The sequence below is a fragment of the Taudactylus pleione genome, unplaced genomic scaffold, assembly GCF_031769625.1.
Source record: "Taudactylus pleione unplaced genomic scaffold, aTauple2 ptg000006l, whole genome shotgun sequence".
Taxonomy (NCBI): domain Eukaryota; kingdom Metazoa; phylum Chordata; class Amphibia; order Anura; family Myobatrachidae; genus Taudactylus; species Taudactylus pleione.
Window position 1 is genome coordinate 23479590 of NW_028284409.1, and position 144179 is coordinate 23623768.

General features: G+C 43.3%; 1 protein-coding gene across 1 annotated transcript; it reads left to right on the top strand.

The window, feature by feature from the left end:
* The first annotated feature begins 50175 nt into the window (after window positions 1-50175).
* Window positions 50176-100529, top strand: SAMD5 (sterile alpha motif domain containing 5). Its single transcript, XM_088455634.1, has 2 exons — window positions 50176-51235; window positions 98853-100529. Exons 1-2 carry the CDS (start codon window positions 50771-50773, stop codon window positions 98859-98861), a joined length of 474 nt encoding a protein of 157 aa, XP_088311760.1. The 5' UTR covers window positions 50176-50770; the 3' UTR covers window positions 98862-100529.
* The last annotated feature ends 43650 nt before the right edge of the window (window positions 100530-144179 follow it).

Here is a 144179-nt window from a genome sequence, read left to right on the forward strand (position 1 = left end):
TATATCTTATCCCGTTTCTTATTGTTGCCTTGTATATTACTGGGAGTTACTGCATGTAGATTATACCATCTCCTGTGATGATATATATTACATACATTATTATCTGTTGACTGCATATATTCATTGCTCAAATAAGGAGCCAACTATGGACCTGATTCACTACGGATCGCACCTGCGACCACGGCTGCGATTACGCACTCAGAAGCTCATTCAGACCCGCTCGCAAGTTGCGGTCGCTCGCTGGCAAAAAGGGACCGGATATTTAAATTAAGTGCTCGCACTGCGTCACGTAAGGACGCCCACTATGTTTTAGCGAGCTATGACAAAGTGCGCTCGCACGTGTCTAAAGACGCCCCCTTGCCACTCGCAACACACGTCATCTCCAGGAAATGAAGGATTAATTGGGACCATCGAGAGCCATCGGAGCTGCTCACAGCCCTTGGGGTTGCTTTAGCCTGCCGAAAGCACAGCGATCAGTGTTGGCTGAAATACATGCAGGTGACGTGTACAATGACGCTGCTTTGCTAATTATGCATGCCCCGTTCACAAGCACCTTCCCCTGTTACCTCCCACAAAAGGCACTATCTGTCACTCAAAGCAGCGACCTGATAGTGGCTTACGAGCAACCAAAATCAGATCACAACGAATGGCTTGCGCACGCGCACTGCGAATTATACGCATGCGCAGATGGGTGAAAATCTCTCAGAGCGAGCGATCGCGCCTTGGCGAGTGGGTCTGAATCAGGTCCTCAGTCTCACTGCGATGATATGCTAATCCATTGCGATCGCTATGCCATCGCAGCACTACATAAGGACACCCACCTTACCTTACACACATCCGTAATGTTTAGCAAGACTGCAAAACCATCTGTAACATCGAGTACCATCGAAGCCTCAAGCACACTTGCACAAGGTCAGACCTTACTCAGAAATTGCTAACCTCATCGCACGCACTGAGTATTCGAGCTGCGCATGGCATCACAGTGCCTAATATATGCACACCCCTGCACAGGCATTCGAACGCACTAGCACACCTGCGTTTTGCCGACCACCTTCCCGTCACCACCTACAAACGGCACTTCCTTTCAATCATTCTGCAATGGATCTGCGTAGTCTCTGCGATTGCAGTCCCAGTCGCAATGGCTGGATCGCACACACACACTGCAATGCATACACAGAATACAACAATCGGCCGATTGCGTGCGTAATGGCAGTTGCGATCCTTGCTGACTCAGGCCCTATAGCTGGTAATGACAGTGGCAGGACACTCCACTTTAATCATCAGGAAAAATAACTTGACAACATACATAGTTGATGACATAATCATTTAGAATATTCAAATGCATGTTATATTTAGCACCCATTTAAATGGGCCATTATGGGGCCTGATTCTGAGGAGGGAGTAAAGTAAAGCAAAAAAGAGCAAGTAACTGTGCACATTGGCAAACCATGTTGCACTGCAAGTGGGGCAAACTGTATTTAAAATGTGCAGAGAGATTTAGATTTGGGAGAGGTGTGTCTAAACTCAAATCTAAATTGCTGTGTACAAATAATGCTGCCAAGTCTTTGTGGGCTACATGCAAAAACAGCCAGTATTTACCATGCATGCAAAAAAAGAAAATATATTTGCACCCTTTGTATTGCACCATGGTCTGGCCAGGTGTACAGTTACTTGCTCTTTTTGCTTTACTCCAACCTCAGAATGAGGCCCTTTGTTTCCTCAACCAATGAAACATAATAATGATGATTTTAATCTTGACAATTTTAAAATTCAAAAGACACATTTTCTCATTCACGGTATCATCTGTTCTTACATTTCATTCAGTTCCATTAATCAATATTGTGTCTCGACTTTCTAGTGGAAAATAAGTTCTTTTTAAAACCTCAGGCAAATTCTACTCGGCATTCATTGTTGTAACTATTGTTTCGTAAACCTTTAACAAGATGTCGTTGTAGAAGATTGCTCTGGCATGAGAAACGGCTCAGGGTGTCAGTCTGAAGTTGACATATTGCTAACACACTTGACAGTTTCTGCTCTCTCGCAGACGAAAATTACCTCAACCAAGGTATTTCTATTACATTTTTTGCTGATTCAATGAATTAGGAAAGAGATACTCTCAGGCTTGCTGTAGCTCAATGTTAATTTGATAATCACTTTTTGCAACACAAATTACAATTTCTTGATGGTTGTATAAGTTGTTATTTATTCATCTAGAGGACATATTCAATTGTGCGCGAGGTTTAGCGAGGAAAAAACCTTGCGCCAAATTTAACAATACCGTGGGTATGCGTGCTCCCGATACTCGCAGTATTCAGTTTAAAAATAGTGATTGCAGGGTTTTCAGCTCTGAAAACCCTGAGCTGCGTAATAAAACTGCAAAAAAAATTCTTTACTCACCTGTCCGGGGGTCTCCGGTGATCTCCACGCCTCCCGGTTGCCTCCCCTCCCCTCTATCTGCTTACTGGAGAGGGGGATTCTGGGAGTCCCATGGGCCGCTGGTAGGCTCCAGGGGCTGGTGGGAGGGGCAAGGGCTGATGGGAGATGTAGTTCTCCCAGCGCCCATTCAAGGGGGTCACACATACACCGGGGGTCTCACACACACACAGTCATGCACACACAGCACACAGTCACTCATACACACTTACAAGCACCACACACACTGACATACTCACCCTGCTGCAGAAGAGCCGGCTCCTGCCGCTGGATGCAGAAGACAGCGCTGCAGAAGGTGAGTAATTAAGGACTAATTAAGCTAACTGGAAACTTCCAATTGCTTAATTAGTCCTAAGGGGGGGGGGGGTGATGCTGGGGTCCCCGACCAAGTCCCACTGATTTTTCCTAAAAATAAAGATTTTAGGAAAAATCACGTTTTCTCTGGAGGTGCGTGAAAAAAAAGCTTGCGGCTCACAAAAAAAAAACCCTGCACCCAATTGAATTGCAAAAGCCCGCACCTGCAGGAAAAACCTTTCAGGTGCAAATCACGCATCCAATTGAATATGCCCCTATGTGTGTGAAAATTATGTAGACATTAATGAGTAATGTATTTTTACTTATATTCTATTTGCTATAATTTGAAATATTAATTGAATCTAATATTTTATATAATTTATCTGTAAATAACAATAAGACTAAAAACATTATTTTCATATTAGGTACAAAGACATTACTTTAAAAGTGTTACTTAACTTGTATGTTCCATTCACTGTATTTGCTGTGATCCCCATGGGTAGATTTACTAAAGTTTCTAAAAATGAAAAGTGGAGGTGTTGCTCACAGCGACTAATCAGATTACAGCTATGATTTCTCTGTTGCATTGTAGAAAATTATAGATATAATCTGATTGGTTGCAATGGGCAACACCACCATTTGTCTGTTTAAGAAGCTTTAGTAATTCTACCCCCTAATGTCTGGGTACATGCACCTGGCCCATGAAAATCCACTTTATAGAGTGGGGCATCAATACCCACTCATATGCAAAGCTAAAGGGGGAGGGGGAACAGGCCATGTACTCTGGGTGATGGAGGGGCACCAGCAGTAGAGCTGCAGCAAGATCAGTCAGCAGACCAGACGATGTAATGAAGGGTTTAAAACCATATGATCAACTGTCATTTGCTCCCATACATTACCAGGTTTTCATTCCAACCAGGGAGTTTGGACAGATATCTGACAGAAAATAGTGGATGCCCAGCTTAACTCCTTGAAATCTACTCAGAACTATTTCTTTGGTTTAGACGCTGTTAACGTTAACAGTGCACCGGTCTGCTACAATGTAGATTCACTCATTCTGTGCCATAGCTATGTTGAATTACTGTATTCATAGGTTATATTCAGTAGTAGCAGTTGAGACTACAAAAGGGATGCCTCCACTTGCCTTCATGACACATTCACTTTAATCCTTATGTATTTGTTGGAATAATGCAATACATGTTTTATCATTTAGTAATATCCTGAGTATTTTAAGAAGAGAAACAACTGGACTTCCAGTGGGCAGGCCAACGACATGGCTGCATTTTAACAGTGCTCCTCCACAGCTCCACGAACTCCACGCTATCGGGTACTTTAAACCCTCTGTGGAGTGGTCCCACTGCAACCGGTACACGTGAGGATAATAGACACCGTCTGGCTCCCCGCAACTTTCCAGACCACGGAATGCAGAAACACTTGCTCTCCCTCCCCACCTAGCCAATATTTTGTCAGCAGACTGTGGCCCAGCTCTCTAACTGTGGCTCCAAGTCCAAGCTCTGAGTCCGCACTGGTTGTGGACGTCCTCTGCTATACCCCGCCGCTTTACCAGTTCCCTGGGGAGTGTTGTGTAGTCGGAGCACAGGGCTACACTGCAGCCTCACCCACATTGTCAGCCGCCATCTTGTCAGCGTGTGCGGCTCCATCCTACTGCTTCTAAGGAGACAGAACCCTATTGGATTGTGCACAGCTATTGATTCCATAATGCTGAAAGGAATTTATATACTAAATTGCAGAATTTGAAGGAGGGACATCTCATTCTAGGTGGGGATATAAATACAGCACAGTCTTCCACACTGGACGGGTCGGAAGGTTCTGGTAGGTCTGGGGGTAGCACGCCATCCTCTTTCTTTCATATGACTGACTCATTACAACTATTTGACCCTTGGAGATACCAACATCCCACTGATAGGGACTACTCTTTTTATTCACATCCCCATGACACCTTTTCTAGAATATATTTTTGGCTAGTCTCCCCACAGCTACTTCACAGAGTTGTGGATTCTGGTATCAATAATATACTGATCTCAGATCATGCTCCTATTTGACTCACATTGCAATTACATTCCCCTGTTCATAGTTCTTACAATTGGCGATTCCCTTCTTATTTAAGTGCCTCAGAAGATTTAAAAAAAACTATTGTAATCTCACTTTTTTAATTATGCAACTGACAATGCACAACATCAACTTATTCTGGGCTGCCTCCAAGCCTGTCATGAGAGATCACATAATAGCACATGTCACACATAAACGCAAAGCCATGCGGGACTAGTACAAAAAGTTGAGTAAAACTTTGTCGGATGCATATTCTACTTATTTTATTTCACCTTCTGAAGAAGCGATATGTCGCTACTTGGAGGCAAAAACTTTGTACGACAATCTGTGCTCTGAAAAAGCTCTTATAGATGTGTCCTTCCAAAAACATAAAATTTTTAAGTGGGGTAGGTCAGGGAAATCACTTGGGACAAAAAACAGCCCCTAAATATATCACCAATATCAAATCCACGGTTCCGAATCTTTAACACGTCCTGCCCAGATAGCAGAGGAGTTTCTTCACAATTATGAAACCTTATACACAGCCCATCCAGATGACTCTACTTTAGGTATAAATTTCTTACGGCAAGCAGGCTTGACACATATTACAGAAGAAGTCCGGGATCAACTAATTGCCCCCTTTACAGAAGAGAAAGTGCAAGGGACTATCCGCACTTTGCCTACTGGCAAAACACCAGGTCCAGATGGCCTAGGAGTGGACTATTACAAAATACTATCTCCCCAGGTGATCCCTCACTTAACTACCCTTTACAATTTCATAATGATGGAAAAGGACACACCCCCTGATTTTAATATGGCACATAAAACCAGGTAGAGACCCCACTTCAGTAATAGCCTATTGCCCCATTTCACTTCTTAATCAGGATTTAAAGATTTTTTCTAAAATCATAGCTCAACGTTTGCAGACGATTTTGGCTAAAATAATTCACCTGACACAGACTGGATTCATAAAAGAACGACAATCTGTCCTTAACATTTGAACGCTTGTAGCAGCGATGACACATACTCATCAGGCTAATGAAAAACAGAATATAGTAGTCAGTTGCGATGCTGACAAGGCATTTGATAGAGTTAGTTGGTCTCAATTTGTACGCATCTTTAATTTTCAAGGTTTTGGTCCCAAGTTTATCCATATTTTTCAGACATTATATAATTCCCCTACTGTCTATTCAGTGGCAGAACTCCCGGAGACAATGGAGTCATTTGCCGCCGGGCGCCAGCCCATTGTAATCTGGCTGTTCCGGGCACTGCTGAGAATGGAGGAGCCGCATGGAGGAGGAGCACCGCTGATCGGTGCTCCACCTCCATGACCTGCTGCCGACTGAGCACCCAACGTGCATGCAGGGGGGGTTTCTGAGTAAACAGAAACCCCCCCTGCCCACCGGTCAATAACAAACACATCACCGCCGGCGCCGCTGGCGATGTGTTTGTTTTAGCAGCCAATTAGAGTCAGATAGTCTCTCATTAGCTGCTTTATCCACGGAGGGTGCCGGGCGGAGCTCACTCATTAACTCCTCCTTCCGACTCCCACAGTAGTGATGGGAGAGATGTCATGTCATTTTTCCCATAGTGCCGAGCGGGAGGACAGACAGAGAAGCGGACGTGGTGGGCGCAGGAATGGGGATTCAGGTAAGTCATCTGTGTGTGTTATATTTGTAAGGAGCACTGCATAGGGGGGACCCACTACTGGGGGCACTACATAACGGAGTACTGCATAGGAGGAGACCCACTACTGGGGGCAGTATATAACGGGGGACCAACTACAGGGGGCACTACATAACGGGGCACTGCATAGGGGGGACCCACTACTGTGGGCACTACATAACAGGGTACTGCGTAGGGGGGAGCCATTACTGGGGGCATTACATAATGGGTCACTGCATAGGAAGGGCGACTACTGAGGGCACTGTATAAAGGGCACTAGTGGGGGCTCTGCAGAGGGGGACCACTACTGGGGCACTGCTGGAGGCACTTCATAGGGGGACCACTACTGAGGGCACTGTATAAAGGGCACTGCATAGAGGGACCACTACTGGGGGCACTGTATAAGAGGCACTGTATAAGGGGCACTACTGGTGGCACTGCATATGGGGACCACTACTGGGGCCACTGCTGGAGGCACTTCATAGGGGGACCACTACTGAGGGCACTGTATAAAGGGCACTATTAGGGGCACTACATAGGGGGACCACTACTGGGGGCACTGTATAAGGGGCACTACTGGAGGCACTGTATAAGGTGCACTAATGGAGGCACAGCATAGGAAGGGCCATTACTGGGGGCACTGTATAAAGGGCACTACTGAGGGCACTGCATAGGGGGACCACTACTGGGGGCATTGCATAGGGGGACCACTACTGAGGGCACTGTATAAAGGGCACTACTCGGGGCACTGCATAGGGGAACCATTACTGGGGTGCACTACATAGGCAGGCACTGCATAAGGGGCACTGCATAGGGGGACCACTACTGGGGGCACTGTAGAAAGGGCACTACTGGAGGCACTGCATAGGGGGACCATTACTGGGGGCACTACATAGGTGGGCATTGTATAAGGGACACTGCATAAGGGGCACTGCATAGAGGGACCTTTACTGTGGGCACTGCATAGGGAGACCTCTACTGGGGCATTGTATATGGGTCACTACTGGGGGCACTGTATAAGAGGAACTGCATAGGGGGTGGCGGCAGCTGGGGCTGGCATAGGTGCTGGGGGGTGGTAAATTTTAATTTGGGGGGTGGGGGCACCAACATTTATCTTGCCTTCGGGCAACTGGGATGAAGTTATGCCACTGTGTCTATTTAACCATTAATGCATTAAATACTAGACGTTTTTCTCTTTATAGAGGGAGTAGACAAGGTTGCCTGCTTTTCAATCTAGCGATAGATCCGCTAATTCGACATTTCCATCAGCTCTCTGAGTGGAAGGGCATAACCATAGCCAATCATGAAATAGTATCCGCTTTTGTGGACGATTTCTTAGTGTATTTTCGTAACCCTAAACAGGCTATTCCTTTGTTAATGGATACATTGAGAGACTTTGCCTGTATAGCAGGATTTAAGGTTAATACTACCAAAACAGAAGCTTTAGCATTTTATCCAGACACTCGAATTGGCTGGGGTGGTGCCTTTCCGTTTAAGTGGGCAAACTCTACTTTAAAATACCTTGGTATATTGATTCCTCCACATCCCTCTAACCTCTATTCTGTGAATCATAAAAAACTCCTGGCAGAGACCTTAGAAGATTTCGCTAATGGAGTACTGTACCTCTTTCATACATAGGCAGATGTCATGTACTTAAAATGGTTAGCTTTCCTCGTATTTTATATATGATCCAAATATTACCCATTCTTATATCAAAGAAAGATCTCCAAATGCTCAACAAGGAAATGCAATATTTTATATGGGCTAATAAGCGTCCTAAAATTTCCCTCCATAAACTACAACAAACCACTGACTTGGGAGGTTTCAATCTTCAATCTTCCTTGCATACGGCGATATTCCATAGCGGCCAACTACCGTTTCATCATGGCTTGGATTAGTGGGGCCAACAACTATTCCTTATTTTCATTAGAACAAGCATTTAGTCCAGTCTTGCTGCATTATTACATACTCGACCATCCTCAGTGTCAAAAGCAATTAGGGACAATTTGCTTCACTCCACTACTTGCTGTGCCTGGAGACAGCTCCGTTCACTTTTAAAAATGTCTCCCTCCTACTCCCTTTTTCTGCCACTAGTGAATAATCCTACTTTCTCTGGAGGTCGTTCATCACACTATACTGTATTAGAAATTGGTGTCTCCGGGGTCTAAAATATCACTATCAATTTTTAGATGTTAACACACTGTAGCCCTACAAACTTAGCCAACTACAAAGCAATTTCCACACCTTACTATTCCTCTATTTCCCTATTTACAAGTGTCAACTTATATTCAAACAACACTTAGATTGCTATCCGATGTGGATAAACAGCGTCGATTGGATGGTGCGCTATGCCTCAGGCCTCTGGAGGCCTTCTCATCTTCTTATATTTATACATTTATTCTTCCATTATTGATTTGAAGACTATTTCAGAAGGTTTGGCTAAGTGGAAAGTGGTCTTTCCAGACCTTACTTTATCACAAATGACAACAGCCACTCAAAAGTTCAACAAACAGTTAACTGCCACATTGTATGCAGAAATGAATTATAAGATCTTACATCGTGCATATTATACTCCCAAACTAAAGTCGTTAATAGGGATATTGGATTATTCCAAATGTTATAAATGTGGTTCTACTGGGGCAGAAATGTATCACTGTCTCTGGTATTGCCCAAGGGTGGTTGAATTTTGGGATTAAATCCATAGGAATATTCAACAAACTTTAGAAATAAATATTTTCTTATTACCAAGCTGGATATTTTGGGGTAGATTCCCTACAACCCTTTCTAATAATATCACCAAGGGTAATAAACAGCTTTTAGTTAAAATCGCAGGAGCAGCTAAGAAAACCATTCTATCACAATGGATAGGGTCCACGACACCCAGCTTTGCACTGTTCCTACCGATGCTTTCTTACTTATTCAATATGGACTGGACAGTCACGTCCATTAATAAAGAAGGTATGGCCGAGAAGTTCTTTTCTATTTGGTTGCCGTATATACTGACCCAATCTCCTGAATTGAGACAGGCACTTAGGCAATGTTGGTAATTAACTACATTGTACAATTTAACTGTCTTAGATGGGAGTGTCCCTTTCTATTCCTGGATGCTAACATTATTCTATTATTCTATTATATTATTATATTCTCTTGTGAGAGTTCTATTTATCCGCTTTTCATTGTTGGTTATTGTCTTGTAAATGAATGTCAATTATTCAACTGATAGCTCCTGCAAGTAAAAGGAGCTTTGATGTGATTTTATTGACATTGTGATCTTCTTCTTTTACCCATTTTATGAGTGTATGTTTTGTGTAATATGTAACGTTTCAGCCAATAAAAATTAATATTATAAAAAAGAAGAGAAACAATTTAAAAAAGCTACTAGATCACTATTATATTTTAGAGAAATAAAATTAAATATAAACATTTACTACAGACTTTACAATGCTCATAAAGTCTACATTTTTCATCCATTGTTGACAACAATTTGGATCAAGTAACACCTTAATATGTAACATAATATTCATTTTATTATGGTCAGAGCATATTTCACTGCAACAGATTCAACAAACGTCTCCTCTTTAATGCCTAAAGCTGGCCACACACTAGACCAACTTTCATCCAACCATCCAACTAGTTGATTGGTTGGAATGAAAATCTGGTAACGTATGGGAGCAAATGATGATCAGCAATTTGTTCCTAAATGCCAGAAAACAGATGAAAATGGTCGTCAGACAAGTTTGTTAAATGTTTGATCTAAACAATTTGTTCAAACAACAGTTTTTGTCAATTTTCTGGCATTTGGGAGCAAATTGCTGATTGTCATTTTGCTTTCATACCTTACCAGATTTTCATTCCAACCAATCAACTAGTTGGATGGTTGGACAGATAATCTTTAGATGTGTGACCAGCTTTAGCCTTCAGACAATCATATTCATCATCATCATTGTTTATTTATAAAACACCACCAAAAAAATCTATGTAGAAAAGAAGCAGAGTAAGAAAGAATTTAGTTTATATACAGTAATAAGCTGTTCTGCTGTCTGAGGCTGCAAGTGAAATGTACACCTCTCTCATTACTTATACTGTACCACCTGCCCTTCCAGTACTTATTCAGTTGAGAAGAGTGGCCCATAGAGAGGAGATCATATGTCACTTATTTTATGATAGAAAACTCACTAAAAGCAAAGATTAAAGAAAAATATAGACATATTAAAAATTATTAATTTACATCATTCAAATTAATTACAAACTCAAATATGATACAGTATATTCTCTGCTGAGTCAGTATAGTCCCAAAAACATTTTACATTTCCTATTTCCAATTCTCACATTCCCCTTATCCCCGGTTTTCACAACTTCTCTACCCTACTTCCATGGTTCTCATCACTCCACTCCATTTACTTACCTTGCAACGTCTCCTCTCCAGCTGCCGACTGACTGCTTTACAGAAATCACGTGACTTAAGGGGGGATATATCAAGCCTTGGAGAGAGATACAGTGGAGAAGTTGCCCTAAGCAACCAAAAGACTGTGCTAGATAAATGGCAGTTATAAATTATAAGATGATTGGTTTCTTTAAGTAACTTCTCTTTGACTTCCCTCCCCATCCTAATGTCTTAATGGTGCAGAGAGCAGTTGCACAGTCTGGGCCCTGTTTCCTTAACATAGTGGGTAGGATCTGTGCATATACTTTCTCATGGCAAAAATGTATTACATATGCTACTGTTGGACAAACCATAGCGTCTCCTTGCCACTGTCAGTAAAACCTACTGTAGGTGACAGTGCAGTATTTTTTTTATTAAACAAGAAACTATACAAGAACTCATTGGTTAGGTTGTCCTCAGGCCAAAGAAGTTTCTCAGGCTCGATGTTATCTTTAGGAGAAGTCTTGCAAACAAGGGGCTGAATTCAATTCAGTGCGATGATGAGTAGACACGGGAGGGAGCTCCCGTAGCTATTCAATACACCACGCTGTTTGCCTGGTCAGGAATTGGTTAAGTCAGAGAAAGCTGGTTCTCACGGCTTAACCTGAGTGTTAAGGCGCGGTAATCATCATTCTCTGACTAAAGTGCCAGGCGCGCGGCTTTTAGCACCGCGGTAAGCCAGAAAACAGCTGCGTGCCCGGCACTTTTGTTGGATTTCTCCTCGTATCCCCAGGGGTGTGTGAAAAGAAATCCTTTAGCCGCTCAAACAGCGCGGTGTATTGAATAGCTGCGGGAGCTCCCTTCCATGGCTATTCATCATTGCACTGAATTGAATTAGGCCCAAGGAACAGTATATTATCATGACGAAGAAGACAGAAGATTGGAAACTACAGCACTGATTGGAAGATTGGAAGCTGCAGCACAGATTCAGCCTGGGTGGGCCTACTCCAAATACAGTATATAGCTACTTGGGGCAATCCCAACTTCCTTCTTTGTCTCCATAATACAGATGTATCCACATACATTTATCCTCCATGTGTTACAAGTTGCGTTACACATAACCCGTGAACGCCGTGCAACTCGGTAGCGCAGAGCATCTTTTCCTGTTACTTTTTCCCTTAAAATTTGTCTTATTCGCAAAGTGATGTGAATAGGATGCACAGGCAGCTTATGCTGATTAAAATGATATGCAGCATGCCTATATTCTGTGTGCGACTGCGGTTATATCTGTATGCGGCTGCGACACTGTAACCTAGCATTTTGCATGAAGATACACCAGCAGTCGCACATAGAATATAGGCATGCTGCATATCATTTTAGCCACTTAACTGACTATACGAAGATGAAATTTGTTCTACACATGTGCAGAGTGAATCTCTTCCCCGGACTCTACTGCGGACCCGGCAATTTCTGACCGTTTTTTCTGGAAAAATCGTCAGTTAAGTGGTTAATGAGCTTTGTGAATTAGACACATTTTAAGGGAAAAAGTTGCACGAAAAGATACTCGGAGCCACCAAGCAATGACATGGCACATCTAGAATAGCTATTTAATGCTTAAGGAGGCCAGATGTATGTGGACACATCTGTACTTTTTTTTAAAAACTGTAAGTGTAAAGGAATAAGAGATCACCAATCACCAATATTTTTGACCCTGGAGATTTTTTCAACAATTACAAGAAAAATGTTATGTTCCTTATTCCCACTTCTTTATGTATTTACAATTTGGGCCACTTCATATTAAGCTAATTTTCCCCTAATACAAGTCACTTCATTGTCATCACTGATGCTCTTGACTCCCTATTTCGTTTCCTTATTACAAACACTTTCCATATTAGAAATCTCGAGGTAAATTTACTAAGAATCAAGTTGGTCGAGATGTCAATCTCAGGAGAGTTTAGGCATGATTTTCAACTCGCAAATTGACTAAAGGCAATGTCGGGTGAGTTAGAGAGAGATTTCTCTCTTCTCACTCGTAAAACTCGGGTGAGATAGCAAACTCGAATCTTATCACCATTGGGCAAACTTGGAAGTACTTTTCACCTAAAAGATACAGCTCACATATTGACCAAGAAGCGAGATGACAATCTCGGGTGAGATGCCTGCAAACTCTCTGCCAAATTGAAGTTTTAAACACTCACCTCCGGAGCTGTGAGTTTGGCTGAAACATACACAAATCATTATGATTTGTGTATGTTTCTGCCTGTAAATAGTTTAGATAGGGTATATTTAAAAAAAAAATGACATAGGGTCCCCCCCTAAAGCTTTACCAGCCCCAGACTTGCCAGCCAGTCCTGGTACCTAAAATTACGGGGAACAAAACGAGTAGGGTTCCACTGTAAATTAGGTACCAGCACCAGGTTGCAAGGCCAGTCCTGGTCTTAATTATAGGGGGGGATAAATTGCGTAGGGGTACCCCTATAATTAAAACCAGCCCTGGACCCTTTCTAGTGGGGGGCTGATGCCACAGCCAGAGGAGCCCTTTCACTGGGCCCCCCAGCCGCAGCATCAGTCCTGAGCGCTAGTGAGCCCAGACCAGGGATCCCAGGGAAGTTGGGGACCCCCCCAATAAAGGGTCCCCCTCTCCAGGGCACCTCTGGCCTTGGCTGATAGTCGGGGCTATCCCCGCCACCCTAGGGTAGTGGGTAGCGGGTTTATAGTGTATGTAGTGTGTTAAAATTAGAAATTACAACATTGTCTTTAGAGTGGAACTCCAGGTCCCTGCAAGCCTGCCCGCATGCTGGTACATGGAGAACCACAAGTACCATCATGCGGGGCATTAATGGCCTGCTGTTACCTGTAGTTCACCTGTAAAGAAATGTGTAAAAAAAACACACGCACCGTGAAAGTACAGTTTTATTACATACATACCTACATTACCAGGAATGGTCCCCTTGTCCAAAGTAGGCATCCAATGTCTTCTTAAAACAAACAAACAAAAAAAAACCCAAACCATACAACTGATACCAACCAGGATGGTTGGTATCTCCCGAATGAAATGCTCAGATGTGGCTCTAGCCTTTGTAGAGTTGCATCTGAGCATTCACTGGCTGAGAGAGGTGAGCCCCTGCCTCTCTCAGCCAATGAACGGCTCCCTCCATTGAAGTCAATGGTGGGAACCGCAGAATAAAGTTTAGTAACCCTGCGGGTCTCCATTGGCTTCAATGGAGGAGCCGTTCATTGGAGGAAGCTGAGAAAAGAACTGTTTACTTTGACCAGTTGAGTAAAATGTGAAATATGTCTTGTGTCATTTTAAAAGCAGAATGTGTGTGTCACAGAATTTATTAACAGCCGGCACTGGAAAAGTTAATCAGAATGGTGGGGGCTAGGAGGGCCCCTGTGCAGATAAGAGTATATCTCTCCCTAGCCAGCTTGCTCTTTCATTGGGGAGCAGAAGGAAGTTCTGTGTATGCACCAGGATCTTCTTGTGGGTGAAACCCCCCACCCCATCAGCAGTGCTAAGAACTTTGGCCCTGATTCAGACCCGGACGCAAGTGGCCGTTCGTACGTTCGGCGTACGTGCCGAAATATGTTAATTTAAGCGCTCGCTCGTAATTTCGTACGCAGCTAAACTTCCTCCCCAAAGTCTCCCGACCCCTCCTCTAGCTAACGAGCGAGCCAAATAGCGAGCGTACATCCCCAATGTGGCTTGCAGGGAACGCTCGCACAAGTACAAACCGGAAGTGGGCCTGTCAGATTTCGATTACCTGCTCGTTCATTCTGCCTACCTACTTCAATCGTATCATGCCAATCAATAAATCAATTAGCTTAATTGCTCTTCACATGTTTTCCAAACGTTTTGTTTTTCTTTTTCAATAAACTTTACTCTTGTCCGTGTTTTTACCCGCAGAATACGTACGGTTTAAACAATGGTTTTCTTTATCCAAAATACATGTTTGATCCAATTATCAAATTGTTTTCCGTGTTTTTACCCACGCATATTTTACTTGTTTCATTTCTTTATTTAAATTACCTTACGCATGTCACTGCATCAAGCCTATCATAACTCACAATAGATTTTTTGGCCTGTAGAACACATGACTCATACACTAACCAATAGAATGGTTCCTGTTAATTTAAATCAAAATTATTTTCTGGTCTTTATTAAAACTGTTTTATTAAAAATACACCATTGCCATCATGAGAGCCTCTGCATTCACCAAGCGGGAGCTTATTGTTCTGACAGAGGTGATGGACAGGCGTATCACCAGCCAGCCTCCCCCCATCAGCAATCGGGAGAAGCGTGCCGCCTTTGCGGAGGTTCGCGGCCGCCTGCGTTCCTTCGGCTGACGCCGACAGATTGGCCAGCTGGAGCGCAGGTGGTCCGACCTTCAACGACGGACGCCCCGCTTGCTGGCATGTTTTCGCCAGCGTATAGTGGAAAGTAAGTTATGTTTTGTTTGGTTTTCATGTTTATATTTGCGGCCCTATCTGCATGTGCATGTTTTCTTGTTTGGCCTGTTTCTTTTTTTCACACATATCTGCGTATGTATGTTTTCTTGTTTGGCCTGTTTCTTTTTTTCACACATATCTGCGTGTGTATGTTTTCCTTTTTGTTTGTTAACCAATTAGCGTTTAGAAAGGTGATGTTCTAAACTAACCTCAATTTGTTATCCATCATTTAGGGGCCGAGCGAAGACTACGGCGTCATCGCCTGCGCAGACGTCACCCTCGTCCCCTCTCCCCAACCCCGAGCCAAACCTCCTCTCCCCAAAATTCCCCAAATTCCCCCTCCACCCCAGCCTGCCCAGACCCTGTCGCCCCTCCCTCTTGGAGATTTCCCATCCATCAAAATTCCCCCTCCCCTCAACCCACCCCTCTCTTGACCACCCCATCTCCACAGTCTGAAATCACCCCGCCGACCTCCTTAGGAAATTTGCCCACCTCCGAGGAGGACGATGGTGTGGTTCCTGGTCCAGGCGTCATTCTCAACGGTATGTTTCCCTTTTTTCCTTTTTTTTTTTTTTATGTGTTGATGTAATCCTTTGTCTGTGCCTTTTCCTTTTTTTAGTATTTTAAAAGGTTGGTTATATATCTGTTTGTTTATAAATTTCTCAGCTGATTTCCCCATACACATATCACACATGTCAAAACACTCATACTTGTATCTCTTGTTTACGGTAGCAAGAATTGTTTTTCTTTTTTTTTTTGGTGATTTTTTGGGGGGGGGGGTTTAAGTTTTTTGTTTGAAAAAAGAATTGGTGTTTTTTTGGATTTTGTAAAACAATTGTGACATTTTGCTAAGTCGATTTTGCTTTTGTTTTTTTTTAGATTCATAAATTATGGATTCATTTTAGTAAGCACCACAATTTTATAACCCACAGAGGACCAGAGGCGTTTGGCGGAGCTAGCCGGGTGTGTCCAAATGTTGAGGGGGCATGTGATCGGCCTGCTGGTGGTCCTGGATAGAATGTCGGGGATCCTGCGCCACTAATTTTTGTTCTTTTTTTTTGTTTTCTGAAGTATTTTACAAAAATAAACATTTAAAGTTTGAATACAGTCTCATTCCTTGTCTGAAAATCTTAGAGTATTGAAACTTACATAAGTAGACTATTGCAGCAAGTATTTGAAACTAATGTAACTAAGATTGTGTAAAGCTGATTTTTTTAAGCAGGCACATGAAACACCTAACACTAACAATAGGTTTGGAGAGTTACCAGCATTTGTTTTTTTTGTTTTTTTGTGGGAATTTGTAAATTTTTGTGTAAACCTGCTTAGGCCGAGATTGTAAAACATACTGATTCTACATAATACCTTTTGGTGTTGGTTTTAACCCACAAAGCATAGCAAAATAATGAGCAATTTGACACATTACAGGATTAGCCATTAAGCAACTTTTCCTTGGGTGAACCTGCTTACACTTGCTTGTAATGTCGAAAAGAAATGATGTTTTGAAAATAACCAAAAATTTATTAAAAATAAATAATAAACACAAAGTGTTCGGTCACAATCAATACACACAGTGATAACAAACTCAAAAATCCAGCCTACACCATAATAAAAAAAACGAAACAATCAAGAACTGTTTGACAAATGAGCATGCCAACATGATTCCACAAATGTTGCGTTTCAAAATTGGGTCCAGAAGATATATCCAATGTGGCCACATGAAGTCATTTTGGGGAGCAGGAAGTAGTCATCGTTTCATTCCAAAATATTTAAAAAAAAAAAACAAGATGGGAAAATAAAAACCGATTAATTTGATTTCACAATAATAACCTTTCTACATTGTGTTAAATAACTTATTTTGTGTCAATAATTACCTAAAGAATCTGGCCACCACATCATCGCGTATGGCCCCCCCACATACTGACCTCCGACCAACCTCGGGGGGGCCATCCTCAGACAAGGCATCCTCTGGCTGCATTGGGACACCACTCCTTATGGCGATGTTGTGAAATATCCCACACAGGACCACAATTTTCGAAACCATATCCGGCAAATACATGAACTCGCCACCAGAGCGGTGGAGGCATCTGAATCGGCCCTTTAAAAGGCCGATACAGCGCTCCACCACTTGCCTGGTGGCTGTAAGTGCAGAATTAAAATCACTTTGTGGGCCTGGTGTGGGAGCCAAATAAGGAGTGAGCAACCAGGGCGTGCAAGGGTAGCCACTGTCTCCTGTGAAAAAGTGACAACATCAGGATCACTGTGTATCAAGCTTTGCATTGGTATCTACTAAAGGTCTCCACTTACCCAGAAGCCACGCATCACCAGCTTGTAGGTTGTTTAATTTTTGCCAAATCCCTGATTGCCGGATGACGAATGAGTCATGTGCACTCCCGGGTAATTTTGCATTCAGGGACAGGATCTGGAGGGAGGCATCACATACCACCATAACATTCAGTGAGTGATAGTGTTTTCGGTTCCTAAAAATGGCCTCCAGCCGTGCTGGAGGCTGAAGTGGTATGTGAGTACCATCCACCACTCCTATGATGTGTGGGGAGCCAGCTATTTGGTAAAAATTGGCCACACTAAGGGAACCCATATCCAAAGGCATTTTAATAAAATGATGGAGGTGCTTGAAAAGGGCCTCCATCACTGCCCTCAGGATCCTTGAAAAGGAGGATTGGGAGATTCCCGCAACTATTCCCACTGTGGTTTGAAAGGATCCTGAGGCACAGAAATGTAACACCGCCATAAATTGCGTAAGTGGTGGTATTGCTGTAGGACTGTCAATTTCCCGCTCCAGATCACTCTCTATTAATGAGAGAGTGTCTATGATGATTTGGGGCGGAAGACAGTATCGCCTTAACACCTCATCATCGGGCATTCCAAAAAGGGTGACACGTGTTCTATATATCTGGGGTCTTGCATGCCTACGATGCCTACACCTGGGACGAGATTGAGGTTGGTCGGCTACCGGTAGCATGGCCACAATAATACGACCAACATCAACCTGAAATGGTAAGAAATGAAGTTAAGGTATGTTGCCCCAAAAAAAGACTGAAAAATACTTATCTTTATGATACAATCCAAAGATGCTTACATGCCGGGGTATTGTCATGATTTCCAAATTTCAACAGACCAGAAAAAGGACACATTTTGGGGTGTCCATTTTGTAAGCTTGATTTTTGAAAAGGCACAAAAATAAAGGGGGTAAACACACATTTCTACAAAGAGCAAACCGACATTGCGACAACTTCCACAATTTGGCCCCCAAAAAACAACCCAGATTGTGAACGCTAAATAGTCCGCATTTTAACAAGGGGAATCAAGCCTACAAAAGTGCGCTAAATAGTTCACATTTTAACAAGGGGAATCAAGCCTACAAAAGTGTGCTAAATAGTTCGCAGTTTTCACATCCCCAAAAACCCAGAAGAAATCAGTAATGTCCCCAAAAGATGCGAAAAACAAGTCATGAACATTTAACAAACAAGTTAAAATCCAAACTTACCAATACACGATAAAGAAGTCACAGAACAAAAAGGTCGTTGGGGCAGAGCCAAAATAAACCTACAAAAGAAAAATAAAAAATAAAATAATTTTGGGACCAAAACCAAACAAAAAGGAGAGCCATATTTTACAAAAGGATGACGGGAAAAAACTTACCCAAAAAATACACCACAACTAAAAGAACCACAACAAAAAATGCGAACGGAAAGTTAAACCCCAAAAAAACGCCTCTAACAAATTCCAAAACAACTCCCGCCAACAATCCACTCCGACCAACGTAACCTCCAACAAACAACACCCGCCACCTCGACTCGAGTCGCCAAAAGCCATAAATAGTGTTTCTTTTTCCGCTCAAATTAAGGACGGATCATAGGAACGCACAATCAATGATGCGGCCGAACAATAAGGACGCATGTATAAATACGTCACGACAAAAAAAAAACGGTCTGGTGTAGTTCATGTTTTGGCTAGAAAAATGGCTACAGACCAGCCAAACAATGGCCAAGAGGTGGCTGGTAAGTATTTCACACATTTGAAATCAAGGCTTATTTAGAAGCAGAATATAGTGAAAGATTGACATCAAACTTAACAATAATTTAATGTAAATAGGTGTTGAGGATGACATGGAAGAGGCTGCTGGGCCCAGTATTCCGCCCAAAGCTGGGAAAAAGACAAGGCAGCCACAGTTCACAAGAAAGGAGATGGAGGTTTTGGTTCAGAAGTGTGTGGACATCCTGCCACAGGCAGACAGGAATATGGGTGTAAGCCAGAAGTGGAGAATGTGGGAGGAGATAGCCAGTGCTGTCAATAGGGTGGGTGATTATGTCCGTCTAGCCCGGGATGTCAAACGCCGGTAAGTAAAAACTTGACCAACACAAATAAAAAGGGTCAAATAATGCAGGAATAATGCCTACTTTTCACCCACAGATGGCAAGACTTCAAATATCGCCTGAAGCAAAAAATGGCTGACAGGGCTAGGCATGCAAGGGGGACAGGAGGGGGTCCCACCCCTGTGTCATTGGAGTTTAATGATTTGGAAGAGCTGGCACAGGGGTGTGTGTAGCGTTCCCGCTAGGCTGTTTTAGCGGGGCGCGGCGCCCTGCCCTCCTTCTGGAGGGCAAAAAGCACCCTGCCCTCCAAGTGGAGGGCAAAAAGCGCCCTGCCCTCACAGCCTGCGGGAGCCGTTCTCACCCGCGGGACGCAGTGTCCCGCGGGTGGAGAAACATGCGGTGACCCGGTCACCGCCGGAGAATAGACGCCGGCATCTATTCTCCCTTTCTGCAGCGCTTGGGTGCTGCCCGGCATGTCCGTAAGCGCCGGGCACGCCCCCAAGTATGATGAAAAGGACGCGTCTTATAGGCATGCCCCCTTTTCATGACCACGCCCCCTTTTCACTAGATTGCCCTCTCTGGCTCCGGTGCCCTGCCTGCCGCCGGAGCTAGAGGGAACACTATGTGTGCAGGATGTGGAGGTGTTTGGCGTGTCCAACATGGATACGGACATGCCAGACTTTGTGGCTCCTCATGTTGTCCCAGGTAAATGTTGTGATGTAACCAACTCTGAAATGTTATTGTGACAATATGTAGATTGTAATGTTCCTCTTTTCTCTTTTTTTCTCACAGAGACACAGGCGGATGAGTCTGCTCCAGAGGGGAGCCTTGGCCGCAGAATTTCTGCTGGCTCTGCAGGGGAGGAACCAGTACATCCGGCTGAGGACCCTGCAGAAGCCAGTCCTGGGCAATCCCCCTCGCAGGCAGTGGCACTCCTCACAGAACTCAATTTTAAATCGGATTCCCATACGGAGATTCTGCAGAGGATGGACGCCAGTCTGCTACGGGTGGCTGAGGCCTTGGAGCAAAATTCTGCGGCCAACGTTACCATTCGTCAGGCCCTGGCTGAAAATACCAGGGCCAACATCCGAATCACCAATGCCCTGGAGCAGCTCGTTCGCCAGCACATGGTGGAGCTGACCTCCCTTCCTGCCGGAACATCTGGATCCTCCACCTCTGGCACAACAACAGCCATTCCTCCAAATGTGCCTAGCCCTGTGCCTAGTCCAGAGGCCACAACATCTGCCTCTGGACAGGCCAGCCAGAGGACATCCCGGACCCTGTCTGGCGCCCACCCTACTCCAGCCAAATGGGGAAAGAAACGATGACAGCACTGGCTACTTTTCCCACACTCCTTCTGTGCTTGCCCCATATTCCTTAAGGGCCAAAACTTCCCTCTACTTTCTTGTGAATTGTTTTTTTTTTTGTTGTATTTTTGGTCCCAAATTTTTTAATTTTAAAAGACAAATGTACCAAATATTAGTGGGTAACAATGACCCCAAACTTTTACATCAAAATGCACATGATTTGTACAAAAATGTGTGGTGAAAATAAAAACAAAAAATTGTTCACCACTGTATTGTGACATTATTTGAAAAATGGTTTCTAGTTAATCCTGTACCACAAGGAAAAAACGAAATCCTAGCTTTAAAAAAAAAAAAAAAAAAAAAAAAGGCTTCAAAAAAAATGTTTCCTTAAGGAACACTTTGTTAAAAAAAAAAAAAAAAACTCCAGCCCAATGCAAAAGGTTACAATACACACAAACATGATGACAATATTGTTACAATATCACGAAACACTAACAAAATTGTAAAAAACATTCCTTCAAAAAAACGATAATTGATTGTGTAATCCTGAAATTAGCAGCTGAGATTTTCAGCTGCGTACGGTTTTGTGCTATCCCAAAGAAAAAAAAAAAAAAACACATTACAAGCTGGTTTGCAATCCAAAGTTGATTGTTTTTCTGAGAAGCCGTGATAAATCGATGAAACATCGTGGAGGCCCGGACCAGAGGACAAGGCCATCGCCATTGTGGTCGAGTAATCCAGACCCCAAGCTGTGCGAGTAGTTTGAACGGAAAGAGGATCAGCCAGTGACGTATGACTTGGTACGAACACATTTGATTTTCGCATGAGGTCATTTATGTACGCCCCAAAACGCCTCGCCACGCCTGCGTTTTCCCATCTCCACCCCCGTCAATGCCCAAAAACGACCGGTTCTGTCAATCACATTTCACATGTTACTTCCTGCTCGCAATTTGCCGAACAAGTGAAAAAAAGCTTGCAAACTGCCGTACGCACATGCGCAGTGTTACACCGACGCATGCGAGGTTTCTCAACATCGGAACGCAACGAGCGTACTGCTGCTAACGAGCGGCTCTGAATGAGGGCCTTTGTTGTAAGTTATCTTAGGGACTCTGATTTATTTCTCTTTTATTTTTAGAAAATATTTGCATATATAATCTATGTGTCATTTTATTAATATTTTTATAACTAAACCTTGAAAATATTTTTTGGATTAAATACACTTAATCTAGCATATTCTCTATGATTCTTGTTGAACTTGCGAGCATGTGAGGCCCATGCTACATACCTGTGTGTAATTGAAGGTGATTTATTAATACTCTGTTCAGAGATCGCAGGACTCCAGAAAAAGTGTGCATGGTGGCAGAAGATTTGTGTATTTTGGTAAGTGACCGAGGTGCACCGGTGTCACGACCAGCTGATCCAGATTGTTGTATCTGTGAGTCAGCCTGAGATCATGACAAGGCTCCTGCATGTTCTTTACTTTGCTAAGTCTCAGTTAGCACCATTTTCTTAGCAGGAATAATTTACTGTTAACTGTAGCTGTCATGTAACATCTGTAGTACAGCCCACATATCATTTGCAGTATTTTAATGCGTTATATGACTGGTCTTCATCAACTAATAAAGTTATGATGCCTTTCTGATTTTCTTATCACATTATTGCTTATTACTTTAACTTCTTGTTTGTCTGTAGTTATAACCTCCAAACTGCCATCTCTGATAGCATATCAACTTTAAGGGACATATTTACTAAAGTGCAGGTTTTTAGAAGTGGAGTTGTTGCCCATAGCAACCAATCAGATTCTAGCTATTATCTTTAGAAGGCGCTAGATAAATGTTAAGTAGAATCTGATTGGTTGCTATGGGGAACAACTCCACTTCTAAAAACCTGTGCTTTAGTATATATACCCCTAAATTTCCACATTTGACAATTATCATGAATCTTCTTAGTCACTGCTAACTTAAGCTCTGTGCTGCCTGCCATTTTCTTTCCCTTTATCTCTACTCCCTCTGTTGTGCAGTACTACTTGATGAATGAGCCCATAATCCGTTGCAGAATATGCTTTTTTGATAAGTCATAAAACACGCAGGAAAGATTTATGTACAACAAATTCAGTATGATCAGTGCAGGCATCACCATACAGACATAACTTATCTTATAGAGACAATGGAGAGCGTCCAGAACATTCTGCAAGAGAGAACATTATTACAACACAGGGAGGCTATGCAATATAATATTAATAACAGTCCTACCTGCAGCCCCTCCAGTGAAACTTAATATATTAAGGGGTGTATTTATCACCATATGCATTTTTAATGTGGCTGTCAGGTCATAATTACGCCTCAACTTGCAATTCTGTAATGTAAATTACTACATAATTTATTATGGTTGGGGCACCAGACAGAGTTTCTAAGTTCTAGATGTAAAGTGATAGCTACCACTTTCACTATTTTTATGCATTTTGACCTGTCAAGCCTGTTGGGCTTGTGTGTGCGTGTGTGTAGGGGTATTGGGGGAGAGGGGCAAGGATCCCTCTGACAAAATATGTGTGACAGTAAGCTGTATAGAGCAGTATTCTGGCAGTGTGAGAAATCCCTCACATGAACTTGGTGTCCGGTAGTGCCTAGATAAATTTGGTAACTTACCATATGTCACGATCCGGGCTGTCAGGCTGCCAGGGTCGCGGCTCTTACCTTGCCGGGTGCTCTGGCGCGGTCCCTCCGCCGGTGGAGCTAGGTCCTGGAGAGCGGCGCTTGGCACAGGGGGTCTCCACAGACTGAGGGGGCCCATCTGGAGAGAGGTGTGGGCAGGTGTGATTGACAGCACTTCTGTGCTGGAAACTGCTGGGCGCGGCCATCTTGGATTCTGGTCAGGTGTCTGGTCGGAGCCAATCACATCACAGCTGTCCAGGGAATGCTAGCAACCAATCATGCACTACCTGAGGGTACTAAAGGGCTGTCAAGAGGTCCTCTAGTTGCCAGTGCAACGTCTTTCACAGCGTATGCTGTGAGCTAGTTCCTGTGCTTCCTTGCTCCGTATGTGCTGCAGTTCCAGAGTGTCTCAGTGTAACCACCTCATAGCTATGTACCACTCCAGCCCTGCGTACCAGCTTGCCACCTGTACCCGCTACCAGCCGCAGACCGGCCGACTCTGGTCGCTGAGTACAGTCCGCGTCCCTTCAGCTGAACTGCCCTCCGTGTACCCAGTCACCTCATGAGTAATACTCCATTAAGACCGGCTGCCTTTCAGTTCCAGCAAACTAGCCTCCATTCCGCATCCGACTCCACTGCGGGTCCAAGCCCACGCCAAGCCGTGAAACCATAAAGTTGTGGGGATGATTCCAGTGCCAGAGTTTCTTTGAAAGTGACTAATTCCTGTAAGTAAGTAGTACTTCTATGCAGTGGGGCAGATAAAAAGTGCACAAATTGGCTGCTCAACATATCATCCTGACATCACAGCTGGGCAGGCATGTGAATTTGCCTGCCCAGCTGTGACATCAGTCCCTGAAACAAGAGTACGGGCGGTTGGCCCGTACACACAGCCTGATGCGCCAATATTTCTACAGATATATCGGCCATCGTCTGTACTGCACAGCCAGCATGATACAGTATGTCTATGAATTATGTCATTCACAGACATAACGGGGGTACACACCCGCCGACATGCTTGCAATATACGTATTTCCCAGTGTGTACCAAGGACACTTTTCCATTCTCATCCTTCTTGACCTGCCAGCTGTTTTTGACAATGTTGACCATCCTTTCCTTCTTCAAAGCCTCTGCTTCTTTGGGCTCCATGTTTCTACCCTCTCATGTGTGTCCATCTACCTTTCAACTATACTCTGTTTCTACTCCCATCTGTACCTCCTCCTCACTTCCTTTTCATGTTCCTCAAGGTTCTGTCCTTGTTTTATTTTCTTATCTCTCTACACTTCTTCTCTGGGTGACCTCAACATCTCCAGCACATTTATGCTGATTATACACAAATATTTTTCTCCTTACCTGACCTCTACCCCTACACCTTTTCTAAATGTCTCTTATATCTATTTCTGGTCCCAGCACTTTTCTTATTGTATCCCCCCTCTAATGTCTTTATTGCCACCCATCTGATTCATGCTATTACTAACACTATCCACTATTTTGCTCCCTAAGTCTCTGCCTGGGTGTTATCAACGCCCATATTCTTGCTGTCTCTAAATCTTGCTGCCTTCACATATCACCAGGACGGGAACCTTCCTGATCTTAGAGGCTACCAAATCGCTTATGTATGCCCTTATCATCTCCTGCTTGGGCTAAAGTAACCTCTTACTTTCTGGTCTTCCTAATTCTCCCTTCCCCTCTTAAATCTATTATCAGTGGTGCTGCTTGCCTCATCTTCCTAGCTCATCATTCTGATTTGACCTTTCCTCTCCTTCAATTCCTTTGCTGGATCCCCTTCCCCTACATAATCCAGTTTAAGATCCTCACCTTCAAAGCGCTGAATCTCTCCATTCCTCTTACATCTCCGACCTCATCTCAGTCCACACTCCTTCTTGCCTTCTCTGCTATTCCTCATTTTGTTGCCTAGGATTACCTTTACCTTCTCCCGCATCCAAGACATCACATGTGCTGCTCCCCTCCTCTTGAAATCACTGCCCCATTCAGGAGGTCTACCAGCCTGAAGGGATTCAAACATACCCTGAAATCACACTTGTTCATCAAAGCCTACTAGCTCTTCTCACATGAATACACTAATCTGCTGTCCTCCCTTCTCATGTTTTTCCAGCTCATCTCCGTTTTACCTCCAGTCCTTTAGATTGTAAAATGTCACCAGCAGGACCCTCCTTTCTTTTGGTTCTCATCCTGCACTATCCCTCTCTCCAGTGTGCCCCCACTTACATAGTGTCTCTGATCCCTTCTGTCTACCCTTCCCAGGCAGGGATTACCAATTTCTCGTGTTATAACTGCATGCAATTTTTTTGTATAATTACTACACTGTTTGGTTTTTACCCCTGTAATGTCTGATTACATTTGACTGTATATTGTATTTATTGTTTATCATATTGTAATTCTCCCTATATGGAGCTATGGACACTTTATGACGCCTTACAAAAGATAATGATGATAATATGGCTGAATTTTCGGCCAGCTTGAATGCGAACCTAAATCAGCCCCTATATGAATCTGAATTAGTCCCTAAAAGTATTGTTAACAGAAATAATTGCAAACATATTTGTGCTTGCTAATTCTGCTTGTACTAAGAAACTAATCAACTAATAAACTGCTTTTAAAGTATTGAATAAGGACTAGATCAGGGGTTCCCAACCACGGTCCTCGAAGCACACTAACAGCCCAAGTTTTGAGGATAACCATACTTGAGCACAGGTGTCTTAATTAGTACCTCAGTTATTTTGATTTATCCATCTGTGCTCAAGAATGGACATCACTAAAACCTGGACTGTTTCTGTGCCTTGAGGACTGAGGTTGGGAAACACTGGACTAGATTATCCATTTAACAAGAATTAGTCATCCAGAGAATAGCTTACTGCTAGAATATGAATATTAATAATCTGCTACTTCTTATGCACATGTATTCATTTTTCAGTAGGTCTACAGATTGATATTTAGAAAGTGACTGCACATTATTAAATTTAGTATGGCTGACTTTTTTGAGGATGATGATTAAAGTATTTTGATTGAGTAATGCATTTGATGTGCTAATCATACTTTAATAAATGTGTAACTCATGTGGTGGTTAACCCTGATTATTGGATGATTTAGTAATCAGGTAACACTACTTAAATAGATTTTTTTGTATTTGAAAAAGAAAGCATATTGAAAGCCATATAAATGGAAATTGAAGAAACATCAGAAAAAGACACCCATGTTTACACACCTCCACTCTTACCATTCTCTTCTTCCAGGACCTCTCCATAATAGTATAATTACAGTTAACTGATTTAGCTAAGAATAATAATGTGTCCTAACAATGAACTGATAGCAATCAGGAGAGCTGTGTTTGGACACTTTGATCATTCACATTGTTGTTTATTAGATCACTGAAATTGAATTTCTATTCCAAAATATACTAATACAAAAATCAGAGAGTGTATAAGGTATAAATGATCAGATAAAAAGTGTTGTCAGATCCATAAAGTAGAGGATTTGTGGTCTGTATTTGAAGTGAAAAGGATTTGAGCTGACATGTCAGTCTTAAGCCATAAATACATCCCTTATCTAAAAAAATAATAAAGCAAGTCAAAATAATACTGTTATATGCACATACAAGAAGTACATCTAGGTTTCAGTGATATTTCTAAAAAAACATAATATTGCTTTTGGTAAGCAGGAATATGCTATTCATGAGTAGACATATATTGGGGAGATTTACTACACAGTGGTTTTTTTAAATTGTTTCAGCAGTTTGAAAAACTAAACCGGACAGAAAACTGGCAAAAAAAAACAACACTATTTTCCAATCCCCACTTCCAAATCTCTATCTCAATTTATTGTTAAGAAAAGTGCAACCTGTAGAATTCATCAATCAGCAGTTTGCAAAACTAAAGGGGGCAATACAAATATATTTATGATGGAGGCAACATTTATGATGCCGCCTCTGTTGCGGTCGTTAGGTTGTGGGTTAACACCCACAGCTCTAACGACCGCACGGATGATGGTCGCGATGGTCAGAGACCATCGCGACCATCGGGGCTTACGACGAGACCCTAGGGCAGTGTTGGCTAACCTTGACACTCCAGCTGTTGTGGAACTATATATCCCAGCATGCCCTGCCACAGTTTTAGCATGCCTTAATAGCAAAACTGTAGCAGTGCATGCCGGGTTATGTAGTTCCATAACAGCTGGAGTGTCAAGGTTAGCCAACACTGCCCTAGGGTAGGGTCTCACTTGTCGTAAGCCCCGGAGAGCTTCTGGCTCTGTCAGAGCCGGAAGCTCTCCACTGACATCACTAGTGATGTCAGTGGGGCCTCCCCCAAATGGCAGGCGTTCCCATGGGAATGCCTCCGTTTGGGCTGCCACTCCCCCGGCCCGCCTTCCAAATGGGGCGAGCTGTCAATCAACATCGACAGCTCGCCCCCTTTGGAAAGAGACCCGCTACGACCGGCGCTGTCGGTCGTAGCGGGTCTCACGCATGCGCACAAGGGAGCCGGCTCCCTCGTGCACATGCGCACTGGCAAAACATTGAGGCGGCCGTGCGGTCGTAGACCGTACGGCCACCTCTGAATAAGGTCCTTAATGTGCGCGTATGGGGAAAAAGGGCGTGGTCACATGTCAGGAGGGGCTTGGCTACATGTCATGATTGGTGTGGCCATTCAAAAAAGGAGTTCCCACAGCTATACAATTGTTTCCCCTGTGCCTGCCACTTAGTTGGGAGATGCTGGTTAGCACGTTTTCAGCCAGGTGCTCAGGCGTGCTAACTGGCATTTTCCACGTGCCAGGTGAAATGCGGTCAGCGCCATGCTAAACTGAAAAACAACATCATGGCCGATGCTTTAGTTGGATTTTTGCTTGCACCCTCTGTTTTCTGCCTATTCTGAGCCGAAGGTCTGGAAAGCAGTACAATACTTATCCATCATACAGTACCATCAGGGATGCATCTGATTGGTTCCAAATGTATTCTGCAGTAGGACAATGACCCCAAACATATAGCCAATGTCATTAAGAACTATCTTCAGCTTATGGAAGAGCAAGGAGTCCTGGATGTGATGATATGGCCCCCACGAGCCCTGATCTCAACATCATCGAGTCTGTCTGGGATTACATGAAGAAACAGAAGGATTTTAGCAAGCCCACATCTACAGAACATCTGTGGTTAGTTCTCCAAGATGTTTGGAACAACCTCCCTGCCGAGTTCCTTCAAAAACTGTGTGCAAGTGTACCTAGAAGAATTGATGCTTTTTTTGGAGGCAAAGGGTGGTAACACCAAATATTGATTTGATTTAGATTTCTCTTCTGTTCATTCACTTTGCATCTTGTTAATTGATAAAAATAAACTATTAACACTTCTATATTTGAAAGCATTCTTACTTTGCAGCATTTTTTCCACACCTACCCTGCCTAAAACTTTTGCACAGCACTTTGCATGTGTGTATATATATATATATATATATATATATATATATACATATACACATACACACACACACATTGACCACAGGAGACAACTGGTGTACTTTATTTAAATCCTCTAAGTGCCGCTTTCACATGGGTCTATGTTCAGGGCGCAAAACAGTAGTTATGCTCTGTTAAGCAGGCAACGGGGTCTAGTACTGCTTACTTTTTGTGAGTGCTGGATTGCTGGAACTATATATATATAGCACACACAATAAAATATAGAAAACAAAAATAGAGGTTCCAACCAGCAACATTCATATGGAGCAAATAAAAAAAAAAAAAATAACAGTACAGGGAGTGGAAATAAAATTAGGCACATGGTATCACAACACTCAGGTAAAGATTTCACAATAATGCATTGAAATTAGAATCAGCCTGATTCTTATTGGCTATTGCTGTCACAGTGACAGCCAACAGAAACAGTCATGGTTTCAGTTCAGTGCAGCTAGCCGATAAGAATATGCCTGAATCTTCTAGGTGCTGCTTGACATCCACCACGATTAACGGAATGAGTGTATCCGGTCGACCAGTCAATCGTGATCAAGGATTTGGCCATCCCTGCTTTAAGGAGACATGAATTAGACATGGTTCCCCTTAAAAATAGTTTTATGATAAAGCACTCTTTTAGCTCAGTGTTATGAATTAACAGTTATCCTAATTTATATATGTAACTATTCAATGGCAAGATCTATGCATTTATACAGTAATTCTCAGAGTAGAAACAGACATAATGCTGAACAGTAGAGGGCACTGTAAGATTGTTTTATACTTTCTGCTGTTAAATTCAGGAAAAAAAGACCATGCGGGAACTTCCATGACCATGTCTCCCTGAGCAGATGGGCATTTTTTCCTGGGCTTTCATTTATACCCAATGTTATGCCCTGTTCACATTTTAGAGTGCAAGTAATTAAGTTGGCCAATATTTTAATGACTTGCTACCAGGTACACTGCAACAGTACGTCTTGGATATACCCTTTATTGTTGAAACCTGTAGGCTATAATATAGTATGGTGTGTATTTATATCATTAATGAGTAGAAAGTCAAGGCAAATTAATCTAAAGTGTGCAAAATGTGCAAAAAGCCATGGAGCCAAATAATTGTACACGTTATATTACATTTAGGTTCTAACTTGCAGCTATCCAGGAGAAATGTCTTCATAAAAATAATTCACTTTGCACACTTTTTTCTGAATATAATCAGATTTCGCATTGTGGAACGTGACAAATATGAGATGTTTTACACTCTAGTTTTTTTTATTTCAAATTTCTGTAATAAAAGAACTTTGCTGCAGTAAAATCCAATACTTCTAGGACATTGTACTTAAAAGAAAAAAGTTTTCCCAATTTTGATGAAGCTATATTTAATCACTAACACACTGAAGACTGTTAATAGGTCTAGCATGATAAATAGATCCCCTGGTTTACTATTATTAGTGTATCATCTGCTAGATAATGGCAATAAAATAAGCAAGATGTATCCCCAAAGAGGCACTGTGTATGACTATGATGGAGCATTTGTTATTTATATAGCCTTTGCTGCATCTTCTAATGGAAACCAGTTACTATGTATACCTAGTTTTAAAATATTTGCATTACATAGTTCTAAGTGTATGGTTATATATCCGTCCCCAAACATATTCAGGGTGTTTTATTATAAGCAATATAATTTTACATGAATTTAAATATAAACTAAGCAGAAACTGGAAAAGGAACAGGTTTTATATCCAGCAGATAGTGAAGGCAGCCAGTAGCCAGTAGTTCTGAAGGACACGAAGTCTCATATTTGCCATTGCCTCTCTCTGAGTCTCAATTTGTTTGCCTGACAGCTGAATACTGCAGCTTTATACTGTATATCCATAAACTTGAAACGAAAGTCCATAGATTGCCTGAGACTAACTACTGCATGTTTTTAAGCATAAGTTAAAGAAGTCCCTAAACTGTCAAAAGTGGGGCTGTCCACCTTCTTGATTCACAGTCAGGCACTGGGTCATTGAATGCTACTGTTATACCCCTTTCACACAGAAAAGCAAATTGCCGGGTCAAGCATTTGGACCCGGTAAATTTGTGGATCAACACGCGTCTTTTTCTATGTGAAAGGGTCAACCCGTGTCAAAATTCCTGGGACTTCGACCCTGGTTTTTACTAAGGTCGAAGTCCCAGGAATTGCGACCTGGGTTGACCCACAGAAAAAAATACTCATGTTGATCAAAATGCTTGGCCTGGGAACTTACTTTTCTGTATGAAACGGGGTACAGTCTGGGATCGGCAAAACACCCTGTGCATTAAATGTTATAATAAAAGCCAGGGTTTTGCGGTTTTTCAGTGTGAAAGTGGGGTTATTACGTATCCCTAGCTTAAAGCCGCATTCAATTAGGGGTGATAAGTGCCGAAATTGCGGTAAATTATCGCACCCGCGATAATATCGTTATCGTACCCACGATTATCGGATAGTGTAAAACAGTCAAAAAGTTTTCACCAAACCAGCACCCGCGATAATCGGATAGTGTAAAACAGGCAAAAAGTTTTCACCATCTCAGACCAGGTGAAAAAATAGCAAAATCCCTATTTTTGCCTAAATATTTGGGGATTTCTTTCAGAACCCTTTGTACACTCCCCTAATGATAAATTACCCCAAAAGTGTTTTGTAATTTGCGTAATTTGGACAAAAGCGACCAGTCAAGTTTTGGGTGGAAAAAAAAATAGTTGAAAATGGGTTTAACGTATTGTGTCTGGTATTTTGGGGGGGCTATATGGATGCGACAGGTGTTCTAAACATTGCATGTTGTTGCAGCAGATGTTTTTTTAACTTTTAAAAACAGTTAAAAAAACACCTGCTTCAACCATGTGCAATGTCTAAAACACCTGTCACATCCATATAGCCCCCCCAAAATATCAGACCCAATATGTTAAACCCATTTTCAATTTTTCTTTTTTTTATCCAAAACTTGACATTTTTGGCCAAATTGCGCAAATTACAAAAGACTTTTTGGGTAATTTATCTTTTTTTTTTGGGGTGGGTGGGGGGGATTTTCCAAAGGGTTCTGAAAGTAATCCCCACAATTTTTGCATTTTCGCCTGTTTTACACTATCCAATTATCATGGGTGCGATAATTTGCAACAAAATCGTGGGAGCGATAACAATATTATTGTAGGTGCGATAATTTACCTTGAAATCTCTGGTGCGATAACGATATTATCCTGGTTGTGATAATTTACCACGATTTCAGCACTTATCGCACCTAATTGAATACGGCCCTTAGTTGTATAATTATCTCACTGATTGAGTTCCTTCTGTACTGTCTGAACTAGTTATATTGTATTGTTTATACCAGGAGTACACAACCTTTTCTAGTCTGAGTGCTGCATTGGAATATTGCACTCATTGAATGGACGGCCATTATATAAGACTTTACTTGCTTAAACATGTACAATACATACAAGGCCTGATTCAGAGCCGCTCGTAAGCGGCCGCTCATTCGCATGCGTATGGGTTGTAATACGCATGCGCGAACCATTCATTGCGGTCGGAAATTGTGTGCTCGCAAAATAGCGAATGCCTGCTAATTTGAGTGACAGGATGAGGCGTTTGTGGGTGGTAACAGGAGAAGGTGCTTGAAAACGGGGAGTGGAGATCCGAACGCAGGCGTGCCAAAAGGTCAAAACGGGCGTTTTAAGGGTGGGCATAATTAACAAAGCAGCGTCATCGGCCATGTCACTTGGTTGTTTCTTAGCCTGAACTGTTTGCATGATTGCGGTAGGAAAATCCAACCACAAGCACTGCGAGCAGTTCAGATGTCTTTCGATGTACTCGATTAATCAAATAAATAGTGGATGACGTATGAAGCGAGCGGCCAGGGGGCGTCTTTACAAAATAGCGAGCGCATATTTAGTTCGCTCGCTCAGACATAGAGGCGTCAACAGACCGCAAAGAGCGAGCGCTCAATTTAAATAGCCGGCCCCTTTTTTCTGAACGAGCGAGCGCAAATAGCGTCCGGCTCTGAAACAGGCCCACAGTTTACTGTTGGGAGAGTACTTGCAGAATTGTAAAAAAACCCAAACAAATGAGACAGAAGTGTGTGTAATTTCACAAAGCAGGTTGCGCCACCACTAGTGAGTGGTGGGGTGGGTCCATGGGCGTAATGACCATAGGTGCAAGGGGTGCAGTTGCTATGGGGCCAAGAGCTTATGGGGGCCCATCTTCATTATAATAGTTACATGTGTTATATACATTTTTCACCAATGGGTGGTACATATACAAATTTTTCACCAATGGGTGGTGCATATGGGCCCTTACATATGTCCCTTACAAACTTTTGCTATGGGGCTTTCAAATACTTAGTTAGGCACCTGAGTAGGTCGGTTGGTGATGGCCATCCCATGTTACAATACATTCTCCTTCCGCCTGCAGAAACACACCCTCCTTTATTGCCACTGTACTCTTTCCATTATAGGCTCAGCAGTGGTGCAATCAAACAGATGTAATCTTCTCTCTTATTCAGCGGCATGGCGTGAAATCTTGACATCAGGCCAGCTCACAAGAAAAACTTTATTGCGTAGGCTGGCTGTGGCATAGGTAGGAGACAGAGTGGGAGGGCGGCCCTGGATGGCTAAATGAGAAGTTCTCTTCTATTATGCGGGGGGGGGGGTAGTAGTGGGCGGTACGCTGGTAGAAACGGGCACCAGGCCGTGCCTTTCACTCACTTTTAAGGGGATAGTAGTAGCAGGCGACAGGCGGTAGAAGGAGCGGACAAGCCCCCTGAGTGTCTGGCCGCAGCGTAGGTAGGAGGCGGAGCGGAATGGTGGCCCTGGGCTGGGCCTGTCAGTCGCTCACTTCTATTGTACTGCGGCAGGGGGGGAGTGGGCTGTAAGAGTAGGCAGTCCCCCCTGATGGCGGCCCTGGCTCTGTGGACACTTGTCTGCAAAGACAGATGTGTGGCAGCTAATTTGATTGGCCGCAAGGTCTGTTGAGTCCTTCTTTCATGAATAATTCCCACACTTCTCATGCAGAAGTAAAATGGTAAAGAAAAATATAATGAAAAGAAATACACCATCAGGGTAGAATCCCTGTCTTGAGCTCCCACTATAGGGCCCAATATAATGAGGATGAGGGCCGCATGTGTTCCTCAGGTTGCAAGTTGTGCAGGCTGGTTTACACCATTGTAATTTTCTATGCATATAGGTACAGACATCCATGAGGAAACTGATACATCATTGGAAACTGGTAATTCCAAACAAATAATATTATTGCACAGGGTAAATGTAATAGGTTGCGTGATTGCGAGAACCCACAGACCGTTTTCTGCGAGTTTCAGTGGAAGCCCGCCAAATGTAATGAGTTGCTAGTTAGCCTCTGACTTGGCAACTGTTTGGTAAAGTGTGGCGGTTTAAAAAGGCACACTCCCCAGAATTCCAGCGTGTCTGCTGGAAACACACTGTTTATTTTATAGAAATAAAATGTGTGGGGTCCCCCTTTAACTTATCCCGCATAAGAGATTGTGCCTAGGCTGGTACAGGAAAATTCAGAGGAAAAATGTGCATGGGGGTGATAGCTGTGTGGAGTTTATATACTCTCCCTGTGCTTGCGTAGGTTTCCTCCAGTACTCCTGTTTCTTCCCACAATCAAAAATATACTAGTAGGTTAATTAGCTCCCAACATGTGTGTGTGAGCATGTGATAGGGAATATAGATTGTAAGCTTCACAGGGGCAGGGACTGATGTGAATGGCCAAATATTCTCTGTAACGCGCTGCGGAATATGTGTGCGCTATATAAATAACTGGTAATAAATAATAATAACTATGTAGACATAATGTCGACATAGACATTGATGGTGGCCAAGCAGTCACTTACCTTCTCAATGCGGTCACTTACTTTCTCAATGTGGTTACTTCTGTGTCACTAGCCCTCTCATCGCACAGCCTAACTCTAATGTTGACATTCTGTCAATGGGCCTGATTCAGAGTTGTACACTGATAGCATCCATAATGCAATGTGTGATGCACATCGGATCACTTGCGAGACCATCAGCCATCTGAGTAACCTTCAGGCTGTCCAACATATGTAGCTGAGGCCAGGAAACGACACACCCCAGATTTTGGGAACGCAGGCCGTCCCTGCCTCCTCCCTACCTGGCTTTGGAGAACCGTAAGAGATTTCGCAGTTGGAGACTGGCACATGTGCAGTACAGATCCTGTGCATGTGCCGATCTTCTAACATCGTAGTAGTACGTATCAGGGTTGCCTACCCTCCCGATTCGGGCGGGAGCCTCCCGATAAACGGGTGCAGCTCCGGCCCCCCCGGAAAGGCAGGCAAGCCTCCCGCCGATCCCCCGAACCCCCCTCCCCATTACCTGATAAACCCCCGCAGCGGGGGGGCCGCTGACGCGATTCGCGTCATTTTGGCCCCGCCCCCTGCTTCGCAATGCCTTTTTTCTGCATTGTATAGCGGGGGCGGGGCTAAAATGACGCGATCGCGTGGCCCCGCCCCTGTCACGCTCGCAAACCGACCTCAGCTCATTTGGTCCCCGCCCCCTTTTGCCGGCCATGCCCCCTGTTCTGCCGATCTGGCTGCTCCCTCCCGGAAGGAGCAGCCAGATTGTCGGCAAGTATGAAGTAAATCACTGGCTTTGTACTAATGTGAATCAGGCTCAATGTTGACAAATCACTGTCAACATTCTGAGAAAATTTACATGTGAAATGTTAACATTTTAACAATCATAAATTATGAATGTCGACAATGTAAATGTCGACTTAATGACTACATCCTGCCATGGCTAGTGGAACCATAGAGGAAAGCACCACAGTGTGGGGGTCCCACCACCATGCCACCATGCTCCCACCAGCCTTATACCGGGTACACACTTGAGTGACCGACAATTGTGCTGATGTCCAAGGACAAGGTTTGTTATGGATTTGGAGAGGGGGGGGTGGTGTCCCATGCTTTTTCTCCTCTAATTTTAACTCTTTTTCTTTACATTTAAAGCAAACAAAGCCGCTGATTGACAGAGAGTTTGCCATTGGATCTGATGTAGTATAGCTGTATCAAAGTAGATGGGTAACAAATGACAGACAACAACACCAATGCATAGTAAATGCTGTTTTTTTAGACTGCAATCCATCGTTAATACTACTCGACTGACGGTTTTTAAAATGGACTCAAAATCGACTATTAGCAAATTTACCCCTATGGGCCATATTCAATTAGGCTGCTAAAATCCGTTCTCGGCAAACTTTTTCACCGATGACGTCATGTTCACTGATTTGAGTCATCCCCGTATTCAATTTTTCTGACTTTTCGCCAGAGCGAAAAGTCAATGCACTGGGACCAGCGAAAAAGTATCACCTATGAATAGGTGGTGAGAAAAAGTGCAGAATTGGGGTTTTGGGGTGCAGACTTCCAAAACCCACCCTGCACCCCTTGGACTGTCCCCCAAAGGTATTCTGTGTCAAAGATTTTTTAAAAAGTACTTTAGGACACCCCAAAAAAGTACTTTCGTTTTGGGGGTGAAAAAAAAAACCAAAGTTTGGGGACAAACTTCTAAACTAGCTAAATAGACTCAGGGGGTTCCCAAGTATGCCCCAGGTGTTTTTTAATTGTAGGTTGCGGCAGGTGGATTTTTCACAATTTTTAAAACTTCACATTAGTCACTTTAAAATATTCTAGCACCCATTTTCATGTACCCCAAATTTGACAGAACTACTTATGTTTCCAAAAAAAGTAGCAAAATGCTATTCTTCACCACTTTCCCAAAGATGCTAAATAGCACCTATTGAAATCATTTAAAGACCCCAAATACCTTTAGCAGGGCTATTCGGGGGTATCCATAGTGAAACCACATGTTTGAGAATCTTTTGGGGGGTGTCAGGCTGATTTCCCCCAAAATGATAGGACTTTTCACCGATTTCGTTTTCCCCGGGTCCCGTTTTCGTCGATTTTGAATCGAATATAGGGATACGCGGGGACGAGCAAGATACTTTAATGACCCTGAAACCAGCGATGATGGCGAAAAGTCAGGCAATGGACGTTTCGCTCCAAATTGAATATGCCCCAATGTCTCTTGATGGTGGACCATCCCTTGTCATCCAAAATGATTGCTAGCTCCTGAAACCATACTAACCTGTGAGGGGTGTAGGGTCAGGGTAAAGCAGGAAATGGAAAATTATCTAAATCAGGGCTCAACACATTTTTCTAAAATCTAGGAACCAGCTTAAAAGTTTAGGAGCCAGACCATCGCCCCAACTAAAATATATGAAACCATGTATAGACCATAACACAAGCCCCTTCAATGCCCCTCAGAGCTCCCAACATGCCTTTTCACTGCCCATCACACCCGACCACAATGCCTATCTCACGTGCCCAATATATAGTATAAAACACAGTATTTATGTATGTATGTATATATATATATATATTATATATATAGTGATGTCTTGGGGTTAATTAGCTCGGCAGAGGGTGGATTGGTGCAATGTTTAGGTGCTTAATGAGGGTCCACACACAGGTTTCCAGCATAGAAATGAACGCGGTGCTTTACTTCAGCATGGTAGTCTGGAAACAACAATAAAATAATAAACAACCTAACCCTCTCTTAGGGCACTAGCTCACTTCTTGAGCCCTCTCTATAAGGGTGCAGCTAGTCTGCCAACACAGTCTCTGTAAATGGGGATCCTTCCTGCCACATGCAGAATTGGACCCTGGCCTCCTGGCCTGATATAGCTTCCTTAGCCTGCAGCCTAGCTGCTTTATAGTACCACAGTTTGAGAGTTTGAAGGTCCCCCCTTGCCTCCTGCAAGATCTGGACCCAGGCCTTCTGGCCCCCAATGGCTCGCTTAGCTTCACTGGGCTCTCCTGGCTGCTACCGTCTCACCTAGACTGTCCCCAGCAGCCTGACTGGTCTGCCTTCTCGTCAGCCCACACCTGAGCTCTCTCCACCAGGCAGCAATTAGCCATCTTTCCAAAATGCTTTTCTAGTCTGTGTGGGTGGACCTCACCTGCCCCACACAGAATCTGCTGCTCACCAGTGCCACCTCTGATGATACTGCCACATATCAGCTGCTCACCAATGCAATCTCTGGTGACACTGCCACATATCCCCCTCCCCAGCTTGAAACCCCTGGTTTCAGCAACACAGGACGAGGCATTCTCTTGATGATGTCCCTCTTCACTCTCCTCATGAGGGAAATCAACTGTATCCCACGGTCACCCAGACTCTGGTCATTTCTGGGAGTCGCATCCTCCAAGTTCCGGAGTTAATTTTTCTCATTTTTTTCCTCACTTTATGGTACCAACGGTGGTACTTGCTTTCTTTGTGCAGTACTTGAGGCTCACCCTTGGGCACCACGTCAGGCATCAAGTACTTGAAGTTACTTTTCCCAAAGTTACATTCTTCATCTTTACTCTTGCCACTTAAACCTATTAAAGGCACATCTTTTGGCCAACTTCTACTTGACCCATCTTTAACCTGCAGCCTGGAAGCCCTATATTGGCTACTGGCATACTTCCCTGATGGCCCCTTGAAAGAAGAGGAGCTATCAGTACCTCGAGAGTCATCAGCATCACAAATTCTGGACCTTGGCCTTATGTCAACAGACAACGTACTGTCACTGTCACCCTCAGATTCTAGACTCCCATGTCCACATAGGATACTTGAATATTGACTCCTTTGATCCACATAATTTATCTCACCACTTTGATGGCTATCTGCCACTTCATTAAGGCATAGATCTCTTGGATTTTCTTGTGCTCCCGATTTTTGAGCATTGAAAATATAATGTGCTTCCACATGTTCCACCAGCACAGGTTGAAGTTCACTCTCCACAGAGGTCTTTATTTTCCAATTCACTTTAGCTGGACGTTTTGCTTCGAGCTTTGTAGTTTGAGACCACTTCACTTCCTCAAAGATAAATACAGCTGTATTGCAAGTTTTATCATGGTTGCATGACGGCATTACTTCACATATATGAGAATTACTCTTCACAAGACTGTTACCATTAACTGCCTGTAAGGTTCTGTTTTCCACTGCAACAATGTATGACTTGGGCACATTCACATCACTGTGATCATATAGTGACATCAGAGTCTCATCTTTGGTAGCCATCAACATATCTGTAGACTTTTGTACATCTTATACCTTTGCCTCACGGGTTATGCAATCACCACCTGTATACATTATTTCTAGTTCTTTATTGCCAATTTCAGACACGGTTTTGCCACCTGGACCTGTGTCCCTTTGGGAGGGCTTCACACCTTCAGTTATTACTGTAAGCTGAAAGTCACTGCAAGGAATCTTATCCACTTTCCCAAGACGGACCTTTAGGGACTTTCCCAACTCAGATACTTCTGTCCCTTCTTGTACACTGGTAACCTTAATGAGGACATCTCTATGATCACATTGCTGCTGAAAGACATCATTCTGGAACATCTTGCTTAGTTCCCGCAATTCACTGTTTGTCCGCTGCTCGTCACACAAGACACTCTGCAGCGGTAGCATATCACTCTGTGCGCCAGCCTTTTCAGGATCAACTTGAACCAATTGCTGCTTGTGGTTATGTACTTCTGCCACACTGGGTTCAGCAAAGACATCGGACGCCATTTTGATTCCAGAATCCAAGTTCAGAATGTTATTTAACTTCTTTGCCTCTTCTGATTTTCCCACTACCATGTGGAACTTTTCCTGAGCCATAGACAGCTGCTCTTCCAGCTGGGCAATTTTCACCATGGCGCTTTCCAACTTGCTCTCAGCTTGCAGTAGATTGTGCTCCACAACTTCATGTTCAGCAAATTTCAACTTTTGTACATTTATTTCAGACTCTGCCACGTTTAATTCACTCTGCAACTCCACTTCTCAAGGTTCTCACTCTGTTCTTGCAACTTCCAAGTCCTGCCACGGGCAAGGTTAAGCTCTCTCTCCAAAGATTCACTTTGCTTGACGGCTTTATGCAGACTTTCCTCCAGGAATACATTTCTTTCTGTCTGACATTCTGAAACTGCTCTAGCAGCAGTTAAATTGGATTGGAGAGTTTGTACTTGCTCTTTACAGCTGACTTTAAGACAGACCATCTCCATCTCTTTACCTTCACGGTCAGTTTCCCAATGAGCGCGAGTCTGCAGCATCTGGAGATACTTCTCTTCTACTTCACATAACTCTTCAGCCAGAGAACTTTTCTCCAATTCACAATCTTTAAGTTTTACTTGTGTGGACACAATTAAAGAGTATTTTCCTTTTAATACTAGAGCCAGATCCGCCACTTTCACTTGTGCGTGCTCTGCATCACTCTGATGTCTCTGGACACCTTCTTTCAATTCTTCCACTTCCTGCTGAATATCACACACTTTTGCTGCAATTCCACAACATCCTGCTCTAATACGTCATTCTTTGCTAGAATCATATCATTCTCATACTTTGGAACAGATTGAAAAGATTTAGCTTCCTCAATGCGTTCAGACATAGCTGCCAATTTGAGGTCTGCTGCTTTAAGAACTTTGTTTTTTTATTTCTTGCTGCTCAAATGCCATTTTCAAAGTGGACAATTCACTCCGTAATTTCTTTTCAGCTTGTTTCATGAACATTTCTCTCCTCAGATAATTGCTCCGTTAAGTCATCAACCTTCCCAGCATAATACGAATTGCCTTCATTCAAAGCTTTACGCATTCTATCAAATTCTTCCAGGCTGATATAGCCCTCATTGGACGGACCTTGCACCATACACTGACCACACACTGACCACACACACTGACATATTTATTCTGCTTTGTAAATGTCTCTTTTAACGTATTATCACGGTTTACCCCATCAATTTGAAAGGATTCACCACAGAGGATTTCAAACAACTTTAAATCTCTTCCATGTAACTGACTTTCTTCACATTCAGACTGTAAACTCCAGCCCGGGTTTTCCATCTCTCTAGCTTGAGACAAACTGTGTAGCAGGCTTTCTGCCTTTAAAATATTTATTTTTATTTGCCATAATTCTTGACACAAAATACACAGGAACAACTTGTTTTTCTTTTAACTGTATCACACTTTGTCTTCACAAGTATTTTTAACCCAGCAAAACATTTTTTTCTTCATGTGGCACTACAATTACCAGCATGTATCAAAACAGTCTCAACAGCTTTTCAATAGGAGCCTCTGCTCTCTCAGTACCACACCTTGACTTAACGAGCTTGAGGATTTCAACAGAACTATTAAACCACACAATTCCTTTTAACTGTTCCAATGCCAAGGAAGTGCACATTTGCAGACAATTCTCTTAAACAGTTCAACATGCGTTGTTTCCACTCACCACCTTGACGAGCCATGCAGGTGCAGTGAGCCTCCTTATGGCCATTTACTTGCATAGAATCTTGGTGCGTAGAATTTCTTGGTGCCCGCATTCTCCACCATATTGTGATGTCTTGGGGTTAATCAGCTCGGTAGATGGTGGATTGGTGCAATGTTTAGGTGCTTAATGAGGGTCCACACACAGGTTTCCAGCATACAAATGAAGATGGTACTTTACTTCAGCATGGTAGTCAGGAAACAACAATAAAATACTAAACAACCTAACCCTCTCTTAGGGCACTAGCTCACTTCTTGAGCCCTCTCTATAAGTTTGCATCTAGTCTGCCAACACAGTCTCGGTAAATGGGGGTCCTTCCTGCCACATGCAGAATTGGACCCTGGCCTCCTGCAGGGCCGTAACTAGGGGGGGGCTGAGGGGTCATGTGCACCGGGCGCCATCCTCCAGCGGCACCGGCCACATACTTCTTTGTGCCGGAGGTCTGCAGATAGAGACCTCCGGCAGTGGTGCGCGCCGGACAGGGGTCACTGAAAGTCGGCGCAAGATCCCGCCCTCCCTCCTCCCCTCGGAAGTTAGGGTAAGAGCTCAGGGGGGGGAGGAGGGGGCGGAGAGGGAAGGCAGTGCTGCACAGGGCGCACTGCCATCTAGCTACGACGCTGCCTCCTGGCCTGATATAGCTTGGTTAGCCTGCAGCCTCGCTGCTTTATAGTACCACAGTCTGAGAGTTTGATGGTTCCCCCTTGCCTCCTGCAAGATCTGGACCCAGGCCTTCTGGCCCCAATGACTCGCTTAGCTTCACTGGGTTCTCCTGGCTGCTACCGTCTCACCTAGACTGTCCCCAGCAGCCTGACTGGTCTGCCTTCTCGTCAGCCCACACCTGAGCTCTCTCCACCAGGCAGCAATTAGCAATCTTTCCAAAATGCTTTTACTAGTCTGTGTGGGCGGATCTCACCTGCCCCACACAGAATCTGCTGCTCACCAGTGCCACCTCTGGTGATACTGCCACATATCAGATGCTCACCAGTGCCATCTCTGGTGACACTGCCACAATATATATATATATATATATATATATATATATATATACAGCAAGTATCTCCTCAGGAGCTATAAACAGCCCCAAAGTAGAAAAAGAAGCGGCACTCCAATTGTAATGAAGAAAAATGTTGTATTAAAGAGACAACATAAACACAACTGTGTCGATGTTTCAAGGTCACTGTGGACCTTTTCCTCAGAACTTGTGCTTGTTATGGTCCTCGGAAAAGGTCCACAGTGACCTTGAAACGTCGACACAGTTGTGTTTATGTTGTCTCTTTAATACAACATTTTTTTTTACTACTTTTTGGAGTGCCGCTTCTTTTTCTACTTTGGGGCTGTTTATAGCTCCTGAGGAGATACTTGCTGTGTATCAATACTCCAGGAGGGCACCCACCATCCGTTGAACCAATTATCCTGAGTGCCAAGTTATATTTTTTCACTGACCCGTCCCTGCTTCTGTGTTTGTTTTTTTTAAACACAGATGCAGGTATTACGGATATTCCAGATCCAAGCCTGTATCTGTGCGCTGCTACCTCCCCTGGGTCCTAACGCCTGCACCACCACTGTCTGCACTGTCGCCGCACCACCGGCACTAATGCCTGCTACCATCCCGGTTCCCGGGCGCAGTTATGCCCGCTATAACCCCTACTCCCAGTCCCCCGCATCCCGGAAACGCCGGCTTTCTTCCCCTGGACCCAACCCTTCTACCGCACACAATAGGCAGCCATCTTGCTGCAGCCAAGTGAAGCCACAGTGAATACACCTGCTGGAGGCTCCTACTGTGGCTGCGCAAGGAATTTAAACTTCCTATCTGTATAATGGCAGATTTGTGAGGTAATAGTTTAAAAACTGTAACTTTCTTAATTACCTGAACCCCAAAAGGCCCTATTCTGGAACAATAGCTACCTAATAAAACAAACTCCAAGTCTAAATTCGCCCCCAACCCTGAGTTATTACTTCCCAAATATCCCCCATAAAGAACAGCAGAAAAGTTGTCCTAACTGAGAATGCCAGAAAAAAGTGACATTTGGAGCTTTAGATTATTCCCAAATTCGATTTTTTTTTTGTTGCCCTGACAGTTCTACCTATCCATGCCAAATTTCAGACCGGTACCTCCAATAGCTTTTGAGGTGTATACCCTTAAACACTCTGCCCCCCCCCCCCCCCCGCTTCTGAATTCTCTATGGAGATTTACATTTTTTTCTATTCAGCCTTAATATAAAGGGCACGACCTTAATACCTATTAAGCCATCCAGAATCTGAATTTCCGAGGTAGCTACTTTTATTTAGCTAACCTGACAATCTTCTAAGAAAAGACGATGAATACATGTTGCAACCTTAATAGTACACATTTCCTTAAAGCACACAGTAATTAAATGTTTTGTTATTGTCCTGTATCTTAACTATTTACCCCTTAAAAAAATTGCTTAATAATAAAACACGTTTCAGCTTAATGTAATGAATTGAGAGTTAGTATAAATGTTGGAGAGGAGAAATGTATAAGCCTTCACATTTGTAAAAATATAATCAGACAGTTATTTTGTCAGTAGAGGGCGCTGTGAGCTTGTTATATGTTTTCTACTGTTGACTTTGAGATAAACAGACCATGCTGGAATATAGATCATTTAGCAAAATAGTAAATCCCAGTGATATTTCCTGGAGAATGAGGTTTGGTCATTCTGAATTGCAACGCATCACAAGGTAATAGCTGTATATGTATGTATATATATATATATATATATATATATTCATCAAAATTCTATTTTATTAACAAGATTTATAACATTCACAGCCCCAGGGATAGGCTCCTTCAGAATAATTTTTGCAGTGATACGGAAGATACAAAAAATCTATGTGTATCTATTTGAACCCTTGTGAGCTTCATAGTCATAAAATATTACATTTAACCTCTGGTCATTAGTTGACATTGTTATTCTGCACATTATCATAGCAAGTGGAGAACACATTATACTGTATGTGACTAAGAACTTCATCAATAATTTATATATGGTACATAATGGACATAATTTATATGGTACATGATGGACATAGTTTATATGGTACGTAATGGACATCATTTATATGGTACATAATGGACATAATTTATATGGTACATAATGGACATAGTTTATATGGTACATAATGGACATAATTTATATGGTATGTAATGGACATAATTTGTATGATACATAATATACATAGACCCTGATTCAGAGATGGACGCAGTTTCGATGATTCTGCAACTCAGTGATTTTTTACTTCTGCACATGAGGTAAAGGCCTGGGACATACTAACTGCGCACGCGTGAACCGAAGTGTCCGAAGGTGATCGCAATTACGTACGGTATCACTAGCACTTGAGAAGGGGTTTGCAATCCCTGGGTGTTTCAGGGCGGAGACTGGTAGATGTCTAAAAGTGATCGCAAAAAGGGGCCATTTCATGGGTATGTTATAAAGAGTCACAAGCGTGTCTGGGAACAGGAACACTGCTACGTTCCTAATCACAAATTCACAGCTTCAGGGGCCATGTTTAGTTGGATTAGAGGAGAGTAGCTAGCGTAGACCCTAGGCTACTGCAAATGCTGATGGTGTGACCGATTTGAGTTGCATCGATGTTGAAGTGTTTACAATCTCCATCGCAAATGCACAGACCACGCAGCCTGAAAGTGGGCTTCTCAACGCTCGTACTCTCCATCACACAATAGGGGAGGTTGAGATTAGCATATGCATATTCCCGGAACTGTTACCGCTATTGCAAGAGTGGCAACAAAAGCGGCTGCATTATCAACCATCTCTGAATCACGCCCATACTTATCCATCCCCCACCCCCCATAATAAATCGTTTTGTACACGCAACATTCAGATCAGTGCAAACAATAACTTATAGCAAATAGTAATGAACTTCAAACTCAGGGGCCTATTCATCAAACCTAAACTTTCTCTGGAGGTAATTCGGTTTAGAACTCGCATCGAGTTCTACCTAATTACCGGAGGAATTCATCATTCCTCCTCTCCATAAGTATCTATTTAGAAAAGCTGTCATTTTTGCGATGACATCTTTTCAGGATATAAATACTTTTCTCTGCCTGCTCTAACTTACCGCAGTTGTAATTAGTGCTGCGCATGCGTTGTTACATCCGTAAAAGCAGCGCATGCACAGCACTGCCTACAGCTGCAGTAATTCTGTGTATTTTAGTGTTGATGAATAGGCCCCTGAATCTGTTAAATGTTCTTTAACAGTAACACACCAGAACAACAATCCCAAACTGAATTCTAAATGACTCAGAACTATACAAAATGTGAATACGCAGAATGAAATACGTTAGTACAATTTTCCTGGCTAAAAGAGCTGACCTTGCTAATATGTACAACGTACGTATACCATAACGCATTACTCATGAGCATTAAATGAGCAATATCTGACCATTCCTGAATGGTTTCTGAAGGGGAAATTAAAGTACATAATGACATATCTGGCAGTGCAGCATGATCTCAATATATAAAGCAAGTTCCTGTTTTTACATATTGAACCCAGTCTTCTATTAATGACTGTAAAAACAGACACAGAGATTAGGTTTTTAGTTGAGTGATATGAAGTTCTAGAGAGTAGAAATATTACTATAAAACACTACACGTAAGAGCAGTAAGCACTGGTGTGGGGCAGTGGCGGAAGCTTTGTGCCTACTTATGTGTACAATCAGCTATCATCAATAGATATTGTGTAAATCACTTAAAAAGATTGTAAGCTCCACTGGGGCAGAGACTGATGTGAATGATTAAACAAAGTGCTGTGTTATATGTAGTTACTATATAGGAAACTGTTAAAAAATAAAATGCTACTGTATTTAATATTGTTGACATACAGAATTATGATTCTATTTATTATACAGCAAAAAGCCAAACAATCCTAGGAGAACAGGAGTTTTATCTGGAAAACACCCATCACTGTATATCGTGCAATTTATTAAATGGTTAATGTTGGAGATTTCTCTGGCCTTAACCTGCTTTCTGCAGTTTAACGCTGTCCACATATATTGCTATGGGGTTGGCCATTCTTCAAGCATTAAACAGCAAAGCGACATGCAGCGATACTTAATGATAGTTACTGCCATCTACTAACCACCAATGATAAATACAGTATACCCCTAAGTGTCAACTATATCTATGACCATGTATGCAATGGTTGGCCCATATTGGGAATTAGTATAAAATTTAATAAAATTATATTATAATCACATCCAGTGATTATTTCATGTTGGATAGATATGGTGTCATATAATGTGAATGCAGTTCTGTAGCAGGGCACAAATGCGCCCTGTGCCACCCCTCCCCCTGGGCATCTGACGTCTTGCCGTTGCGCACATGATGTCATTATAATACGTCGCGCAGAGGGGGCAGGGCTGGCAGCACCGGTAAGTAGAGTGATGACCAAAGTGTCCAGAAGATGCACCGATCGGCTGTATAGGCTGCAGGGTGTATGTCTGGAGGGTGTAATGGATGCTCCGGCGGCACTGCAGCGGAGATCTTGGCTGCAGGTTGCCATTCGAGACACCCTGCTAGCCATAAGAAAGGGCCTTTGGGCGACGACAGTGCCACCCTCAGAGCCCTAGACTCTGAAGGCACACACCTATACTACTCAGGCCCTGTGTATATGGTTTAATGGAAGAGTAGCATGATTATGTCCAGTGGTCCCATCATACTGGATAGGTAATAGGTGTAGGATTCTATGCTTGTATAGAGTGTAATAAAATTTTGTTATGATGACCGCCAATGGTTACATCATGTTAGATGGGTGTCATATTCATGTCTGGTGGTCTCAAAATGTTTAAGAAAGGTATGTATTAACCTTAGTAACAGCAGTGTTTCTAGGGTAAGTATAGCAAGGGGTCTATTTACTAAGCAGTGTTAGGAGACAGAGTGAAAAGTGATAAGGTGCCAGCCAATCAGCTCCCACCTGCCATCTCACAGGCTGTGTTTGAAAAATGATAGTTAGGAGCTGATTGGCTGGCACCTTAACACTTTCTTATCACTTTTCACTCTGTCTCCTAACACTGCTTAGTAAATAGACCCCTCAGTCTCCAGCCACTCTATAAAAATGGAAACTACTGGGAAATGTCATTTGATACTGAAAACACCTGTATAGATATTGCAGGAACAGAACTTTCTTTGAGATATTTCTTTCTTATGTGACAATATATATTACAGTTTAATGTATCAGACAACTATTACAGAAATGCAAGAAGGCACATGACACTTCAGAATATTCTTTACTGCTGTATTATACTGCACACAATGATGCTGAATGCAGTGACAGCACCACATTACATTAACAAATAGATGAGTGTGGGCATGAATGGTTCAACAAGGAAGTGTCTAGACTCTGACTTTGCACTTCTGTACAGTGACACCATCGGATAATACAATAACAAAAAGGTTCCTGCTGCTGGCATGTCTGCCTCCAACAATACCGCTTTGTTAGATTTATACAGTAAATAAAATATCCTGTTCCTCTTGTCAAAAGCGTCCTATTACCAGTCAAAGGTTCACAATCAGATGTTGCAGCCTTTACCACAGAAAACATTTTACACAGACTTTACTTAAAAGACTGTAGACGGCATAACACTTTTACTAGTCCACCGAAATAAATACTATGAAATACAATGTTCTATGGGCCTGATTCAGAGATGGACGCAGTGTCAGTGTTTATGCAATTGAGCGATGTTTTGAAACCACGCGTGAAAAATCCAGTGATCCCTTACTGCGCACGCATGAACCTAAGTGTCCTATGCTGTTCACAATTGCGTACAGGATCAGTAGCATTTATGAAGGGGTTTGCGATCCCTGGGTATATCAGGGTGGAGACTGGGAGGTGACCTAAAGTGATTGCAAAAAAAGACTGTTTCAGTGGCGCGTTATGGGTGTGTCATTTGTGTGTCTGGGAACACTGCTGTGTTCCAAATTGCAAGTCCATTGCTTCAGATGCCATGTATATTGTATTTGAGCAGAGTATTTAGAGTAGACCCTAGGTTACCACAAATGTCAATGGTGCAAATGATGTTGCATCAATGTTGGAGTGTTTACAATCTGCATTGCAAATGCACAGACCACGAACCCTGAAAGTGGGCGTCTCACCACTCGTACATTCCTTCGCACCGTCCAGCACAAAGGTAACGTTGAGCATTTGCATATTCCCCACAACCGCTATTGCGAGAACAAATGTGAATACGGCTGCATTACCAACCATGTCTGAATCAGGCACTATCATGGGGATGTAGTCAGCTGACCAGCAGCCGCCGGTCTAAGTGTCGAAATACCGACACCTATCCTATTCCCGACGCCGGAAAGCAGACAGACGGATGCCTGAACGAGGCAAGTCTGGGACGCCTATCCTCATAGCCGCAGGGGGGGGTTAGGGTTAGGGCAGTTAGCGGGGTGAGCGTTAGATTTTTTGGGGGGAGGTTAGGGTTACACACCCCTAGAGGGGAGGGTTAGGGTCAGGCACAACTAGGGGGGGTTAGGTTTAGGCACTAAGGGGGGAGGGTTAGGTTTAGGCACGAAGGACGGGGACTTAGGTTCATGAACTAACGGGGAGGGTTAGGGAGCGGGGTGGAGAGGGTTAGGCTACCAGAAGGGAGGGTTTAGGTGGGGAGGGTAAGTATACTTCCCTGACCCCTGTCGGGATACTAGCCATCGGGATGTTGCTGTCGGTATTCTGACAGGAGGCATCCCGACAGCCGGCATATCGTACCGATTCACTATCATCCTACAGAGAAAAATGATGATGCAAAGTTGCAGTTGACATTTTATAAACTGAGTTGTTGTAGTATTGGCTAAATTTTACCTGTACTAATTATCATTTCGATTTACAAGTGATGCTCTACAAGAGAACAGTGATTCGGAAAGAAGAATATTTGAGAAAAATATACAAAGTATTTTAATGTGTCTGTGATAAAAACTGCAATGTGAACTTCTAGATTAGTTTGTAGGTTCATTTTCCTCATTTTACTACAGTCAGCATTTGCTTAGGAAAAGAATAATATAACTTCGCCCTTAACACACAAACTAAGTATATTTAAAGTTGCTGGAAATAGCTTGGTTATTATGTAAGCAAATAGCTACTGTAATGTGTTCTATCTAAGGATAAGTTTATTATTTTATTGCAAAATGGAATCATGAATCCAATTAAGCAGGGAAGAGCTGCTGAGGTTTCTGAGATGCCAGGTTCGGGTTGTTGTATCACACAGCCAGTGTCAGAACAATTTTGCAACAGGTTATTGCTCTAGTCACATCCTTGAGATTCCCGTTTTCCTCTTCTGTTCAGAATAACTATCACATAGAAAGGTTTCAGTAAAGGGTTTTGGTCGCTTTATGTCTGCAGGAGACGACAGGGACAACATAGGAAATGTAAAGTATGTTTAGCATAACGTTGTGAGTGAAGCACAAATTAAAAAGGAGATGAGTGGTTGTTATATTTTTAAAGAAGATTGAATGACAAAATAACCTTAAGGATGCAGACTGCCCATTGCTAAACTGCCTGCTGTATTGCCTTGCAGATTAATCTTGAATCAAAATCCCCTCCCCACACACACACAGGAGAGGCTGCCGGCTGAACTGCACATGTAATCCTCCCTCTCTCTATCACACTGAAGCGCCTGCAAATGTAATCTGGAACAATAAATAAAAATAGTGTGGAGCCAGTATTGTGAAAGGAAACAAGCAGATACTACAAGGAACTGTCTTACTAGGTTGTACTAATAAAGGAAGGTGGGGCTAGAGGATGACAGAAAGCCACAACCAGCCAGCTAACCTGAGGACATATTGAGGTTTTTTTTTTTTTTTTTAGTGTATTGACTGGTGGAGGAGTAAGAAGTGTGTCTGGCATCCCAGGGATGAAGGCAGAGCAGGAGGAGAGAAGCAAACTGTTCAGAAGAGGGTGGGAGACTGGAGCCTGCCTGGATCGCGTTGGTGTATAACAGGGAACGCTGAGCATACTGTTTGCATTGTGGATATAAAAAGTAAGTTGTTTGGAAAACATTTGATAGCATGGCATATGGGTGTTGCCTGTTGTTAAATTATTATTCCGGCACTGTATCAGCAATGAAGCAGGAGACAGTTGAGGTGTAATCAGTTTACTCTTGATCTGATTGAAGAAAAGGACACAGGAACTATCTCCATAGACAGTCTGCTTTCTGTCTTTAGGATTGAACAAATGTGATTTTTCTTTGGACTGTCTCCTCTTGGCTGCAGAATGCCACACATCACCAGGTACCTGTGCTATTCCTTATTCCATTGGTATCTGAGAATTCTAAAGTTGTAGAAAGCCAACAACATTTCACTATTATTTTTCCTGTTGGACACTATTTTTATTCTTACTTTGGATATTGTTATTTCATCATTTTATGTTTTGGGAGCCGGCAATTAATTTTCCTGACTCCATCATATACACACCATGTGTTCAAATATAGTGTATGAGTGGCTGAAAGCGTTACAGCTGTCTCAGTATACAGAATCATTTGTGGATAATGGGTATGATGATTTGGAGGTGTGCAAACAGATTGGGGATCCTGATTTGGATGCTATTGGAGTGATGATCCATCAGCATCGTAAAAAAATCCATGATGCCGTCCAAAGATTGAGGGAAGAGGAGAAAGAGGCCGCAAGCGGATTGTATTTCACTTTGGAGCCCCAGTTAGAGTCACCTACACCTGATATCTACACCAGCCACTTGGTGGAGCAGTATGAAACCAAAGCATGGAGGGAAGCACAGGGTCACAAGCCAGTTCCAAGGAGTAATAAAACTGGACAGCTGAGCAAAAACTTGGTCACGTATCCTAAATTGAAGTTAAAGATCATGATACGGGATAAACTCATTCGGGATGGGGTCAATCTCAGCAAGCCACCTTTCTCCAAAAAGGTAAGACTATATATGCAGAGGAGACAAGATATGTCACTGCAGGTTGTTTTGTCATTCAACAGTTTGGCAAAGTGTATTAAGATCTACGGTTGCATTCAAACCTTTTATATATGTCTGCGTGAAAAGCGTATACTATATATACCATAACAGAGATTATATAATTTGTCATGTTATACTTTTTGAAATATAATTTAGTTGGAATGTTAGATTGTGCTTAATACAACTTCTGTGTATGATCTAAAGTTGCTACCCTGTATGGGTATTATAAGGTCAGTGTGGACACTTGCAATTGTCTGTTGTAAATATGTGTACTTGAATAGAGCATATGCAGTTGAATAAGAATTTTGTAGGGTAACTTGATACTGGCTTTCAAATGGCAGGTATATGGATATATGGCAGGTATATGGATATATGGCAGGTGCTCTTACATACTACAGATGCAGCAGTAAATGTTGTGAAGTGGAATTGGTACCCTGAAAGTAAAATAAGGTTGATGTATTTTATGTAGTTACAGTATTATGAATTGAAATCCTATAATTTGACTTAAAACCAGGAGACATAGGCATTCTAGAGTTGGTAAAGGTCCTGCATGATTACTAATGTGTTAATCTAAATGCTTAGGTAGTAACCAAAATAATAACCTCCTACTTGGCATCAGTACTAGTGAAATTTCTGAAATCACTATGCTTATGTGTTTTTTACATCCATGTACCCCATACACTCTCCATTCTCTCCTCCATCACATAAGTAGATCTGTCCATCTCTCCCAAGAGCACTAGCTATGCTCCTTAATAGCAGTCTATTTTGGCACTAGCTTTGGGCTCTGTTGACAATTTAAGTCTAATTGCCATTGGAACTTTCATTTGCCACAGATATCAGTGTTCCCTTACCTCTGGGAAAAGTGCTGTCACATCAGACACAGGAAAGCCCATCCTTGAAGATCCGTAGCATGCTGCTACTTAACAAATGCTGGCAAGCAAGGGGTGATATATGTGAGCACAATACAGTATCATCAGTTACAGTTACACATATGTGAGCACAATCACAATCAGTTACAGAAGTGTTGTTTGTTCGATTAAGACCAGTGTTTGATATCATACAAGCAATGCCATTTTTTCACCAAGTTCTGTAGCATAACTGCGGTAATGTGGGTATTTTTAGAATTAATGGTATAGCGGGAACAAGTACTGTGTTCGCTTGTGAGTTTCAATGAAGACACACACATATTACATTAGAAAATGTTAAACACCAACCCACACCACTTTACATTGTCCATTGATGTTTGAAGAAAGAAAAAATAAAAAACAACTGCTCTGTCATCAGGCTGCTTGCACTTGGAGTGGACCTGTTGAAGTTAGCAAAGGAAATGTGTATATGTGTATATAAAGCCATGTGTGTACAGTATGTACATATATATATATATATCAAGAGTACTTTGGCACTAGGTCAAGCACACTATATATGCATTTGCACATCATTAATGCATAGCTACCTGTGATTGGTTAAAGTGTGCATTTATAAATTATTGTGCATTTATGTTCCTATATAAGCAAACAGTATTTTTGCAACACAGATCTGAGAATAGTTCTCATGTCTAGTCATATCACATATATATCACCACAACAGGTGCAGGGCAGTACTCCTAGCTAGGATGTACTGTAAATAAGCTTATTTTATATAACTTCTTTTCAAGCTTAAAATCTGACCAAGAAATGTCTGGAAACATATTTTTAGACCAGTGAAATGTCAGATTGTAATAATATTGTTATCCAAATAATTTGTGTTTAAAGAAGTTTTCGCTAATTTCAGCATCAGCATATAGTAGCAGTGAGTAGTGGAGCATACCCGCGTTCTGTACATTCCAGGAATGGTTCCACCGCAGCTTAGTTTGGATTCTAAAAGTGTTTTACGGAATGTGCTGTCTGTGTACACACAGAAGGGGGTGATTATCATATAAGGCAAATATTTCTTTGCTTAGCATTGTGGCAGCAGGACCCCATCCTGTGACATTCATAATAATGTACTTTCTTCTGGCATTCAAGGTCACTGATCTGATGAGGACACAGATGAGCAGTCTAACTTTCTGTTAATGAGTGCTGTAACTATGTCACCATAACTTCCCACTGCTGAAGTACACAGGCTGCATCTCTAGTGTTAAAACTAAGCGAGGTTTCTGAGCTGTGGACGATATCTCATTTTCCTTGCAACTATCTGATAAGTCCATTTGTTCTGATAAATGCATAGTTTATACAAGGACATAGCTTAACACTAGGAAGTAGGAAAGCATTTATATTTATTTCCTTTGCTGTGACTTTTTGAAGTTGGTTATGATTTTTATCTGTTCTCATTGATGTTTCTAAATTATTTGAAAATATTTGTTTTTGTAAGTAGTAGTCTAACAATATATTATTAATACTCTGTAGTACTATACTCATATTGAATTAATTAATTCTTATTTACTAATATTATGTGGTTTATTTAAGATCGCTCTGAAAAAAAAAGACAAAAAGTCTTCTTTCCTAAAAAATAGTTACTAGGGCAGTTGACCGTTGCTCAACTTCCCAGCGACACTGGCCGGTGGTGGTAAAAGTTAGTTATCAAAGAGCGCATGTGAGAGCTGGCTTATCGGCTCCCACATGTGTACTGAGACAGGGACTTCCAGATTTAATATTAAAAAAGGTTAGTTAAAACAAAAGGAAAACAATGGAAAAAATAATAAAAAAACAACACAGAAAAATTGCTTTATTTAAAAAAATTAAGCAGTTTTTCCTATGGACATCCCTCCCAATCAATTCTATCCTAAGAAAGGCATAACAGGGTCTTCAACCTTTGGCCCTCCAGCTGGTATGGAACTACACATCCCAGCATGCCCTGCCACAGTTTTGACATAACAGCATGCTAAAACTGTGGCAGGGCATCCTGTGGTCTGTAGTTCCACAGCAAATGGACTGCCAAAGGTTGAAGACCATTGCTGGATAAGCTATCAGTGGACAGCTTCGATATTGTACCTCAGTTGTTGATGATAAATAGACTTGACCATGCTTTTTGATAGGTAGCCATCGATGACCTTCACCAGCTTGTGGGCATTGATAAATAAGCTAAAAATCCTTTTAGGACTTTTTTGCCTTTGATAAATCGATCCCCAGGTAAGTTCATTTTAAAATAAGTATCCCAATAAAGCTTAAAGCAACATTCTCACTAATACCCCTTTTCTACTGCCTAAAAAACCTGAGTAATTGCCGTGTCTACCTGGGAATCAGCTCAGTGGAAACAGCTCCAAGGAAAAAATCCTTGGTCTACTGACCCAGGATTTCTTCCTGGGTATCGAGCAGGGTTTTTAGCAGGTAAAACCCGGTAACACTGCAGTGTTAACAGCTCTTACTCTGGTTTTTTGACCCAGGTAATTGCAAAAGTTGCTGATTGGTCCTTACAGGGTGCTGGCTGCTAATGTAATCACCCAGAGACCAGAGGAGATGTCTGAATAAATGTGTCATTAAAAGAAGAATGTCATTAAAAATGTCATTAAATTAAATAAATAATAAATAAAATAATAATGGGCCTGATTCATTATGGATTGCCATTGCGATCGCAGCTGCGATTACGCACGCAGACCTGCTGCAAAAATATGCTTCTGTTTGCAATTACATTGCCTTTGCGACCCAACTTAAAGATGCTCACTTCCCCTTACTCACATCCATAATACTTTGCAAGTCTGCAAAAACATCGGTACCATCATGTATTATCGAGCTTCACGCACAATTGACCTTCAGACCTTACTCAGAATTGCTAGCCTTCCAGTACGCAGTGAGAGCTCAGGCTACGTATGCCATCATAGTGGCTAATTTATGCACGCTCTTGTAACGGCTTTCAAACGAACTGATACGCCTGCGTTTCACCAACCACCCCCGTCACCACCACCCAAACCGTATTTCCTATCAATCACTCTGCGATGGGTCTGGGTGGTGTCTGTGATCGCAGTGGTGTCTTCGCGCACTGCAATGCATATGCATGCGCAGTAAGCAACAATCGGCCTACTACGTTCATAATCGCAATTGCGATCCTTGCTGAATCAGGCCCAATAATGATATTAATAATAATTAAATGAAATTAAATAATAAAAAAAAAATGATAAAAAATAAAGGATGTCCTTAAAAATTTCATTAAATGTGGATGTCACTAAAAATGGCCTGAATAAAGGTAATTTTTAATGACACAGTTTTTGCTGGGCTTACCTGTGTTCATTGGGAATGGAGGCGACCCAGGAAAAACCCGGGACAAGGGTGCAGTGGAAACGGGGTCTAAGCCGGTATGACCCGGCAAAATGCCAGGTAAAAATCCCGGGACAGACCCGGGATTTTGGTGGAAAAAGGGCATTACTTATTGCTGATTCCCCTTCATGGAGCCATTGATACTGCATATTGAAATAATATTTTCTGGGGTTCCTCTCTTCTGCAGAATACACCGACAAAATATTGTTATTGGTCATTTACCATTTTTAAATAGCTTCAGAGCAGGGTGTGAGTGGGAGGACTATACAGGAATCTCCGTTATTGAAGATTCTTATTGGTCAATGTGTCCATGAGATGTGATCAAATTATTCTTCTGGAAGCTTATTATAAATGAACAACTGGCAACACTGAATCCATGTGCATCATAGAGAGGAGCTTTTGCTGATAGAACAGACACTTGTTGGGGACAGTGTTGGGGAATAGCAGCAGCTCGGACATACTTAGAAGATGGGATAAAGAGAAGGAGGTTACTCCTGATCTGCCACATCCCAATAAATATGCCAAACAGACCAATATTGTGCATAATACTTCATCCAACAGCCAGTGGAATGAATGCTTCAGTATTGATGTTATTGGGAACACAGTAAAAGCCAGACAGGTTAATGATGGTAGGGAAATAAATTATGAGGAGGACAGATATTTTGTTGCCAGGAGGGTAAAACCATTTCCTGTCTCCAATGTGCTTATGTGTGGCTTATGATGTACTGAGTTGAGAGGTGTAATAAGAAGGTGCATAAAATTAAAAGTGACACTAGAAATATTAGATGTATGCAGGGGTGGGTTGAGAATTTAAAGTGGCCCTGGCAATAATCATGAAAGTGCCTCATGCTGGCGGGACCAAATAAACTGTTTTCAGTGCCAACACAATAGTAGGTGGGATTAACATATCATTATACATATATACAAATATTGGCAATCATAACAATAATAATTTAAAAAGTGTGTTAAAATATTTTTGATATATACTGTACTCTTGCAACTGCATATGGTATGCAAAAACATTGCTATGAATAAAAGTGGTTAAATAAAGTAGGATTGGAGGATTTCATTTATTAAAACTAGGAGAGGATAAAAATACATTATGGAAATACAAGAAATGTAGCAAAATACACCCATCAGTCATAACAATAAAACCACCTGCTTCATATTGTGCGCCAAAACAACTCTGACCTGTCGAGGCATGGACTCCACAAGACCTCTGAAGGTGCCCTGTGGTATCTGGTACCAAGCTGTTATCATTGATCGGACTGAGATCTGGGGACTTTGGAGACAAGGTCAGCACCTTGAACTCTTTGTTTCTCAAACCATTCCTGAACAATGTTTGCAGTGTGGCAGGGCTTGTTATCCTTCTGAAAGAGGCCACTGCCTTCAGGGAATACCGTAGCCTTCAAGGGGTGCATTTAGTCTGCAACAATGTTTAGGTAGATGGTATGTGTCAAAGTAACATACACATTAATGCCAGGACCCAAGGTTTCCCAGCTGAACATTGCCCAGAGCATCACACTGCCTCTTCCGGCTTGCCTTCTTCCCCTAGTGCATCATGGTGCCATCTCGTCCCCGGGTAAACGACGGAAACGCACTCGATCAAGCACATGATGTAAAAGAAAACGTGATTCATCAAACCAGGCCACCTGCTTCCATTGCTCCATGGTCCAGTTCTGATGTTCACATGCACATTATACTTGCTTTCTTCGTCTGTGGTCTGCGTCTACACATCCCCATATACAGCTAGCTACGATGCACCTTTCTATCATACCAAGAGGTGGGATAAAAATGTAATTAGTAAATGGGTACAAAATGCACAGGAGATTGAGAAATGTAAATATTAATTCTTTCCAACCTGAGAAGTCTGGTATCACCTCACAGATAACAAATCCCTCAAATTGGGGCGTATCTATAATGGGTGCAAGGTGTGCAGGGCACACGGGCCCCTGCGTCCAGGGGGGCCTTGCACCGCACACCCTGCACCCATACGGTTACTTACCTCTCCGGAGTCCCACGTCGGCACAGGGGTACGGCGCTGAAAAAATTACTGGAAGATGGCCACTGCGGCCATTTTACCGTAGTTTGTGCATATGCAGTACAGGGAAAATGGCCGCCGCGGCCATTTTCCCGGTGACCTGCGCATAGTCTATAGATTCTGGGCGCACTCTACTGCCCAGAGTCTGTAACTCCGGCGCTGGCTGCGCACAGCTCAGTGCGTTGCCGGCTGCTGGGCAGAGAGGAGGGGGCCCATGTCGGAGACTGCACACGGGCCCCCTCCTCTCTAGAAACGCCCCTGTCCTCAAATGCATATATAACGATGAGAGGTACAAAAAAAACACTAGAGCAAAAAAATATTCACAATACAACAATATAGTTATATCATATGCAGAATAGTGCAAGCACAATACACAGTATCGCTTACATAAGCTTGATGTCTGAATGATAACAGTCCATAATAGGAAAATAGTCAGGGCTACACTACAGTAGAATAAAAAAAAAGGTAAAATAAAACAAATAGTGAAAGTAAGGGGATGGTCCCTTTTAAACAATATGATAGGTGTAGGCGAACATATACTGTAAGTGGATAATAAAGAAAATTACTAAAAGGTGTTTTACACACAGATGAGAAACTCCACCACAAACCTCAGACTGTCCAATATTCAGCCACAATAGGCAACTACAAACGGAGGCGTCCCTCAGTATACAATGAAGGAAAGTGGAGTACTAAATATGACCCCAATGTAAATACAATGTAATAAGAGGTAAAATTAGAACCTGTGTACTTCTCTAAACAGGGATATGCTTTCTTTCATCAAACTGATGCATATGGTGGGAGATAAGAGTCCCTAGACAGTGGCACAGTACAATAACTGAAATGCTGTTTCTACTGTCAGTGCTTGTCCCAGTGCTTGTCCCACTAGTCCATTCCCTGTTACTTTTGCAGTGCAGAGAAGTATAAGTGGGTGCAGCTAAGGAGAGAACAGCCGAACAAAAGGTAAGTACCTGTAGAGAAGTTTCCCTCCTGGACAGTGGATTGTGGGGTGGGGGGTTCTCTGTGTGCATAAATGCACCCCAAGAAGAGGACACATGACGCACATTTCATCGGGGGCTTTGTCAAGTAAGCTAAGCCCCCAGCATATACAGAGGCTTCCTTAGTTAATTATCTACCACTCACACCTGAATGGGCTGCATCTGGGATCATCCCAGCTCATCCTCGTATCACTCCTAGGGGTAGACGGCTATTGACGGCAGTGGGCACAGCAGCTCATAAGGCCATGCTTCAAGCTTGAGTTATTCAGCTACTCCAACCCTATCAATTTTGAAAGCAAAATGATTTACCTCCTCCGAATGCACAGGGTAAAGGTCACTCTTGCTAAAGAATCCAAAACTTAACAATTTTTTGACATGTGGGAGAGCTATATTATCATCTTGTCTCCCGATATTAAAGGTCAAATCTACAGACGTTTACATTATACCACTAGGTAGCTGGGCCGCGAGGTGTCTGGCGATCCTCCAATTCTATTTCAAAGTGGAAATCTGGCATTTTGTGTCACGGTGAGGGGGACTCCCCGAGGGGTGTGTGGGAGGGAGGATGAGAGTTGGAACTTTGTTTTGCTTTTTTCTTTTGTTTATATTGGAATATTGAGTTTAGCCATATTGTGACTCCGCTGTACATCTGACTGCTTATGTCAGGGTTATTTATTATTACTGATTGTATTGTTTTGTTTGAACATTGTATTCCGATATTGTAACTTGACAATGTCTATCTTACTGTACATGCGATCCTTCAAAAAACTTATATAAAAATCTTTCAATATTGGGCCACTAAATGATAAACTGAAAAAATTATTTTAGACAATAAAAAAGCAGATCTTTTAGATGTGTTTTTCTGTCTGGATTCATGAGGCAATGCTATTTGTGTAGCACAGGTGGAGTCGCAGTTAGTTCTAAATAAGATTCTATAAATGTAAATCATGTCTGTCTCTACCTGCATGCAATCAGTGCTGGTATTAGTGAGTAGATTGTGTTTGTGTCTTGTGATAAGGTTTATCCAATAAATGACTTTTCTTACCTAATGAGGCCTGTCAGCATTATGGCATGTTGTTTCTGAAGAGTGTTCAGAGAGCTGCGTGATGGGTAATGCAACCTGGGCTAGAGTTTGGATTTTGAAAGCAAGTGACTTTTACTACAATATCAAAAGGAAAACTCTTGTTGGTTATAGATAAATACAATCATGTCAGTTACAAAGAATAAAAACAGCCACACTCCTTTGCAACTCAAACTGCACAAATTTGTCTGTATTTCCACCAGGGTGCATAGGTTTCTGGAGTAAAACGGATGCTTTCGTAGAGGAGCAAAAGTTTGTAGGAGAGGAGTTCGGTGGAATGAAGGCATTCCCAATAGGGTGCCACGTTTTGCGGAGCACTGCAGAATTAGATTACATTTTGTGGAGCAAGATTATTGGAGTGAGATTAAGGGGCCTAGCATTTCCATTCTAACACTGCAAAATTGAAAGAACTCTGCATCATTTTGGAGTTGGCGAGCATCGGTTCTTATCCTTGTTTAATGAGACAAAACACTTCTTATACACAGTGCACTGTTTACTATTACGAAATACTAGAGATGTGCGCCGACCCTCGTGTTTTGGTTTTGGATCTGGATCTCCCCTGGTTTTGGATCTGAATCTGGTTTTGGATTTTTCTCCTTGGTGTTTTGTTTTTTATATCTGGATTTTTTCTTAAAATATCATAAAAACAGCTAAAATCACATAAAATGGGCCTGTTTTTGTTCCTACAGTATTATTAATCTCAATAACATTTATTTCCAGTCATTTCCAATCAATTTTGACCACCTCACAATATTATTTTTTTCATCTAGTTAAGGCCAAGAGGTTGCATCCAGCTAGCTGGCTGACTAAGCTAAGTGACACAGTGGGCGGCACTAACATGTGGCAGTTCAGCTTCCAATTTCCAACACGGATACAGTGTTTTATACAGTGTGGGTTGGATACACCAATAGTGCACTTAGGCCCTCATTCAGAGCCGTACGCTCTGAGCAGAGCGCACGCTCTGCATGAGGGCCGGGCTCCTTTTTCATGGAGCGTCCTCCTGGACGCTCGTATAGCTGTGGGTCACCACCCACAGGCTATACGAGCGTGCATTTTGATGGCCGCGATGGTCGTGACCATCGCGACCATCGAAATTGCGAGCCGGAGCCTGCGGTTGAGGTTTTCAACCGCAAGCTCCGGAGTGATTTTGGCTCTATCAGAGCCAAAATCACTCCCACTGACATCACTAGTGATGTCAGTGGGCCGGCTTCTGACGGGAGGCGTTCCCGTGGGAACGCCCCGTCAGGGAGGCACGCCCCCGGCACGCCCACCAAAGGGGGCGTGCTGTCAATCAACATTGACAGCACGCCCCCTTTGATCGGACACAACGAGCGAAGGAAAGTCCTTCGCTCGTCGTGTCTGGCGCATGCGCACGACGGAGCTCCCTCCGTCGTGCGCATGCTCAGTGCAGACCATCGACCCACTTGCGAGCGTACAGCCGCTCGCGAGTGGGTCTGAATCAGGCCCTTAGTGTGACAGCAGTGTCAGCAGAGCGGAGTTGCTGCCGGTGTCCTCAGTACATGGAAATGCAGTGCTGCGGTGCTGGCAGTGTCCTCAGTGCAGGGTATCGGCGGTGTCAGCAGAGCAGGGGTGCCAGCGGTGTCTTCAGTGCAGGTGTCTTTGTCTGTGTCGGCAGTGCGGGGGTTGCTGACGGTGTCCTCAGTACATGGAATGGCACTGCTGCAGTGCTGGCAGAGTCCTCAATGAAGGGTACCGGCGATATCGGCAGTGCCAGCGGTGTCTTTAGTGCAGGTTTGCTGGCTGTGTCGGCATTTTAGGGGTTGCTGACGGTGTCCTCAGTACATGGAATGGCAGTGCTGCGGTGCTGGCAGTGTCCTCGTTGAAGGGTACCGGTGATGTCAGCAGTGCCACTGGTGTCTTTTGTGCAGGTTTGCTGACTGTGTCGGCAGTGCAGGGTGTCGGTAGAGCGGAGTCCACAGTGCAGGTTTGCTGACTGTGTCGGCAGTGCAGGGGTGTTCTCAAAGCAGGGTGCCGGCGGTGTCAGCAGAGTGGGGGTGCCAGCGGTGTCCTCAGTGCATGTGTGCTGACAGTGTCGGCAGTGCAGGGGTGCTAGTGGTGTCCTCAGTGTGGGAGTGCTGGCAGTGTCGGCAATGTGGGGGTCGCTGACGGTGTCCTCAGCACGTGGGGCAGCAGTGCAGGGGTGCCGGCAGTGTCGGCAGTGGCGGATGCTGCCAGTGGGGGTGTCGGTGGTATCGGCAACGCAGGGTGCCGGCAGTGTCAGGCAGCGGGGGATGGCGGGTGCCATCTTCTTTTGCTTCCTGTGTGCATATTAAATGGACTTATTTAACGGTGATTGGCTGAGAGCTGTTACAGACAGCTCTCTCAGCCAATCAGCGTTAAGCCCACTCAATACAAAACCTCGCAACCCGACAGTGGAATCGCAAGGTTTTGCCTCGGGTGAGGGATCCGGGGCAGGCAGGGAGATCCGAGCTTGGCGCTCCCAGAAATTCGGGTGGGTTCGGTTCTCTGAGAACCGAACCCGCTCATCCCTACTAAATACATCATAGAAATATAGATAGTGCTGGGCAGCTTGGGCTGATTTCCAGTGTAAAAGGGAGGCCAAGAATTTGGTGTTCCCATGCTATAATATAAGCCATCCCTGGACTACTCCGTGTAGAGCTGGTACTCATAGCTTATTAGCCCTATGCTGAAAAGCAACAAGGCTTTTTTCAATCCTTCTAAGCTGTTGGGTTTGCAGTAATTAACAAGACTGGACGACACCCGTACACCCCTATCTATAATCATACTTGCCTACCTTAAGCTTGTTCTCCCCGGGAGAAGCCTGGGGATGAGAAGCAGGGAAGCAGGTGGCCTGTGATGGGGGCGGAGCCTGATGGGTCTTGTCATTAAGCCGCGCCCTCTTCACGGCAAATTGCCGCGATTGGCTTAAATTTAAATAGGGGGCGGGGCTAAATTACACGATTAATGGAAAATTGCATCATTAAGCCCTGCCCCCCTACACGGGGACCCGCGATCGCCGCAGAAACTCTCCCCATTCTGCCCACTTCACTAGGAAGTGGGCACAATGCGGAAGAATTGCCTACCCTTCCGGGGCATGTATGTCTATAATATCAAAATAGTTTTACGAAACACAGTTAGTAGGCACAAGTTTCTACTAAACTTTTATTGAATAAACAATTTCCTAAAACTAGGGGTGTGCACCGGCCACTTTTCGTGTTTTGTGTTTTGGTTTTGGATCTGGATCTTTCTTCGTGTTTTGGATCTGGATTGGTTTTGCCAAAACCACCCTTCCGTGTTTTGGGTTCTGGGTTTTGTGTTTTGGATCTGTATTTTTTTTTAAAAAAGCATAAAAACAGCTAAAATCACAGAATTTGTAGGTTTTTCTGCTCCTATGCTATTATTAACCTCAATAACCTTAATTTCCACTCATTTCCAGTCTATTCTGAACACCTCACACCTCACAATAGTGTTTTTATGTCCAAAACGTTGCACCGAGGTAGCTGGATGACTATGCTAAGCGACACGAGTGGGCGGCACAAACACGTGACCCATCTAGGCGTGAAACTGCAGTGGCAGACAGGATGGCAGTTTGAAAAACTAGGCCCCAAACTGTACATAATGCAAAGAAAAAAAAGAGGTGCAAGATGGAATTGTCCTTGGGCCCTCCCACCCACCCTTATGTTGTATAAACAGGACATGCACACTTTAACAAACCAATCATTTCAGCGCCAGGGTCTGCCACACAACTGTGGCTGAAATGATTGGTTCGTTTGGGCCCCCACAAAACAAGCTGGCAATTAATGTGTCCCTGCACAAACTGGCTCTATGGAGGCAAGATGTCATCCTCATCCTCCTCATCCACCGATTCCTCACCCTCTTCAGTGTGTACATCCTCATCCTCACAAAGTATTAACTCGTCCCCACTTGAATCCACCACCACAGGTCCCTCTGTACCTTCTGGAGGCTGGTCTCCCTGGAAGAGCTGATAATTCATTTTGATGAACATCATCTTCTCCACATTCTGTGGAAGCAACCTCCTACGCCTTTCGCTGACAAGGTTCCCGGCTGCACTAAACACTCTTTCGGAGTACACACTGGAGGGGGGGCAACTCAGGTAAAATAGAGCCAGTTTGTACAGGGGCCTCCAAATTGCCTCTTTTTCCTGCCAGTACAGGTATGGACTGTCTGCCATGCCTACTTGGATGCTGTCACCGATGTAATCCTCCACCATTCTGTCAATGGTGACAGTATCATATGCAGTGACAGTAGACATGTCAGAAATTGTTGCCAGGTCCTTCAGTCCGGACCAGATGTCCAAACTTGGTCCTGCCTGCCCTGCATCACCGCCAGCGGGTTGCTTAGGATACCTAAGTTTTTTCCTGGCAGCCCCAGTTGCAGGAGAAAATGAAGAAGGAGCCGTTGACGTGTCACGTTCCGCTTCAGCTGACAGTGTGTTCACCAGCAGGTCTTTGCACCTCTGCAGGCTTGTGTCGGCCGGAAAGAGAGACACCACATAGGCTTTAAACCTAGGATCGAGCACGGTGGCCAAAACGTAGTGGTCTGATTTCAACAGATTGACCACCCTGGAATCCTGGCAAAGCGAATGAAGGGCTTCATCCACAAGTCCCACATGCCGAGCGGAATCGCTCCGTCTTAGCTCCTCCTTCACTTTCTCCAGCTGCTTCTGCAAAAGCCTGATGAGGGGAATGACCTGACTCAAGCTGGCAGTGTCTGAACTGACTTCACGTGTGGCAAGTTCGAAGGGCTGGAGAACCTTGCACAACACGGAAATCATTCTCCACTGCGCTTGAGTCAGGTGCATACCCCCTCCTTTGCCTATGTCATAGGTGGATGTATAGGCTTGTATGGCCTTTTGCTGCTCCTCCATCCTCTGAAGCATATAGAGGGTTGAGTTCCACCGCGTCACAACCTCTTGCTTCAGGTGATGGCGGGGCAGGTTCAAGAGTGTTTGCTGGCGCTCCAGTCTTCGGCACGCAGTTGCTGAATGGCGAAAGTGGCCAGAAATTTTTCGGGCCACCCAAAGCGTCTCCTGCACGCCCCTGTCGCTTTTCAGAAAATTCTGCACCACCAAGTTTATTGTGTGAGCAAAACATGGGACGTGCTGGAATTTGCCCAGATGTAATGCCCGCACAATATTGGTGGCGTTGTCAGATATCACAAATCCTCAGGAGAGTCTAAGTGGGGTAAGCCACTGGGCGATGATTTCCCTCAGTTTCTCTAAGAGGTTGTCGGCGGTGTGCCTCTTACTGAAACCGGTGATACACAGCGTAGCCTGCCTTGTAACGAGCTGGCATTTCTGAGATGCTGCTACTGGTGACGCTGCTGCTGTTGCTGCGTAAGGTGATACATCTACCCAGTGGGCTGTCACAGTCATATAGTCCTTAGTCTGCCCTGTTCCACTTGTCCACATGTCCGTGGTTAAGTGGACATTGTGTACAACGGCATTTTTCAGGACACTGAGGACACTTTTTCTGACGTTTCTGTACAGTCTCGGTATCGCCTGCCTAGTGAAGTGGAATCTAGACGGGATTTGGAACCGGGGACACACTACCTCCATCAATTGTCTAAATCCCACTGCACTAATGGCGGATACCGGACGCACGTCTAACACCAACATAGCAGTCAAGGCCTCAGTTATACGTTTTGCTTCAGGATGACTGCTGTCGTACTTCATCCTCCTCGCTAAGGACTGTTGGAGGGTCAATTGTTTAGTAAAAGTAGTGGTGTTCCTACTTCCTCTCTGGGATGATGAACGACTCCCAGCAGCAGCAACAGCAGCAGCGGCAGCAGTAGGCGTAGCAATGCAGGATCCTCCGGAGGAATCCCGGATAGGAGAGTCAGTCATGCCAGTGACATGGCCTGCAGGACTACTTCCGATCCTAACTAAGGAGGAAATTGACGAGGAGGGAGTTGACGGTGTGGTTTGCAGGCGCTTGGATACAACAGGACAACGGGATTTAGGTGTCTCTGGACTGCTTACGGTCTTAGCCAAAGTTTCTGAACTTGACAGTAACTTTTTATGAACGCGCTGCAGGTGCCGTATAAGGGAGGATGTTCCTAGGTGGTTGACGTCCCTACCCCTACTTATTTCACCTTTACATATGGTACATATGGCAAGACAGTTGTTGTCCGGATTTGGATAGAAATATTGCCAGACCAAAGAGGTGGAATGTTTGGTCTTCTGCCCAGGCATGACCGTGATGGGCTTTTTCATCCCACGGACAACAACTGTCTCCCCCGGAGCCTGATTTAAACAAACCACATCACCATCAGAATCCTCCTCGCCAACTTCCTCCTCAGCGCCAGCTACACCAGTATCCTCATCCTGTTGTACTTCAACAGTGACATCTTCAATTTGCATATCAGCAAGTGGACTGTGGGTGCTCCTTTCAGCACTTGCAGGGGGCGTGCAAATGGTGGAAAGAGCCACCTCTTCCCGTCCAGTGCTGGGAAGGTCAGGCATCGCAACCACCACCACACTTGGACTCTCCTTGGGGATTTGTGATATCTTCTTAGAAAGCACAGTTCTTCGCTGTGCTTTTGCCAGCTTAACTCTTTTGATTTTTTTAGTGGGAGGAGGGCTTCCATCGTCATGTGAAGCTGAACCACTAGTCATGAACATACTAGGGATCGACCTTAGCCGTTCCTTGCCACTCCGTGTCGTAAATGGCATATTGGCAAGTTTACGTTTCTCTTCAGCTGATTTAAATGTCTTTTTCAAGGTCATTTTCCTGAACTTTGCCATTTGGGATTGTATGTGCCCTCTACTATGACATTGGGCATCGGCCTTGGCAGACGACGTTGATGGCATGTTATTGTCTATGTCATGACTAGTGGCAGCAGCTTCAGCACTAGGAGGAAGTGGTTCTTGATCTTTCTCTATTTTATTTTTATCGGAGAAAGTTTGGTCCTCCATTTATGTTATATCGATTTGATATATACGTGCGGCTAAACACAGAAAATAATTTTTTTTTGGGTTTGGACTGGAGTGTACTTTGTGGGTTACAGCACCCTTTAACGGTCAAGCCAGCCGGCCCTTTACTTATGACACAGGCGCACGCTTGGCACTACTTTGTTGATGCACGTGCGGCTACTGCGCACACAATTCACAAACACAGAAAATAATTTTTTTTTGGTTTGGACTGGAGTGTACTTTCGGGGGTTACAGCACCCTTTAACGGTCAAGCCAGCCGGCCCTTTACTTATGACCCAGGCGCACGCTTGGCACTACTTTGTTGATGCACGTGCGGCTACTGCGCACACAATTCACAAACACAGAAAATAATTTTTTTTTGGTTTGGACTGGAGTGTACTTTCGGGGGTTACAGCACCCTTTAACGGTCAAGCCAGCCGGCCCTTTACTTATGACACAGGCGCACGCTTAGCACTACTTTGTTGATGCACGTGCGGCTACTGCGCACACAATTCACAAACACAGAAAATAATTTTTTTTTTGGTTTGGACTGGAGTGTACTTTCGGGGGTTACAGCACCCTTAACGGTCAAGCCAGCCGGCCCTTTACTTATGACACAGGTGCACGCTTGGCACTACTTTGTTGATGCACGTGCGGCTACTGCGCACACAATTCACAAACACAGAAAATAATTTTTTTTTTGGTTTGGACTGGAGTGTACTTTCGGGGGTTACAGCACCCTTAACGGTCAAGCCAGCCGGCCCTTTACTTATGACACAGGCGCACGCTTGGCACTACTTTGTTGATGCACGTGCGGCTACTGCGCACACAATTCACAAACACAGAAAATCATTTTTTTTTGGTTTGGACTGGAGTGTACTTTCGGGGGTTACAGCACCCTTAACGGTCAAGCCAGCCGGCCCTTTACTTATGACACAGGCGCACGCTTGGCACTACTTTGTTGATGCACGTGCGGCTACTGCGCACACAATTCACAAACACAGAAAATAATTTTTTTTTTGGTTTGGACTGGAGTGTACTTTCGGGGGTTACAGCACCCTTAACGGTCAAGCCAGCCGGCCCTTTACTTATGACACAGGTGCACGCTTGGCACTACTTTGTTGATGCACGTGCGGCTACTGCGCACACAATTCACAAACACAGAAAATAATTTTTTTTTTGGTTTGGACTGGAGTGTACTTTCGGGGGTTACAGCACCCTTTAACGGTCAAGCCAGCCGGCCCTTTACTTATGACACAGGCGCACGCTTGGCACTACTTTGTTGATGCACGTGCGGCTACTGCGCACACAATTCACAAACACAGAAAATATATTATTTTTTTAGCACTTGGGGGGAGCACCCCTGATGGACAGAGCACCCCCTGGACAACACTACAGCACTCCTTTAGGACTGGGACACTGCACAGGACTTTGGAGTGGACACAGCCCCTATGGAGAACTGACTGCACAACACTGTCCAGCCAGCCCCTATGGACTTTGAAGTAGTGGACACAGCCCCTATTAACAACAGCAGCACAGCACAACACAGCCAGCCCCTATGGACTTTGAAGTAGTGGACAACAGCAGCACTACACTACACTACACTAGACAGCCCTAACTCCCACCCTCCCTCTTCACTGTCCACAGCCGAGTGAGAAAATGGCGCCGACGCGGGTACCTTATATAGGATCCAAAACCCGCGAGACTCGGAAGGCGGGATGATGACGTTTTGCCTCGATTTCAGATCCGAGTCAGGCGGGAAAAGTCGAGCCTGACTCGGATCGGACTCGGATCGGGGGGGCTCGGGGGGGTTCGGATATCAGAAATCCGAACCCGCTCACCCCTACCTAAAACCCTTGCTTACTACTTTATTAAGTTAAAAATACATTCTTATTTTCATTTTATTTTTCATCAGTCATACTATAGTCCAAACAGGGGGGCTATTAACCTAAAAAAATCTCACAGCCAGGATTCTCCTTCATCACCAAGAAGTCACAAACATTTTCTCACCCTGGCCACTTGTGATTGGCTAGCGGTGAAAGGTAAATTCCAAATACTTATAGCTTACTGTTCATAGTGATTGAGTTGGTATTTTTTATGAGGTTTTTTTTATTGCTTTCATATTTTTTTTCATTTAGTCTGTGTCTCAAGAAACAAAAGTTGTTTTTATAAAACAAATATGTGATAAGAAAGGATGATCAACTAATTTAATATAAGGGGCAGGATCTTATGGACCCATGTCCATTATACTAGGATCATTGGGGTGGTCATTCTTATTGTTTTTATACAGAGTGCACAAGGAAAATGTATTTTACTGCTAAATGGGTTCTAATATAAATGTAACAGTGTTTGTCTCCATGAAATGTTCTGTCACTCTTATGATTAATTTAAGCTATACACAAGCATTACTCAAACAATATTTTAGGAGTAAAATATAAATCTTCATTTTTTTAAAGGGGTATATAACATGGTTGGTTAGGATGTGAAACTTACAGAACACCTAATTATTCTCCCAAAATTCTACTCTGAATGGCTTCATTTATGTCTTACTGTACTCATCAGATTGAAAGGACTTATTACATGGTGTCAGTTACTGTGCTACAACAATCCCTGACATTTTCTACCATGCTAGTCTTATATGCTGTGAAAGTCTTACTTTGAGTAGACATGGGTCACCATTTAAAATCATACCTCTTTTGTAACATTGTGTATCTGCAGACACAAGGCTTTTGAGCCACCACCAATGCCCAAAGTAATCTGGTGCTACTGGACTCATACCACAAACTCTGGGTATCAGCAGTACGACCTCTCTCTCAAGTGAGCCACAAGCTCAATTAACGACCTACTGCACTGAGTTCATAATCACTTCCTTTGTGCAGACCTGCATCAGGAAATGGCCTAATGACTTGCTGCTAGTAATGAGCTCCCTGCGTCTGAGGCTTGTTGCCACAGCTCCAGCCTAACTTGATCCCTAAATTTGTATGACCCTGGCTCAGCTAACTACCTCTCTAGTCTTGAACCATTGGTCTCGGGCAATTACCTCCATGGCTTCTGACCCATGGCTCCTGAATTACCACCTTTGTGGCTCTGGTTATTCTCTGGACATGCTATTGCTTACTCTAAGTTCCTAGAATCAACATTTATAGTACAGTACATCTTTTAAATCTATTAACCAGTACCTGCCAAATATGTCTGATGCATTGGTTGAAGTACACCAGCAAATTAGTTTTTCTACCTAAAATGGAATTTGTGAACCATAGGAACTAGACTTAATCATCCCGCAGAGATGGTCCTTTTGTAGAAAGAACAATGTGTCCTTCCACAAAGCAGGTAATGCCCCTGTAAATGCACCCTCTCCAACCCTTTATCTAAATGAATTAATCCGATACTAGATGATAAAATCTTACATTTGTACAAAAATAGGAGAACATGTTCCTCAACCTAACCCGTACTGATCGCTCCTGATCTGCCTTACTCCTTACATGTAATGGTGCAAACATTTTCAACCACAACTTATATCGCTACCTTGGCTGCAAAGCCAGGCACTAGTATAGCTGGTGAAATGCGAAATGCGAAAAAGCAGATTTTTGATATCACAAAAGAGCATTTTTGTGTTGGGATTATTAGGGATATACAAAAACAAATAAAAGTGGAAATAGACAAGTGAGTTGAGTTATGTCCTAGTCAACTGCTAACGAGTCAACAGTTTGCTTAAGTATTATGCTTATAAATTATAAAGTTATGGGGCCCATACATCAGCAATCAGTTGGGGCAATTCCGTGTTTTGCAGATGATTTCCAGTTTATGGGGTTCGCCCACTGCCGATTCTGACGAAAACGTGAGTCAGTGAATCAGATTGTCTAACATGTTGGATTTCACTGACCGATCGGGCCTGTAGATTGCTAGTGTGTGGTAACAATCAATAGTATTTTACTAGTAAAATGGGCACTTTCATGATTTGCAGATCTGATCTTTGGATGAAATAGATCTGCTAATCACTGAAAAATATCGGCATTGTATGGTCGCATATTTGTGGATTGGAGAATTGTTAAATAAGGGAAAGAACACAGAATCTGTGAATCTTTTTTTGTGATTACTGATGTATGGACAAAATTAGCTTATGATGTCAGATTATTGCTGCAGATTGTTTGTGTTTTTTTTTATTATACTAGATACATCAGTAAGGACTAATTAAGCATTGCCAAATCATTTTTCTTTCTTGGCAGAACAAGGTTTTGTCTCTGGTAGACATCCTTCATCTCTATGGCAATGGCAGCTGCAGCAGGTCCAATATTCCGCCGCCGCTACCCCCGCAGCTGCTGTTTTTCCCAACCCCACTGTGAAACATCATTCCCGCCCACACTGACTCTTCCAGGTCCAGCATTTGACACCCGGGCAGTCATTGCACTGACTTCCGCTCCGCTGTGATACCTGGGCGGGTGTCTGAATCTAGCTCCTCCCCTTCTCCCTCCTCCTCCCCTCTTCCTTTGACTGATAACTGAGGAAGAGCCCGATGCCAGGCCTGGGCTGAGTATTAAAAGCTTGCATTTTACGACCGTGGTATGTGCCTATGTATATCTGGTATATGTATATATGTATATATGTATGTGTGCATCTTGTATCTGTGTGTTTTATATATATATATATATATATATATATATTATGTAGGTATGTATGTATACTTGCCTACTTTTGAAAACCGCTTCATAATGGGGGTGAGGTGCAATCAGGGAGATTTGTAGACTCTTCAGGGAATCAGGAGAATGCTGCTATTTCAGGGAATCTGGTATACGTACTGTATATGTGTGTATGCATGTATGTACCTATAATATGAACATCTAGTATCAGTATATGAGTGTGTATGTATGTCCTTACTGTATGTATCTGGTATTTGTATGGAATCAGTATGCTTTACCGCCGGACGTATGGTTCAGAGTCCAGTTCAGACATTTATGTCGCTGAGGTGCGGGCACCGCACTGAAAGACGTTCACTGAATGTGTTCAGTGCAGGAGCCCAACCTCCCTATCTATTAACATGCTGAACCTGGTTTTGGTTGCATTGTGCAGAAAGTCGTCAAATGGATAGGCCCCTTTAGACTAAATGGGTGCAGGGTATGCGGTGTAGGCCCCCCTGGACCCAGGGGCCCGTGTGCATTGCACTCCCTGCACCCATTATAGATATGCCCCTGCATCCATAGATATGCAGAAGGGATGTGTGGCACATACTAACTGTTTTATGTTTTGTGGGGTGCGCGCGACTTCAGCACATGTGCTGGGGAAAGCAGGGGCGGCTGAGTGAAGCTTTGCCTAGGGTGCCTAGAAACCTTGCATCGGCCATGATTAAATGTTGAAATCAGAATGTGTATTTACACATAATTGTGTCTAGGGATAAAATATGAGTTCATAAGCCCGGGCACAGCAAAAGGAAAGCTGCAGTCTCTTTTGGAAACGGTTACATTGCCTGGCCATAGTTTTGTGAGAGTTAGCTGCAACATCTAAATATGCTGGGAAATGCTTAGTGTAGACCTCCTCCAACATGCAGATGGAATACATTTGTTTGAATCTAGTAGAATGTTTAAATGACTATCACAAGGGAATTCTATTACACTGTTCACAATAACCTGTTTTTCTATCATAGAAGTACAATTGAAGGCATGGTTTATTTTGGATCGAGTTGGCATATCAACAGTCCTGACGAGTGTTGTTGGATCATGCCAGTTAACCCATCTAAACATTCTTATGTATGTGGAAAAGGGTTGTGGTACAAAATGTCGACATTCAGAATGTTGACATGGTCTGTATATCGACATTTTGAATGGCAACGTGTGTGTTTAGGCGCTCGTAGACCCTAACCCACAGCCTATGATGTCTGTAGAATGCATTCTGCTCTATGTAGATGTGAATGATGATATCCTATTTTTACTTAAGGTTAAATCTCTCATGCTGGGTACACACTATGCGATATATCGTTGTACAAATGACGAACAATATATTGTTAAGTGCGTCCGCTCTCCTGTACACATGATATATCTATGAATGACATTGTTCACAGATATTTTGCCTCGGCCGTGCATCGTTATATTAGTATAGATATATTTTATTCAGTATTTGACCAAATCTTATCGAAAACTAGTTTTGTTCAGCACATTATTAGACCAGAATTTAATAGACTGCCACCATTTTCCATAACACACAGTGACAAGAGCCATCCCAAATAATTAAAAGTTCTTATTGAATTCAAATTGTGCACTAGTATATTGATCATACTGAAATAGACATTTCTCAACCATGCCTGAAACTGCTTTAATGGACCCACTTATCTCCACATGATGCCACCAGATAATAGAGAAAGAAATTGTGCTAATCAAACAGCAACTATTGAATGATGTTGATTAATGCTGAAGTACTAAAGATTTTTAGCTATATACTGTATATATGATTCACTGGTCATCAATACATATATAATTACATAACAGTAAGTATTCTTTGCTGTGTGCACGAAGCATCACTATATATCGTGTGCAGATGCATACGATATATAGTGATGCTGTTTATGTATCTAAATAATTAAACTATTTGACACTGAAATTAAGTCTGAATGTTTAAACATAACATTTCAGTGTGCATTCATCTTAAAATGCAGCTGCTGTTTGTGTGTTTAAACAAACACTGAGGAAAAACACATTTTGTAGTGTATAAATAATTATAATGATGTGTTTATTATTTGTTTTCCTAGAGTGCTTACAGTTTTCTGCAGTTATACAGATTATTTTCTCATAGTTTTCTGCTTTCGCGAACTAACAATATTTTCTCCTTTTAAGTGAAAAGGGATATAAAAGTGATATGCGTATAGCCACAGTGTCGTTCTCTGCTTTCTTCTGCTCATCAGCATAAATTATAGCAAACTAATATAAAGAGTTTTGTCTCATAGCTTTACATTTACATTTTAACTCATTCAACCTGTAGAGATTTATCTCCTAGGACATTTTCACCAACGTTTCCATTCATTCTGAAACTATCACACCTTATCAGGGAAGATTTTAGTCCCATTTATTATCCTTATCAAAAGAGCTTGTGATGCAGTCCTTATGCAATTCATTTGCATATAAATAGAACATCAGGTCATGGAGTCAATCACTTCATACATAAACATGAATGTATTTTTACATTACATAATATACAATACCATTGTTTAAGTAGCTATAGTAAACAGGCGAATTGTACAGATTTACATTTAAACTTGGCACATACACATATACAGTTAGTTTTTGTTTTACTGATTGAAGTTTCAAAAGTATTTTTTGCATTCCGCTTTAAACGTCTCTTTTTAATATACCTGAACACCCTAAGTACATTTTTTCGAAATCAAGTCTCTAACCGTCTGACTTGTAACAAATACATCCATCAACCATAGCCTCAGAGCAAATTATCCAACTCCTCCCTGCAGACATCTGGTCTTCTCAGCTGTATACAGTGAAGGAATTTAGTTACAGGGCTATGGGTTTAGGGCTGGGGTTGTCTTTTAGTGCCTGCCTGAAGGTGGGCATTTTCTTTGGCAGTACAGACAGACATTGTAGTCACTAAGGTGATACTGTATTTAAGAAACATAGGTAGACAGGCAGGCAATTTCAGAAAATAAAATACTATAGGCAACAAATATGACAATAGTAATGACTGATATAAAGGGTATTCCATAAATATGAAAAAACAATACATATAGCATATATTAGGCCTAGCTGTCGCAGGTCTAGGAACTATCCACCATCCTAACAGTCAAGACTTTTGTCCCAACTGCAGTCAAACATTGGGAGCAGTGGCGTAACTTCATCCCAGGTGCCCGGAGGTAAAATAAATGCTGGGGCTCCCCCCCATTTAAAGTTAACCAACCCCCCAGCACCTATGCCAGCCCCAGGTGCTGCCGCCCCCCTATGCAGTTCCCCCAGTAGAGGTCCCCCTATGCAGTGCCCGCCTATGTAGTGCCCCCCAGTAATGGTACCCCTATGCGGTACCTCCATTAGTTGTCCACCTATGCAGTGCCCCCAGTTGTAATGCCCTTGTAGTGCCCCCAGTAGTAATGCTCCCTGCAGTGCCCCAGTACTAATGTCCCTTGAAGTGCCCCCAGTAGTAAGGGCCCCTGTAGTGCCCCCAGTTGTAGTGCTCCCAATAGTGCCCCCAGTAGTAAGCCCCCTGTAATGCCCCCAGTAGTAAGCCCCCTGTAATGCCCCCAGTAGTAAGCCCTCTGTAATGCCACCAGTAGTAAGCCCCCTGTAGGGCCCCCAGTAGTAAGCCCCCATAGTGCCCCCAGTAGTAAGCCCCCTGTAATGCCCCCAGTAGTAAGCCTCCTGTAATGCCCCCAGTAGTAAGCCCCCTGTAGTGCCCCCAGTAGTAAGCCCCCTGTAGGGCCCCCAGTAGTAAGCCCCCATAGTGCCCCCAGTAGTAAACCCCCTGTAGTGAGTAGCCCCCCAGTAATGCCCCCTGTACTAAACCCCTGTAGTGAGAACTCCCCCCTTGTAATGCCCCCTGTAGTAAGCCCCTGTAGTGAGCACCACCCCAGTAATGCCCCCTGTAGTAAGCCCCTGTAGTGAGCACCCCACCAGTAATGCCCCCTGCAGTAAGCCCCTGTAGTGAGCACCCCCCCAGTAATGCCCCCTGTAGTGAGCACCCCCCCCCGCACGTGCCGCGCGCACACACAAAAAGAAAACCCCGCTCCAGTGCTGCTGCCTTCCGTCCCCGGCGCCCGCTCCTCGGAACTATGGGAGTGACGTCATGACATCATTCCAATAGTGCACTGCAGGACCCGGAGCTCCCACCGGGGGAGGGGGAGAGAAGGAGCCGGGCGCCCGCTGGTAACACACTCAGCGGGTGCCCGGCGGCAAATGACTCCATTGTCTCCGGGAGTTCCCCCACTGATTGGGAGGTGTTTCCCACTCACCACCAGCACCCGCCTCCAGTGCATGCTGCAATTATTATTATTATTATTATTACCAGTTATTTATATAGCACACACATATTCTGCAGCGCTTTACAGAGAATATTTGGCCATTCACATCAGTCCCTGCCCCTGTGGACCTTACAATCTATGTTCCCTATCACATGCCCACACACATACACACTAGGGTTAATTTTTGTTTGGAGCCAATTAACCTTCCAGTTTATTTTTGGATTGTGGGAGGAAACCAGAGCGCGCGGAGGAAACCCACGCAAGCACAGGGAGAATATACAAACTCCACACAGTTAGGGCCGTAGTGGGAATCGGACCCAGACCTCAGTGCTGTGAGGTAGTAATGCTAACCATTACACCATCTGTGCTGCCCCGCAATGCAGAGTGTGTTAAGGGGAGAAGAATTAAGTGAGAGTGCTCCAGTAAGTAAAGCAATAAGTGACTCTAAATTTAAAAAAAGAAAGTATAAGAAAAAAAATTGATAAAATATAAGATTATAATTAATAACAATAAATAATAAAAATACTTTTCTGGCTTACACAGCTATATGCATATTGGGCCCACTTACCTTAATAAACTGGAGCGGGCCCACGTCATCAATCAATACCTGCAGTACATGAAATTCTGTTTTACCTAAATGCAATAGACAAATGTGGCAACTATTAGAAACTCTGACTTCAAGCTTTGCGTTCCACTATAAGCACCATTGCCTGTGTATTGCTCATATTGGTCATTTTACCAGACATATATGTGTGTTTAAACCTGTACATCTGTGGAATTTTTGCATTTATCACAATCTGTAGTTTTATTTTTAGTACAAAGAATTTGTTTGAAATATTGTTTGGTAAATATTTATTTTTGTAATTTTATGTTTGTTTCTTTTGACCAAACATTTCAGTTCCAATTTTCCATTCCTCAAGGGTATACAGCTTAAAGCCATATATTGCTTTGGAGGTCACAAGAACTATTTTAGGATTATCATTTTTTTTGTGAAGAGCATTTCTGTTTGTGATATGCGAAATATGATGTGCTAAGGTTGATATAAATGCAGGGGTCAACGAAGGACTTTATTCAAAGTTTGGAAAGCCTTCAAGGTTACCTCAAACTTTTGCTTGCTCACACAAAGAGGTCAATTTTGTTGGGGGTTTTTTTCTTCATTTTTTTCTATAGACCTAGAATTTCAGCTCCCTTTTTCTCTTTCATGTACAGTACACCCTCTGCTCCATGGTTCCAACTACCACTGCTCTCCATGCATTTTGTAGAAAAGATAGAAACAATGTGATCCACCCTGGCATGCTGATAGACATATAAAATGTCTATAATAAGTAAATCATTTATTAATATACAAAATCATGTGCAAAGGGATTGATTGTGTGCACTGGCCCTCACACATACACAGGAAAGCAGAGCGGGGACCTTTATAGGTGAAACCTCAGAAGGGATGGACACATTTGATGTCCCCCAACTCCAATATTGCTATGCGGCCTGATGATTTGGAATTACACCTCTGATTCTACTCATCATTTTTGCTCACACACTAATGTGTGTACAGTATATGCAAATTGTCATATGAGTCGTTACAATAAGCATAGTCCATACAGCGCTCCTAATACATATTTAACAGCAGCTTATTCATTAACCATCATATAAAACTGATACTAAATGCATTTTATCACTCACCTAAGATTGATTTAAAAGCTTTTATATTTTCTAGCTCCTTTTTGCTTTAGTGATAAATAATAACATTCATGTTCATGGTGAAGTGAATATCATGCATTTTGTAAAATAATCAGAGGGGTTTTTTGACAGATAAACTATTTTTTTAAAAAGCTTTTTGGGGTCTGTTCATAGAAGATTGAATATGTATAAAGCTTTTAGTAGATTGTTGCCAGGCATGCACTTAGTATAAAGAATTATGGAGAGAGTTGAATCTTGAATCTCTGTCAGATATAATGCAGGGTTAAGAATTTCTTATTTGCAATATGGTCAATATTATTGATTTGAATTATGATATATTATAGTTTAGTTTATAGCAATATCCTGTAAATAAAATTATACTTATTTTGGGTATTAAAGGTTTTTGAATGAGGATCTCAATATGTAGATTTTAAATGTTATTTTGTTTTTATTTCGCATTTACAAACCAAAAGCTTCTAACATAAAGCTCTCCTGTCTCTCTACAACCCCACTCAGGTGTATCCCAGCATTTTGGCTACATATTGTAATTGCTGAAATTGCCTGGTCATGCATGCTCACTGCATTGGCATCCAGGAACATGCAGTCAAGGTAGGCTGTCATACTCCTGAGATTTCATATAAAAATGATTAGAAAAATGCAAAGAAGATATTTATAACTTATAAACATCTTCTCTGTTTATTGTAGCCAGCTTTGTGGAGCTCCTTGGGACTTTAGGGAGACAAGAGATGAGGCAGCAACAGCTCAGCCTCGCTTCTCAGACACTGCTTGAAGAGCTGGACACGGAGCCACACCACCGCCAGTAAGCTGCACAGAAATAGAGCTAATAGAGGCATGCCTCTGAGTATGGGGACGAGCCTTGGATGTGTCATGTGATCAGGAAGTGCACTGCAGTGGTTAGAGATCGGAGCTCAGTCAGCAATCAGCAGCAAGAGAAGACATGGTGATGCAGGTAGGAGAATAAATGGACACTGAAGTTTAGTGTAGTGAGGGGAGAGTTACAGTGAGTAGGGGATGAAGCAGGCTCCCAGCACTCAGACCCATCTCCATGTGTGCCTTCCCAGCTATTGACTTCACCGCATGTCACTGATGGCATCCCAGTCTTCCAGGTGCAGAGTCGATGAAAATTGTACTGATAACCAGTGAATCATATAAATTTATGTGCCGACTGTCCAACTTCAATGTGAAGTTTTAACTGTGGACTTTTGCTGACATACTGCATTATGGAATAATACTGTTTACTACTGAGATTACTTGTTTGCTTCTAACGATGACTTGGAGAAACTTTACCATTGACAATGTAGACTAGATTACCCAGCACAAATAAAAAAAGCCTCTGGCAGTGGTTGTATAGCAATAGCATTCATAATGCAACCCTATGACATAGCTTAGTATGCATAGCTGCAAAATTATGAAATAAAAGCACTACTTTACACCATATACTGTTGGAGGTATCTAAGTATATGTATCATATCTTTCTGGTAGATGTATAATGACTAAATAATAATAATAATAATAATAATGACTAATAATGACTAAAGAGATAAATAAGTAATGAGAAGGCTGGCATGTGAGGAATGAGAAGGGTGACATGTATGGAATGAGCAGGATGACTTGTATGGAATGAGAAAAGCACTTTGTAAGGAAAGAGAAGGCTGCCATGTGAGGAATGAGAAGGGCACCATGTGAGGAATGAGAAGGGCACCATGTGAGGAATGAGAAAGGCGCCATGTGAGGAATGAGAAGGGCACCATGTGAGGAATGAGAAAGGCGCCATGTGAGGAATGAGAAGGGCACCTTGTGAGGAATGAGAAAGGCACCATGTGAGGAATGAGAAGGGCACCATGTGAGGATTGAGAAGGGCACCATGTGAGGAATGAGAAGGGCGCCATGTGAGGAATGAGAAGGCTGCCATGTGAGGAATGAGAAAGGCACCATGTGAGGAATGAGAAGGGCACCATGTGAGGAATGAGAAGGGCACCATGTGAGGAATGAGAAGACTGCCTAGTGAGGAATGAGAAGGGCACCATTTGAGGAATGAGAAGAGTGCCATGTGAGGAATGAAAAGGCTGCCATGTGAGGAATGAAAAGGCTGCCATTTGAGGAATGAAAAGGCTGCATTGTGAGGACTGAGAAGGGCAACATGTGAGGAATGAGAAGGCTGCCATCTGAGAAATTAGAAGGGCACCATGTGAGGAATGAGAAGGGCGCCATGTGAGGAATGAGAAGGGCGCCATGTGAGGAATGAGAAGGCTGCCATGTGAGGATTGAGAAGGCGAATGAGAAGGCTGCCATGTGAGAAATGAGAAGGGCACCATGTGAGGAATGAGAAGGGCGCCATGTGAGAAATGAGAAGGGCACCATGTGAGGAATGTGAGGCTGCCATGTGAGGATTGAGAAGGCGAATGAGAAGGCTGCCATGTGAGAAATGAGAAGGGCACCATGTGAGGAATGAGAAGGCCACCATGTGAGGAATGAGAAGGCTGCCATGTGAGGAATGAGAAGGCGAATGAGAAGGCTGCCATGTGAGGAATGAGAAGGCTGCCATGTGAGGATTGAGAAGGCGAATGAGAAGGCTGCCATGTGAGGAATGAGAAGGCTGCCATGTGAGGAATGAGAAGGGCACCATGTGAGGAATGAGAAGGGCACCATGTGAGGATTGAGAAGGGCACCATGTGTGGAATGAGAAGGCTGCCATGTGAGGAATGAGAAGGGCGCCATTTGAGGAATGAAAAGGCTGCCATGTGAGGAATGAAGAGGCTGCCATGTGAGGAATGAAAAGGCTGCCATGTGAGAATTGAGAAGGGCACCATGTGAGGACTGAGAAGGGCACCATGTGAGGAATGAGAAGGCTGCCATGTGAGGAATGAGAAGGCATTCATGTGAAGAATGAGAAGGCTGCCATGTGAGGAATGAAAAGGATGCCATGTAAGGACTGAGAAGGGCGCCATGTGAGGAATGAGAAGGTTGCCATCTGAGGAATTAGAAGGGCACCATGTGAGGAATGAGATGGGCGCCATGTGAGGAATGAGAAGGCTGCCATGTGAGGAATGAGAAGGCGAATGAGAAGGCTGCCATGTGAGAAATGAGAAGGGCGCCATGTGAGGAATGAGAAGGGCGCCATGTGAGGATTGAGAAGTCTGCCATGTGAGGAATGAAGAGGCTGCCATGTGAGGAATGAAAAGGCTGCTGCCATGTGAGGATTGAGAAGGACACCATGTGAGGACTGAGAAGGGCACCATGTGAGTAATGAGAAGGCTGCCATGTGAGGAATGAGAAGGCATTCATGTGAAGAATGAGAAGGCTGCCATGTGAGGAATGAAAAGGCTGCCATGTGAGGACTGAGAAGGGCGCCATGTGAGGAATGAGAAGGGCGCCATGTGAGGAATGAGAAGGCTGCCATGTGAGGAATGAGAAGGCGAATGAGAAGGCTGCCATGTGAGAAATGAGAAGGGCACCATGTGAGGAATGAGAAGGCCACCATGTGAGGAATGAGAAGGCTGCCATGTGAGGAATGAGAAGGCTGCCATGTGAGGAATGAGAAGGCTGCCATGTGAGGACTGAGAAGGGCACCATGTGAGGACTGAGAAGGGCACCATGTGAGGAATGAGAAGGCTGCCATGTGAGGAATGAGAAGGCATTCATGTGAAGAATGAGAAGGCTGCCGTGTGAGGAATGAAAAGGCTGCCATGTGAGGACTGAGAAGGGTGCCATGTGAGGAATGAGAAGGTTGCCATCTGAGGAATGAGAAGGGCACCATGTGAGGAATGAGAAGGCTGCCATGTGAGGAATGAGAAGGCGAATGAGAAGGCTGCCATGTGAGAAATGAGAAGGGCGCCATGTGAGGAATGAGAAGGGCGCCATGTGAGGATTGAGAAGGCTGCCATGTGAGGAATGAAGAGGCTGCCATGTGAGGAATGAAAAAGCTGCCATGTGAGGAATGAGAAGGGCGCCATGTGAGGATTGAGAAGGATGCCATGTGAGGAATGAAGAGGCTGCCATGTGAGGAATGAAAAGGCTGCCATGTGAGGATTGAGAAGGGCACCATGTGAGGACTGAGAAGGGCACCATGTGAAGAATGAGAAGGCTGCCATGTGAGGAATGAAAAGGCTGCCATGTGAGGACTGAGAAGGGCGCCATGTGAGGAATGAGAAGGGCACCATGTGAGAAATGAGAAGGGCACCATGTGAGGAATGAGAAGGCCACCATGTGAGGAATGAGAAGGCCACCATGTGAGGAATGAGAAGGCTGCCATGTGAGGAATGAGAAGGCTGCCATGTGAGGAATGAGAAGGGCGCCATGTGAGAAATGAGAAGGGCGCCATGTGAGAAATGAGAAGGGCGCCATGTGAGGAATGACAAGGCTGCCATGTGAGGAATGACAAGGCTGCCATGTGAGGAATGAGAAGGACACCATGTGAGGATTGAGAAGGGCACCATGTGAGGAATGAGAAGGCTGCCATGTGAGGAATGAGAAGGGCGCCATTTGAGGAATGAGAAGGGCGCCATGTGAGAAATGAGAAGGGCGCCATGTGAGGAATGAGAAGGTCGCCTTGTGAGGATTGAGAAGGCTGCCATGTGAGGAATGAGAAGGCTGCCATGTGAGGGATGAAAAGGCTGCCATGTGAGGAATGAAGAGGCTGCCATGTGAGGAATGAAGAGGCTGCCATAAGAGGAATGAAAAGGCTGCCATGTGAGGATTGAGAAGGGCACCATGTGAGGACTGAGAAGGGCACCATGTGACGAATGAGAAGGCATTCATGTGAAGAATGAGAAGGCTGCCATGTGAGGATTGAGAAGGGCGCCATGTGAGGAATGAGAAGGGCGCCATGTGAGGAATGAGAAGGGCACCATGTGAGGAATGAGAAGGGCACCATGTCAGAAATAAGAAGGCTGCCATGGGAGGAATGAGAAGGGCACCATGTGAGGAATGAGAAGGGTACCATGTCAGAAATGAGAAGGCTTCAATGGGAGGAATGAGAAGGGCACCATGTGAGGAATGAGAAGGCTGCCATGTGAGGAATGAGAAGGCTGCCTAGTGAGGAATGAGAAGAGCACCATGTGAGGAATGAGAAGGGCACCGTGTGAGGAATGAGAAGGCTGCCATGTGAGGAATGAAAAGGCTGCCATGTGAGGAATGAAAAGGCTGCCATGTGAGGAATGAAAATGCTGCCATGTGAGGAATGAGAAGGCTGCCACATGAGGAATGAGAAGGCATCCATGTGAGGAATGAGAAGGGTGCCATGTGAGGATTGAGAAGGGCACCATGTGAGGAAAGAGAAGGGCACCATGTGAGGAATGAGAAGGGCACCATGTGAGAAATGAGAAGGCTGCCATGGGAGGAATAAGAAGGGCACCATGTGAGTAATGAGGAGGCTGCCATGTGAGGAATGAGAAGGGCACCATGTGAGGATTGAGAAGGCTGCCTAGTGAGGAATGAGAAGGGCGCCATGTGAGGAATGAGAAGGGCACCGTGTGAGGAATAAGAAAGCTGCCATGTGAGGAATTAGAAGGGCACCATGTGAGGAATGAGAAAGCTGCCATGTGAGGAATGAAAAGGCTGCCATGTGAGGAATGAAAAGGCTGCCATGTGAGGAATGAAAATGCTGCCATGTGAGGAATGAGAAGGCTGCCACGTGAGGAATGAGAAGGCTGCCACATGAGGAATGAGAAGGCATCCATGTGAGGAATGAGAAGGGTGCCATGTGAGGATTGAGAAGGGCACCATGTGAGGAAAGAGAAGGGCACCATGTGAGGAATGAGAAGGGCACCATGTGAGAAATGAGAAGGCTGCCATGGGAGGAATAAGAAGGGCACCATGTGAGAAATGAGGAGGCTGCCATGTGAGGATAGAGATGGGCACCATGTGAGGAATGAGAAGGGCACCATGTGAGGAACGAGAAGGCTGCCATGTGATGAATGAGAAGGGCACCATGTGAGGAATGAGAAAGCTGCCATGTAAGGAATGAGTAGGGTGCCATGTAAAGAATGAGAAGGCTGACGTGAGGATTGAGAAGGGCACCATGTAAGGAATGAAAAGGGCACCATGTAAGGAATGGCTAAGGCACAATATAAGGAATGACAAGGGCGCCGTGTAAGGAATGACAAGGGCACTTTGTTAGGAATGACAAGGGCACCGTATAAGGAATGACAAGGGTGCCAAGTAAGGAATGATAGAGCTACCAAGTAAGGAATGACAAGGGTGCCATTTAACAAATGACAGGGATGCCATGTAAGGAATGACAAGGGCATCATATATGGAATGACAGGGATACCATGTAAGTAATGACAAGTGCACCATATATGGTATGACAGGGATACCATGTAAGGAATGACAAGCGCACCATATAAGGAATGACAAGTGTGCCATACAAGGAAAGACAAGGATGCCATATAAGGAATGGCAAGTGTGCCATATAAGGATTGACAAGGGTGCTATATAAGAAATGACAATTGTGCCATATAAGGATTGACAAGTGCACCAATATCAGATAGCAGACTTAGGGTTAGGCACTACCCCTGGGAGGTTAGGTTTAGGCTGCGAGCATGGGGGGGCTAGGTTTAGGCACTTAGGGGGGGATTAGGGTTAGGCACTTGGGGGGGAGGTTAGGGTTAGGCACCCCTAAGGGAGGGTTGGGGGGGGGAATTAGGTTAGTTATACTTCACCTAAGGACGATCAGGATTTCCTCCTCTGTTGGGCTGGTGCTGTCGGGATTAGAACCACCGGTAAATCATACTGAATCCCATAATAGATATGCATCAGAGAAATTAACCACATGATTTATGTATGACTGCATATATACAAATATTAATTGCCTTGAAAAGAATAAACATGTGATAGCTTATTTTAATACTGTATGGCCATGCAGGCTGTATGTGTCTGCTGGAGCAGAAGAAAGATAATAGAAACATCTGCTCTACACAATGTACTGTGGTTATAAAGCAACAAGTACAATTATTAGACAAAAGCAAGTTAACAAAAGCAAAATATGAAGGGATCACATAATCTCAGTCAAAATTTGACAATCATAAAGGAGAGCTAAATATATTAAACATTTTGCGTGTTTGTGTGTGCTTATTTGTGTGTATGTTGTGTGTACACATATATATATATATATATATATATATATACAGTATACATATATATATAGAGAGAGAGATATACAGTGCCTTGCAAAAATATTCACCCCTTGGCTTTTTACCTTTTTTGTTACATTACAACTTGTAATTTTTTATTTTTTTTTACTCAGAATTTTATGTGATGGATCTGCACAAAATAGTCTAATTTGGTGAAGTGAAATGAGAAAAATATATATAAAAGAGAATCTTTATAAATAAAATTCTGAAAATTGGCATGTGCATATGTAATCACCCCCATTGCTATGAAGCCCCTCAAAAGTTCTGTTGCTACCAATTACCTTCATAAATCACATAATTAGTGAAATTAAGTCCACCTGTGTGAAATGTAAGTGTCACATGATCTGTCAGTATAAACACACCTTTTCTGAAAGGCCCCAGAGGCTGCAACACCACTAAGCAAGAGGCATCACAACATGAAGACCAATGAGCTCTCCAAACAAGTCAGGGACAAATTTGTTGAGAAGTACAATTCTGGGTTGGTTTATAAAAAAATATCCAAATCTTTGATGATCCCCCGAAGCACCATCAAATCCATCATCATCAAATGGAAAGAACATGGTACCACAACAAACCTGCCAAGAGAGGGCCGTTCACCAAAACTCACAGACCGCGCAAGGAGGGCATTAATCAGGTAGGCAGCACAGATACAAAAGGACACCATGAAGGAGCTGCAGAGTTCCACAGCAGAGATTGGTGTATCTGTGCATGTGTCCACAATAAGCCGTACACTCCATAGAGCTGGGATTTATGGAAGAGTGGCCAATGATAAAATTAAGAAGACACGATTTGAGTTTGCCAAAGGCATGTGGGCAATTCCCCAAATGTATGGAGGAAGGTGCTCTGGTCAGATGAGACTAAAATTTAACTTTTCGGCCACCAAGGAAAACGCTATGGCTAGAGCAAACCCTACACATTCCATCACCCCAAGAACACCATCCCCACAGTGAAACATGGTGGTGGCAACATCATGCTGTGGGGATGTTTTTCAGCAGCAGGGACTGGGAAACTGATTCGAGTCGAGGGTAAGATGAATGGTGCTAAATACAGGGATATTCTTGAGCAAAACCTGTTTCAGCCTGCCTGTGATTTGAGACTGGGACAGAGGTTCACCTTCCAGCAGGACAATGACTAGAAGCATACTGCTAAAACAACACTCGAGTGGTTTAAGGGGAAACATTTAAATGTGTTGGAATGGCCTAGTCAAAGCCCAGATCTCAATCAAATTGAGAATCTGTGGTCAGACTTGAAGATTGCTGTTCACAAGCAGAAACCATCCAACATGAAGGAGTTGGAGCAGTTTTGCCTTGAGGAAAGGGCAAAAATTCCAGGGGCAAGATGTGGCAAGCTCATAGAGACTTATCCAAAGCGACTTGCAGCTGTAATTGCTGCAAAAGGTGGCTCGACAAAGTACTGACTTTAGGGTGGTGAATAGTTATGCACGCTGAAGTTTTCAGTTATGTTGTCCTAAATGTTGTTTGATTCACAATATAAAAAAAACACAACTTCATAGTTGTGTAACACCCCGCTAAGGGTACTGTTCTAAGAGTGGTGTGCTGTGGTGTTTCCTTACCAAGTAAAACGGTCTCTGGATCATCTTGGTTTCTTCTGGAATGTCACCAAATAGATACAGGCAATGATGGGCAAAACAGTTGGTATATTTATTCAACAATTTACAATGCAATTTGCACACACACTTTAAGACAGGAAAGTACGCTGAGATCTGTATTTTTATAATGACTGGAACTGCACGGACTTCGGGACAGCCCACCTGTGGCTTAAGAGGGTTATATCACGACAGTACCATAGAACATTGCACGGTAGTTAAATTACATAAAAACAACTATATATATATATATATGATATATATATATATCTTAGAGAGTCGATAGATAAAACAGCAAATATGAGAGTCAATACACTTTACTACTTGCTGGCCAGCTAATTCATTAATGTGGTGCACAATTGTTGCTCCAATGAGTCTATAAACTTGTAAGAGATGCAGATGACTTGCGTTAATTAATTGATTAAATCCTGTCACTATCTTGGCTGCACTGTCCTGTCTTTCTTCCTAAGCCTGTTTGTTTACTGATGCACAGGTGATTCCTGCTTTATACGGGCAATAAAGTTTCTAATTATAATCCTGTTAAGGGCTGTTGACACTGTTGCTAAACTCTCTCCAAATCCTCTGCTCTCAGTACACGGGTTATAGTGCTAAGGCTGTACGGAGAATAACAATGTCTGGCATAAATATAGCTTTGCTGAACCTCAATATGGCTGCGCTGATACTGACTTGCGGAGTTCAATAAGGGTTTGATGGGAGCAGTGTAAATAACTGGAGTAGTAATTATAGCTGACAGAAATTGAGGAATGAATAAATAAAAGTTCTGGATCAGTCCCTAAAGTCTGTGGAGCCTGAGAGCTGACTGGGTAAGACAGACGGTGTTATGTTGCTTTCTAATGAGACTACAGCCCTTTCCTGTTAAATGCACTATATGGGGACCTTTTATCACTCTGTCTCCCTCTCGGTAGCGGCTCCAGGCACGGGCAAGCAGGTCCATCGCCCGGAGCGCTACTGTTTCCGGAGGGCGCAGGAAATGCCCACCTCCCTCCCAGCACTATAGGACATATTTAAGCTCAGGGGAGGGAGCGGAGGAGGGAAGGGGCGGTAACATATGACGGCGCTGGGCACAGCACAGCCTAGCGCCGGCCCTGCTACCTCTCCTACTAAGTGCTTTATGTTGGGTACTGCAAGTCCCTGAGGGAGCTGTCACTCACCAGCACTCCTCCGTCCTCTCTCTCTCCACAGGGTCTGCCTAGTACAGCCTTTCCCTCCGCCTCCGTACTCAGTGAAGCAGGGGAGGGCAGTCACAGATGCCTCCCGTCTGCCTCCCACTCCGCCTTCCGCTCTGCCTTGACAGGTTGCTGTCACTTGCACTCTGGAAGGTGGTGAGACACTCCTGAACTCACTCTCTGCCTGCACTGCTGGGACCTCAAGCTGTGCTGCCCGTCTCTGGCCGCCGATCACTTTCTGACAGGCTGTATCTCCTCCTTACGACTGCTCCCTCAGGACTCCAGCGGCTCTTCTCTTTGCCGTCCGGTAAGTCCCGCTCTTCCTAAGGTACGGGATACTTTACACGGGAGCTCCGCTCCACAGCACTGGCTCAGGCCAACCACATTAACGGCCCCCGCTAATCCTCCTTATATAAGCAGCGGTCACATGCGGGACTCTTTCCTGCTTACTGCTCGCGCCGCTCTCCCCAACGCTCACCTTCTCCTCTATGGGGACAGTTTTCCCCAATACAGCGGCCAAACTTAGACGTCCCTGCTGGGTGCCCATTATTAGTTATAGTCCAGGGAGGGCAGCCTGCTCCAATGTCCTCTCCTTTGGGGGGTTCACATATATGAATTGGCCAATAAACACTTTAGGGGTATCACAGTTGTAGGCATGTTCTGTGAATGAAATGATGCACACATTCAAACAATCCATTTTAATTCCAGGTTGTGAGGCAACAAAACATGAAAAATGCAAAGGGGGGTGAGTACTTTTGCAAGGCACTGTTTCTATATAAAAATGTATATAATTTTGGAAAGGGCAACTTCTGACAAGAGAGAATGAGTGAATGAGATTTATATACTCCCATAGTCAAGTATGTATCCAATAGCACAGTGAATCCGAAAACTGTGTGCTGCAAAGAACTACTAGGGGTACCGAGGGACCGGCATATTTATGAGCTGAGCTGCACGCTGCCTATTAGCCTTAGAGGGGCATGGCATGCCCATTGAATACCTCCTCCATAGGGGCACACTGTTCTTTTGGTCACATAGTCAATATCTGCAGTCATGACTAGCTGTGCACGACCGACAGGCGCTCCCTGGGGATGGACCATTCTAGGTGGTTAAACATGTTGGAAGGCTCTCAGTGCACTAACTGCTATGTGATAAACTACCTCATGTCACACTAGCTTTTTAGACATGTGAGTAGAGAAAGGATTTATAATGATTCTAAGTGTGCCATGAAGTGAGAAAGTTTTGGAAACACTGCAGTAGCAGCATTAAGCACTAGCTGTCTCTCCCTGTGACATCATCACCCTGTGACAATCCTATATACACATACAGATAAGGTAAAACAAAATGTGAATTGGTAGAGGGTGGTTGGAAAAATCCAGAGGTTGCATAGCGGGATCTGTTATCCAGTTCAAAAGTACTGTTTCATATAAGTTCATACATTTTAGGATGTCCTCAACTAAGCTCAGAGGTGCCACATTGCAATGACCAAATTGGTATGTTATGGACTAATATATTTAATGAAAGCCACTTGTTTGAAAATGTATTTTTCCTTTAAGTTGGTCTCTCAAGTTTAGCTTTGGTCATTAAAAAGCATTTTATAATCCTCAGACCATCGATGATGGTCTATATTCTACATTATGTGTATACAATCATTTTATATTCACTGTAAACATTTAGTTGTCGTGTTGTTTCCCAGTTCAAAATTAATACTGAAGCCAGGGTATGAAAATTGTATTGGACATTTATGTATAAATATATATATATAAAAAATTTTGAGTCATGTTGTTTGTTAATAAATTTGACAAAACTGATTTGGTGAACCGGAACATTAGTGTAAAAAATATTTTACATTGGATTGATACCATTCACATGGCTGACCAGAAATATAATAATTAGTTAGCCATAAGAAATATATAAAGCCTACACACACAAGGGTTTTGTAAATTAACGATTTTAGTAAAAGATTTTCGTAAATTTTTTCAAGGGAAAAATTTACGAAAATCGTTTACTAAAATCGTTCATTTACTAAATGTAATGAACGATTTTTTTGAACTACAAACGATTTTTGCATATTCCCTTAATGAAAATCATTGTGTTGGTCAGTCTGACTAAACTACAAACGTGAATGCGCATGAACGATAATCAATAACGATAATCGTTCAAAAAATCGTTGTGTGTGTATGCACCTTAACAGTTCAAGTTTTGTGATTCTACAAGTTTATTTTTAGTAATAACGAATAATTTAAAAAAAATTACTACTTACTGTATATAGGTTTCATTGGTATTTCAAAGTACTCTGCTGCAAGGCAAGCACTGGGCCTGATTCAGAGCCGCTCGCTGCATATTCAGAGCCGCTCGCTGCCACAGCTATGTGAGCGGCCATATACCCATACGCATGCGCAGTTGTGCGAACATCGCTCAGAGCGAACGAGCGGCCGCTTACGAGCGTCTCTGAATCAGGCCCATAGTTATATTGTCAGTGGACGGGATGCCAGCCGACGATATACCGATGCTGGAATCCCACTGCCCGGCAAAATGCAGACACCGCTATTACCCTAAGGGATCAGGATACCGGTGTTGTAATCCCGACAGTTGGCATCCCGATCGTAAGACAGTGGACCCAGGTGAGTGTTAGCCCGACCTTGCAGGGCAGCATTCCGGAAGCAGCCGGAGAGAACCTGCTTCTTTCATCTTCGGGGGGCGAAGCCAGACAGTAGTTGGCATTAGGCCCTGCCCCCTCAACAGGAAACCCCCGTGATTCGCGGGTCCACGAGGAGGGCGCGGGGCTAAAATACACGATTCACACCATCAAGCCACGACCTTCCATATGGACCTGTAAATGTCTCGGAAAATCTCTCCATCCTGCCCAATTCACTAGGAAATGGGCGGATAGCGGGTGATTTGCCTACTCTTTCGGGGGTGCGGGGTGTTACAAAAAAAACCAGAAGCCTCCAGGGAGAGTAGGCAAGTATGGGTTTAGGCACTCCCGGGGGGACTTAGAATCAGGCTGCAAGAGGGGGGGTTTGTGTTAGAAAGCCCTGGGGGGACTTAGGTTTAGGCACCCCCTGGGAGGGTTAGGATTATGCTGCAAGAGGGGGGGGGTAGGGTTAAGCACCCCTGGGCGGAGGTTAGGGTTAGGCACACCCCCAGGAGGGTTGGGTTTGGGATGCGGGAAAGGGAGGTTAGGGTTAGGTACCACTGGGTTGGGGTTAGGCACCCCCAGGGAGGTTTGGGTTAGGCACCACTAAGGGAGGGTTAGGGGGGACACAGGGGGAGAGTTAGTATACTTACAGCCGCCATCAGTATTCTGCATGTTGAGGCTGCCACTGTCGGGATTTGAACCGGCGGCTACTGAGTCGCCGGTATTTCATAACCAACCCCTACACAGATATAGCTATATAGTTAATTTTAGCACCAACTAGAAGCCTTTCACTCTGCCGGCCAGGGAGACTTGCCCTCTCTTGCGGGCGGCCAGGAGCACCACCCGATTTTATGGAGCCTCCTGGCCGTTCCGGGAGAGTAGGCAAGTATGATTTGTACTAATATCAGCATTGCTTCCGACTCAGCATTAGGGCCAACACTGGTGGAAAAATAAGTCACACGAGACACAATTAAATATCAACTGTACTGTTATAAATACATTCTTTTTTTTTTTATAGTAGGGGCTTAGTTTTCCAAAATAACTTTCCTACTAACTAATGTTATAGGTTTAATTTTCCACCTGTCAGCAGGAGGAAAATTAAACCTACAATTTCCCTACTCATGCAGGGCAGAACTACACAGGGTATGGGACTGTGACTATCTCCTGCTCCCTGCTGTGCCTGTATTTGGTTGTGAGTGCAATCATACACTTGGGGGTTGGAGCGGGATTGGAAACGGAGATCACTGGGGTGACGGGCAGTGCCAGACTTTTACTGGAGTGGGGGGGGCTACAGTCCTAGCGCCTAGGTAAAATCCACCACTGGTAATATCTTGAGAATTTGGCCATATACATGCCAGCAAGTACACAGGTCCAAGCATCTAATCCTTTTGCTTATTTTTTTCACATGTTGCATACCTGAAACAGAAACTAGAAGTGAAGAATCATGGTCTTAATAGAAATTTATTAAATCTTGAAGAGAGATAAAGTGTAGAGAGATAAAGTACCAACCAATCAGCTCCTAGCTGCCATTCTTCTAGAACAGTCTGTAAAATGCCAGGTAGAAGCTGATTGGTTGGTCCTTTTCTCTCTCCACTTCATCTCTCTCCATATTATTATTACTATTATCTATTATTTATATGGCGCCACAAGGGTTCTGCAGCGCCTTACAAAGTACATAAGCAAATAAACAACAGCGACTTATAGTACAAAACAATGCAGGACAAGCACATAGTTTATAAACATTGCTGCAATAGCGATCATAACACTCAAATAAGCAGCAGGGCGTCAGCAACCAAGTGTTAGGTGCCCTTGTGGGGAGTTAGGAGTAGGCGATCGTATGAGACAGGGAAGGAGAAGCACATGAATGGAAAAGGCCCTGCTCATGAGAGCTTACATTCTAAAGGGGAGGGGAAGACAGACAGGTGTGACACAGATGGAAGGCTTTCATGAAGTAGTGGGTCTTGAGAGATTTGTAGAGAGGAGTGGAGTCTGGTAGGGAGGAGAGAGTTCCAGAGGTAGGGAGCATCACAGACAAAATCTTGGAGGTGGGAATGGAAGGAAGTAATCAGTTGGCAAGAGAGGCGGTGTGCATTTGTTGAACAAAGTGGGTGGGCAAGAGTGTGAAGTGAGATGAGATCCGAGATGTAAATGGGAGAGGATTGGGTGAGGGCTTTGTAAGTGTGTGTAAGAACCTTGAATTGGGTTCTAAAGGGGAAGGGATGTATAGGGAACCAGAGAGTGTCAAAGCACAAGGAGATTGAGCACCCCTCTAAATTTAGAAGATACATCTGGATTCATATTTATATTATTGTCAGCTTTACTCTGGAACAGACTCCGTGGACCATACAATTTTTTGTCTGGGCAATCACCAAGCAACAGATGGGCCTCTGCAGTTGTCTCTAAAGAAATCCTTTGGACTACCTTTGTTTCACCACTCCAAGGGACATTCCAAAAGCGTGATGTTGCTTTGACACTCTCTGGATCCCTATTCATCGTGATTTGGTAGAGACTAATCCAATTGGAATCTTTAAGTATCTTTCCACTGTCATCCTAAGGAGTCGTAGAGCAATAAGCTATTGACATTCATATCCACCTGTATATAAGTACTATATGTAGGGGTAGCCTAATTTACAGACTGGCTTATGCATGTTTTTATATGTATTTTTATTATATATTTTTTATTATATACATCATTATTAAAATTATTTCAATTTATTAATTGATTGCACTTCATCTGGTTTTATTATACTCATTAAGAGAACTAATCTATATTAGCGCTGTATTTTAACTTTTGTATTCTTTCTAATGAGTGTGACTACACTCATTAATTACAGATGCTTTGGAAATTTGGTCCACCTGAGCACCTGTTGTGAAGATTTCTTCACATCATTTATCTTGAGACAAGGGCATGCTTGAATGTAGAAGGAACAGTGGGCCTGATTCAGAGCCGGACGCTCTGACAACAGCGCTCGCTCTGAATCAGGGCCCTCCTACCTAAAATTGGAGCGGCCTCCTGGCCGCTCGCATAGCTGTGCGTGACCACCCACAGCTTATGCGAGCGGCCAAAAAGATGGTTGCGATGAGACCCTACACCCTACACTCGTGATGTCAGTGGGGCCGGCCCCAGACGGTAGACGTTCCCATGGGAATGCCTCCGTCTGGGCAGCAACGCCCCCGGCATGCCCACCAAAGGGGGCGTGCTGTCACTCACCATCTACAGCACGCTTGGCCGTCGCTATGCGGTCTCACGCATGCGCACGACGGAGCTCCCTCCATCGTGTGCATGCGCACTAGGGCACCATTGACCCGCTTGCGAGCGCTCAGCGCTCGCGAGTGGGTCTGAATCAGGCTCTGTGCCTGATGAGAGGGAGAGATTAAGGAAGTGGGGAAGATGGGAACAGGCATAAGGAGACAGGTAGCGGAGGAGGCAGGAGGGGATAAGGTCAAGGGGGGGCCAGATGAGGGCTATGACTTCCTCTCCTGATACAGGGGAGAAAGATGTCAGAGTTGGTGAGATGGGTGGGGAGAAATGATCAGGGAAAGGAGGGGGATGGGGTGGAGTGCTGGGGATCTGGTGGGGTGTGATGTCCTAAAATAAGCAGTCAATTTAATTTAGATGCAAAGTAGGTTGCAAAGTCAAGGGCAGAGAGTGTGGAGGGGGGGTGAGGAGGGGGTGGGCAGAGGAGGGAGTTGAAAGTGGCGAAGAGACGCCGGGGGTTAGAGGACTGGGAGGAGATGTGGTTCTTGAAATATGACTGTTTAGAGAGGAAAATGTCCCTCAAAGTCCCTGTGACTTCACAATTTCTAGCAAGTTGGCAAGGAATGTATTGAAATTTTAGCCACGCCATATTGTTTGCTGTTGGCAAATATAGATAATCTTTACAAGGTAGATACACACGTGGGTGTTTACATACCTTTTTTATTAAACATAAGAGAAATGACACTACTACCCTATTTCCAGCAGTCTCACAAATATATAGTACACTGAAAACTTATCAGACAGTAAATTTGAAGTTTTGAATTTCTGCAAAATCCAGATCTGATTGATGACAGAGGTGCAAGTGGCTCTCTATTCAGATTTCTTTACTCCACTTATTAATAGCATCTCTCTGAGATGTTGGAATGATGAAACTGGAAAAAAATACTGTAACAGAAAATTGTATATGGGCTTCTTGGTAATTGTAATAGCTTGTGAGGATGGTTCTGCCTTTTAAACGATTGCCCCTTTAAAACATCGGGCTTACTGGCCAGAAACTCATTGATGCCTGCATGTCGCAAAACACATTTTTTTTCTATTTCATTTTCTAAACAGCACAAGTGGTGCACCTAAATCTGAGCTGACGCCCATAAATTCCTTTCAGCAGAGGTGACTTACAGATTTGCACATCTGTACAAACTAGCTAATAGGATTTTGGTTTAAAATGAAACCTATCTACAAACAAAGTCATATTTCAAACTTATCCTAGCAGATTGCAGATGTCAACAAAGTGTACAGAGGATGAGCCATTTGCACAAATTATCTGTTGGGATACATTAGGAATGCACTTGCTTAGCATTCATTGCTAAATGACTCATATGTCATAACATATGGTGCCAATCAGATGTAGTCTCCGTGGTAATTTCAGAGCCACCCCTAAATCTTATTGTGTGTGGGCTTTTAGTCTAGGTATTATTATTATCTGATATACGTATTGTTGCAGCAATTTATTTTTCTTTATTTCACGCAGTGTTGTCTCCTTGAGTTTAAGACAAATGTTTCCCAGTATTACACTGTGACGGTGAATTGCCAAATAACATACTCTACTACCAAAAGAAGTTTGATTGTATGGCTATATACTGTAAAGTCTGGTTGAACAGTACCTTTAATTTAGCCATACTGATACATTTTATAATGAAGTGCAAAAGGAATAAAAATGTAATAATAAATATAGTGATACAGAGAGCAATTTGCTTGTCCAAAATGCCAACAGAAATGATCAGCACACACTACAGTAAATTATGTTTCTTTCATAATAACAGTCCCAACCCCTTCCTTGATTGTCCTGCCTTCTCACAGAGTAGAGATGCTTATCAATGGTTCAAACTATCAATGAATGCAAAGCATTGATGGCACCATCAATGGATAACCCTTCAATAGCCATACCAGCTTGATGCCCCCCTGTGTCTCTCTGACCTCATCTGGCCTGTGTCTCTCCTGCCTGATGCTACTGTGACTCTCTAACCTATTTCCATCCCATGTCTCTCCAGCCTCATACCCCCTGTGTCTCTCCAGCCTCATACCCCTGTGTTTCTCCAGCCTCATGCCACCTGTATCTCTCAAGCCTCATTCTACTCTGTGTCTCTACAGATAATTTGCATCATCCATATGGCAGGTGTAGATTATCCATCTGAGTACAGCCTCCAATGTGAGCGGTTCTGCATTTATAATTATTAACAGTCACGATATACAGTAGCGCCAACATATTCAGTTGTTCTTGGCTATTGGGAGCAAAATAGTAATAAAACAAGATGACAGACAGAGAAGAGAGATAAGGAGGCCCTTCTCCCAAGCTTACAATCTATAGGGAAATAGACATTAATACACAAGGATGGTGCTTCATATTGCATATTGGCCCAACCACATTGCAGAGGCTCTTGGTGGGCTGTATGAGTGCAATGTTGGCTAGGGTCAGGAGGATGTGAAAGTGAAGAAAGAGAAAGTATGTTAGTACAGACTGTATCGAGGGGATATAATTGGGTAGGATAGTTTATGAAGGTAATGTTGGTGGTTCAGGAATTTAATAAGCTTGCCTGAAGAGGTGAATTTTCAGGGAACGCTTGACAGTTTAGAGACTAGAGGATCATTCCATGTCAAGAGGCCCCATTTTGAAGATCGTCCCCACCTGCTGAATGTGCACTGCAAAGGTAGTGACAGCTGCACCCACCCCCAACTTGAGGGCCATAGTTTTGCTGCTTTTGCATATTGTGAAGTAAAATATCCCAAAGTTATTATGACATATATGCCCAACTTCATGTAAAATGTTATCAAAATTGGAGATGGTCAGGTGGGGACCCCTGGTACACTTGACGTGGAATGATCCTAGAGGAAAGTCTGTGTGTGGGAGAGCATTTCATAGAGTGGGTGCAGCACGAAAAAAGGCCTGTAACTGAATTGGAGCAGGTAAGGAGTGTGGAAGAGAGACGCAGATCTTGTGCATAGCAGAGAGGGTGAGCTGGGAGATATTTTGAGATAAGTGAAGATATATACAGTATGTTGGTGTAGTTTGGTTACTAGCTTTATGTGTATTTTATATGAATGCAACCACTATCAGCAACACACCTTGATACTCTCATTAGTTGCAACATCTCTGTGCGTCTGTTTAACCACCATTACCTCCCAGTCATCGGACAGGAATGCCCCATAAATATCTGCTACTGTGTGTCAAACTTTGTATTGCAACAAAATTATGACACAGACGTGGTGCGACTCAAATGCATAGGCAGACGAAAAACATTGCTCCACTACGTCCAAAATCGCCGTTGTGTCTGACTCAGAAACAGACTCATACTGTGCAGCAAAATTTGGACCATTGCACATCTTGTGTTAAGCAATAGCACCCACATGATCATTGTGCCTACCAATTAATCCTGTAGTACTACTTGACTCCTTCAGCATTCTTTTTTTGGGGGGAAATAGTAGAGAAGCAGTTGTGAATATTTGACTACTCCTGGCACACTGACTTATGAGATGTAGTTACAATCCCAATTGTCGGGATGCCGACGCCAGCATCCTGTCTGCTGACATCCCGACGGTAAGTATTGGGTTTAGGGGGAGGGTTAGGAATAGGTACTAGGAGGAGGGTTAGGCTGCGATGGGAGAGGGTTAGAGTTAGGCTGCAGGAGGGAAGGTTAGGTTTAGGCTGTGGGAGGTATATGGGTAAGGGTAGGATTAGTATACTTACGTGGTTGTGTCGTGATTGTAACCCAGTCAGGATGCCGGCGTCGGAATTCTGAGCGCCGAGATCCTGAGCACCAGCATCATGTACCCAACCTAGCACACACAATGTACCAGTCAGAGTGCCAGGAGCTCCCAGTGCCATGATGAGTGAATCAGAGTTCACAATCAAGTATTTAGAATATTTTCTCACAGTGGGCACAATGTACTAAGCATCGCATCCTTGATGCAGTACATCCCGCCTCGCTTCGGGTACATACCGCGGTTGATTACCACGATATGTACCTAGAAATGCAATTCACATCGCAAAGGACAGCTCTCCCGATAAGAGCTGTCCTTCGAAGTGCCTCCGAGTACAAGGACTTCCGGGTTTAACACCCAGAAGTCCCTCTGGCGTCCTTCTGCGCTTGTGCGTCCTATTTGCATCACTTTGCGAATAATGTACAAAGTCGCACAAAGAGACATTTGGGGCTACTGAGTCGCACGGTGGTCACGCATTATGTGTAGAGTGTGGTTGCACGACTTGTAGAGTGTGGAGATTAGATTCATGTAGGTCAAATATCTTTTTGCAGAAGGTATGAATTTATATTAAACATGTAAATGTTTGTGACATTAACCCCTCCATAACTCTCACTGCCCTCTTCACAGATTTCTCACTGCCCCATCCACAGTACTCCTATTGTTCCTCCACAGACCTCACTCTCCCCCCTCCACACAATTCTAACTGGCCCCTCCACACACTTCTAACTGGCCCCTCCACAGACCTCTCTCTTCTACCTTCATAGGCCTCTCTCTGCCCCTCAACAGACCTCTACCACAGATTGAGAACCGCTGCTCTATATCAATTACTAAAGTGGCTGTGATTATGAGGCTGGGGCTAACAGGAGGACTCCCCAATCCATCCGTGGGTCAGGTTAATACTGAGTATGACTTCATTGTTCCTTCAGTTTTTACTCTTAACCTAATTTATAATATTGTGGTAAAATGATCAGGGTCAAATTTGTCTTAAAACATTAATTTTGCTTTATAGCGTAAAAATGTATGGCTGTGCTTGAAAGAATTGTTTGCAATAATGTCAAATTTGCAAATGCTATTCATACTGTCACACTTTTGAGATATGTAATATAAACAACATAAAAACATACGTCTTTTGGGTGCATTGTTTCATTCTTCTTATTAAACTACTGCTAAGGGAAACTTTTTACATAACTATCTAGCTATATTACAGTACCTCAATTCTGCATGATTGCTGATTCCCCCTTGTCAGATAAATAATTTGGAAATTGGGGTGGATATACATGAAAAATGCAGCATATGAAATAATGGAAAATGCACTGTGATATTCCTGTATGTTGATGTAAAAGTGGTTATGGGTCAATTTTTTTAATTTTTTTATTTCATGTATTTTTTATCTTGGTTTTAACACATCCAACATACATAAAAGCTTAAATGGTAAATTGTACACCTCTTAAAGTGCAACAGTCACCCACACAAAATGGAGGCAACAATTTTGTGGACTGAATAAACATTAATGACAATACAGTCTATTAATTTATAGAAGCCAAGGGCTTTGTGATGTACCTTAGTGATGTCACTATTTCCTATCAATTGTTACAATGCTTTCTCATGAATATTGGGAGCTTTGGTATGAAAAAAAGTGCAAAAATTAAGTTTGTTGAAAGACACAAAAGAAAGTCACTTAGCTGATACCGGTAACAGTACAAAGGAAAATTGCTAGCACAAGGTTAAATAGATTACATACAGCTACACAAATAGAACTCTGTGAAGATGTCAAGTTTCCTACATAAAAAGTGTTAAACATACAAATGTGTTTAATATACAATGAAATGTTTTGGTTGTAGCATTCCATTTAAAAAGTCACTACAAGAGTCAAAAGCTGTAAAATAATATAAAAACTACAATACCCAAAAAACTGCGTCATTCAAATAGTGTCTGCATAGTAAATATAACACATTTGTATAGTTAAGAACAGCAAAGTAATAGATCAGTGGGCATGCATAATTTGACTGGCAAGGTCATCTTCAAATGACCCAGCATTGTCACCTCAGCAAATGAGAGCTTCCTGTATTCACAGCAGTATTATTTTCCATGGTAAAGACAGGTGAACTTATACACAGACGCAATTATTACAGCTGTATTCTCTTTTATTTATTTTTTTTAGCAGTTTTAAAGAATACATGGTTCCATTCCAAGGATGCAGCACACAGAGTTTCTGGTTTGGTGAAAGACAGGACTGATGTGATACAGGGATTCAAGACTCAAGATCGTTTTCTCTGATCAGTGAGGTTATATTATGCAGCAGAAGAAGATGGCATGCTCTCTGATGTTTTATTCAATTAAACTCTACTTGGCTGGGCCTCAGTCAGATGTTACTGAGTACCAGTTGCTATAATATGAGCAACATTTATTTTTTGTTACAAGTCTATTTTCTTGCATTTTAATTTTCCAATTCTGCAAACTAGCTGCTCACTTTCAACATTTAATCAAAGAAGCAGCAGGTACAGATGTGTCCTCATACACCTACGTCTCCCTCTTCCGCCATGTGGAACGAGAAACCTAGTGTGATTCCCACACTGCAATCATTTTCCACAATTTTGCTACTTTTGCCTGTACTATCCTACTTTTTCACAATCCTGCATCTTAGGCCCTGATTCAGAGCCGGACGCTCTGACAGAACGCTCGCTCTGAATCAGGGCCGTCCTTCTGAATTTCACCACCCACAGCTATAGCGAGCAGCCAAAAAGATGGTCGCGATGGTCAAGACCATCGCGACCATCGGGCTTGCGACGAGACCCTTGTGGTAGGGTCTTGTCTGCCGCAAGCCCTGGAGTGCCTTTGGCTCTATCAGAGCCGAGAGCACTCCCACTGACATAACTTGTGATGTCAGTGGGGCCGGCCCCAGACGGTAGGTGTTCCCATGGGAACGCCTCTATCTGGGCAGCCACGCCCCCAGCACGCCCACCAAAGGGGGCGTGCTGTCACTCACCATCGACAGCACGTCCCCTTTGTAGCGAGACCTGGAGCGACGGCTTGGCCGTCGCTATCCGGGTCTCGTGCATGCGCACAACGGAGCCGGCTCCCTCGTGCGCATGCGCACTGGGCCAACATTGACCCGCTTGCGAGCGCTCAGCGCTCGCAAGCGGGTCTGAATCAGGCCCTTAGTTCGCAAATAGTATACAATGTTTTTTGTCACAAAGTAACTAGTAAAATAAGTCACAGATTAAGCATAATGTTGCTTTGGGGGATCGCTCATATCAGACCACCCCTATGTACTTTTTCTTCGACTTTTCTACATTTTCCTGCTAGTATTTTTTTTGTTCTCATTCTTGCAGCTTAGTTCACAAATATTGTACTACAGTAGGTTTTTTTGTCACAAAGGAAGTGGTATAACGTCGCAGTTTAGGAATGATGTTGCATGAAGTGGGTCACTCGTTTCAGACCTGCTTTGGGTACTATTTCCTCAACATTGCTACTTTTTTCCTTCATTGTGCTACTTTTTTCTGATACTTTATCTTTTATTATACATTGTACTACTTTTTCCTCACTTTTGCTTTTTAGTTCACTTATAGTGTACCAAGGCCCTTTTGCAAGGGGCCAGGTGATGGTCGCGACAATCGGGCTTGCGACGACACCCTTGTGGTAGGGTCTCATTCCCGCAAGCCCCAGTGAGCTTCCTGCTCTAATAAGCTGGAAGCTCAACTACCTACATCAGTAGGGCCGCCCCCAAATGGCAGGTGTTCCTTCGGGATCAACATCGACAGCCACCCCGTTTGTAGCGAGCCCCGGAGCGAGTGAATTTATCACTCGCTCCGGGGCTTGCGCACGCCGCATGTGTGCAATGCCCCACCATCAACCCGCTTGCGAGCGCATAGCGCTTGCGAGCGGGTCTGAATCAGGCCCCAAGTACTTAGGATTAGTGTTTTGGCGCGGTTATCTAGCAAAGTCTGTGGCGCATTCAACATGGCCATTCGGCACAATTTTAGGATAGGTTCATGTGGACACATCTGTATAAACTATCTTGTTTTAAATATCTAGGTAGACAGCAACATAAAAGTATGTTTTGTTTTTAATACCAGTAAGAAAGTGATGTTTTTAAATTAAATTATGTAATCATATTTTAAAATGTCTTTTGTGTTTGAACTGAAAAAAAACCAACCCTTTATTTTATTCTGAATATATGCAACTACGGCTTGTTTAGAAGAAATAATTTTGTTTGGGGCAAAAGTTTTTTCCCAATAAAATAATTATTCATATACTGAATTCTTCTGACCATAATTTAATTGCATTATAAAATAGGCTATACAACTCATACAATAAATCAATTTTATTTTACAGTTCCTTAGAAGGCTCATATCCCTTCACTTTACCTTGTAGCGCTTTGTGACATTAAGGGCCTCATTTAAAGTTAAGAGTAAAACCATTTAAAGGTGCAAATTTGCACCAGGACAAACATGTTGCGTTACAAGAGGTGCAAATCCAATTTGCTTCGTTATTTGCATGCAAGAAAACTACAACCTGATTCTTCATCTTACACACAAATTCTGCCTTACATCAGGTGTCTGAGTGGAAGGGGGGTTCACAGAGGTGCAAAGTTCTGTCGCTACAATAATCAACTTTGTACTGTATGTGTAAAATCACACTTGGTAGAATTTAGAAATTATGAATAATGCTGGAATGGCAATAGTCAGTATATTCTGTTGTGCAGTTTAGTTGGGGTTATATTGGAAGTGTTTATAACCAAATTCCACCAGGGAAACATTCAAAATAGTGTGGTCAAATGCAGTATAATTAATCCACAAACATTCAGATGCTATTAACATGTAAATGAAGTCACACAATTAGAATGATTTAATCAGAGCACTTAGGGGTCGATTCAGACCCAGACGCTAAGCTGCGCTCTCACGCAGGTAAAAGGGGCCGGGTATGCAAATGCCGCGATTGCACTGTCTGGTGGAAGGACACCCTCTATGCCTCAGAGAGTGACAGCATAGTCAACGCATGCCAGTATAAAGACGCCCACCTTTCTCTCTTAGCACACGTCATGTCCAGGAAGTGTGTGATTAATCGGATACATCGAGAGCCATCGGAGCTGCATGCATCGCTTGAGGCAGACCCTACCCCACCGCAAGCACTGCGATCAGTGCTGTCTAAAATACAACCAAGTGACGTGTACAATGACACTTCTTTGCTAATTATGCACACCCATAAAATGCCATTTAGATGCCCATCCACTCCCCCGTTCACAAGCACCTTCCCCTGTTACCACCCACAAGCGACACTATCTGTCACTCAAATTAGCGTCCAGTCTGTGTACTACTAGCGCACAATTCCCAAGTGCAGTGAGTGACTCTTACATGCACATATTGACGCAAACACATGCGCAAACGGGCGATTATCGGCCATAGAGTGCGTCCGCGGCTTAGCGTCCAGGTCTCAATCAGGCCCTTAGTCCAATGGAGGGTTTAGCTTATCCCTTCCAGAAATGTTAACCACTAGGTACACACTAAAAATATCCAGTGATAGTTATATCTCAATAAAGGCTGTCAGAAGATTGCATAGTTACCACACTTCAAATATCACTGACAAATGCACTAATAACACAGCGGTAAAAAAAAGTTAAAAAATAATCTATTGTGTAACCTATTTGATGCTAGGGGTTGTGTCAGAAAGTGTTTTTTATTGTTATTTTTTTAAGACACGTAGGGGAAATGTAATAGTCTGCGAGATGCAGGCATCTTCAAGATTTCAGCGACTCTGCCCAATGTTTTAAAGTGGTAAGCATTTATAAGGCAAAACCTGATTTTGCCTTTTAAATCCTTGCCACTTTAAAAGACTAGGCGGAATCTCGCAAGCTATTACATTTCTCAAAAATGTGTTACAATGATATAGAGTGTCCACAAATGCCTTAGACCAGGGGTGTTCAACATACGGCCCTCCAGCTCTTATGGAGCCACAGCTCCCAGCATTCTTTAACACAGTTTTAACATTCCCTAATAGCAAAATTGTGACAGGGCATGCTGGGATGTGTAGTTTCACAACAGCTGGACGCCACAGGTTGAACGTCCTTGCTTTACAAATCTGTTATGTTGTATTATTATGTATGACACTATGGGCCTGATTCTGAGTTGGATGGTTCTCTTAGCACGGACACAAATGGCGAGTTTTTGCACACAGCGCATGAACAGAAACTCATTTTCACCTTTTTTGTCTGTCCGTCCTATTCTGAGTTAGGTGGAACTTGGCTGGATCTGTCTTTAGGGAACTGGGCAGTGACCATGCCATTGCACGTAATTACCCTGACTTGTGGGAGTGTTGTGGGTGTGTATGATAAGCTCTGTATGATTCTGAGACGTGCGTATGGACTAGTGAAGCCTGTATCATACGGATCTCTTGCACCCAGCATGGGTCTTGTGCAAGTACATATACTCATGGTGATGGCTGCAGCGGCTGGATGTATAATCAATGGACAGCGCAGATTTTCACTTACACACACAAAACCCCCGTTTTAGTTGAATGGATCCTCACATTAGCATAAGATAATAAATCAGGCTTTCGCGGCTGTCCGCAACTATATGCACTTTACATGTGACTTAGAATCTGCCCCAAAGTCTGTATATTACAAATAAGTTGTCACTGAAAATAAGGGTTCATATTGTTTTACATACTTAAACAAGAAATTGTTTTATAAACTATGATTGAAATGTATGGAATTGATCAAACAATTACATAATTTAACGATGAAGTATGAAGCAGAAATATCTTCTATAAATCGGATAGGTGAAATTCATCAAATTTTATGTTATTGAGTTTATGGAGAGAGATAAAGTACAAACCAATCAGCTCCTAACTGCTCATTTATCAACATATGTTATCTTTTGCAACGAGTGATAAAACTGGTTGTGTGTGATAATGGTGCTCCAGCCAATCAGCTCCCAACTGTCATCTGTTTGAAAAATGACAGTTAGGAACTGATTGACTGAAGCACCATTTATCATACACAACCAGTTTTAAAACTTGTTGCGTATGATAAAACTCGTTGATAAATGGGCCCCACAGTCTGTATATGACATTTATGAGCTGATTGGTTGGTACTTTATCTCTCTCTACTTTAACTCTCTCCAAGGCTTAGTACATCTACCCCATTATTTCTCGCCACTTTATCTCACTCCAGGGCTTAGTACATCTACCCCTATAGATGAAGCAACATTTATTTAGACAGTCAATTTGGCACTTGTCAGATTATAGAGCACTCACTGACTGACATACATACACATACAGTATATGTGTGGCATTTCTATTAATAAGCTATATTATACCATCTTCCTAAATAACTGCCTCTCCATCTTTATCCAAATGGTAAGTGCATAACTAGTGTTCAATGACAATTATTTGCATTACTGTACTTCCATTCAAGCATTGTTGACAGAATGTTAAGTCCATCACATTTTTGCTGTGGTAGATAGACTGGAAGGAAGTCTGATAAGTGGATGGACAGTATATGGTCACTTCAGTAAAGACAACGGCTAGATAAGAATGTGGCAAACCAATATATCTCGTGTTCTTACACAGCAAGTGTTTGCAGACAGTGGTGGAGCTACCATGGATCCAGTGGGGGTGCATCACTACAGGGCCCGGTGATAAGGAGGGCCCAGCAATGCTCCATGGACTAAAATCATGAAACACTTGGGTGCTTGTTTTCCATTTCAAAATGATGGGAGCCCTGAACATAAGATAACATATATGAAGTTTAATTATCAGTAGAGAAGAGTGAAGTGATTCAACAGATTTCAAGTTTCTCAGTATTCTGTGATTCATAGCCCGTAAATTAGTCTAATGCTGGCCATACACCTGCACGATTTCGGGCCGATTGCCTGATATTCGATGAGACATAAGATGGATCTTGTGTAAATCGTGTATTATTTTAGTAAGATAAGATCCGATGCACGCTCCCGCAGCTCCTATAATCGGAGCTTATGATCAGATGTGCAGCCCATATGTTCCATCATATCGTGTTCAGATCGTGCTTCAGATCGTGTTTATTTTGTTCATTCAATCCATCGTGAGGCAATTCAAGTCATTTCAATGACTGTTTCCCTTTTGAGCCTGTGAGACACAGGATCGAACTTACGACAGATCCTGTGCTAAGAAAAACAACAAACATGCTGCCGGACTGCCAGGGAGCTCCGGGGAATCGAAGGGAAATCGTATGATGAATCGGATCTTATGCTGTTCGTGTAGGTGTATGGCCAGCATTAGAATTTCATGTGCATGGGCGTATTTAGGGGTCAGGCTGGACCTAGGCACAACATTAGTGGTCGTCTCCATCATGTCACTGCCACCTTCATGTCAGAGCCCATTCCAATGCCTCTGGCCCACCAAAGCAGCCTAAACCTTTACCCCATCACCACCACCTCCCACACCATAATTTGCTGCCCATTGCCCACACCCCTTCCCGTCAGTTGCAAAATATAAAAATAAGTCATAATAACAAAAAAAAAAAAAATCACCTGGCCTTGTCAGGTTATTGGCCTAGCAGGGCTCTCATGGAAGGGAGCCTGCAGTGCATTCCTCCAGAAACTGGCGTCCATGGGCAGCACATGCCTAGTGGGAATTCCGCCACTGCTCATTGGCAAAACATATCAGAGAGAGGTTTCCTCATATGGTCACATTTCTATTTGTCTCTGCAGTTTGCCTTTAATCCCATAATCATTGGGTTTATTTGTATATATATTAATGCCTAGACAATATTTTTTGTGCTAGTTAAATCCAAAGAGCTTTTTTTTTTTCTTTAGCTTTTCTTCATTCAAAAAAATGTCATTATTAAGCAGCAATGCATGTCAGGACAAACTCAAGTACACTGTTATTAAAGTAAGTACATAATGTTAGAATACTTAATAAATAAAGCAACTTTTTAAAAACTATTTAATGGCAGAGTTACCATATTTACTGTACTAAAAGTGACATGTACCTGAAAAGAAGGGGCATACTGATAATGTATACTAAGTTTATGGGGGAAGGCAGATGTAATAAGGGAAGGAAGGGGGGGGGGGTCATGATTTGTGGCCTCTAGTAGTCAGGTGGACAAGGTAGAGAATACATACACAAAACCACTAGTGGAAACTCTTGTTTAGAGCGTTACACCATAGGGTATTAAGCTGGGTACCCATTAGACGATATTTCGGACGATCCGACAGATCGTTCTGATATATTGTCAATATCGTCTAATGTGTATGCTCTATGTCGGGTCATGCACGCTACCGTTTACTTGTCAGTTGCATCGTCAGGTCGCCCTACATGCAGCTTAATCTGACGATGCGACTGATGACCCCATGCAGCGGGATGTGGCAGGGGCTGACATATCGGGCCACCCGATATGTAGGCCTATTACCTGTGCAGTCACCCATCGGATCGCTGGGTACACATATCGTTTAATGTGTACCCAGCTTAACAGTCCTTGGGTTGTGGTAGTGGACACTTTACTTTAGTTCTGAGATCTCTTCACATATTAGAACAGGTCAGTATTCAGTATATGTGGAGAAAGGTACTTAGTCACTGCAGTCTCACCAGCATTGAGGAACATTAAAGCTATATGTCTATATGACCTGGTGAGGACTATGTACAAACTATAGTATAGCTTGCTTGATAATCCTTCATGTGAGCAAAGAAAGAAGATATTGAAAGACTATACCTTAAAGTGGCCCCCCAAAAATCTTCTCTGGAAGCCTGCCGAGTACAGTCTCCCATTGAAGCAGAAACTGTGGAATGGAGGCTTGCATTGTAGATAACTAGAGGTTGTAAAGGTCAGAAATGATAACTTTTGTTACAGGCCTAGGATGGCATAATAACTCAAATGGAGTGGAGTTCTTAGTAGTGGTTGATCTTGCTAAGGAGTGAAACAAATGGGGTGGCAGCGTAGATGTGGGTTTATGTACAATATATGTACTGTATAGCAACACTATAAAAAAGTATATTTACTGAAAATAAACAGACCTTCAGCTGCTGTTGGACTACACATCCCAGCATGCTGTGCCACAGTTTTAGCATGTCCTCATGACAAAACTGTCAGGGCAAGCTTAGATGTGTAATCCTACAGCAGCAGGAGGGCCACTTATTGCCCACCCCTGGCATAGATGATGCAACCACCACATACAGGGCTGAATTAAATTAGCCCTGTAGAGGTGAAAAAGGGTGATAGCCTCAGGCTTTAACGCCTGGAGCTATTTAATTACAGCCCCTTTTGCACCTGAGTCCCTTTTTAACACCCGGTAAATTAACGGGCATTAACACATACAATCCATGATAAGTTCACGGACCTATACATTAACAGGGTCGCTGCACCCATTAACACGATGTTTAAGAGGAATTTCTTTCCCACTGGCTGCCTTCGGGGCAAATTAAATATCCCCGAGGGATAAATTAGCCCACGGTAAATTACAGTGGCTAATTGAATTCCCCCCAAAGTCTTCAACAATTGAAACTTAAAGCATTGCACACCACAACGACCTGCAAATATGCACCCGCACTGCTGAGTGCCGCTGGAGGAAATCTCGCTACTGTGACGACTTTCTCATTCATCCTTTCATCTCGCAGCACTACCCATACTTGCCAAGCATACATACTTCACTTGTGTAATCTTCACTCAGTCTTCTAGGTCCAACGCCTCTATGTCACATTCAACTCACTCCTTTGCCCCCCAGCACCTCCTCCTTTTTTCTTCCTCAAATCTTATGATTTTGCCACCAACTACAAACACAAAATTGACACCATTCAATAAGATATTTACTGATACCAAATACCACATACTCCACCAACATTATCCTACAATTCCCAGTCCACCTTCAGTACATTCTCTCCAGTAACCAAAGATTACACATCTGCACATATCTCATCATCTCACACTACAACCTGCCTCTTGAGTCTATTACTTTCTAATTTCTCTGGTTCTCTTCTTCACTGCATGGCCATCTCTATTTAGCTTGTCTTTCTCCACAAGCACATTTACTGTACATTCTGTTTTAAATATGTGCTCATCTCACCAATTTTGAATAAACAATCTACTGCCCTATTTCTCTCCTCTCCTTTACCTCCAATCTACTTGAATCACTTGTGTCCAACTGCCTTCCTCACTTTCTCTCTGCTCACTCCATTCTTGATCTCTGCAATTAGTCTTCCACAAATTTCCATTGAGCTTGTACTCACAGAAGTAATCAATGATCTACTTACAGCAAAGTATAAAGGTAATATCTATATACTCAATCTCTGGGACCTTTCTGTTACTTTCAACACTATTGAGCACACCGTTCAATCAGTCTTTGTGTTCTTTTTTCTTGGTTCACCTACTGTACTACTCTTTTAGTGTCTTCACCTCTGGTGCATCCTTCCCTTCACTCCCACTATGTTTTGCAGTCCCACAAGGCTGTGTTCTTGACCCTCTGTTTTATTTTTTTACTGTACATCTCTTCTCTTAGGGAATTGCTCATTCGGCTTCCAGTACCATATTTATGCTGGCAACACCCAAATCTCCTTCTCCACCACTGGCCTCCCTTTCTATACTATCTTGTGTAATCAACTGTCTCTGTTCTATCTCCACACAAATGTCCCAATGCTACCTAGTAAATATCATAATGTCCAAAACATAATTCTCATTATCTTTCCTCCCAGAGTCATCACCACTTTTCATCACCAATAGCTCCAGTATTTCCTCAGTCTCTCAGGCCCGATGCTTTGGTGTTACAGTTAACTCTTCCCTCTGGTTTAGTCCTCACATCTAGTCACTTTCTCAGTCCTGTCGTTCCCCACCTTAGAAATATTTAGAGAATTAATAATTTTCTTGTAAAAATATTATCTTTATAAGCACATCTCTCATTATTGGCAATCAATCAATCAGTATTGTGGGTGGGTCTAGCATGTGAGATGCACCCACTCACAGGAGCATGGCATAGCACCCAGCAGCTGGGACTAAAGTATTCACTATTAGGATGGCGAGACAGTCCCATAATAGCTGCATTTTTAGCAGGATGTATTTAGATGCTAAAATGTAACACACAAAAATTAAAGTACTAAAACTTTATTTTGTACATCTCTCATGTAAATAACACATAAACAAAATCTATTTTCTGCCATAGAAATAGATGAATGAAGGACTTAATTCTGACATAACATCAAGTCATCTTAAACACACACATTCCGTAGCACATATCCTAACCCACTGCTCCATGCTCCTTCCTCACTATCTACTCCATCTGTGTCGCCCCTGTCTGTCTGCCCCTCCCCTTTAGAATGTAAGCTCTCATGAGCAGGGTCCTCGTCCCTCACGTGCTTATCCTCTCCCTACTTATAGTATCATTTACTCCTAAATCCCCAATTGGCACCTAACACTTGGTTGCTGAGGCCCTGCTGCTTGTGTTATGCAGCTATGTTTATAGACCTTGTCCTGCATTGTTTTGTATTACTATTACCTGTTTTTCTTGTGTGCTCATTTATGTACTGTGTAAGGCGCTGCGGAACCTTTGTGGTGCCATATAAATAAAGGATAATAATAATAATATTGACATCACTAGTGTGACATTACTTTTATTGATGCAAATCCTAGGCTTTGAAATATTTATATCCTTAACTTTGTACAATGTTCGGGGAGCCAGGAACTGCTAAGAGTAAATCTGTCATTGAAGGATGGGTTCCAGCTATAGTGTTGTGTAGCCACCCAGTATAAAGACCACTGACCAACTCTGGCCCTCATTCAGAGCCACTCGCTAGCGGCAGTACGCTCGTTCCGAACGATGTTCGCACATCTGCGCATGCGTACGGATCATTATACGCATGCGCGAACCAGTCAGTGCGGCCGAAATTCATGTGCTCGCAATATAGCGAATGCCTGCTATTTTGAGTGACAGAATGAGGCGTATGTGGGTGGTAACAGGGGAAGGTGCTTGAAAATGGGGAGTGGAGATCCGAACGCAGGCGTGCTTAAAGGTCAAAACGGGCGTTTTATGGGTGTGCATAATTAATACAGCAGCGTCATTGACCACGTCACTGGGTTATTTTATAGCCAGAACTGCTCGCAAGATTGTGGTAGCAAAAACCAACCACAAGAATAGCGAGCAGTTCATACGCTGGTCGATGTACTCGATTAATCTAATAAATAGCGGACATGACGTATGGTGCGTGCGGCCAGGGGGCGTTTTTAACAAATAAACGAGCGTATGTTTTGCTCGCTCATTCAGACTTAGAGGTGTGAACAGACTGCAATTTGCGAACTGATCATTTGAATAGCCACCCCTTGTTTTTGAACGAACGACCGCAAATAGCGAACGGCTCTGAATCAGGCCCTCTGTGTACAGACATACTGTATGCAGTGCACATGCTTTTTTTTAGGATATGTGCAGTACAAATTTGCATATTTTACGGTAATTCCAACAGGTCTACTGTAATTTATTTGTATTTTAAATATGCCACATCAGTAAGTTTTAAGGTCATATTTGAAACACTCCATATTACAAAGCATCTTCTTAAGACTGAAGAATAAGATTAGAAAGTGAGAATTGACTAAATGTGTAAATTAAGAGAAATTGCTCTTTTTAGATGGTCATATAGGCAGATGCACTAAGGCTTGGAGAGTGATAAAGTGGAGAGTGGTAAAGTACCAACCAATCACGTCCTAACTGTCACTTCACAGGCTATTTTTGAAAAATTAGAGTTGGGAGCTGATTGGTTGGTACTTATCACTCTCCAAGCCTTAGTGCATCTCCCCCATAATCCTAAAAACCAGGACAAAACATTCTGGGAATTACAGAACAGTCGCCAATTATTATACAATATTTTATAGCCGTAATCTAGCTTTGCGGCACAAGTAGGCTTATTTTAATTGAATGTACTGCTACTCTGCATTCTTCAAATTGACAATTTATCTTTTTCTTAAAGTGTATCTATCATCTGGAAGTAACCATTTTGTGACATAAATCAATATTTTTGGGAATTCAGCCCATTGATTCACTAGGAATCAGTCACAGAGGCAGAAGGCACAAGGGAGCTTTGTGAGTAATGAAATAAATCCTCCAGTAATTTGATTTTTAAGAACTACATGAGTCACAATATAGATGCAGAGAATTCGAGTGTCTGCTTCCTCATAATGCATCAAAGAGACATTAATTTGTCAGTCCTCTGACACAGACCCTTCCATTTAGAACAACATACACAACATACTAAAATTTCCATCTTAAATAAATAAATATTACATTCACCTGTTCCAAATATATAAATATATGTATATATATATATATATATATATATATATACAGTCAGGTGCATAAATATTGGGACATTTTCATATTTTGGCCTCTATTCACCACCACAATGGCTTTGAAGTGAAACAAACAAGATGTGCTTTAACTGCAGACTTTCACATTTAATTTGAGGGTAATTACATCCAAATCAGGTGAACGGTGTAGGAATTACAATGGTTTCTATATGTACCTCCCACTTTTTAAGGGGCCAAAAGTAATAGGACTTTCAACTCAAAAGCTATTTCTAGGACAGGTTTGGGCTATTCCCTTGTTAGTTCATTATCAATTAAGCAGGTAAAAGGTCTGGAGTTGATTCTAGGTGTGACATTTGCATTTGGAATCAGTTGCTGTCAACTCTCAATATGAGATCCAAAGAGCTGTCACTACCAGTGAAGCAAGCCATCATTAGGCTGAAAAATCAAAACAAACCCATCAGAGAGATAGCAAAAACATTAGGTGTGGCCAAATCAACTGTTTGGAACATTCTTATAAAGAAAGAACATACTGGAGAGCTCAGCAACACCAAAAGACCCGGAAGACCACGGAAAACAACTGTGGTGGATGACAGAAGAATTATTTTCCTGGTGAAGAAAAACCCCTTCACAACAATTGGCCAAATCAAGAACACTCTCCAGGAGGTAGATGTATATGTGTCAAAGTCAACAATCAAGAGAAGACTTCACAAGAGTGAATATAGAGGGTTCACCACAAGCTGCAAACCATTGGTGAGCCACAAAAACAAGAAGACCAGATTAGAGTTTGCCAAACAACATCTAAAATAGCCATTACAGTTCTGGCACAACATCCTATTGATAGATGAGACAAAGATCAACTTGTACCAGAGTGACGGGAAGAGAAGGAAAGGAACTGCTCATGATCCAAAACATACCATCTCATCAGTGAAGCATGGTGGTGGTAGTGTCATGGCGTGGGCATGTATGGAGCCAATGGAACTGGTTCCCTTGTATTTATTGTTGATGTGACTACTGACAAAAGCAGCAGAATGAATTCTGAAGTGTTTCGGGCAATATTATATGCTCATATTCAGTCAAATGCTTCAGAACTCATTGGACGCGCTTCACAGTTCAGATGGACAATGACCTGAAGCATACTGCAAAAGCCAAAAAAAAAGCAAGAGTTTTTTAAGGCTAAAAAGTAGAATGTTATACAATGGCCAAGTCAATCCCCTGACCTGAATCCGATTGAGCATGTATTTCACTTGATGAAGACAAAACTGAAGGGAAAATGCCCCAAGAACAAGCAGGAACTGAAGACATTTGCAGTAGAGGCCTGGCAGAGCATCACCAGGGATGAAACCCAGCGTCTGGTGATGTCTATGCATTCCAGACTTCAGGCTGTAATTGCCTGCAAAGGATTTGCAACAAAGTATTAAAAATTGAAAGTTTGATTTAGGATTGTTTAGTCTGTCCCATTACTTTTGGCCCCTTAAAAAGTGGGAGGCACATATAGAAACCGTTGTAATTCCTACACCGTTCACCTGATTTGGATGTAATTACCCTCAAATGAAATCTGAAAGTCTGCAGTTAAAGCACATCTTGTTTGTTTCATTTCAAAGCCATTGTGATGGTGAATAGAGGCCAAAATATGAAAATTCTCTCAATGTCCCAATATTTATGCACCTGACTGTGTATATATATATATATATATATTAGGGGTGTGCACCGGCCACTTTTCGTGTTTTGTGTTTTGGTTTTGGATCTGGATCTTTCTTCGTGTTTTGGATCTGGATTGGTTTTGCCAAAACCACCCTTCCGTGTTTTGGGTTCTGGGTTTTGTGTTTTGGATCTGTATTTTTTTGAAAAAAAGCATAAAAACAGCTAAAATCACAGAATTTGTAGGTTTTTCTGCTCCTATGCTATTATTAACCTCAATAACCTTAATTTCCACTCATTTCCAGTCTATTCTGAACACCTCACACCTCACAATAGTGTTTTTATGTCCAAAAGGTTGCACCGAGGTAGCTGGATGACTATGCTAAGCGACACGAGTGGGCGGCACAAACACGTGACCCATCTAGGAGTGACACTGCAGTGGCAGACAGGATGGCAGTTAGAAAAACTAGGCCCCAAACTGTACATAATGCAAAGAAAAAAAGAGGTGCAAGATGGAATTGTCCTTGGGCCCTCCCACCCACCCTTATGTTGTATAAACAGGACATGCACACTTTAACAAATCAATCATTTCAGCGCCAGGGTCTGCCACACAACTGTGGCTGAAATGATTGGTTCGTTTGGGCCCCCACAAAACAAGCTGGCAATTAATGTGTCCCTGCACAAACTGGCTCTACGGAGGCAAGATGTCATCCTCATCCTCCTCATCCACCGATTCCTCACCCTCTTCAGTGTGTACATCCTCATCCTCACAAAGTATTAACTCGTCCCCACTTGAATCCACCACCACAGGTCCCTCTGTACGTTCTGGAGGCTGGTCTCCCTGGAAGAGCTGATAATTCATTTTGATGAACATCATCTTCTCCACATTCTGTGGAAGCAACCTCCTACGCCTTTCGCTGACAAGGTTCCCGGCTGCACTAAACACTCTTTCGGAGTACACACTGGAGGGGGGGCAACTCAGGTAAAATAGAGCCAGTTTGTACAGGGGCCTCCAAATTGCCTCTTTTTCCTGCCAGTACAGGTATGGACTGTCTGACATGCCTACTTGGATGCTGTCACCGATGTAATCCTCCACCATTCTGTCAATGGTGACAGTATCATATGCAGTGACAGTAGACATGTCAGAAATTGTTGCCAGGTCCTTCAGTCCGGACCAGATGTCCAAACTTGGTCCTGCCTGCCCTGCATCACCGCCAGCGGGTTGCTTAGGATACCTAAGTTTTTTCCTGGCAGCCCCAGTTGCGGGAGAAAATGAAGAAGGAGCCGTTGACGTGTCACGTTCCGCTTCAGCTGACAGTGTGTTCACCAGCAGGTCTTTGCACCTCTGCAGGCTTGTGTCGGCCGGAAAGAGAGACACCACATAGGCTTTAAACCTAGGATCGAGCACGGTGGCCAAAATGTAGTGGTCTGATTTCAACAGATTGACCACCCTGGAATCCTGGCAAAGCGAATGAAGGGCTTCATCCACAAGTCCCACATGCCGAGCGGAATCGCTCCGTCTTAGCTCCTCCTTCACTTTCTCCAGCTGCTTCTGCAAAAGCCTGATGAGGGGAATGACCTGACTCAAGCTGGCAGTGTCTGAACTGACTTCACGTGTGGCAAGTTCGAAGGGCTGAAGAACCTTGCACAACACGGAAATCATTCTCCACTGCGCTTGAGTCAGGTGCATACCCCCTCCTTTGCCTATGTCATAGGTGGATGTATAGGCTTGTATGGCCTTTTGCTGCTCCTCCATCCTCTGAAGCATATAGAGGGTTGAGTTCCACCGCGTCACAACCTCTTGCTTCAGGTGATGGCGGGGCAGGTTCAAGAGTGTTTGCTGGCGCTCCAGTCTTCGGCACGCAGTCGCTGAATGGCGAAAGTGGCCAGAAATTTTTCGGGCCACCCAAAGCGTCTCCTGCACGCCCCTGTCGCTTTTCAGAAAATTCTGCACCACCAAGTTTATTGTGTGAGCAAAACATGGGACGTGCTGGAATTTGCCCAGATGTAATGCCCGCACAATATTGGTGGCGTTGTCAGATATCACAAATCCCCAGGAGAGTCTAAGTGGGGTAAGCCACTGGGCGATGATTTCCCTCAGTTTCTCTAAGAGGTTGTCGGCGGTGTGCCTCTTACTGAAACCGGTGATACACAGCGTAGCCTGCCTTGTAACGAGCTGGCGTTTCTGAGATGCTGCTACTGGTGACGCTGCTGCTGTTGCTGCGTAAGGTGATACATCTACCCAGTGGGCTGTCACAGTCATATAGTCCTTAGTCTGCCCTGTTCCACTTGTCCACATGTCCGTGGTTAAGTGGACATTGTGTACAACGGCATTTTTCAGGACACTGAGGACACTTTTTCTGACGTTTCTGTACAGTCTCGGTATCGCCTGCCTAGTGAAGTGGAATCTAGACGGGATTTGGAACCGGGGACACACTACCTCCATCAATTGTCTAAATCCCACTGCACTAATGGCGGATACCGGACGCACGTCTAACACCAACATAGCAGTCAAGGCCTCAGTTATACGTTTTGCTTCAGGATGACTGCTGTCGTACTTCATCCTCCTCGCTAAGGACTGTTGGAGGGTCAATTGTTTAGTAAAAGTAGTGGTGTTCCTACTTCCTCTCTGGGATGATGAACGACTCCCAGCAGCAGCAACAGCAGCAGCGGCAGCAGTAGGCGTAGCAATGCAGGATCCTCCAGAGGAATCCCGGATAGGAGAGTCAGTCATGCCAGTGACATGGCCTGCAGGACTACTTCCGATCCTGACTAAGGAGGAAATTGACGAGGAGGGAGTTGACGGTGTGGTTTGCAGGCGCTTGGATACAACAGGACAACGGGATTTAGGTGTCCCTGGACTGCTTACGGTCTTAGCCAAAGTTTCTGAACTTGACAGTAACTTTTTATGAACGCGCTGCAGGTGCCGTATAAGGGAGGATGTTCCTAGGTGGTTGACGTCCCTACCCCTACTTATTTCACCTTTACATATGGTACATATGGCAAGACAGTTGTTGTCCGGATTTGGATAGAAATATTGCCAGACCAAAGAGGTGGAATGTTTGGTCTTCTGCCCAGGCATGAGCGTGATGGGCTTTTTCATCCCACGGACAACAACTGTCTCCCCCGGAGCCTGATTTAAACAAACCACATCACCATCAGAATCCTCCTCGCCAACTTCCTCCTCAGCGCCAGCTACACCAGTATCCTCATCCTGTTGTACTTCAACAGTGACATCTTCAATTTGCATATCAGCAAGTGGACTGTGGGTGCTCCTTTCAGCACTTGCAGGGGGCGTGCAAATGGTGGAAAGAGCCACCTCTTCCCATCCAGTGCTGGGAAGGTCAGGCATCGCAACCACCACCACACTTGGACTCTCCTTGGGGATTTGTGATATCTTCTTAGAAAGCACAGTTCTTCGCTGTGCTTTTGCCAGCTTAACTCTTTTGATTTTTTTAGTGGGAGGAGGGCTTCCATCGTCATGTGAAGCTGAACCACTAGTCATGAACATACTAGGGATCGACCTTAGCCGTTCCTTGCCACTCCGTGTCGTAAATGGCATATTGGCAAGTTTACGTTTCTCTTCAGCTGATTTAAATGTCTTTTTCAAGGTCATTTTCCTGAACTTTGCCATTTGGGATTGTATGTGCCCTCTACTATGACATTGGGCATCGGCCTTGGCAGACGACGTTGATGGCATGTTATCGTCTATGTCATGACTAGTGGCAGCAGCTTCAGCACTAGGAGGAAGTGGTTCTTGATCTTTCTCTATTTTATTTTTATCGGAGAAAGTTTGGTCCTCCATTTATGTTATATCGATTTGATATATACGTGCGGCTAAACCCAGAAAATAATTTTTTTTTTGGTTTGGACTGGAGTGTACTTTGGGGGTTACAGCACCCTTTAACGGTCAAGCCAGCCGGCCCTTTACTTATGACACAGGCGCACGCTTGGCACTACTTTGTTGATGCACGTGCGGCTACTGCGCACACAATTCACAAACACAGAAAATAATTTTTTTTTAGGTTTGGACTGGAGTGTACTTTCGGGGGTTACAGCACCCTTAACGGTCAAGCCAGCCGGCCCTTTACTTATGACACAGGCGCACGCTTGGCACTACTTTGTTGATGCACGTGCGGCTACTGCGCACACAATTCACAAACACAGAAAATAATTTTTTTTTTGGTTTGGACTGGAGTGTACTTTCGGGGGTTACAGCACCCTTAACGGTCAAGCCAGCCGGCCCTTTACTTATGACACAGGCGCACGCTTGGCACTACTTTGTTGATGCACGTGCGGCTACTGCGCACACAATTCACAAACACAGAAAATAATTTTTTTTTAGGTTTGGACTGGAGTGTACTTTCGGGGGTTACAGCACCCTTAACGGTCAAGCCAGCCGGCCCTTTACTTATGACACAGGCGCACGCTTGGCACTACTTTGTTGATGCACGTGCGGCTACTGCGCACACAATTCACAAACACAGAAAATAATTTTTTTTTGGTTTGGACTGGAGTGTACTTTCGGGGGTTACAGCACCCTTTAACGGTCAAGCCAGCCGGCCCTTTACTTATGACACAGGCGCACGCTTGGCACTACTTTGTTGATGCACGTGTGGCTACTGCGCACACAATTCACAAACACAGAAAATAATTTTTTTTTGGTTTGGACTGGAGTGTACTTTCGGGGGTTACAGCACCCTTTAACGGTCAAGCCAGCCGGCCCTTTACTTATGACACAGGCGCACGCTTGGCACTACTTTGTTGATGCACGTGCGGCTACTGCGCACACAATTCACAAACACAGAAAATAATTTTTTTTTAGGTTTGGACTGGAGTGTACTTTCGGGGGTTACAGCACCCTTAATGGTCAAGCCAGCCGGCCCTTTACTTATGACACAGGCGCACGCTTGGCACTACTTTGTTGATGCACGTGCGGCTACTGCGCACACAATTCACAAACACAGAAAATAATTTTTTTTTAGGTTTGGACTGGAGTGTACTTTCGGGGGTTACAGCACCCTTAACGGTCAAGCCAGCCGGCCCTTTACTTATGACACAGGCGCACGCTTGGCACTACTTTGTTGATGCACGTGCGGCTACTGCGCACACAATTCACAAACACAGAAAATAATTTTTTTTTAGGTTTGGACTGGAGTGTACTTTCGGGGGTTACAGCACCCTTAACGGTCAAGCCAGCCGGCCCTTTACTTATGACACAGGCGCACGCTTGGCACTACTTTGTTGATGCACGTGCGGCTACTGCGCACACAATTCACAAACACAGAAAATAATTTTTTTTTTGGTTTGGACTGGAGTGTACTTTCGGGGGTTACAGCACCCTTAACGGTCAAGCCAGCCGGCCCTTTACTTATGACACAGGCGCACGCTTGGCACTACTTTGTTGATGCACGTGCGGCTACTGCGCACACAATTCACAAACACAGAAAATAATTTTTTTTTGGTTTGGACTGGAGTGTACTTTCGGGGGTTACAGCACCCTTTAACGGTCAAGCCAGCCGGCCCTTTACTTATGACACAGGCGCACGCTTGGCACTACTTTGTTGATGCACGTGCGGCTACTGCGCACACAATTCACAAACACAGAAAATAATTTTTTTTTGGTTTGGACTGGAGTGTACTTTCGGGGGTTACAGCACCCTTTAACGGTCAAGCCAGCCGGCCCTTTACTTATGACACAGGCGCACGCTTGGCACTACTTTGTTGATGCACGTGCGGCTACTGCGCACACAATTCACAAACACAGAAAATAATTTTTTTTTAGGTTTGGACTGGAGTGTACTTTCGGGGGTTACAGCACCCTTAACGGTCAAGCCAGCCGGCCCTTTACTTATGACACAGGCGCACGCTTGGCACTACTTTGTTGATGCACGTGCGGCTACTGCGCACACAATTCACAAACACAGAAAATAATTTTTTTTTAGGTTTGGACTGGAGTGTACTTTCGGGGGTTACAGCACCCTTAACGGTCAAGCCAGCCGGCCCTTTACTTATGACACAGGCGCACGCTTGGCACTACTTTGTTGATGCACGTGCGGCTACTGCGCACACAATTCACAAACACAGAAAATATATTATTTTTTTAGCACTTGTGGGGAGCACCCCTGATGGACAGAGCACCCCCTGGACAACACTACAGCACCCCTTTAGGACTGGGACACTGCACAGGACTTTGGAGTGGACACAGCCCCTATGGAGAACTGACTGCACAACACAGTCCAGCCAGCCCCTATGGACTTTGAAGTAGTGGACACAGCCCCTATTAACAACAGCAGCACAGCACAACACAGCCAGCCCCTATGGACTTTGAAGTAGTGGACAACAGCAGCACTACACTACACTACACTACACAGCACTAACTCCCACCCTCCCTCTTCACTGTCCACAGCTGAGTGAGAAAATGGCGCCGACGCGGGTACCTTATATAGGATCCAAAACCCGCGAGACTCGGAAGGCGGGATGATGACGTTTTGCCTCGATTTCAGATCCGAGTCAGGCGGGAAAAGTCGAGCCTGACTCGGATCGGACTCGGATCGGGGGGGCTCGGGGGGGTTCGGATTTCAGAAATCCGAACCCGCTCACCCCTAATATATATATATGTATATATATATATATATATATATATATAGGGATGGGTAGGAGATGCCTGTGTTCGGGATCCTGGCGTTCAAAATCCCAACGCCGGTATCCCAACAGGTATCCTAACCCTCCCCCTCTCCTTACCCTAACCCTCCCTTCTCGGTGCCTACACCTAGCCTCCGCCTCTTGCACCCTAAACCTAACACTCCCCTTAGTGCCTAACCATAACTCTTACCCTAACCCCACTATTTACCTTCGGAATTCTGGCGGTCACAATGCCGGCACCGGGATTCTGACAGGTGTCGGGGATCCGGATATATATATAAAAGTCTGCTGCCCCTAGATGGAGTCTGGAGTCCCACAAAAAAATAATATAGAGGTGGTGTTGATAAAAAAAAGAACAGCAATCAACATAAACAGTGGACAAGACTGAGCTGAATAATCAATAACAAAAATAATAAGCACATCAAAGAAGCCTCCATATAAAGACTTCACAAATCAAACATCAACACCGCGTTTTCCCGACACCAATTTGAGTGGCATCAATTATCTGGATCTGTTGGGGAATTGTGAAAAATCCCTGATTTGTTCATCTGGGAAGCAATCGGGAAGCCGACTGCCTAAATACCGGCAGCCGGCTTCCCGACTGTCATATCCCGGCGAGGGTGAAATGCCGGGCGTCTAGATGTAGACGCCCGCATTTCCCCGACGCCGGGAGACCGGCGCCCAGCATCCCAATCGTAGAGATGCCGGGCGCCACGAGCGGACAGCCGCGGGGGGGAGGGTTAGGTTTAGGGCTCCCGTGGGGGACTTAGGGTTAGGCAACCCCCCGGGAGGGTTAGGGTCAGGCTAGGGGGAGGGAGGGTTAGGGTTAGGCACCCCCAGGGGGGGACTTAGGGTTAGGCACCCCCCCGGGGCTTAGGTTTAGGCAGCGGGGAAGGGGGTGGTTAGGGTTAGGCACTTAGAGGGGGGATTAGGGTTAGGCACTTGGGGGGAAGTTAGGGTTAGGCACCCCTAAGAAGGGTTAGGGTTAGGGGGGTTAGGTTAGTAGATACTTACCTATCCACGATCGGGATTTCCAGCGCTGTCAGGCTTCCGCTGCTTCTAACTCTGCTCTTGTTGGGCTGCCGCTGACGGGAATCATACCCATTCTGTTCATCCTGATCATGTTGTAGTCGGGATCGGCAAATCAGGTAAGTCCAACATGTTGGATTTCCCTGATGCCCAGATCCCGGCATCTGGGAATCAGGTAATTACGGTAATCTGTCACTAATGTATGAAGGCCTTTAGGTTGTTAGGAATTATTGTTAGCATATGGGTAACTTTCCAACATTCAATAAATTGTTGCCTTATGAATCCACTAAAATGAAAGAAAACAGAATGAGAAGATCAACACAGATGTGGATCCAGATAAACCCAACATCCAAAAACTGCTTCAAAAGTCCCTTGTTGATTTGGTAAATAGTATCCACAATTTGTGACACAATCAGCGGTTTCATCAGAAGAAATTTAATTTGTCCGTTGTCTTATTAACTTATTAACTTATTGACTTGAAAAGTGACATAATAGTTTAGAAGCTGGATTAGAACATTGGCTATATGTTTTTCCATAACTCCCACTGAAAAGCACTGAAAAAAAAGAAAGAAGAAAGAATATAGCATTACGTGAATATAGCATCACTATCTTTTCCCAGTAGAGGGAGCTGCAGGGGAAACATAGTGATGCTATATTCTTGTAATGCTATATTCTTTCTTTTTTTAATTCCGATATAGTTTGCTTCCAGTGTTGTTTCAATAATTTTATTCCAATAGCAATGCCAGGCAAGCGTAAGAGCAATTTGTCACAAATTACCTCTAAGGCTAGAGCAGCAAAAATTGCTTGCAGTGGAGAAACTTCTGCACAAGCACAAATGAGAATGCACTGGCAAGCTCAGAGACAAAAGAAACTTCGAAGGAGGAGTGCGTACTATGTAGCAGTACGAGATTATGTATTACGAGTCTTGGAAAAAATATCACCAGAGCAACCATTTTGTCAGGATCAGCAAAAGGAGTAAATGTACCCTTCCCATAATACCTATGGATGTACCATTTCAATTTACACATCTCCGATCTCCACTGAAGCTAACGTTTGCCATATTCATCAACAGATCACAGGGCCAAAGTGGCAGGTAAACACTTGGAGACGTCTTGCTTTTCTCATGGACAGCTTTATGTTGCTTGCTCACAAGTATCAAGCGGTGGCAATCTGTATATATTAGTGCCAAAAAGAAAAACATTAAATCTTGTCTACAAAACTAGCCTGAACTTTGCTACTACTATTTATGTTCTTAATAATACTCTAAACGTCAGATGTCCGCATACAAAATCTCTTATCATTTTAATTCTAATGAATTTTGGTCATGGACTTGCCCGTGCAACATCGGGTACTACAGCTATGTATTATATATTTGTTGCTCATCAACTGCAATAGAAATTTAAGTGGGAAGTTTTGAAGTAGAGCATTTTGTACCAGATTGAAGCAGTCACATTTGAGAGTCGGATACTGTATGTTGGCTGTAGCATAAATTTGTAAAATAAAGTGGACTCTGAATATATTGGTAGTGGACCTATAAACTATTATAAAAAACATAAAAAGAGCAATGATTTTATTTCTTGGTTTGGTTTTGTTTGTTGAAGAGAGAATACTTCAGCCATGAGTAACCTGTTTGTTCTGAGATATCTAAGGAGAACGCACAGATCATGTCAGGAAACTAATTCCATTCTGATTGTTACTTTTGTCAATCTCCTGGTTTGTTAGCTTAGTTACATTTTGTATAAAGCAGATACACAAAATAAATATACTGTTTGAGCTATATGGCCAGAAGGTGAGGACTCACAATACACTTATAAGAAAGTCAATTATTATGTATTGATGAAGAAGGAAAATTACATTATTAATATTGTTATGTGGCAATATAATTTATTAAAATATATTGGTGCAAAAATATTTTTTATTTGATTACGAGAGTAATACTATGTAATATTATTAGTTAATTGATGTTAAAAAATATATATTTATGACAAGGGTGACTTTTTTTTATTTGATGGCTCTATAAATTGTGCCCACATCATAAAAAATAAATGTTTCCCCCTTAATAACTATATATTTTTTAACACCAATGAATAATTAAGTAATATTGCCCCTCTAATATAATTAATGAATATTATATTCTTAATCCAAATAAATGTTATTTTTGGACCCAATAATATTATTAAAATGATAATGCAAACATAAAAGTATTATAAATGTTACTTTCCTCCTTCATCAATACATAATGATTGCTTTTATTAAAAATGTATTTCAAGTTCCCACCTTTTGATAGGCCACATAGTTGTGGCAGGTTTTCAATTTTAATCCTGGGCATAACCAGACGCCACCAAAGCCACCCTTTAGTAAATCTACTCCATCATCTCTGTTATGTACCTGTCAGCAATATCAAACTGGACATGTATGAAAATCACATACTACAGGAGAATTATACCCATTTTACACCAGAGCTAAAACCCATGTTATTGCAAGGCTAACCCAAGTAGCTCCATGGTGTAAAAGGGGACAGGGTTTGATTCCCGGGTCGAGTGACTCGGCAATCCAACCCAGGTAACTTGCAGGGTTTATCACGGGAATGACCCTTGAAAACCTGCAGTGTAAATGGCGAGATCCGGGTCACGATGACCTGGAGTGCGCCACATGCCAGCCGATTGGCCAGCTTCAGTGATGCTTGGGGATGACGTCATATCCAAGTGTCCACTTCCACGCAAGAAGAGCCGGGTCACTGCAGACCATGCACCGGTGTGAACGGCGCTGACTCGGGAATATCCCGGGTCGGCGCCAGCTAAATTCCGGGTCTGATCCAGTCTGGAACCCTGTTCCAACCTCCGGTTCAGACCCGGAATTTAAGTATAAAAGCGGTATTAGTTTACATGCGTGCTTCTTCTAAAAGCTGCAGAAAGAGGATACATAGAAAATATCCTGTATATGTACCCTTAGGGGTAAATTTACTAAGATCGGAGTTCTATTAAGAAGTGATGTTGCTCATAGCATTGAATCAGATTCCAGATATTATCTTCTAGAAGGTGATAGATAAATGAGAAGTATAATCTGATTGGTTGCTATGGACAACATCACTCCTTAAATAGAACTCCCATCTTAGTAAATTTACCCCTTACAGTCTATACGTAATGAGAACTATCAGGATAGTATATGAAATGCACTTATCATAAATCTGATTCAAGTTCGCCATGGAGAAATATCCCTGGGACAGAGAGAGTGCCATGTGTATGTATTCTATATCTCTAACAATAAAACAGATGTCCATCTTTAGACAGCTTTATATTTTATTTTGTTTACAAAAAACATGGAAGTTGTAGACTGGTGCCTAATTATTGTACTGCTCAGAAAGAGGTCAACGTCTTTATTATTTCTTCTCAGTAACCTCACCTAAGTGGTGAGGTTACTTAAGGTAAGACAGTAACTAATGCTGTATGTATTACCTTGATAAAAGGTCGACTCAGCCCTGAAACGTTGGAAACAATATATTTCATTTGTCTAAGACCCTTAGTGCCACTGTCATTTTGTTTGCTGTTCATTCATTTATCACGGAGGGCACGAGGGCTACATTATTGATTTATTTGTAGTGCCGGACCATTGGATTCGTGTATATATATATAGATATATATATATATAATATACAGTGCATCCGGAAAGTATTCACAACGCTTCACTTTTTCCACATTTTTGTTATGTTACAGCCTTATTTCAAAATGGAATAAATAAATTTTTGTCCTCAAAATTCTACACACAATACCTCATAATGACAACGTGTAAAAAGATTTTTGCGATTTTTGCTAATTTTATTTAAAAAAACAAACCTAAGAAATAACATGTACAAAGTATTTACACCCTTTGCTCAATACTTTGTTGATGCACTTTTGGTAGCAATTACAGCCTCAAGTCTTTTTGAGTATGATGCCACAAGATTGGCACACCTATCTTTAGGCAGTTTTGCTCATTCCTCTTTGCAGCACCGCTCAAGCTCCATCAGATTGGATGGGAAGCGTCGGTGCACAGCAATATTCAGATCTCTCCAGAGATGTTCAATCGGATTCAAGTCCGGGCTCTGGCTGGGTAACTCAAGGACATTAACAGAGTTGTCCTGAAGCCACTCCTTTGATATCTTGGCTGTGTGCTTAGGGTCGTTGTCCTGCTGAAAGATGAACCGTCGCCCCAGTCTGAGGTCAAGAGCGCTCTGGAGCAGGTTTTCATCCAGGATGTCTCTGTACATTGCTGCATTCTTCTTTCCCTCTATCCTGACTAGTCTCCTAGGTCCTGCCACTGAAAAAAATCCCCACAGCATGATGCTGTCACCATGCTTCACTGTAGGGATGGTATTGGCCTGGTGATGAGCGGTGCCTGGTTTCCACCAAACATAACGCCTGGCATTCACGACAAAGAGTTCAATCTTTGTCTCTCATGGTCTGAGAGTCCTTCAGGTGCATTTTGCAAACTCTAGGCAGGCTGCCATGTGCTTTTTACTGAGGAGTGGCTTCCGTCTGGCCACTCTACCATACGGGCCTGATTGGTGGATTGCTGCAGAGATGGTTGTCCTTCTGGAAGGTTCTCCTCTCTCCACAGAGGAATGCTGTAGCTCTGACAGAGTGACCATCGGGTTCTTGGTCACCTCCCTGACTAGGCCATTCTCCCCCTATCGTTCAGTTTAGACGGCCGGCCAACTCTAGGAAGAGTCCTGGTAGTTCCGAACTTCTTCCATTTACGAATGATGGAGGCCACTGAGCTCATTGGGACCTTCAAAGCAGCAGATATTTTTCTGTATCCATCCCCAGATTTGTGCCTCGAGACAATCCTGTCTCGGAGGTCTACAGACAATTCCTTGTATTTCATGCTTAGTCTGTGCTCTGACATGCACTGTCAAGTGTGGGACCTTATATAGACAGGTGTATGCCTTTAAAAATCATGTCCAATCAACTGAATTTACCACAGGTGGACTCCAATTAAGCTGTAGGAACATCTCAAGGATGATCAGTGGAAACAGGATGCACCTGAGTTCAATTTTGAGCTTCATGGCAAAGGCCGTGAATAGTTATGTACATGTGATTTCTTAGTTTATTTTTTTTATTAAATTAGCAAAAATCTCAAAAAAAACTTTTTACAAGTTGTCATTATGGGGTATTGGCCCCGATTCAGAGCCGGACGCTCTGACCAGAGAGCTCGCTCTGAATCAGGGCCCACCTCCATAAATATGGAGCGTCCTCCTGGTCACCACCCACAGCATATACGAGCGTGCAGGATGATGGTCGCGATGGTCTTGACCATCGCGACCATCGCCACTGCGAGCAGAAGCCTGCGGTTGAGTTTCTCAACCGCAAGGCCAGGAGTGATTTTGGCTCTATCAGAGCCAAAATCACTCCCACTGACATCACTAGTGATGGGAACGCCTCCGTCTGGCAGGCACGCCCCCGGCACGCTCACCAAAGGGGGCGTGCTGTCAATCAACATCGACAGCACGCCCCCTTTGATCAGACACTACGAGCGAAGGAAAGTCCTTCGCTCGTCGCGTCTCGCGCATGCGCACGACGGAGCTCCCTCCGTCTTGCACATGCGCAGTGCAGACCATCGACCCACTTGCGAGCGGACAGCCGCTCGCGAGTGGGTCTGAATCAGGGCCATTGTGTGTAGAATTTTGAGGACAAAAATTAATGTATTATTTTTGCACATCCACAGCAGCGAAAATCGCCACTACTGCAGCATTTGCGTACAACTGTGAATCAGGTCCATTGTGTATATTACACTTTTACCATCTAAAACAAAAAATACACTTTTTTATGCTATTTTCCTAGGTTTCATTTTGGACAAAATTTGCACACTCTCGCCATGGGTAGTCTGAATTTGGCATTTCTATTTGAATTGCATGTACTTCGGGTGCACGCATAAAGGTGAAATGTGCTAATTTAAGGCAAAGTGCGCAAGTTTAGCGCCTTTTGCAAACTCGCACCTAATTGAATCCCCCCATGTAAAAATATATTTTACCTTTCATAAAACCCAATAGCTTTTCCCTTAATTGTTTCTTTATTTGCAAGAGTTTTGTACAAAAAATCCAAGTAAAATATAAAACTGTTAGCTAAAACAGATGATAACGATTTTGCTGAAACAAGTTAAACGAATAAAGATGAAAGTTACAGTAAATGTCACCTTTCCTTGAGACCCCATTGTAAAAGAATTTGTTAAAAATGTGAAAAAGTCAAGAGCAGCCACAATGTAATACTTTCATGCTGTGTCCTGAACAGATGAGGTCACATGGAAGTTATTTCACAATGAGCTGCTGGGGATCTCTCAGGTGGAAATAAGTGTTGGTATCACTTTTAGATTACATTCAGTCTAACGGGGATGAAGGTCACTCAGGAAAGGAAGGTGTCAGTCAGTAATTAATAGCAACCCAATCATTTTTAAAGTGGACTGAAATGCATCACAAATTGCTGGTGATACCATAAGCATTGTGAAAAGAAAGGTTAGAGAGTTTGGATGATTGTGGTTATCTAGTACAGAGGTTTCCAAACTCTGCCATTACAGTCCATGTTTTAAGGAATTCCATGCTTGAGCACAGGTCACTTAATTAGTACCTCAGTCAATTTGATTTAACTATCTGGTTTCAAGCTTGGATATCCTTAAATACTGGACTATAATGGCAGAGTTTGGGAACCTTTGATCTAGTATGAATGCAGCCCCCTAAACAGATGAAAAGGTAGGGAAAATCTTTATTTCAACACAAAAATGACAGAACCATTGGACCCCCCCAATGACTAATCAGGCATTTGGAAGGTTTCAATTAGCTTAATTGGGCCAATAATTACATGTCATTTTTGGGGTGAAAAAAAAATTAAATGGCCTCAAATTACCCCAAAATAAGCTTTTTAGCTAAATAATGCACCTTAAATTTAATGAAAGTATTTATTTCAATGAAAAATAATTGCTTATTTAAAATAATTTTAAAAAAATGTTTAAAGTCGTCTTAAATTACCCCAAAACATATTTTTTTCTACTTTTTTTGTATTTTCCGCTTACTTCCTTTGTAATTAAACAAAATTGTACAGCTTTTCACATTATCTTACTTTTTTTAAAAAACAGGCACAAATCAGCCATTTAACACCTTTTAAAAGCATACAGTACTTCCTTATGCCCACTCATACTGCTTTTATACCTAAATTCCGGATCTGACCCGAAGGTTGGAACAGGGTTCCTAACCAGATCAGACCCGGCACCAACCCAGGATTTTCCGGCGTTGAAGTGGACGTTTGGAGATGACATCATCTCCAAGCGCCACTGAAGCCGGACAATCGGCAGGCATGCGGCACGATCCAGGTCATCATGACCCGGATCGCGCCGTTTATATTGCAGGGTTTCACGGGTTATTCCCGTGTAAAACCCTGCAAGTTACCGGTACCTGGGTTGGATTGCGGGTCACTTCACCCGGGAATAAAACCCAGTCCCCTTTTACACCAAGGAGCTCTGGTGTAAATGGGGTATAACAGTCTTCTATATGATTCTGCTAATAAAGTTGTCACTTTTTTGGGGTCCAGGAAGGTCTCCCCACTTTTTTATGTTATTTTCCCTGGTTTCTCTTTGGACAAAACATCACTTGTAAATGACAAACACAACATTCTTTATAAAATTAATTGTTTAGTTATTTTATCTCCCCATCTGACTGTTGTCCTTAATGCGTAATCTACAACTATTTTGGAGGATATCGACAATGGGGTCTGAGCTGTGTGCTGCGATCCTATCCACCACAAACAGGATCACCAGCACCTTTGTGCAGTGACATAGTGAAACTCTACTGCATGGACATCCCAATAGCAGAAACATACCAAAACCTAGCCGATAATACGAGAATCTTTGGGGTCTATGTACTAAGCCTTGGAGAGAGATAAAGTACCAACCAATCGGCTCCTGTCATTTTTCAAACATAGCCTGTAGAGTGACAGTTAGGAGCTGATTGGTTGGTACTTTATCTCCCTCCACTTTATCTCTCTACAAGGCTTAGTACATAGACCCCTTCGGGGTCTATTTACTAAGCAGTGTTAGGAGACAGAGTGAAAAGTGATAAGTCAGTGGTAAGGTGCCAGCCAATCAGCTCACAACTGTCATTTTTCAAACTGTGAGATAACAGTTAGGAGCTGATTGGTTGGTACTCTATCTAACTCCACTTTCAGGGGTATTCAATATGGGAGCGAAAAGTCCGTGCTGGACTTTTCGCTCCACATCGGAGATTTTCCTGGGCTAAAGTATCAGGAGCGCGCCCGCTTTATCCCCGTATTCAATTTGAAATCTACGAGAACGGGACCCGGCGAAGTAGGATCTGCGATAAAAAACTAAATTGACCTGGAATAAATTGTAGGACCCCCTAAAACTGTAAAAACATGGGGGATCACTATGGGTACCACCGTTTTAGCCTGCAAATGAAAGTCGGGCTGCAGGTGTTTTTTTCCCGACATTGAAGAAGTGATGCAGAAGAGCACTTAGGGTTTTTTTTTTGTTTTTTTAAGTGGTCTCATCAAATTTGCGTTACATGAAAATGGGTACTAGCATATTTTTAAGTCCCTAAAGTCTTTATTTAAAAATTCTGCAAATATGCACCTGCCGCTAATAGCCTATTCTAGAATACACCTGCCGCATACTTGCAGAATAGCCCTTAACCTATTTCTCTATTTTTAAACACTTTTTTCCCATTTTTTTTTTTACCCAAAATTTTCAATTATTTTGTGTCCCTATTTTTGTAAAAACTTTTTTTGACACAGTTTATTTTAAAATGACATTTCCAGGGATGCAGGCTATTTTTTTTAAGCCTGCACCCCTAAACCCCAATTCTGCACTTTTTTTCGCTACCTATTCAGTGGTGAAAAGTTATCCCCGTTTTCTTTCAAAGACTTTTGAAACCTGCGAAAAGTCTTTGAAATTGAATACAGTGTAAAACCAAAACCAGCGAAAATGACGTCATCGGTGCGAAATTATAGCAAAAACTGACTTTTCGATCCATATTGAATACCCCTGTTTATCTCTCTACAAGGCTTAGTATATAGACCCCTTTGGCGGTCTATTTACTAAGCAGTGTTAGGAGACAGAGTGAAAAGTGATAAGTCAGTGATAAGGTGCCAGCCAATCAGCTCCCAAGTGTTATTTTTCAAACACAGCCTGTGAAATGACAGTTGGGAGCTGATTGGCTGGCACCTTATCACTGACTAATCACTATTCACTCTGTCTCCTAACACTGCTTAGTAAATAGACCCCTTTATCTTTTATTCTAAATCCTTATTTAGTGCTGCTACTTTCATAATACCAATAACAAAGCTAAAATAAAAGTGCTAATATATTTAGTGAATAGACATGATCGAAACACATTAGGAGAGTGAGGAAGGGGTGGATTTGGAACCAGCAAAAAGGACCATCTTGGTAAAGGGGACGGGTGTGATATGTATTACAGCATGGCCGGCGGTTCAGTTCCCGACAGCGGCTGCCCGACAAAGGAGGAAATCCCGATCGTCCTAAAGGTAAGTATTTACTAACCTAACCCCCCTAACCCTCTTTAGGGGTGCCTAACTCTAACCTCCCCACCCTGTGTCTAACCCTAACCCTCTAAGTGACTAAACCTAGCCCCCCCTTACCCGCTGCCTAAACCTGTCCCCCGGGGGGGTGCCTAACCCTAACCTCCCCCTGGGGGTGCCTAACCCTAACCCTCCCTCTAGCCTAACTCTAACCTCCCGGGGGTGCCTAACCCTAAGTCCCCCCCAGGAGCCCTAAACCTAACCCTCCCCCCCTGCGGCTGTCCGCTGCGGCGCCCGGCATCCGCTCGGTCTACATTTAGACTCCTGTCATTTGGCCCTAGTCGGGATAAAGCAGTCTGGAAGCCGGCGGTAGGCATTTAGACCGTCGGGTTCCAGACTACATCCCAAAGGGGACTTGTGCTTCACAAAGGAACCCAAGACTTCTTCATTGTGTTTCATTACTTTTTCCCACTGTATTCCGGTAGGTGTCCAGCTATGTGAAATGCCATAAGAATAAGATATGCCTGTTTAATGTGAGTGTTACATTTTATTAAACTTACCAATAAAAATATCAAACACGTTTGCACAAGATATCTTTGTGTTTTCCTTCACATGCTAAAAATGATGGGAGAATAAAAGGAGTATCCCTTGTGTAAAGGTGGAAAAGGAGGCACATCTATAATACTGAAGGTTATATATTTGGCTGTTACAAGTAAGAGCGCATAAAATAAACCACTAGAGCAGGCCTGGCCAACCTGTGGAACTCCAGCTATTGTGAAACTGCACCTCCCAACATACCCTCCCACCGATCAGCTTGTCATGGATGGTGGGACTTGTAGTTAAACAACAGGTGGAGAGCCACAGGTTGGTCAGGCCTGCACTAGAGAGGATGGATATTCTACATGGTATAGCTCATCTATTAAAGGGATGAAAAAAGCCATTTACACATATTTCTTCAGGAGAATTGGGTGTTATAAAACTAAACCTTGAAGTTACAGCACATATTTTTTATTTTTTTCATTTGTTTCTATGTTCCACATGATATGATCACAACTACATGTTATTTAACATTTTTTTCATAATTAACCTTTTTTTTATAATTCTTGTATTTTGCATAGTGTAGAACGGTGGCACCAGGTAGTTTTGTTTAGTAACAGTGGTGTTGGGAGCACTTTTTCACATTATTTAGTTCACTGTTATTTTCTACGTTTACATGCTCATAGATCTTTATGGCATCAAAAGTGCTGAATGGATCCTGGAGACTGGTAAGGAGAAACAAGTAAGCCTGTCCTACCTTTCACACCTCGGGGTTAAGGGGAGCAATGGAAGTAGAGCGGGCCAGAGGAGAGGTAAGGTTGTTGGACCAGGATTCAGTAGGCAGGGGGTAGGAGAAAGGCAGCATTAACTTGTTTGGAATTGTAATATTATATTTTGGATCTATGCTGACTGTCACAGATATCGGGTAGATGAAAACATGCAAGACAACAATGGGGGGATCCAGCAGGAAAGGACATAATCACCCTGGGAAAAGTACTGCATACCTGGATCCAGCTTGAACTGTTGGACCTCCACAGCAAGTGTGTCAAGGACGACTATAGTAGGTTTGTGTGCCAAGTGCTGGATCCCTGGAGTGTTGCTGCATTGCTTACATGGTAGAAAGAACACACCATGGTCTATTGAATTGACAATTGTCATAGCCTTGCATGTAAATATGTGCTTTTGGGAAGAAAGTTGTGACAATTTTTTGGCAAATATCATTCTGCGAGTCTTTATCTAGCATGTATCAGCGGGGACTGTCTCATGGGTCTATGCTCTCTTACCATTGGGTTGCGGTCATAATGCCAACAATCAGGATGCCAGCACTTAGAATCTTGGCATCGGAATCCCAACACCTGTCAGAATCCCAGCTCTGGCATCCAGACCGTGGGCTTCTCCACAGTAAGTACTGGGGTTAGGAGGAGGGTTAGGCACTAGGGGAGAGGTAAGGTTTGGCGGCAGGGAGAGAGGGTTAGGGGTAGGTAGTGGGGGATGGTTAGGGTACTGACCAACAGGTGTCGATATACTAACCTGTAGGGATGTCTGTGTCAGGATTCTGACCGCCGGTATATCAAGCGCTGGCATCCCGTACCCAACCTCTTACCATCACAACAAAAGTAGTATGACACCATCAGATAACAAAAACAGACTGCAACAAATACTAAATAAAAGTAGTGCAATAATAAGTGAATATATTTAAAAGATCCAGATATATGGGATATCATATGAAACTGAATATATATATACATAAAATCAAATGTCCTGACTGATTCACTGACTCACTGAATCATCGACTCCCATCCCAAACTCCTGAATCTAGAAACTATATCGGGGAGTAAATGCCTTCCATGACACTAAGGAGGGATTTTTCTAAATTTGACTCCTACGGGGATGAAAAGGGATAAAATGTTTCCTCCCCCTATGCAATGTCCTGCCTGACCGTCTTATTGTGGCTGTAGCACAGTTCAATATTCAAACACCAACTGTCATCCCAAGTGCTACCAAACATCACTGGCAGTTGGTGGGGCTCCCCTATTTTAATAGTGAGGGAAGGGAATGTGTTACTACAGAGGTAAAATAGGAAGCTGTGTTACAACAGCAGTGAGAGGGGAATGAATTACTACAGAGGTGAGGGAGGGGAATGTGTTACTACACAGATTAGGGAGGGGAATGTGTTACTATAGAGGTGAGGGAAGGAAATGTGTTACTACACAGGTATGGGAGGGGGATGTGTTACTACACAGGTGAGGGAGGGGAATAAGTTACTACAGGTATGAGTGAGTGTAATGTGAGGAGTAGGGATGTGCAGGCTCGGATAGGTTCGAATTTGCATGCCGAGTTTGGATTTTTCCCTCCAAAAATCGGGTCTCAGAAAGAGGCAAAACGTCATCTTGCATGGACAAACATCATCATTCATGGACAAACGTCCATGGAAGATGATGTTTGTCCATGCAAGATGACGTTTTGCCTCTTTCTGAGTCCCGTTTTTTGGAGGGAAAAATCCGAAGTCGGCGTGCAAACTCGAACCTATCTGAGCCTGCACATCCCTAGCTAGGAGGAATTATATTTCTACAAAGGTGAGGGTGGGAAATGTTGAATGTGTTACAACATGGGAGAGGGATGGAAATGTGTTACTACAGAGGTGAGGGATGGGATGCATTAATATAAAGGTGAAGGATTAATGTGTTATTGGAGTTTTGAGATGGAAATGGAAACAGTAAATATCTAAGGTGAAACCAGTTACATCAGCTAGTCTTACTATATAAGAACATATATATTGTAATACTATTGTAGATAAGTTACATATTATATACAGTCACTTTACTGTATATAATCACTGCAACTGTTGCAAATGTGAATGAGCAAGTAAAACTGATTAGAATTCACTTTGCTATTTAGTTAATAATAAACTATAGGTAAACAATGAGCAACTAATTCTGCTTAAAATATACATAGAAGCTCCAGGATAAAAAAAAAAAAAAGAACAGGAAAAAAAAACAATGAGTTCATAATTCCTGCATTGTATTACAGATCATGAATATGCAATGTGTCATTATAATGGTATTATCCTTCTGTGCACATTACACTAAATCCCCCATTAAAGAACAAGGTGCACAAAGATTGTCACTTCACTAATTACAACTCTTTCACTGTATGTGTGTGTGTTTGTGTGTATGTGTGAGTATGCATGTATGCGTGCATGTGTGTGATTAGTAAATCTGTTACCAACTTAGGTGTCCAAGGTTTAGAAAATAAGAAAAGCAGAATATGTTGATATGTAGGCCTACAGTGAGTACAAAATACCACCACAATGTGAGTTACCGCTCAGCTAAACCACTAGAAAAGGTCAAGTTGGAAATCCAGCTGAGATGTGAACTAAATCAGGTTATTAATGCCTTTCTGTCCAAACAGCTGGGTACACACAGAAAATTGGCAGTAGTCATGATCAAATTCAGTGGAGTCACCCTCCAGCTTTACCTTGCTATTTGTCATAGGTATTACATGTCTCTGCAGTCCTCAATAGAAATGTCAAACCAGCTAAAGTGTAGTTATTTACCCAACATCTTTTATCTTCAGAGAAACATGATGATCAGTGATTAACTCATGTTCATTAGTCTTTTATATGGATTGCACAGTAATGTGCCCATCATGATGGATTTGTGAAATACGCAGTTATGTGCTCACTTGTACATTACTGACTTATTTTAAAGTGAGAACGCTGTGGACAAGGGGCTTTCGGTTTTCCTTTATGGGGACAGCTGAGATCATTACTGACAGGGCCAGTGCTACCATTAGGCAGCTGTCCGGGATGCTGGCACCTGGGGGCGTCGCAGAGGCTGTCAAGCTCTAAAAGTAAGAGTGTCTCTGAATGATACATCCTTATTGTACATAACCCTGATCCAGAGATGGATGCAGTTCTCTGCTGCTGAGTCTTTGGACACAGCAGCGATGTGAAAATCTGCTAATGCTGCAGGAGGTGTCTGAGGAGAAAAGACGTCTCCTGTCACCATTGCAGATCTGAGAGATCAGAAAACAGGGGTGACACACAGGACCCGTTCTGCACATGTAAGGTCCACTAAACATAGCGCCAGCATGAGTTTGTGTCCCGGGAAGAAAAATAAAATCTTGTTTCAAATATAAGATTTACTTACATGTTCTCATGCATGTTACAGATAAAATAGGATAGTCTTTAATCTTGGCAATAGAGGTGCAGCATGTGAAATACACACTTTTATTTAATAAGATGTAAATTGTCATTAAGTCTAGTTTTAATCTTTGGAAGGCTTATCACAGTACTTTATAGCACAGTGCGTAGATGTTAAGCATACACTGGTATCAGCCAAGTACGACTGGCATCAGCCAAGTATGGTATGTTTAGAACTTTCATACAGATACTGTATCTTATTATAAGGGCCGTAGCTAGGGTAGTGCCGGTGCCATCGCACAGGGCACCACAGGTCAGGGGGCGGTGTTTGGGCCTGTCAAATTTCTGTTTATTATCATTCTTGCTTGTAGCTTCCTCTTATTTCATCCCCAGCATCTCTTGGCCTCTCCTATATCTCCCCTCTCCCTTCCCCATGAGGCCATGGCCCTTTTTTGGGTGTATTATGTCCCTTTGAAAAATGAGGGGGGCGCCAATGCTCTTTCTGGCACAGGGCACCAAAAAGTCTAGTTATGGCCCTGCTTATTATGTTACAGCTGTTTTGGATCTGCTTTATAAAATGTCACAAATCTAATGAACATCACTCATCACATCTGCGAGCAAAATAAATACTGCTAATTTTTTTCACTGGTCACTAGATTATCAAAGAAATGTGACAGATAGATTAAACACATTTTAACTGATTAGCATAGTCCTTTTGTTGTATGATTGAGGTCAGAATTAATTTGGGATATTATCAGGACCTAACTTTTATTTAAATTAATGACTTAGAACATTAGCATTGTTTTGACTAACCTGGAATATCATGTTTTTGGGTGACTTTTAGTTGTATATGCTAAAAAGAAAGATCCACAAACAAGTCATGGCATTGCACCTTCGTTAGGTTACAAAGTCATTTATTTTAAGTGTAGTGAAATTTTTGCATTTTCTTTGAATATCAAATCATAATTATTTTAAATGATTCACACCTGGGACGGCCTCTGTAACAAGGTACTTCATTGCTGCTCCGCCACTGGCCAAGTCATATTAAGCTGAAGGTTGCTGTTGATGGGTCCAACAAAGCATTGTGGACTTTGCACACAAGGTCCTCAATTGTGGAAACACAATTTCTCCAGGCGTTTTCCAATGAAAAGTGGAAACCACAGGAGGAAGCCTCCCACTACACAACATTTTAAAAGGACATCAAATGGAAATCTGCTCTAACAGTAATACAATACTTAATCACTTGATTTGTGGTACTATTTTTTTTAAATTCACATTATAAGCTAAGCCTTTTCCTATCAATGTCAAAATAAGTATTATAATAGCATTTATTTTCACCATCTTGCTGTAATTAAGTTGTCAGAAAACGGCTCTCAGCTGTACCTCAGGGCTTTTAGCTATCAAACTGACAATTAATTGTTGATATTGACTGTTTTAGTTAAAGAATTAAGGCTGCTTAAACTCCCCTGCTAATGTCTGGCCGTCCCCATCAGCTCTGTTTATAACTTAACCTTTGTATGTGGAGAACTGAGATGCCAATTTTGAAGAATTGCCGTCTTTAGCTACTGCTTTCATATTCTATTTCCCTGACCTGTATTGTATTATATTACTGCTGAAATAAGTATACACGTACATACTAATTGCTTTGTTTTGAAAATGCTGTTACTGATGTCCAGGATTTCAGTAATGGAAAGTGTCATTTATAGCCAGGAGCAATCTCAATCAAAGATTCAAGTTTTTGTAGGTACATGATAAGCGTCTCAAGGCCTCATGTAGAGTTTGGCGTACGTCTGTTTATTTGTGTATAATATGTATTTCAGTTCTGAGCTCCATAAAATGTATATGCATGTGTCTGTAAGCAGATTTGGTTGCATATTACAATTATGACTCCTCAGGGCTAGATAGGGAGAATACGGGGGGAAGGGTTAGGTGAGTATAAGCAATGTACCATAAGACTGTGTTCAAGTAATTGCGATTAAAGTAGACCCTAACTCAGATGCATATACATCTGTCAGGAGGTGTACCTGTTACAAGTGCTGTAGGGCTCGTGCAGCGAGGAGCAGTGACGGTGGTGATGATAGTCGGCAGCATGAGATAACTGCTTCTGGTTGAATGTTTGCAGGATCACTTCTCCAGATGACAGAATTTAAAGCATTAGTGTAACGGCTATATTCTATTAAATCTCTTTGCATTGCTTAATTGATATTTCTACTTGCACTGAGGCGGCAAAGGATTTTCAAATGTCAAAATAACAGATGTTTATATTTCATTTAATTTTGCTTAATTTAAATACTGTACATTTCATTTGTATTTTTGCATTTGTTTTCAACTCTTTTCTATATATGATATAATTACATAGATGTTAACATTTATTAATAAGTGTCATGAGATTATATTCTCTTATGTCTATGACACATTATTAGATTAATATATTGTAAACAAATAGGGTAATCAAAATGCACATTTACTGCTAACATTGACAATACAAATCTGTATGCTTTCCCTACACTACACTTGTTTCTCTGGGGGAAATCTGCAGCATATAGTAGTGTTGTAGATCTATCTAGACACATTGTGATGTGCACAAAGTAAGCAGCATATAGACATTTGCTGTTTCATGTGTGTGTCTTTTCCTGTTAATGTTCAGGGTGCAAATTTGCTGTGCAGGCATAAGGCACAGGCTGTTAGTGAAGGCTAAATGCAGAGCCGGATTAAGCGTGGGGGGGGCACTAGGGGTGAGTGCCCCCCACTCCCCTCCTCTCTCAGGGGGCTCCCCAGGCTAGAGCACACTACTGCACTGTCCGAGGACAATTCTGCTCACCTGAAGCCTCTGCCACCAGCAACAGCTCTTCCAGCAGCAACACGGTAGTTGCCATGTTGCTGCTGGGAGAGCTGCTGCTGGCGATGGAGGCAGAATCGGTTCCCGCACTGTCTGACAGGGGAAGTTCCGGAGTCAGACAGAGCCATTCCTAGCTGCAGGAGTGCAGGTAAGACCTGTGCTGGTTCAGGGGAAGGTAGTAGGGATGGTCCCCCTGTTTTAAGTGCCTCGGGCACCACCAAAGGCTTAATCTGGCCCTGGCTACATGCACTGTAGAGGTCACTTTGCATGTTTGTCCTTAAATTTATGTGTTCTGGAAAGTTACCCGATAACCTAACAGACCCCGTATCCCTGTAGCTAATGTGCTAACATCATTTGCCACCTAAGATCTAACTCCAAAGGTCTTCTAATTGTTTCTTAATTCAATAAAGAATCTGGTAAAAAAAACGTGGTAGGGTTGAGTGAGAGAAAAAATGTTTGAAATGTGGGCCAATTGAGGCACCTTGCTAGCCAGAAGCAAGGGCCGTACTGCTCACACACCCCTAGTTTCGGCCCTAATCTATCTATCTATCTATCTATCTATCTATCTATCTCTGTCTAGCTGCTTGAGGGCTCCAACCGCTTCAGAGACCTTCAGCAGTGCACAAGTTCTGCTCCCACTAACATAGGCGGCATGAGCCAGTCAACTTGACCAGGATGCACAAGAAACCAAAAAAAGACTTAACTACTGCAGCAGCCAACATATTTCTAACATTGGTAAACCCTCCAGGACTTTGATCCATCTAGGTACCCAGGAGCAAACGCAGGATTTGTAAGGGGGGGTTTCTGCATATGTATGTGTATACAATATATATATATATATATATATATATATATATTAGGGGTGAGCGGGTTCGGATTTCTGAAATCCGAACCCCCCCGAGCCCCCCCGATCCGAGTCCGATCCGAATCAGGCTCGACTTTTCCCGCCTGACTCGGATCTGAAATCGAGGCAAAACGTCATCATCCCGCCTTCCGAGTCTCGCGGGTTTTGGATCCTATATAAGGTACCCACGTCGGCGCCATTTTCTCACTCGGCTGTGGACAGTGAAGAGGGAGGGTGGGAGTTAGGGCTGTGTAGTGTAGTGTAGTGTAGTGCTGCTGTTGTCCACTACTTCAAAGTCCATAGGGGCTGGCTGTGTTGTGCTGTGCTGCTGTTGTTAATAGGGGCTGTGTCCACTACTTCAAAGTCCATAGGGGCTGGCTGGACTGTGTTGTGCAGTCAGTTCTCCATAGGGGCTGTGTCCACTCCAAAGTCCTGTGCAGTGTCCCAGTCCTAAAGGAGTGCTGCAGTGTAGTCCAGGGGGTGCTCTGTCCATCAGGGGTGCTCCCCCCAAGTGCTAAAAAAATAATATATTTTCTGTGTTTGTGAATTGTGTGCGCAGTAGCCGCACGTGCATCAACAAAGTAGTGCCAAGCGTGCGCCTGTGTCATAAGTAAAGGGCCGGCTGGCTTGACCGTTAAGGGTGCTGTAACCCCCGAAAGTACACTCCAGTCCAAACCCAAAAAAAAATTATTTTCTGTGTTTGTGAATTGTGTGCGCAGTAGCCGCACGTGCATCAACAAAGTAGTGCCAAGCGTGCGCCTGTGTCATAAGTAAAGGGCCGGCTGGCTTGACCGTTAAGGGTGCTGTAACCCCCGAAAGTACACTCCGGTCCAAACCAAAAAAAAAATTATTTTCTGTGTTTGTGAATTGTGTGCGCAGTAGCCGCACGTGCATCAACAAAGTAGTGCCAAGCGTGCGCCTGTGTCATAAGTAAAGGGCCGGCTGGCTTGACCGTTAAGGGTGCTGTAACCCCCGAAAGTACACTCCAGTCCAAACCAAAAAAAAAATTATTTTCTGTGTTTGTGAATTGTGTGCGCAGTAGCCGCACGTGCATCAACAAAGTAGTGCCAAGCGTGCGCCTGTGTCATAAGTAAAGGGCCGGCTGGCTTGACCGTTAAGGGTGCTGTAACCCCCGAAAGTACACTCCAGTCCAAACCAAAAAAAAAATTATTTTCTGTGTTTGTGAATTGTGTGCGCAGTAGCCGCACGTGCATCAACAAAGTAGTGCCAAGCGTGCGCCTGTGTCATAAGTAAAGGGCCGGCTGGCTTGACCGTTAAGGGTGCTGTAACCCCCGAAAGTACACTCCAGTCCAAACCAAAAAAAAAATTATTTTCTGTGTTTGTGAATTGTGTGCGCAGTAGCCGCACGTGCATCAACAAAGTAGTGCCAAGCGTGCGCCTGTGTCATAAGTAAAGGGCCGGCTGGCTTGACCGTTAAAGGGTGCTGTAACCCCCGAAAGTACACTCCAGTCCAAACCTAAAAAAAAAATATTTTCTGTGTTTGTGAATTGTGTGCGCAGTAGCCGCACGTGCATCAACAAAGTAGTGCCAAGCGTGCGCCTGTGTCATAAGTAAAGGGCCGGCTGGCTTGACCGTTAAGGGTGCTGTAACCCCCGAAAGTACACTCCAGTCCAAACCAAAAAAAAAATTATATTCTGTGTTTGTGAATTGTGTGCGCAGTAGCCGCACGTGCATCAACAAAGTAGTGCCAAGCGTGCGCCTGTGTCATAAGTAAAGGGCCGGCTGGCTTGACCGTTAAGGGTGCTGTAACCCCCGAAAGTACACTCCAGTCCAAACCAAAAAAAAAATTATTTTCTGTGTTTGTGAATTGTGTGCGCAGTAGCCGCACGTGCATCAACAAAGTAGTGCCAAGCGTGCGCCTGTGTCATAAGTAAAGGGCCGGCTGGCTTGACCGTTAAGGGTGCTGTAACCCCCGAAAGTACACTCCAGTCCAAACCAAAAAAAAAATTATTTTCTGTGTTTGTGAATTGTGTGCACTGTGGCTGCACGTGCATCAACAAAGGAGCAGCGCCAAGCGTGCGCCTGTGTCCCATAAGTAAAGAGCCAGCTGGCTCATTTCTTAAAGGGTGGTGTAACCCACAAAGTGCACTACTCTCCAGCAAAAATAAAATAATATTTTCTGTGTTTGTGTGCGCTTTAGCCGCACGTATATATATCAATATAACATAAATGGAGGACCAAACTTTCTCCGATAAAAATAAAATAGGGAAAGATCAAGAACCTCTTCCTCCTAGTGCTGTTGCTGCTGCTGGGAGTTGTTCATCATCCCAGAGAGGAAGTAGGAACATCACTACTTTTACTAAACAATTGACCCTCCAACAGTCCCTAGCGATGAGGATGAAGTACGACAGCAGTCATCCTGAAGCAAAACATATAACTGAGGCCTTGACTGCTATGTTGGTGTTAGACGTGCGTCCGGTATCCGACATTAGTGCAGTGGGATTTAGACAATTGATGGAGTTAGTGTGTCCTCGGTTCCAAATCCCGTCTAGATTCCACCTGCATCCTCAAAGCAGCAGCGACAAGCGTGCGTCTGTCTGTTAAAGGGTGGTGACACCCTCAAAGTGTGCTACACAAACAATTAAAAGATTGTTCTTTTTTTTTCTGTCTATGTGAATTGTGTGGGCTGTAGCCGCACCTGCATCCTTAAAGCAGCAGCGACAAGCGTGCGTCTGTCTGTTAAAGGGTGGTGACACCCTCAAAGTGTGCTACACAAACAATTAAAATATTGTTCTTTTTTCTGTCTTTGTGAATTGTGTGGGCTGTAGCCGCACCTGCATCCTTAAAGCAGCAGCGACAAGCGTGCGTCTGTCTGTTAAAGGGTGGTGACACCCTCAAAGTGTGCTACACAAACAATTAAAATATTGTTCTTTTTTCTGTCTTTGTGAATTGTGTGGGCTGTAGCCGCACCTGCATCCTTAAAGCAGCAGCGACAAGCGTGCGTCTGTCTGTTAAAGGGTGGTGACACCCTCAAAGTGTGCTACACAAACAATTAAAATATTGTTCTTTTATTTTTGGTCTTTGTGAAATGTGTGGGCTGTAGCCGCACCTGCATCCTTAAAGCAGCAGCGACAAGCGTGCGTCTGTCTGTTAAAGGGTGGTGACACCCTCAAAGTGTTCTACACAAACAATTAAAATATTGTTCTTTTTTTTCGGTCTTTGTGAAATGTGTGGGCTGTAGCCGCACCTGCATCCTTAAAGCAGCAGCGACAAGCGTGCGTCTGTCTGTTAAAGGGTGGTGTAACTCTCAAAGTGTTCCAAAAAATAAAAAACTATTTTTTTAATGTGTTTGGGACTTGTGTGCGATGTAGCCACACTTGCATCCTCAAAGCAGCAGCGACAAGCGTGCGCCTGTGTCCCATAAGTAAAGAGCCGGCTGGCTCATTTCTTAAAGGGTGGTGTAACCCACAAAGTGCACTACTCTCCAGCAAAAATAAAATAATATTTTCTGTGTTTGTGTGCGCTTTAGCCGCACGTATATATATCAATATAACATAAATGGAGGACCAAACTTTCTCCGATAAAAATAAAATAGGGAAAGATCAAGAACCTCTTCCTCCTAGTGCTGTTGCTGCTGCTGGGAGTTGTTCATCATCCCAGAGAGGAAGTAGGAACATCACTACTTTTACTAAACAATTGACCCTCCAACAGTCCCTAGCGATGAGGATGAAGTACGACAGCAGTCATCCTGAAGCAAAACGTATAACTGAGGCCTTGACTGCTATGTTGGTGTTAGACGTGCGTCCGGTATCCGACATTAGTGCAGTGGGATTTAGACAATTGATGGAGTTAGTGTGTCCTCGGTTCCAAATCCCGTCTAGATTCCACCTGCATCCTCAAAGCAGCAGTGACAAGCGTGCGTCTGTCTGTTAAAGGGTGGTGACACCCTCAAAGTGTGCTACACAAACAATTAAAATATTGTTCTTTTTTTTCTGTCTTTGTGAATTGTGTGGGCTGTAGCCGCACCTGCATCCTTAAAGCAGCAGCGACAAGCGTGCGTCTGTCTGTTAAAGGGTGGTGACACCCTCAAAGTGTGCTACACAAACAATTAAAATATTGTTCTTTTTTCTGTCTTTGTGAATTGTGTGGGCTGTAGCCGCACCTGCATCCTTAAAGCAGCAGCGACAAGCGTGCGTCTGTCTGTTAAAGGGTGGTGACACCCTCAAAGTGTGCTACACAAACAATTAAAATATTGTTCTTTTTTCTGTCTTTGTGAATTGTGTGGGCTGTAGCCGCACCTGCATCCTTAAAGCAGCAGCGACAAGCGTGCGTCTGTCTGTTAAAGGGTGGTGACACCCTCAAAGTGTGCTACACAAACAATTAAAATATTGTTCTTTTATTTTTGGTCTTTGTGAAATGTGTGGGCTGTAGCCGCACCTGCATCCTTAAAGCAGCAGCGACAAGCGTGCGTCTGTCTGTTAAAGGGTGGTGACACCCTCAAAGTGTTCTACACAAACAATTAAAATATTGTTCTTTTTTTTCGGTCTTTGTGAAATGTGTGGGCTGTAGCCGCACCTGCATCCTTAAAGCAGCAGCGACAAGCGTGCGTCTGTCTGTTAAAGGGTGGTGTAACTCTCAAAGTTTTCCAAAAAATAAAAAACTATTTTTTTAATGTGTTTGTGACTTGTGTGCGATGTAGCCACACTTGCATCCTCAAAGCAGCAGCGACAAGCGTGCGCCTGTGTCCCATAAGTAAAGAGCCGGCTGGCTCATTTCTTAAAGGGTGGTGTAACCCACAAAGTGCACTACTCTCCAGCAAAAATAAAATAATATTTTCTGTGTTTGTGTGCGCTTTAGCCGCACGTATATATATCAATATAACATAAATGGAGGACCAAACTTTCTCCGATAAAAATAAAATAGGGAAAGATCAAGAACCTCTTCCTCCTAGTGCTGTTGCTGCTGCTGGGAGTTGTTCATCATCCCAGAGAGGAAGTAGGAACATCACTACTTTTACTAAACAATTGACCCTCCAACAGTCCCTAGCGATGAGGATGAAGTACGACAGCAGTCATCCTGAAGCAAAACGTATAACTGAGGCCTTGACTGCTATGTTGGTGTTAGACGTGCGTCCGGTATCCGACATTAGTGCAGTGGGATTTAGACAATTGATGGAGTTAGTGTGTCCTCGGTTCCAAATCCCGTCTAGATTCCACCTGCATCCTCAAAGCAGCAGCGACAAGCGTGCGTCTGTCTGTTAAAGGGTGGTGACACCCTCAAAGTGTGCTACACAAACAATTAAAAGATTGTTCTTTTTTTTTCTGTCTTTGTGAATTGTGTGGGCTGTAGCCGCACCTGCATCCTTAAAGCAGCAGCGACAAGCGTGCGTCTGTCTGTTAAAGGGTGGTGACACCCTCAAAGTGTGCTACACAAACAATTAAAATATTGTTCTTTTTTCTGTCTTTGTGAATTGTGTGGGCTGTAGCCGCACCTGCATCCTTAAAGCAGCAGCGACAAGCGTGCGTCTGTCTGTTAAAGGGTGGTGACACCCTCAAAGTGTGCTACACAAACAATTAAAATATTGTTCTTTTTTCTGTCTTTGTGAATTGTGTGGGCTGTAGCCGCACCTGCATCCTTAAAGCAGCAGCGACAAGCGTGCGTCTGTCTGTTAAAGGGTGGTGACACCCTCAAAGTGTGCTACACAAACAATTAAAATATTGTTCTTTTATTTTTGGTCTTTGTGAAATGTGTGGGCTGTAGCCGCACCTGCATCCTTAAAGCAGCAGCGACAAGCGTGCGTCTGTCTGTTAAAGGGTGGTGACACCCTCAAAGTGTTCTACACAAACAATTAAAATATTGTTCTTTTTTTTTTGGTCTTTGTGAAATGTGTGGGCTGTAGCCGCACCTGCATCCTTAAAGCAGCAGTGACAAGCGTGCGTCTGTCTGTTAAAGGGTGGTGTAACTCTCAAAGTGTTCCAAAAAATAAAAAACTATTTTTTTAATGTGTTTGTGACTTGTGTGCGATGTAGCCACACTTGCATCCTCAAAGCAGCAGCGACAAGCGTGCATCTGTCTG

Coding starts and splice junctions, on each gene's coding strand:
- SAMD5 (XM_088455634.1), top strand. CDS start 50,771: ATGTGTTCAAATATAGTGTATGAGTGGCTGAAAGCGTTACAGCTGTCT.